General features: G+C 38.5%; 3 protein-coding genes and 1 pseudogene across 5 annotated transcripts; 2 read left to right on the top strand and 2 right to left on the bottom strand.

Moving 5' to 3' along the window:
* Positions 1-4,058: 4,058 nt before the first annotated feature.
* TMEM263 (transmembrane protein 263) lies at positions 4,059-22,473 on the top strand. Its single transcript, XM_006069572.4, has 3 exons — positions 4,059-4,312; positions 16,512-16,581; positions 19,191-22,473. The coding sequence occupies exons 2-3, from the start codon at positions 16,518-16,520 to the stop codon at positions 19,475-19,477; spliced, it is 351 nt and encodes a 116-aa protein (XP_006069634.1). The 5' UTR covers positions 4,059-4,312; positions 16,512-16,517; the 3' UTR covers positions 19,478-22,473.
* A 3,121-nt stretch (positions 22,474-25,594) lies between these two features.
* MTERF2 (mitochondrial transcription termination factor 2) lies at positions 25,595-27,366 on the bottom strand. The gene has a single exon (XM_044941395.2). The coding sequence runs from the start codon at positions 27,364-27,366 to the stop codon at positions 26,209-26,211; it is 1,158 nt and encodes a 385-aa protein (XP_044797330.2). The 3' UTR covers positions 25,595-26,208.
* Positions 27,183-122,764, bottom strand: CRY1 (cryptochrome circadian regulator 1). Of its 3 annotated transcripts, none has more exons than XM_044941394.2 (13): positions 121,940-122,764; positions 61,743-61,851; positions 46,314-46,456; positions 43,823-44,007; positions 43,435-43,523; positions 42,762-42,902; positions 42,358-42,669; positions 41,056-41,207; positions 40,618-40,820; positions 40,419-40,514; positions 35,942-36,013; positions 35,756-35,859; positions 27,183-27,424 (listed from the first exon to the last, which is right to left on the bottom strand). In XM_044941394.2, exons 1-12 carry the CDS (start codon positions 122,095-122,097, stop codon positions 35,756-35,758), a joined length of 1,764 nt encoding a protein of 587 aa, XP_044797329.2. In that variant the 5' UTR covers positions 122,098-122,764; the 3' UTR covers positions 27,183-27,424. The 3 variants fall into 3 exon arrangements, with proteins under 3 accessions (XP_044797329.2, XP_044797328.2, XP_006069628.3); XM_044941393.2 differs by lacking the exon at positions 27,183-27,424 and adding an exon at positions 33,902-34,105; XM_006069566.4 differs by lacking the exon at positions 27,183-27,424 and adding an exon at positions 34,158-34,810.
* LOC123465652 lies at positions 72,603-77,615 on the top strand (annotated as a pseudogene).
* Positions 122,765-144,179: the final 21,415 nt, after the last annotated feature.

Genomic DNA, 144,179 nt, shown 5'->3' with positions numbered 1-144,179 from the left:
ATTATGGAGTAGTCTTATTTTTGTCCTGATCCATCACACTCGTGAAATGGATTTTTCTGATGTTGATGTTCTCTGAAACAGTTTATATACAACAGAATATACCAGAGCCCAGTTGTGCCAGGCCAACTGCTAGCAACTCCAAGACCTAGGTGATAGCATCAGACCAGCTACTTGACATCAGGAACCGTCTTTCTCTTTCATGGTTAAGAACTTAGGTCCTAAAGTCAGAAAAATCATGTTTTATTACAGAGTCTGCCTTTCACTAGCTGTGGGCCCTTGGGTAAATTATCTAAGTTCTTTATGCCTCAATTTCCTAATATGAACATGGGGATAATAATAGTTCTTGCCTCATTGGAATGTTGGGGGTGCATGTCAGAAATTACATTAAATAAGTCTTGAAAGTGAAGTGAAAGTGTTTGTCACTCAGTCATGTCCAACTCTGTGCGACCCCATCCATGGAATTCTTCAGGCAACAATACTAGAGCAGGTTACCATTTCCTCCTCTAGGAGATCTTCCCAACCCAGGGATCAAACCTGGGTCTCCTGCATTGCAGGCAGATTTTCCACTGTCTCAGCCACCAGGGAAGCCTAAAATAAGTCTCAGTTGTCATTATTATATCAGAGAAAAGCTTAAGAAGGAGTGGGGCAGAAAACCAAGAATAGTCCAGGTTACTGTGCCAGGAAAGTCTTCCTGGCATTCACACTGGAAAGGTCACATAATAAGTGGTTTCTGTCATAACAAGAAAACAGAGTTGCTTTGTATCTTGTCACATGATGGGCAAACACAACAATGCATAGATCCTGCTAACCATCAGATCATGTTTTAAAGTGACCAGATTATCTCATTTCTCCTTTAACATCTGGAAAACTAAAATATCTTCATAGTGTCACAACAATGGTCTAACTGGATCTAAGTCACTGCTTTGAAAAAAAATCAATGATTAGGCTGAAACCATAAATTATGTTTGATCCACTATAAGACATGGCTCAAAGGTAGCTTCTTCCAGGATGCTTTCCTATGTTAGCATGTCCTTTTCTGGGCCTTGTCAATAGTTATCATTCAGTCACACCACCCTGATTATTTTGTATTCAAAAAAACATTTTGTGAGGTTATTCAGTTCAGTTTAGTCGCTCAGTCGTGTCCGATTCTTTGCGACCCCATGAACTGCATCATGCCAGGTTGGATTCCCTGTCCATCACCAACTCCCGGAGTCCACCCAACCCATGTCCATTGAGTCGGGGATGCCATCCAACCATCTCATCCTCTGTCGTCCCCTTCTCCTCCTGCCTTCAATCATTCCCAGCATCAGTGTCTTTTCCAATGAGTCAGTTCTTCGAATCAGGTGGCCAAAGTATTGCAGTTTCAGCTTCAACATCAGTCCTTCCAATGAACACCCAAGACTGATCTCCTTTAGGATGGACTGGTTGGATCTCCTTGCAGTCCAAGGGACTCTCAAGAGTCTTCTCCAATACCACAGCTCAAAAGCATCAATTATTCGGCGCTCAGCTTTCTTCACAGTCCAACTCTCACATCCTTATATGACCACTGGAAAAACCATAGCCTTGACTAGACAGACCTTTGTTGGCAAAGTAATGTCTCTGCTTTTTAATATGCTGTCTAGGTTGGTCATAACTTTCCTTCCAAGGAGTAAGCATCTTTTAATTTCATGGCTGCAGTCACCATCTGCAGTGATTTTGGAGCCCAGAACGATAAAGTCAGCGACTGTTTTCACTGTTTCCCCATCTATTTGCCATGAAGTGATACTGGATGCCATGATCTTAGTTTTCTGAATGTTGAGCTTTAAGCCAACTTTTTCACTCTCCTCTTTCACTTTCATCAAGAGGCTCTTTAGTTCTTCACTTTCTGCCATAAAGGTGGTGTCATCTGCATATCTGAGGTTATTGATATTTCTTCCGGCAATCTTGATTCCAACTTGTGCTTCCTCCAGCCCAGCATTTCTCATGATGTATTCTGCATATAAGTTAAATAAGCAGGGTGACAATATACAGCCTTGACGTACTCCTTTTCCTATTTGGAACCAGTGTGTTGTTCCACATCCAGTTCTAACTTTTGCTTCCTGACCTGCATACAGGTTTCTCAAGAGGCAGGTCAGGTGGTCTGGTATTCCTATCTCTTTCAGAATTTTCCAGAGTTTATTGTGATCCACACAGTCAAAGGCTTTGGCATAGTCAATAAAGCAGAAATAGATGTTTTCCTGGAACTCTCTTGCTTTTTCGATGATCCAGTTGATTATTTTGTATTCGAAGAAACATTTTGTGAGGTTATTAGGTATTTCTTAGACACACACTGATGCTTTCAAATTGTGGTGCTGGAGAAGACTCTTCAGAGCTTGGACTGTGAGGAGATTACACTAGTCAATCCTAAAGGAAATCAGCCCTGAATATTCATTGGGAGGGCTGATGCTGAAGCTCCAATACTTTGGCCACCTGATGCAAAGAACTGACTCACTGGAAAAGATCCTGATGCTGGGAATGATTGAAGGCAGGAGGAGAAGGGGACAACAGAGGATGAGATGGTTGGATGGCATCACCCACTCGAAGGACATGAGTTTGAGCAAGCTCCGGGAGTTGGTGATGGACAGGAAAGCCTGGTATGCTGCAGTCCATGGGGTTGCAAAGTGTTGTATGTGACTGAGTGACTGAACTGAACTGAAACACACATTAGTGTATTTTTTTTGTCTTGCTAACCAAACTGAAAAGATTTTGTACCTAGACAGGAATTCAGTTTATAAACCCCTTTCACATCCACCATCTCCTTTCTCTCTCGAAAAACCCCTGATGGACTTACTGTCATCATTTCATAGGTGTGGAAAGAGGAAAGGAAAAATTAAATAGATACCGTTTATCCAATTCGGTACCCTTTCCTCCTGATAACCACCCGTGCGGTGGATGTCACGACCCTCACTGTGCAGCGCAGAGATGCCTCACCTGATCAGCAGCTTAGGTGCAGACTCTGTCCTCTCACTGCTACCCTCAACACCTTCCAGAACAGCGAGCAGGGCCTCAGCCAGAGCCGGGAGATCTCAAGGGGCGCGAAGCTAGGTGTTCTAATTTTCAACTCACTTCCCTGGTGGCTCAGCCGGTAAAGCGCCCGCCTACAATGCGGGAGACCGGGGTGTTCAATCCCTGGGTTGCGAAGATCTCCTGGAGAAGGAAATGGCAACCCATTCCCAGTATTCTTGCCTGGAAAATCCCGCTGGAAAATCCCATGGACGGAGGAGCCTGGTAGACTACACCCCATGGGGTCGCAAAGAGTCGAACACGACTGAGCGACCTCACTTTCACTTTTCTCTCTACATTACTGAACACCCACTCTCTCCTGCCAATTTCCAGCTTCTGGCGAGCCCTCGGCAATGCGGTAGGTGGTGGGTGACCGCGGCGAAGCCGAGTTCTCTCATGATCAATTCTAGGGGCAGAGGAGATTTCAAATAAAAATAACAAAAATAGTGACAATAATAAATGAGCAATGTTTCTCAACAACAAAAAATAATAAATGAGCAGCGTCTCTGTCCCCTGTCACCTGTAGAGTAAATAGAGGCTCACAGGGAGCCCCAAGGTGAACGGCTGAGAGCAGGCCCAGCTCATTCACTCTCCTGAGGGAAAGCAGGGAAGGGGACGTCGAGGCCCCGGGCGAAGGACTGGAGAAACTGGCAACCGTTCCATATTCCCTAGGGCGAAGGTTCGGCATTCACAGCGACCGTTATCCTTGGCGGAACTGAAGTTTCGCAGGGCCGCAGGCGTTGGCAGTAGGGCCGCAGGGCAGCCGACTACACGTTCCTAGCGCTCCGCGCCCCTCGCCCGATCTGATTGGACGGCAGCGGGGAAGGGGGCGGGAGGACCAGGGGGAAGCGCGCGGAGACCAGCCGGGGGTTCTCGCGGTTGCACCCAGCGGGCGAAGGGGCGGGAGTAGGCTTGAAGCGGAGGAGCGGCGCGCGTGCGCACGTCGGGAGGCGACCAGCTGGGGGCTGCTGGGAGGGCTGGGCAGTTCGAGAAACGGGTGGGCGTGTGCCCGGTGGGCGCGGGAGGGGCCCCGGGTGCGCGTGCGCTTTGGAGCGCGAGCCGTAGGAGGAGGCGGGAGCTGAGGAGGCGGTGGAGGGGGCGGGTCGCGTCCGGCGCCACGTCCGCAGCCAGAGGCCGCCGTCGCAAACCGTGTCTTCTGGCTCCACAGCCGGAGGAGGCGTCTGCGGAGCTCGCGACTGCCCGAGGCTGTGCCCGCCGCTCAGGCCGCCTCGCCCTTCCTCGGTGCTGCCCGCTCCTTCGCCCGGCCCCGGCGCCGGCCCCCGACCCAGCGGTAAGTCGGTCAGGGAGGGTAGGGGTCGCCGTTCCGGCTTCCTGCCCTCCTCTCTGTTGCCTTTTTCCGTTAGCTTTTCTGCCCTCACTGCCTCCCTGCCCAGGCTTGGCTGCCCGGAGCCTTTTTGGTGGTGGTGGTGGCGGGGGGTTGCTGAACGGGGAAGGGGGAGGGGCGGGACCGTGTTGCGGGCGGGTGGAGGTTAGCTGGCGGGGTTACCCGCCTCCCCCACCCCCCACCCCTTTACTCGTTTCTGACTCCCCCGCCGTGGTTTGAGATTGGGACCCTCATTGGACGCTTCCTCCTGACTTCTTACCTCCTGGGGTGTCAGGCCGGAAAAAAGGGGGGGGGGCGGTGGGAGGATGTCAGCAGCCTGGGAGAGGAGAGGGATGCGGCAGAGGGGGCTGCGTGCTTCCCCGCCGCGCTCACTCCTAACCTGTTGATAAACTGTTCTCTTGGGTTCAACCACACGAGCCTTGGTCCCTAGTGGACATTCCCAGTGCTCTTCCCAGGTAGCTCTACCCCCACGCCTAACCTGAGCTTGAAAGTGAAGCGATGGACGGAGGTGCTGACGCCCCCGGGGGTGACTGGGGACCGCTGGAGCACCCATGAGGGCCATCAGTGCCTCCTGAGTCTACATAAAAACCGTGCCTGCTATGCACACGCACCTCAAGACTGATCCCCAAGCTCCCACCTATGATCAGTTCCTCTCTCCTAAGCAGATCGCTTCTTGTATGTTAGAAGACAGAAATTCTGGAACTCTGTGGGAGTGGGGTTTGCTGGGTGTACAACGTGGAGCAGAGGGAGGAGGTGCTGAGTTCAGCCTCAGCCAGGGCTCCTTCAGGGTCATTTTCTGCCTCTCCTGCCACGTCACTCCCTCTGCTAAAGAAAAAAAAAAAAAAAAAAAAAAAGGACTTGCTAGTGCCCAAAGGGATGGAAGGGGGAGGGTGGCGGGGCGGGGGAAGGGGCCATTGGGAAAGGTTTAGAAACACCCAGGGAAGGAGGAGAGTTTATTTGATTTATTCTCCCCTTGTGAACACTTCTGCTAATTCCAAATGAAAACACTTTATTTACTATCTGTGATTATTTGCTGTTTGTTGTTAAACCTTTAAAACTGGTGTGGGTGCTCTAAAGAGTTCCCCAGGAGTATTGATACAACATCAACAGGTATATGTCTGAGTGTGTGTACCCATGTCTGTTTTCTTAAAGCAAGAAGGAAGTAACTTTTAATAAACCTGCATGCATCCTGTTTTGATTTTTTTCACTTTCATTTCTTTAGTCTTTGTTATAACGTACACTAGAAAGCAAGTGCAGGAAAAATATGCCATTATGTAGAGAACATTGTTAGATCTTGTGTGTGTGGTTCTTTAACTCCAGGAAAATCTTTACCTTTTTCTTGTTTTAGTCATTGAATTGTTGTTGTTATGCTACTTCCTGAAGGTACCTTGCTGGATTATACATAAACACCCTGAAAGGAGGGGTTTGACATGCTTGTTCAGAATAAACCTTCAGTGTCTAACACAGTGTCTGACACATAGCAGGGACACAGATATCTGTTGAACTAATGAAGTATAATTTAGTGAAAATAACTGGTGTGCTGGTTATTTGGTTTGATAGGTTATTGTAATTCTGGTTAATGTTTCATTTAAGAGCAACACTTAAAAAATGCCATTTCGATACTGTCGGTTGTTACTTGTCACTGGCAAGTTTTACTGGCAGATTTCTTTTTCTTTTCTGACACATTCAGTGCATTTCCTGCAGTTCACTTGCTGTTGATTTAATGGGCAGGGACCATTTTTAAAAGGAGCCTGTTGAGAGCTGGTTAACTAGAGAAGCCTAAAAACAGTAAGCTGGTGTTTTAATATACACTGTTTGTTGGTGTATGTGGGCTAAAGCTCTGTATAAATATATATTTTAAACTCCTTGTAGTTATTTGGCAAAGAAGCTAAAGCATAGGAGTGAGAACGTGGCAAAGTTTCTACATATATTAAAATATGTAGAATAATTTAGCTAATTGATTTATAGTCTTTTTCTTATAGGGAAATTGGCTCTTACTATTTAGTAAGAAATGTTTGAAGTGTCTTTGAAGGTAAACTGTCGTGCACTGTATTTTGTAGTTGTGGTTCATCTACAATGTGTTAGTACTCTTTAACTTCCCTTGGTACACAGGGGTGTTGAGCCTTAGGCACGTTTGAGTACTATTTTCAGATTTTCTTTTCATTATTAACAAGAATTTTATATATATTACAGACATCTGTAAACAACACTGATTTGTTTTCTTTTAAAAAAGGGAGGGGGTTCATAGAGGCATTTGTTTACTTATTTCTATTATTGGAAGAAATTACCCTCTAGAGAATAGTGTTGTTATAAATCCTTGCTCAATGTATTTGCCAGCTGTTATATCTATGATATTGTTGTACTGGACAAGAATTATTTCTCCCGGGCCTAAAATGCTTAAAGGAACTGCTGATGAATTGCAGTCTACAGTAAAGAACTCTTTCACATTTCAGAGTTTCTTAAAAAAACATACTTATGACCAGTTTTAGCTGGTACTATATACTCACATGTCAGGACCACATGGTAAAACTGATATATGTCCTTAGAGGAAGTTAAATTATTTGTCCTGATCTAAAGGCTGTTTTCTGTCTTTATTGCCTTTCTTAGGAAAGTACATTTTTTAAAAAGAAATTTGTGTGCATTATGAGTTCCTATAGAGCAGCCTTTTTTTGGTTTTTGAATGAAACTAAATAAATGATGGTAAAGTATATAACCACTGGATTGTAAACTCTGACTTAGAATAGTCCTTTGTGTGTTTAATCACACTCACACTGAAACCTTGAGTGCCTAGCAGGGTACCTGGCACCTAGCAGGGACCCAAGTATATGTTGAATTTAGGGCTGATGGTTTGCATAGAATTTAATAATGTTGTTTAAGGGTAACATTTTAAAATGGTCTTTTCAATACTTTCATTGTCAGTTATTTGTCTTCATGTGTATACTTTAAAATTTTATTAAGTAGGTTATTTACCTCTTCCAGTTTTAGAATATTAGGGGTGTATTTGTCTTCACAGTTCCATGTTTAAGAGATAAAAGTGTAATGATGATAATGACCAGGATGGTAATATAAAAAGTATTTCTCCTAGTGATGAAGTGATAATATCTGTGAAGAGGTAATACCACCAGAAGTTTGGCACATATATGTGTGTAGAAGTTGGGAATGGTTTATGTGAGTAAAAAGTAAAGATGGTATTACAGATAGTTAAGGATTTTAGCAAAAATACCTTTATAAGGAAAATTGGTGTCTTGGATTCAGAAAAATATATTCCATGTACTTAAATATACTTAAAAAGCTTTTACACAATTTTTACTACCCTAAAGTGTTCTGTAGGAATTTTAATACTACATACTTGCTGTTAATATGAGTGACGTACAAGAAATGTAGACATTAAAATATATATATACACAAAACAAAAATCAATCTTTGTGGCCTCTTAGGGCTGCCGTCTGTGGGGTCGCACAGAGTCGGACGCAATGGAAGTGACTTAGCAGCAGCAGCAGCAGGGCTTTCAAAGTCAAGTTGTTTCAGACTAGATAGTCAGGTTCTGGCCTGCACAACTCTAGACTTTGTATTGTTTATTGATAATCCTGTTTGTAACTATTGATAACACTAGTAAATGTAAGTGTAAATATGATTTAAGAATGGGGTAAACTCAGGGGAGGTGGAGTGCGGTTGGGCAGGGAAAAGAGCTGGTAAATTATACTCTGAAGATCCTGATGCTGGGAAAGATTGAAGGCAAAAGGAGAAGGTGGCAGCAGAGGATGAGTTGGACACGACTTAGTGACTAAACAACAACATACCCTAAAAGAAGCTCCAGGCAAGAATGACATTTATTGAAAGTCTGGTTATCTTAAAAAATTCCCAAGCACTTTTAACTTTTTAGTGTATATTTAAAAATAAAACTATTTTGAATTACTGTGTAGTAGAATTTATGCATTATTATCTCTCCTGTGGTTCTTGAAGCCCCTGGCATACCACTGCCTATTCTTCAAGAGGTACATTTGAAGGGCATGAATCCAGCTGAAAGTTTTTTTTAAAAAAACCAGAAATTTGGATCATGTATTGGTATGCATATTTTCTTATGATGCTTAAAGACAGTGTGGATACAAATTATATTTTTATTCCATTTATTCCACAAATACTGTGTTTTGGCTTACAACCAAAATATGTACTATAAGATAGTAAGAATTATAAATAAGATTTTCAAATTGCAAATCAGGGAAAAGAGCTATAAGAGTGGAGGTCTTGGTGTGCTGTCAGGACTGGGGTGGGGGAAGGGAAGGGAACAAAACCATGAATAAAACTCAATGATGTCATTTTCTTCAAGTCAGCATTTTGTGATTGAGGAACATTGCTTTATAGATGATCAACTTGATTTAAGGATAAAAACCTATTAGTTACAATAACTATATAGATGAACTGTGTCAGCTTTAAAAATATCCTTTGTGAATATCACTGATTTCTAAGACTTAAAAATATAATTTTCTTTAATTACAAAATCAATACATGTTTATGGTAGAAAATTAAAAATATAGATGTTAAGTATATATATTTCTCTCTCTACAGAAATACTATGTGTATCTTCCTCCTCACCATATATATAATTTCTATCCCCTAGTGGCAATCTTTGTTAGCACTTTGGGGCTTCCCAGGTGGTGCTAGTGGTAAAGAACCCACCTGTCAATGCAGGAGATGCAAGAAATGCAGGTTTGATCTCTGGGTCAGGAAGATCCCCTGGAGGAGGACATGACAACCCCATTCTAGTATTCTTGCCTGGAGAATCCCATGGACAGAGGAACCTGGCAGGCTACAGTCCATGGGGTTGCAAAGAGTCGGACACGACTGAAGCAACTTAGTATGTATATTTACCTTTAGTCTTTTATGTGCACTTGAAAAAAATAGTATCATGTGATATATGCCTTTTATATCCTCTAAATAGAACATTAACAGTCCCCCATAGTATTTGATCTTCATAAATGATTTTAATGTCTACATTGTATATGTCTTTAGGAAGCTTATAAATTCATCTCTTGCTATCCATGAGACTCTACTCATTTGACTATCTTTAGGTATATTTTGTTTTTGTTGGCTTCTCTTTTGCTCACTTCTTAAATATGAACAGTCCAATTAAGCTTTATCAATCTACTGTCTTACTGCACTTTTCCTTAATCACACCACTTACCCCATGCAACTTCAGTTGTCACTTCAGACCATTCTTAGGACCTCAGTTCTAACTCAGACTTCATGCTGAGTTTCAGGCCCTTTAAGTCCAATTGACTGCTAAATGTCTCCTGAAGAGACTGCTAAATGTCTCTCATCTGAAGGTAAAATAGCTGTTCAGGAACAGGTCATAGTCAACAGTCAGTGTACACTTAATTAAAGGGGAGATCTCATGGTAAGTGTTCTTATCGCAATAAAATAAACTAAAATAAATAAACTAAAATAAAAAAAAGTCCATCTCTCTCAGCATTCGTTTCCTCTCTCCTGTCCCGTCTTCATCATTTCTATTTTGTTTCTCACACTAGAAATTTTATATCCTATATTCTCCTTCTGTCTTATATTAATACCCAAGTTATGTTCTACTTCACACAAAAAATTCAAGTATTTGAGTGTCCACTTAATCAGGCATTGATTAAGGCTCTGGGAATGAAGCAGTGACAAAACCAAGCTGTGTTACAATAGAGCTTTCAGTCTAATTGGGAGAGACACAGAATAAACATATATATCAAGTGACAGTAAAAGCAATGAAGAAAATAGAGCAGTGTTAGATGGAAATGGTAGGGAAAGGAGTTAGGAGGGTGCTAATCTGTTTTAAGGTAGTCAGGGAAGACCTCTGAGAAGGGGACATTTGCACAGACCTGAAGGAAATAAGGAATCAAGCCATGTACATGTATTGGGGAAGAGCCTTTCAGGAAAAGATGAGCAAAGAAGCCTATGTTGTCAGGCTGGAGTGAGCAAGAAACAGAATGGTAGATGATATCAGGGTATTAGATGTTGACCCTCAAAGGCGAAGGAAAGGACCCTGGATTTTATTCTGAGCAAAATAGGAAGAAGCTGGAGGGTTTTAAGCAGAGTATGACATGGCTAGACTGAAGGAAGAGCAAAGATGGAAGCTTAGAGGCCGGTTAAGAGACTTTTTAATTGTCCAAATAAGAGATTGTGATGGCTTAGTTAAAAGTGGTAGCAGAAGAGGTGATGTGTAGTTGTTGTATCTTGGACTTATTCAGGCAACAGAATTTACCAATGATTTGATGGGAATGTTAAAAAAAAAAGGAAATCAAGGGTGACTCCTAGGGTTTTGGTCTAAACTTTATTTAGACAAGAACAATTGACAAGAGTTCAGACTGCTGTTCCATCTCACTAGACTATAAAGTAGCCACTTGCTGTATTTAATCTCTGTCCTTCTATCTGATCTTGCTTTAGTTAGCTTTTTAAAATACAGATCTGACAGTATTACTTGGCTGATGGCTCCTCATTGCCTGTTGGCAGGAGAGTAAAGTCACTTCATAGTATTTAGATGAATTTGCATACGTCTTATGCTATCATAAGACGTATGCTATCTGATCTTTTAAAATGATGGTCTTTTTCTTTTTTAAACTACCAGGTAGATAAATGTGAAGAAGTTACATTTTGTTTGTTTTTTAAAAGGGATTCTGTATTAAGAGGAAAAGGCAAGACTTTGGGTAGGAATTTGTGGGATATATACAGAAAAGCAGAAATGTATGTAGTTACTAGCATGTCTGTTTTATAACTCCAGCTAAAATATGAAAGGTGTATGTGTATATAATATCCCTGTATTTCTGTACAGGATATTCTGACATCTATTAATTACTTGATCATCCAAATGATCTCCTGGTATACAGATACTGGGTTTAGTGCTGAGTAAGGCAGACAAAGTGTCTCTCCTTTTGGAATTAACAGTTCAGTGGGGAAGAAAGTGGGAATCCCAAGTAGCTCAGTGGTAAAGAATCCACCTGCAATGCAGGAGATATGGGTTCAAGTCCAAGATCCACTGGAGAAGGAAATGGCAACCCACTCCAGTATTCTTGCCTGGGAAATCCCATGGACAGAGGAGAGCCTGGCGGTCCATGGACAGAGGAGAGCCCCAACAGTCCACGGGGTCACAAAGAGTCGGACAGGACTGAAGCGACTACAACAATGGGGAAGAAAGTGGCTCCAAAACAGTTATTTTTCAAGAAGGGGCACACACACTCCTGGCCATTCTGTCAGAGGAGTTTCTGCATATTGTTGTTTTCAATTGTTAAATAGTATTCTCAGAGTGAGGGTTAGAATATCTTTAATTTCTGTTTCCTGAACAGCAAGGATCTGGTGAAGTTATTTGTCCTCAGCCATATAGTTTATATAGTCAAGTTGGGATTCAAATGCAGGTTCTCTGATCCCAAAACTTTAAACACTGTGGTGTATAATTCTCATGATCTTAACATGACAATAAAGAAATATAAAAATGAGAATGAAAATAAATTTAACTTTCTGACTTAAGAGAGTTTCAAAATGAAAGCAAATCAGTCAGGAACTCCTCCTAGTAATGCATCAGCTGATACTCTTTCAGATATTTAATTGTTGTCAGAGATTACATATCTTTAGTGTTACTTTTAAAATCTTAAGTGTGTATGAAATACATTAAGTTGACAACGAGACTAGCATAAGATGAGGTGCGCTTGATCTGTGGTCTGAGTCAGACTTTTCATTAGAGCAACTAAAAATTACTTATTTAAGCACAGGATGTATGCTGCTGAATGCTGAGGGTGCAGTTACACACCCTTTAGGTTTTAAAGACAGTTCAAGTTGAATTAATGAAGTTAAATTACCTTTGAAAAGGCTCACTTCTCAGACTACTACCTCTAGCACCCTCATTTGCCATCAGTGTGTTTTGCCTGGCTTATTGACATGTAGAAGGAAATATGAATGACTTTTTATTTGATCATCTGGTACTTAAAAGCAATAGGAGTCATAAAGGAAAAGGGAACTTCCCTGACCCTTCTTTGATCACTTAACATTAATCCTGATAAACACTGCAGTACGTGCAAACCCTGAAAACCCTAGGTTGAGACTAATAGGTCTTTCTGTGCTCGTTTCTGATTGCTTGTTCTCCCCACACAGCCAGAATGGTCTTTAAAAAGGGTAACTCAGAACACATGACCTCTCTGGTCAGCTCCTTTCACTGGCTCCCCATCTCAGAGTTACGAGATAATTGCTTCTCTGGCCTGTAAGGGACTGTGTCACCCACGCCTCGTTCTTTGACCTCCTTTCCTACTGCCCTTTGCTGCAGCCCCCGCCACATTTTTCTGGCTGTTCCTTCCTGTTTGTGGTAAGCTCCTACTTCAGGACCTTTGCTTTTATTGTTTTTTTCTGCCTTGGGGGCACTTGACTGAAGTACCTTGTGTCCTTAGCTCCTTTGGGATGTCACCACAATGAGGCCTTCAAATATTACATCCTCTTCCCTTCATCTTTTTTTTCCACAGCAGGTAACATTATCTAATACACAGTATGAAACTGAAGGTTGCTCAGTCGTGTCTGACTCTTTACCATCCCATGGACTGTAGCTCTCCAGGCTCCTCTGTCTATGGAATTCTCCAAGCGAGAATACTGGAGTGGGTAGCCACTCCCTTCTCCAGGGGATCTTCCTAATCCAGGGATTCAGCCTGGTTCTCCTGCGTTGCAGGCAGATTCTTCACTGTTTGAGCCACCAGTGAAGCCCCAATATACAGTATATTCTTTGCATATTTATTGTCTTTCCCACTAGACAATACGGGATGTTCATGATGGTGGAGTTTTGGTCTGTATTGATCACAGCTATATCCCAGGCATAAAACATGATGCATAGTAGGTACTCAGTCTGTCAATTAATCAGCATATTAAAGTATACTGTTTTCACAATATTCTTTTTTCCTAGCTTTCTTGAGATATAATTGACATACAGCATTGTGTAAGTCTAGGTGTATGTGATGGTTTGATACACATATATTACAAAATGTTTATCAGATTAAGGTTAGTTAACACATCCTTAACTCATATAATTACCTTTGTTGTTATTATGGTGAGAACTTGTAAAAATCTGTTAGCAACTTTCAAGCATACAATACAGTATTTTTAACTGTAGTCATCATGCTATACATTAGATCCTCAGAACTTATTCCTATTATAATGGAAAGTTTGTACCCTTTGACCAACATGTTATTTCCCCAACTCTACACCCCCAGCCCCATGTAACCACCTTATCTTTAAGTTTGGCTTTTTTAGATTTCATATATAATTGAGATTATATACTGTTTGTCTTTCTCTGACTTATTTCACTTAAAATATCATCCTCAAGGTTCATGCATGTTGTTTTGCAGATGGCAGGATTTTATAATATTCTTTAAAATCTCTATTGTATATTTACAGATTTAATAATTTAGGCTCTGTGGTTTTATGATTAGTAAATACTTATTTGACTACTGAGGTCACAACCCTAGTTTTCTGGCCAAGCAAGAAAGCTTTTAGACTAGTCTTGACTTTTTAAAATCTTTACTTAATCAAGTGAATAGTAAAGCAAATATTTTAAGATAGTAAAGAAAATTGGGCAAAGAAAGTTTATGTTTTTCATCCCAACATAGCTTATTTTATTTCTTAGTTTCCCTTATTACTTGTATTTAGACATAATCATAGTATAATGTATTTTTTAATTGTAGATTTTTAATTAGTTTGCTAGTGAACACTTCTGTTTATAAGAGCTCTGATAACAATACAAAGTAATCAAAATCCTCCTCTTAAGTGATTCAGATTGGTGCTGTCATCTCTATAGAAGAATGTCATGTTTTTATGAAAATTTTCAGATAGAATTTTTTTTTTTTTAGTTCATAGTATGGTTTTTCTTTAAGTCTCTTGTGAAATAAATGATAGTTAACCAGTATTCTATACAGAATACCAGATGTACTTCCAGAAATACAAGCTGGATTTAGAAAAGGCAGAGGAACCAAAGATCAAATTGCCAACATGTGTTGGATCATAGAGCAAAGGAATGCCAGAAAAACGTCTACTTCTGCTTCATTGACTACTTTAAACCTTTGACTGTGTGGATCACTACAAACTGGAAAATTCTTAAAGAGATGGGAATACCAGACCACCTTACCAGTCTCCTGAGAAAACTCTATGTAGGTCAAGAAGCAACAGTTAAAAACTCACATGGAACAAAAGACTGGTACAAAGTTGGGAAAGGAGTCAAGGCTGTATATTGTCACCCTGCTTATTTAACTTATATGCAGAGTACATCATGTGAAATGCCAGGCTGGATGAGTCACAGGCTGGAATCAAGAGTTCTGGGAGAAATATAAATAACCTCAGATATGCAGAAGTGAAGAGGAACTAAAGAGCCTCTTGATGAGGGTGAATGAGGAGAGTGAAAAAGCTGGCTTAAAACTCAACATTCAAAAAACTAAGATCATGTCATCCGGTCCCATCACTTCATGGCAAACAGATGGGGAAACAATGGAAACAGATGGGGAAACAATGGAAACAGTGACAGACTTATTTTCTTGGACTCCAAAATCACTGTGGACATTGACCGCAGCCATGAAATTAAAAGACACTTGCTACTTGAAAAAAAAGCTATGACAAACCTAGACAGCATATTAAAAAGCAGGGACATCACTTTGTTGACAAATGTTTGCTAGTTAAGGCTATAGTTTTTCCACTAGTCATGTATGGATATGAGAATTGAACCATAAAGCAGGCTGAGAGCTGAAGGATGATGGATGCTTTTGAACTGTGGTGTTGGAGGAGACTCTTGAGAGTCCTTTGGACATCAAAGAAACCAAACCAGTCAATCCTAAAAGAAATCAACCCTGAATATTCATTGGAAGGGCTGATGCTGAAGCTGAAGCTCCAGTACTTTGGCCACCTGATGGGAAGATCTGACTCACTGGAAAAGACTTTGATACTGGGAAAGATTGAGGGCAGGAGGAGAAGGGGGTACTAGAGAATGAGATGATTAGATGGCATCATCAATTCAATGGACATGAGTTTGAGCAAACTCTGGGAGATACTGAGGGACTGGGAAGCCTGGCATGTGGCAGTCTGAGGTTGCAGAGTCAGACACGACTTGGCAACTAAACATAGATTTTTCTTTAGGTCTGTTGTGAAGTAAAATATTCTTTTTTTTTTCTTAGTATGTATTGTGTAAGATTTATTATTAAGATTTATTGTTTACATAAGTAATAAAAACATCATCTCAAAAAATTAACAGTAACGTGATGAAATTATCTAGCATCCAGTCCATATTAAACTTTCCCTAGTTTTTCCAAGAATGTCTTTTATGGCTAATATTTGTCCCTCACCTTGAACAAATATCCAGTTGAAGTTTATGTATTACGATGAAAAGTGTTCAATTTTCCTAGTGTCTTTCTGTGCAAGAAGTAATCATTATCCTATTTACCTGTCAGGTCTGTACTTTTATATTTATGCTGTATATGTTATATATGTAAAATAATATATAATATTGTTTTTTAAAATTTTATTTACGTGGTATTATAATGTGTGTATTATTAAACGGTTTTCTACTTTATTATTTTTTTGGGGGTGGGAGGGGGGTTCAAGATGGGGAACACATGTACACCTGTGGCGGATTCATGTTAATGTATGGCAAAACCAATACAATATTGTAATTAGCCTCCAATTAAAATAAATAAATTTATTTTTTTTTAATGAAATATTCTGTAGGAGGAAGCACTTAACATTTTTGTCTGCTGACTTCCACCTTTCAACTTTATTTCAATTAGTAATTTTCAATTTAAGTTGAAGCTGTAGTACAACATAGAGCCTGTATTGTGCCTGCCAATCTTTGCTTGATTTAAAATTTGTGTTTTCAACTAGTAATTTTAAGTATTTCTCAACATCACAAAGTAGAAGACAAGGTGAAGTAGTCTTGTTATGGGTGTTTTAAAATGTTGTTTATCAGGAGTTCCCTGGTTGGTGGTTAGGATTCTGTGCTTTTGTTGTCGTGGTCTCGGTTAATGCCTGGCCACATAGCTTGGCCAAATAATAATAAGTAAAATGTTGTTTATCAACTTAATAAAGTTGATTAAGTGTTAATAAGCATATGATGAGTAGTTTCAGAGGTTGAAATGGAAATGTGTGTGTTTTTTAGGTGATCATGAATCAGACAGATAAAAATCAACAAGAAATCCCATCATACCTTAGCGATGAGCCACCAGAAGGTAAGTACGCATCTATAACACTAAGAATGAAAAAACATCCTAGTGAATTAAAGTTCAGATTGTCTTTATTGAATTTAAAGTAACAACCTATTCTGTCAGCAAATGTGTTCCAAAAATACTTGAACACTTTAGCTTTTAATAAGAAAGCATAGATATTATGAATAGGGACACTATGTAACTGTTTTATTGTTTAAGATCTATTTTTCTGCTACTCTTTTATTCTTCTAAGACCATTTCACAAGTAGAGTATCCTTTCATTTGTAAAGAATTGGGTGGGGTGCAGAGGAAGGATGGACTGGGTTTAGTTTTGATGTCATGAATACAAAAACTCAATTCAGGAGGCACTTGAGATTTGTTAAACTCCTGTTATTCACTATATTACAATAGGTAACTTCCTTTTTTAATACATGGTCTTGGGGTTTGCTTATTTTTTAGTTTGAAAATCGTGACATCAGGAATCATTTTATCTTTACTTCAAAAATCTCTGGAAACTAGTAATGCACACCTGAATGTCCCGACTATACACAGAAACAACTAGCTGTTTTGTTTGCTTTATTTTTTAGAGACTAGAACTCTGGAGTATTGAAGAGAAAAGTTAGGGCTCAATGAGAAAGTAAATAAGGACTTGTGAGACGATATCAGGAAAGAGATAAAGGCTATCCAGGAGCATGACTGTTAAGGAAGAGAACAGCCTCAGCAGTGTCTTTATATTGGCAACCTCTTAAACAAAAGTAGTCTGCGAAGTGAATAATTTATATGGTGGTAATTAAGAGCACAGTGATAACAGTATTAAAATTTGTCTGATTTGACAGAGAAAAATTTTCTTCATTAAATGCATGTACACCAAATTTAGCATAGAAGGATAATACTAATGAGGTATTCAGCATGAGGTTTTTATGTTTTATCCTCAAGTCAAGATTCCTGCCCCCCCCTTTCCTAGTGTTACTAACCTTGATTACAAAGGAATTACCACTTATGTAATTCTTTCCATCATAATTTTATAATATATTCAAATGCTTATCTGTGTCTTAAGTCTCTTATTTAGCTATTTTAAAATTTATATTAACTATGCTTATTACTCAGTTTCAATTAAAAAATTGGTTTTATAAATTTAACTATTGCTGTATCTTTATAAGTGAGCTATTTTGACTAAGCACTGAGGCTTTCTTCCTTGTGAAATGATGTAAACTCTCCAAACAATAAGAAGAAAATGTTACTCAAGGTAAATTTGTGCCTTGCGTATTTAAGGAAACTCTATTTTCAGAATTGTTTCTCTTTTAAATATTGTTGGTTTCCCAGAGTTATCTAACCACGATTTAGTAGCTTTGGTGGTCTTAGTTGAACCTATTTATCCATGAATTTACCTTTCTTGTGTGAGATTATACCTTTTTAGTGGTTATAGCCTGACTTATATAGTTACCAAGTATTTTTTCATGAAGTTAAAAAAAAATAAAAACAACATTGCTCATGTGTTGTTGCTGCCTGAGTCACTAGATTATGAAGGAGCAAAGATCTCTGTGCGTTTGAGGGTGCCAGAAGCGAATTTTTATGAAGTCTTCCTGCTAGTCATTTTATGCTGGAGTTTGGGTTACATGCCAGTTTGAGTGCCTTTATTAAACAAACAGAAAAAACTCATGACAGTAAATCTGAATTTCTCATATTGATGTTCCTTTTCTGGGAGTATATGAAGAGTATGTTGAAGTATTTTACTATGAAGAGAATTCAGCAGGCCCATGTAACACATTTTTTGAAAAATATATAACTATTTTCCAAAAAAAGAAAAATAACATTGTGAGCAGAATGACAGTTTGTTTGTGGCAGTGCCATGGCTCACAGGATTTTAGTTCCCCAACGAGGGAATGAACCCAGGCCTTTGGCATTGAAAGGGTGCGATCCTAACCACTGAACCACCAGGGAATTCCTGATATTGTTTTAATATTTTTGCAAATCTCTTTAATATTTGGATTAATAGAAGAGAGCTAGATTCTCATAGTTGCTTCTGTGTTTAGTCTGTTGTGTTACTGCACATCATTTAGTTTCTGGAAAATCCTGTTGTAGACTGGTGACAGAATGAAAGTGAAAAGATATGTTAATATTGATGTTTTAGTATTACCATGAAAGCAGTTTGTAACCCCTTAAATAGTCCTGGGGATACTCAGGGGTTCCAGACCACACCTTGAGAACCAATGCTTTAAATGAGGAAGCTTTTTTTCAATAATGACTGAATTCTATCAAGGAAATAAAGGCTAAATATATATTTTTCCATGCTCCTTTTAGGATATAAAACAAAGCTTTTTTTAAAATTAACAGCAACAAAACTGTAAATCCAGGAAATACTTAAAATAGTTTTCTATTTTATGAAAGGTGTCAAGTCTTTAAAGTATTTCTTCTCATAGATACTAAGACTTAGCATTGGACCAAGATGTTTTAAAAACATGTACAATTATACCCTTGAGGGAATAGCTCTTCATATCTTGATCAGATTTGTGTTTATTTGGTTGACCTTATCAATACAATCTCCTGATTGTTAGGAAGTCTTAGGCTACTCAGTGATTTGTACTGTTTTTATAAAGACTTATATTTGACTGTCTTATATTTTCTCTCACTAGGTTCAATGAAAGATCACCCACAACAGCAACCAGGCATGCTGTCCCGTGTGACTGGGGGTATCTTCAGTGTTACAAAGGGAGCTGTTGGTGCCACCATTGGTGGCGTGGCTTGGATTGGTGGAAAGAGTCTGGAGGTGACCAAAACAGCTGTTACAACTGTGCCTTCCATGGGAATAGGGCTGGTGAAAGGGGGCGTGTCTGCTGTGGCTGGAGGTGTTACAGCTGTCGGGTCTGCTGTTGTAAACAAAGTGCCCTTAACAGGAAAGAAAAAAGACAAATCTGACTAAAATATGGAGAACACTTGTTCTCCACAGCATTATGATGCCAGTGGCATTGAATTGCTAAATTATGGACTACAACCAAGTCACCGGTTTTGGACGTTTATCTTCTAACTGCTGTGTTGAAAGTATTGATGACTGACTGACTGGCTTTTGTCTAAAAAGAAGAGACCAATACTAGCACAGTGTATGAAGGTTTCTCATACTTAAATTCCAGCTTTTTATCTGGTAAAATGTTACACTTATTCAGTTGTAACTGAAGATACGGTGTATTTGAATATTTACTATATAAGTCTTTCAGTTTAACTAAAAATGTGAAAGTTGAATTTAGTGGATGATCTTTACAGTTCCATATGTATAATGTGCCAGGTAACTCATTTGCCCCTTAAGAAGGGAACCTTGAACTACATAAACTGTACCTTTGATGTGCCTAATAGTTTCAGATGTTTTAGTTTTTTTTTAATAACCATAGTTGATTAGACCAAGAGGCATTCTTTTATTATTTAAGATGGTAAAAGTAGCAGGAACTAGAGAAGGTTAAAAGATTCATGGTTTTGTGAGTATTAACCATCTTGTATTAGACATGCATTATATTAATTTAATCATTGATGCCTTACAAAAGAAAACATCTTTTCTGATACCCTGAATATGTGCAGTTCTTAGGATTATTATTATATATGGATTCTTTCAAAAGTTGTTTGTGAAATTAGTTTTCCCTCAAGAATCTCAGGATTAGTGGGGTAAAGGCATTTCTTGCTCTCAGCAGATAAGATAGTGCTTGTTAACTGTCAGCAGTTACACCAAATTGTACACTTCAACCTGGGTTCATGCTCCATCATTAATAAACCTTACAGTGCCTAAGGAACATTTCTTTGCTGGTCAGAAGCTATGTTAATAGAGTTTCATATTAAGGAGGAACACATAAATCATTTTAAGTTCTTAAGAATTATCTGAAGCATCCAAGATACAAAAAGAATTCTTCACACCTATTTTGTCCCATGTGCTTACATACTCAGTTGTGCCCAACTCGTTGTGACTCCATGGACTGTAACCCATCAAGTTCCTTTGTCCATGGAATTTTTCAGGCAAGAATACTGGAGTGGGTTGTGATTTCCTACTCCAGGGGATCTTCCCAATGCGGGGATCAAACCCGTGTCTCCTGCTTGGCAGATGGATTCTTAACCACTTGTGCCACTGGGGAAGCCCCATTTTGTGTCAAGGATGGCTTAAATTATTAGCAGTACCCCTTTTAAAAAACACAGTAAAAGCAACTATGGATATGTGACTTGAATGGAATGGGCTCCATAGATTAGTTCTGAAGATTAAGGATATTGATAAGTGCTATCGATGTTTGACAGGCTTTTAAAATGTTATCTTACAGTCCTTTAAAGCAGCAGTAGACTTTGTATCATTTTCCAAGTCAACTTCAGGCAGGGAATTGAATTTTTTGGTTACGGATGATAAGCGTGTCATATCTTAATAATGTCTCGTCAGGTTTCGTTCATTCTAAAAGAATATGACTTAGCTAGAATTCATCTTTGTTTCATGTTCAATTTCATAAAAATTTTAAAGTGGAATATATATTTGGCATATCTCTTAACTAAGGGTTTAATCCAAGTTTGAAAAATCTTAATTTTCTTTAACTTAAGTTTGGAAATTTGCTACCATTCTGCACTTTTTTTTTTTTTAAATGAGCGAGGGGAAGAAAGGAGATGATACTCTTAAGTCAGTAAGTCAAAATAGCACTCCTGAGAACTTAAATCACTCCAACACCCAAAGCTTAAGTGTTTGTTTGCAAACCCCTAAGAGTTTTACATTAATAATGTGGATCAACAAAAGGATAAGAACAAAACTTTTAAAAGCTTTTATAAATACCAACAGGGATTTATGCAAATCCAGTTTCCTGAACCTTTCTACGATATACAAATCTGGCAAGTCATTAAGGAGTTAATGAGAAATTAAATTGGCATTTATTTCATCCAGTATGATTTATCTGTTGGTATAAAGAAAGAAAATGAAGTCGCTCAGTGGTGTCTGACTCTTTGCGACCCCATGGACTGTAGCCTACCAGGCTCCTCTGTCGATGGGATTTTCCAGGCAAGAATACTGGGAGTGGGTTGCCATTTCCTTCTCCAGGAGATCTTCCTGACCCAGGGATTGATCCCAGGTCTCCCGCATTGAAGGCAGACGCTTTACCGTCTGAGCCACCAGGGAAGTATCTGTTGGTATACTGTGATCAAATATAATTAGAAACAGGATTAAAAAAAAAAACTCTGAAATTAATAAACACTAAATGATCTAAATAATGGTATTGGAGAACTTTTTCCTGTTATTTGAAAGAAATTATTGCTTTGTTGCTAGTTTATATTTCTAAATTATCTTTATAAGCTCTGCTGTGCTTTGTACCTGAATTTCTACATATAGACTTTAGTTTACCGTATGCTTGAATATTTATTTTCAACTTCGCTTGTCTTTAAAATTGCTTGAGAAAAAATGGTTGTAATTAATTTCTGCTACAGAAAAGCCACCTGGTACATTTTATCTCATCAAGCTTGTTTTAAATTTTAAACTTATAACTTTGTTCAGGAGAGGCTTTGCAATGATAGCAGAGAACTTGTACAAATGAACAGTTAGTTGTAGAGGTCTTGTTGAAATGAACTTGCCATTTGATATGTAAAGCTGTACACTTGAGTCTTTTTCAGTTTATTTTTGTAGACTAGCAGTTTGACCTGTTGAACAGTACTGGCTAACTTCAAGAAACTGAGGTTGTTGTATACACCTGGAGGCATCTGTTATTCAGCTTATCTTTTGAGTGGGTATTTGGCACAATGAGGATAAACTTGTGTGACCCACCAGAATGACTGATCTAATAATGTTGACATCATGAATCCTGTACTTAGTGAAATGTCAGATGAAAATTATTGATGATTGAGTAAATTTTTTGTGTTAAAGAAATGGGAAAAGAATACATGAATCTGTTTAATAAAGCACTATGATCTGCAAAAGATGAACTGTTTCATAAAGATCTAAGGAAATAAAGGGAATTTTAAAACAGGGTATTCTTAAAAGTTTAGTTACATAGCAAATCAGAAAGTACTGTAGCCAGTTTTTAAATTTTTTGATACTAATGCACAAACATGACAGAACATCTCCAAATATGAATTCTGATGCAAATAATCAAATCCATATATATTTTAAACAACTCTAATAAATATTAAAAATGCAGATTTCTAGGTTTAACAGCAACTTGCTGAATCTTTGCAGGGTGGAATTCAAGACTGCAGTTTAACAACCTCTGCAGGTGGTTCTTGTGCACTCTAAACTTCGGGAATTGATGCAGGAATTATTAAATAGGGAGGACACTTCTATGTCCTAAGCAGATGTGGAACCAACTTAAGACTGCTTACTGACCAGAAATGACTCAAAGGGAAGGAAACCAACTGGAAGAAGGAAGAAAACTGATACTTACTGGGCACCTACTTACCTATCAGGCATGGTCCATAAATTCTCTTATTTAATCAGTATGAGGCCCTTAGGAGGAAAGTATCTGTATTCCATTTGTACAAATATGGAACAAGCTAACCTCCAATGTTAGCTGAGTTTCCCATAACGCTTGAATTAGTGTCAGTCACAACGTCTCCAGCATATGTCCAGAAACAGAGGGGACTACTCAATAACTGGTCCTTCATTCTGCTGCTGTAGTGCTGCCTGTATGCTTGGTTTACCAAGCTGTGTGATTTGAGCTCACTTCAAATCTTCTGGGTGATCATTATTTATTTGGCAGCTAATTGCATTCTACCACAGAAATGAATTTATACATAAATTGTTTAAAGGGAATAATGTAATTTGTTGTTAGAGCCTTTTTTTCCACAGAGGAAATGAAATTTTGACTCGAGTGTTTTATGTAAGGGTATCTCCCCCTGCTACGTTGTTGATTTTGAGTATCTAAAATTTTACTTGTAGGAAGATCTGGGTTAAGAATGCAAGAATGGAAAAAAGCAGAGGTTCACGGGCTAAAAAGTAATGGACTAGGATTTGGTCTAAAGGAAGATAAAGCTGGTATACTGCATGTTTGACCATGAATGTGGATTTTTTTTAGTTTAAACTTTTCTAGTTAGACTAAGCTACAAATGTATTTCTATAACCACAACTGCCTCTGGTTTGCTAGTGTACTGACAAAAGTTTTTATTTATTTAATTGAAGGATAACTGTTTTATAATATTGCATTGCTTTTTATACAAAGCTTTTTACATTAATGGCCACAAAGCACACAAGGCTACTCAACTCTGCTAAACTTTCTTATATACTTTGTTTGTTCACTTCCCTACTCCTCAAAATGACTTTCATTCCCCTGCTTCCTACCCCTCCTGCTGTACTCCCTTTCTCCCATTCTAAATCTCTCTGTAAAAAGAGGCAACCAGACAGCAACTCGTCTGCCTCTCAAAATGCACACTCCTCCAACCTGCCTGCATGTGTTCCCATGCTCTGTGGGCCAGGCATGGGCCAGAACGAATGTCTCTGCTCTTATCCAAAGTAAAGCCCACTTTCACTTCCTCAAGGACTTTAATCCTTAGTATTAATTCATTTTCCACCTATCATCCATCTCTTTCTCCTTGGGTCATACCCACTGACATATAAACATATTCCAGTATTTCCTTTCTTTAAAGAAATATTACGCAATCTCATTACCTCCATTTTCTGCTTCCATTTACAGCAAAATTTCTTGAAAAATGATAGTCCCTGACTCTTTCTCATCTCCTATTCTCTCAACCCACTCCAGTTGCCTTCTTACCTGTCTTATTCCACCAGAATCACTCTTGACAGGGCCAACCAATGATTTCCAGATCCACTGGTCATTTCTTATCTTAGCTGACCTCCCCATGGCATTCGATATTATTGAAAATGTCCTTTTCTCTTGGCAGACTTACTCTGGTCAACCCATTCCAGACCTGGTCTGCCACTACTACAAATTTATCCTCTTTCTGGGCAGTCTCACCTAGAGCTGTAGCAGATAAGCAGATGATCTCCAGGTATCTATCTCCAGTCCTGATTTCTCACAACTCCAGACTTCACTATTTTTCTGTTTGAAAACTCTGCTCAAGTTGGGCATCTCAAGATTGACATCAATAATTACCAAGGTGACCATATAATGAATAATGCATTTCAAACTGAGACACTTTTGACAGTGAAAGAGAACACTGCTGATAATTCTGTCAGGGCAGCAAGCATAAACAAAAATCTGCCAAAGGATTTCCCATCACATTTAGAATGAGATCCTGTTCCTTAGACCTGTGCTGTTCATCTTGTGTCACTCTGACCATCACTTAACTCTGCCCTGACTGTACTGGCTGCCATGCTCCCCTTGAACAAACATTTCTGTATGACTTTGAATGAGTGACTTAGCCTCTCTGTGCCTAAGTGTCCTCATCTGCTAGAACAATAAACAATGGTACTCTCAGCTCTTTAGAGTTGTAAAGCACAACATGCCTAGCACTTAGTAGATGCTGCAAAGAGATACCTTTCAGTCTCCTAACTAAGGAACTGAACAGATTTGGACAGTAAGGGTTACTTGCATTTGCTGAATGAAGAAATAAAGTGAAGATGTGGTCTACATTTTTCATAATTTTTCATTACTTAAGGGCCTTGCACACACGGTGTACATATGTTTGAGTGTCAACAGTCAATTGTGTATTTGTTACATAGTTCAAACTCCACTGCTGAAAGTGAGCCAATCTATGTGGGTAATACTTATCTTGAAACAAAACTTAGAAACTTAAAACCTAACTAAAATCAGTACCAACCATCACACAGTTAACCTTTCATATATTACAGTCAGACCTGGATTCTAAGTTTCCTTAAAAGCTGTACTTGAATATGAATTAGATCATTTTAAATTTAAGGAATTTTACAAAGACGATTTCATAAAAACTCCTGAATTTGTAGTTGGTACTCACTCTTGTAGCATGTCAGGTAGGGGTAACTTTTTCTTATGCCAACTCATAAGCAATCCTTTTTCTGTTCACAAGGTTTGAACAGAAGAGAGATCTCAGTAAATCTGGGCTCTGGCACTTGGCAGCTGGATGGTTCTCTAAGCTTGATTCCTCATCTGTAAAAAGGGGAGAGTAATACATGCACACAGAAGTGTTTAATGAAATAAAACCATCAATTTTAAGCAAACTGACCATATAAATAAGTTCTAACTATTCCTTATGATGGGTAATACTTGGTTCTCAAAGATACCTATTCCAACCTGGAGTTAAAATCAACCTTCTCCACCAAAACGTTTTAGAAATTTGGTAATGTTTCACCAAACACTAACTACAGGATTCAGACCATAGTGGAGTGATGTTTCAGAGCTGGTGGTGAGAAGACTGGGTCTGCATCCCAGATGAAATGTGCTATATCAATAAAAATGTATCCATAATTTGAATGAAGGGAGTGCACTTTTCAGTTTCTAAAACTATTCACTTACAAAATATCACACTTGTGCCATTTAATAGTAGTTTTTGTTTTAAATAGCTCAAGGAAAAATTACAAACTTTATTAAAATAAATGCAATTTATATTTTCAAGTATAGCAGCTGAGTCAGAGATCATGTACTTAAGAGGTAATTTAAACACAACTCAGAAGCTACATAGATTCTTAAAATTACTGGTACCCACAATATTCCTGAATCACTTAAGTTTTTGCTACTTGGTTTCACTCGGCACTGGTAAAAAGAAGCAACATCAGTAAGCAAGTTACTCTTCAACATTTAATGGTGCCACAGGGTTAAATAATGGCCTTCTTTTTTTGGCCTGAATTTTACCAAAGTTAGCCTCAAATTCTTTTTTTGTTCCATTTATATTTGCTAGATGTCCATCCTTTATTCCATAGCCTAAGGAATTCAGTTTCCTTATCCTGTATTGTACTATTTGTGGTGTTAATTCAAGAACCATTGGTGTCTCTCTTATCTGAGCTATGGAAACTCCTTCTTTCAATAATCCCTGAATTCTCTCCTCCAAAACTGGAACAGAGTAATACAAAAGGGCAGGACATTTCAAAACCAATTGCTTCAGGTCATGATCAGTACATTTAAAAGCATTTTTAGAGAAAGACATACTGGTCTGTATACTTCTTGGGCAAAGCTGAAAAAGAAATCCTTTGAGTTTGGAGAGAAGCTGGAGAATTTCAAAGTTTGTGAAACCCTGCTTCTGGAAAAATTCTAGTGTTTCCTTTATAGCTGCAGAAGAATTTAACAAAATAAATGGGTTTTGGCTTAACAATTTTAGAAGCCAAACTTTCATGTTGGCCTCGGACCCACCTAAATTTAGATAACTCTCCTGGAGAATCTTTATCATTTGCTTATTCTTCTCAATAGGATTATGAAAAATATTAGATGCAGTAGTCAAAAATCTGCTAATGACCACATTTTTGAGTCCCAACTCTTGAAAGAACTGAATATTCAGCTTCCGGTTTTCCTGGTCTTTAACAGTAAAGAAAGATTCTGGAAACTGTTCTATTAACTTGACTAACTCTTCCTCGTTTTTACAGACCAATTGCCAAAGTTCTCTTTGGGTGTTGACAGCAGTTGGACTGCAGATAATTGCTTCTGGGCAGCGTTCCAAGATACTGGCTACAGCAGTCTCACTGGCACCCAGCTGTTGTAAAATATTTGCAATTTCTTCAACATAGGTTTCATCCTCCAGAAGTACCCAGCCTTTTAATCTTTGAATTTTCCTGATGTCAACTGACAATTTAAAGAGCTTTTCTACTGTCTTTTTATTTTCTTTCGTTGACTGACTATCAGTTGTACAGGTGAAGGATGCTAGAAAAGGTCTGTATTTTGGAGCTGATAGCATTTCTCGGAAAGAACAGAGTCTGCAGGGCTGGGATCTCATCAGCAACTTCCACAACATGGCTGCAATCCACTGGCTAATTCCCACCGTCCTGAGACTCCAAATGTACAAATCATACCTGTAAGAAAGAAAATACAGGTTCTCTTAGAATACAAACACAAACCTGAGCTGCAAATATTAAGCATGGAAATAAAATGGACAAATCATACAGGTAAACTACTCATGTGGAGTATTAAATAGAGCTGTTTAAATAACTGATGAAGTAACTGTCATATACTGCTTCCCATCTTAAACTTAATACCTCTTTGAGCTTTGCAACAACTTGTGAAGTAGTTATTTCCATTTAACAGATCAGTAGCAAAACCACAGGGAGTTCAAAGATTCACAAACCTCAAATGTTATTTTGACAAAAATTTCGTTTCTTACAACTCTGTTTCTGTCTAGGGCATATACATTTATACACACACTCATTTTTTTTTTTTTTTTAATGTTTTTTATATTTTAAAGTTGATGGCTAGGTAAAGCAAATACTTTTTGAGGGGGAGAGTCAATTTTAATTTTATATTGTATTTTTTGCTGAATAGCTATTATCCAAAATAAGCCACTGAATTTGTTTTGTTTAAAAATGAGTTAATAAATATAATACTATTTTATGAGAATTTGTGACAATCTTTTTTTATAAATCCAGAATTAAGTCTCAGCCAGGTAAAACAAGGAATACCATGTGACTGTCCGGTGGAGTCATGGGAAATCATGTTAGCTGTGGAATGTCATGGTGACCATGGCTTATTTCACTTAGCATAGTATAGCATGTGTTAGGACAAATCAGTTAATTTTAATTGGTCATAGTATAGCATGTGTTAGGACAAATCAGTTAATTTTAATTGGTTAAAGAGTCAGGGAAGTATCCCTTTCCTTCAGGATTCCTACTGCTTTTATGCATCAGATGAGAAGATAAAAATTCATCCCTATTTCCTTCTATATTACTGTTTGAATCTTAAAAGCTAGCTCCTTTAATTCATTTGAAATTTCTGGTTGTGAGCTGAGAATGTAAATAGACTTTATCAATAGTTTAGCTATATCTAAGCACCATTTTTGAACAATCCTTTCCTTCCCCATGATTTGTGATGTTTCCTTTGTTATGTCGTATTAAACGTAGCTTCTGTTTCTAGCTAGCCTTCATCCTTGTGCGTGTGTGCTCAGTTACTTCAGTTGTGTTGACTCTTTGTGACCCTATGGACTGTAGCCCGCCAGGCTCCTCTGTCCATGGGATTCTCCAGGCAAGAATACTGGAGTGGGTTGCCATGCCCTCCTCCAGGGGATCTTCCCCACTGAAGAGATTGAACCCGTGTCTCTTACATCTCCTGCACTGGCAGGTGAGTTCATCACTAGTGCCACCTGGCAAAAATTGTAGGGGAATCCTCACTCCCCTACCATTTTTGCAATTCCCCAAAGGAGCCAAGTGGCTAATTTCCGGCCTTTGCTTCATACTTGGCTCCCTCTGCTAGACCATCCTAAAACAATCTCTGGTCAGCTCATTCTTTCACACCCCTCACAAGGATGTCAAATCTCAGCGCAGACCTCAGCTTCCCCAGACACCCATTCTCTCATTCACTCTCAACCCAATACCCTTGCGTCTAACTAGTACAAAAAAAGGAGTGCAGTTCACCACACCAAACATAAACCTTCTGCTGTTTCCCATTCCCTAGAGTCACACCTTTCATCTTCCAGATAATTCCTGGTCTTGTGCTCATCCCAGCCTCTCTAGCCTGAGATCTCTAGAGCCCTTCTTTCTCATGTATTTACTCTTCAGTTGAATCCTCCTCTCTCAGGTTCCCATCCTTCACCTCAATGGCTCCTTCTCTCACTGCCCCTCCAGCTAAAATTATTTTTCTCTTCCCCTCAGTTAATTCTTGCACAGCCTTTCTCTTCATTTCCTCTCTTCCCATTTACATAACTTCCAATAAAGACAACTTTCATGTGATAAAGCCAATGAGTAGTTTTAGTTCCTCTTTTGGCATCTGCAGCTTTCAGCACAGGTGACCACTTTCTTTGGGAAATAACTCATACCTGACTTTCAAGACTTCCCACTCCCCTGGTCCTCCTTCCTTCCTCTGTTTCTGACCACCCTTTATCTGTCTCCTCTCCAGGCTCATCTTCAAGGCTTGGTTCTAGGCGCTCCTCTTCTTACCTTAGAGTTTCTCCTCAGAGATCCTGTCCTTATCCAGGGCTTGTTAATCCACGGAAACTTCATTCCAGCTTCTCAAAATGTAATCTTGTCACTTCCCTGCAATAAACTTCTCAATCGCACTTTAGGATAGAGACATAAAGTAAATGTCTACTTTACCGTGGCCTTTAAGGCCTCTTTGTCTTAGGCTCTGTCATCACCCAAATCTCCTGTCCCCCACTGCCTACACTTAACTGTACCAACCCCCTTTCAGCCCTTGGCGCTCTACCTGTTCCCATCACAGGGTCTCTAAAGACTGAGAGCTGTTCCCCATGCCCACAATCCTCCTGTCTAAGTGTCACTTTCTCAGGGAAGGTTTCCTGCCCTTTGTGAATAGATGAGGCTTCTTGTCCTCCAGATAGGCTGTCTTGGCACCGTGGACTGTTCCTCTGTGTGCTTAGTTGCTCAGTTGTGTCCAACTCTTTGCAACCCCATGGACTGTAGCCTGCCAGGCTCCTCTGTCCATGGGGATTCTCTAGGCAAGAATACTGGAGTGAGTTGCCATGCCCTCCTCCAGGGGATCTTCCCAACCCAGGGACTGAATCCAGGTCTCTGCACTGCAGGCGGATTCTTTACCATCTGAGCCACCAGGGAATGCCACTTGTCATAGCTGCAGCTGTTCATGTGTGATTTCTGTCTCACTCTCCATGAGGACAGGGATGGTTTACTGCCCTGTTCTATGATAAAATGCTTCTCTACCTTTCGCCTGACTGGCACTGCTGACTCTAGGAGGCATGCCTGGGCAGATGACTTTCGTGTGTGCTCTTCCCCAACACGCTGCTCTTGACCCTACTGTGGCACTTATACTCCTGTAAGTTCTTCATTCTTTCAACCAGTTTTTTGGGGTTTGTTTGTTTAGCTCATTCTCTGTGACAGACATTACACTAGGCACTAGCTCTTCTGCTAAAACATTCTTCATACCTTCGGATCACAGACCCATCAGAGAATATGGTGTGAGTCAGAGGCTCTCTTTCCAAAAAAAAAGGAGCTGTACTCACAACATTTTGCAAACAACTTTAGCAGGATTTGTGAGCACCCTGCAGTCTAACTATGAATAACCTGCACCCGATTACAAGCATCTGGAAGACAGGGTCTGAGTGCAGTTCTACTTTATCCCCTGTACCCAGCAAAGAACTTGGTCCACAGAGAAACAAAGTAAGTATCTGTCAATGGAAAAGCAGTGACAAACCAAATGCACTACAACTTAAAGTAGTGGGTAAAGCTGTGGGCTGCCTCGGCCTAGTTCTGGATCATTAGTTGTGTTATGACTTGGGGAAGTCACTTTTCTGTGCCTCAGTTTGAGCATCAGGAAAGTGGCAACATTCCGTGTTTGTCAAGGTTACAAACTGGGTGATTGTGAAGATTAACACCATGAATCAGAGTATTCAGAAACTCATTAAGTCATCACAACAACCTATATTAAAGATGAGTTAACAGGTGAAAGTAAAGTACCCCAAGGTCGCTCAGCTAAAAAAAGACCAGATCCCGCATTCAAACCCAAAAGCTTAGCTCGAGCCTGCTCCTGGCCCCGTGCTCTGCCCATAGTAATAAATAATCCAGGTAAATATTGGTTAAATCACAACGTGGTCTATTTTTCTGATGCTTCATTTTTCTTAAGCATTTTGGGGGGCGTGAAACCCACTTCTGTAATATGCACAATTTTCATAATAACGGCCCACTCCACGAACACTAGTAATTCAATTAAGGTCGACTGTGACAACACATATGATCTGCTGTTTGAAATTAACTCCAGTTTGTAAAACAGAAAAAACGAGGGCCCAACGAAGACGGTGTTGGGGAGAGACCGAAAACCACACATCCGTCATGTCGGGCATGAGCTAAGAGAAACTTCCGGCCGGCGGCGCCCCGGCGTCCACCAGCACCCTGGCCAGCCAGGCGGAGCTGAGGCAGCTGACGAGGAGTCTGTCTTCATGGTGGGCAGCTCCCAACTCCAGACTGCAGCGGCGAGCACCCACAGGTGCGCAGGACCGGGACGACTCACCTGTCAAGTGTCCGCTCTGTACACGGCACGAGTTCCGGGTCTCCAGCCGCCGGCCAATTCCCCTCAGCAGCGCTGACCCGGCCACCTGTGAACCCGCAGACACGCCCAGAGCCCCCAACGCAGCCAATCAGGACGCGAGGCAGAGGCTACGTGACCCCTCTGACGCAGCGCGGAGGGGCGGGGCGGCGGAGTTCAACCCGACCGGCTTTTCAGCTTTGGCCAGCAAATACTGTCGCTGGCATTCTCATGCCTTTGCCCTCTGTGTAGTTTAGAGAACTTGGAGTTTGTTTGTCCCTTGGGGAATGTCACAGCCCGTGAGAAGAAAAAAAGGTAGAAATAACTCAGAAACCGCTATATGTTTAAGCTGTAGCCATTCAGAATTCCCAAAATAAGCCTACAGATAAAGAACTAATTTACAAAAGAAATTTAGTTTAAAAAAATCCCGAAACTTCTTTGGAACCTATCTAGCCTTCCTGTCCCCCGTCCCCTGCCAACCCAGCAGTCAGCTACAGTGCCTGATTCTTCTTTAAAGAAGAATTAAAGAACTTTAAAGAATTAAACTGCCTCCTGACACTTTAACCCAAATACTAGCCTTTTCAGATAAACTGCTAGGTGGTTTATATTCTGATTATTACCGGTGATTCCAGTCTCATAAACAAATCTCTCCCTAAAGCCAGGCTCAACGTCTGTCCCATTTACTCTCAGATTTATCCATACACATATTTATGGCATGCCTATTAAGTGTCAAGCATTTGCAGCAGCAATGACAACACAGAAGTGCACCAGACAAGGGGGAATATGGAGTTCACATTCTGGTGGAGGACAAAGATATTAACAACCACTGACACTATTAACTGCAACTATAATAGAGTTAAATGTAAAGGACAAGGTGCCAAAACTGGGCTAGCTGTCCTATGCTGGGTGTAGAGTTAGGATCAGGAAAGCTGTGCTTTACCCAGGCGCTAGGCCCCTCCCTTTGTATTTCATAGTATACTGTGCATACTTCTAAAAACAGCCTTAACACAAAGGACTGTAATTCTTCTAGATTGCCCTGTCTCCTTGTGGAGTGAATTCATTGTGGATACTGATGAATTAATTTTCCTATCAACAATGCTTGGCACATGACAGGGACTTGGGAAATGCTAACCAAATCTTTGAGTCTAGCCTTATTACCTAGTTTGTGCTCAATAGCCTTTGTTGAGAGGGTGACAAGTTGTACTTTAATTCCACAGAGTAGCAGCAAGAATCCTGACTCCTTGTCTCTAGATCAACTTTGATCTCCAGGATATTCTAGAATTAACTGAATGGCTAACCATATATGAGGTAGGGGAGTGTTTGTCCAGTAACTCTTCTCCCTCTGAGTTACCCCCACACAAAACCCCCATTATTTGTGGCTTTATTGCACTCTTTCCTGAAATACTAGGATTTGGGGTCCAGACTAACTGAAGTGTGTCACCTATATCTGGGTCTGATACCTAGGTCAGGAAGATCCCCTGGAGGAGGAAATGGCAACCCACTCCAGTATTCTTGCCTGGGAAATCCCATGGACAAAGGAGCCTGGCAGGTTACAGTCCATGGGGTTGCAAGAGTCAGACACAACTTATCAACTAAACTACCACCACAGAAAAGAGAAGGAAGTTACAGAATGTGAAGCTGGGCCTTAGAACTGCATGCCACAGTCACTGGTCAGGAGGGAGGGAGCAGGAATGTGCATTAAGGAGCTGGCAGCTAGTACCGGGGCTCCACAAAATTGTATGAGGAATGACAACACAACCCTGCACACTGTAATCAACACTTGAAACTGACCAATTTAGCTATGCCAGTTGTCTTAAATAAATGCCACCCAAGGTTTTTTCTACCCTAAGTATTTAAAGAATTCAATTCTAGGACCATACAATCAAACACCTGAATAGCAAAATGGAATTACCAGATTAATAATAGTTATGATAACAATAATTGGCAGCTAACCAGAGTTGTAACATGCAGTTATGCAGACTATGTGCTGCACAATTCAGGGGGCTACACAGCATTACCACCCTATAGCTAACATTTATTGACCATCTTTACCACATGCCAGGCACTAGAGTTGGTCATGGACAGGGAAGCATGGCATGTTGCAATCCATGGGGTCGCAAAGAGTCGGACACAACTGAGCGACTGAATTCAATGAACTGATGAAGCAGATACTATTCTCATCTTCATTTTATAGATGAGAAAAAAGAAGGCACAAAAGGTTAATAATTGTCCAAGATCTCACAGCCGATAAATGGCAGAACCAGGCATTCGATTCCAGAGCCTACACTCTTAACTATTACACCATACTGACTAATTCACAGTTGTAAGCCCAATTACTTGAAAAAAACCTCTTTGGTTTTAAATCTTTCTTATAGATATGTTTATTTTTAAAAGTACCAAGTATTTAGAAGATAGTACTCTTACTTAGAATAATTGTGAAAAGTATTTTACTAAATTATAGTAGCTGTTTCTTCTTTCAGAATGGTGACATGTAGTTTACAGACTCTGTTTCTAGTCTGTGATCACATCTCACATACCAAAGCTCTCCTCCTTACCTAAAACAAGCAAAAAAATTTTTAAAAAGAAAAAAAAATCAAGTACACAAGATTCCATATATGCATATACTTTAATAACATAGTCACTTTAGCTGTAATTGAACAAAGAAAGGGAGAACAAAAAGAACTTAACATATGATACTTCCACAACTTTGGGTCAAATCAGGCATACATGAAGCTTTAAAACATATATTGTCTACGTTAACAGAGGCTATAACTGCTAATTTTGATTATGCACATTTTTTAAAACATTATTATCAAAGAGTGTAAAGTTAGACCAAACAATGATGTCAAGAAAAATTCTGTCTTAAAATTTTAACAAAGTCTTTTAAGAAAGTCTAAAAACCTATTTTCCCACACTAACTCTCAAAACTTTGATTTTTTGTATCAGAATATCAGTTAACCACTTTAATTTTTACCATACATGAAAAATTATCAAAAATATATTGATGGGTCTATACTAATTGTGACTATTTATATTTACATTAAGCAAATTCTTCTACCAAGTTCTTTATATACAAATTACCATTTGTCCTTTGTCAAATTCATTTAAAAAGTTAAAAACCACAGAAATGTTATTAGAAATAATGCATTTCAATATGTAACTGCTTTCCATCAATGAGGAATATTTTAAAATAATTTAACTGAAAAAGTATTGAACTCCCCACCAATTTCAGCTGCAACAGTATTCCTTCTGAATGTTTTCTGTGATGTAAGGAAAAAAAAAAAACTGCGTAAAGCTTGATTGCAAGGAATGATAAAAATCTGATGAGTGTTTACTAATCGTCAAGAAATTTACAGACTAATTAGGTTCACATTAAAAAACCAGCAATGATTTAAAAAATGTGAACAGTTCAAGATAACTGAAGAAACAAAAGTCTTAACTGGCAAATGCACTGTATGAAATCTTTTCATATAAATTTAAATCATAAAACAGTATTCCAAAACCAACTGAATTGAATACAGGCATGGCTTTTTGACATTTTCAAAAAGGACCAACATTAAAAAAAAAAAAAAAGCTACTTATCAGACTGGAAATAATGTAGATTTCAGATCTATCACAATAGATAAATTTATAAACACTTAAGATATGACGAAAAGTTCACAAAGAGATATTATTAATATCACTAGAAGTTAAGTCACTTTAATTGTTTTAGACTCATGGTCACATAGGAAGGAAATGAAAAGGTTGGCTTTTTCTGAGAAAAAATCTGAGCAGAACACCATAAGCTTTTCAGATCTGAAGATCATCAGTTCAGAGGACATAAAACAGTATAGCACTGTGCCCAGTACAGGTGCACTTCTCTTGTCCCAGAATTGATTTTGTAACAATCACTGAAAAATTTATGCCTGGGACTTCCCTCGTGGACCAGTGGTTAAGACTCCGCACTCCCAATGCAGGAAGCCTAGGTTTGACCCTTGGCCAGGGATCTAAATCCCACAGCCACAGCAAAGAGTTAGCATGCCACAACTCAAGATCCCGCATGCTACAACTAAGACCCAGAGCAGTCAAATAAATATTTTTTTAAAACTGTATGCCCCAGATTCTCTGGTTTGAAAATAGAGATAAGCTCCATTTCGGAAATTATCTTAATTTATGTTGATTACATACTCTGGCTTAAGCAAGAAATAAAGCTCTAAAATATTTACCTAATTAGTGCTTTGTCGCTGGACTTTAGGACCAATACTCTGCGTGTCCTCTTCCTGATTAGGACGTTTCCCACTGCCAAGACCAGCGCCTGTGGAGCTTCTTCCTAGACATTTAAAAAAAAAAAAAAAGTACATTTAAGATAGGAAAGGTGAAAAGAACAATATGATTGAATGCTTCATTCTTACCTTGCTTTAATAGATGAGTTTGCTGAATGTCTCCATGAGCATAATGTAAAATACCACTCCCTTGAGTACAACCTGTTAGTATTTAAAAGACAGTTTTAAAAGACAGTAAAATCACTTAAGTAAATTCCAAGTTGTATGTATTAAGATTACAAATCTAATTTTTAGTATTTATATTATGTTTTTTTAGAATTAATCCACAATGCTTCATAAGAACCAAAAATCATATGCCCAAATCAGGAAAACTTAACTTGTCCTTAAATTTAGGGACACAGAAATGTTAACTATTCAAAGGAAAAATCACTGATAGTCATTTTGTAAAAAACATTTCTTTACTGGATGACAATGATTAGACACTTGATCATGAAAGCAAAACATAGGGCATCAGTAAGATATACATGCTTTCTTCATCTCCTCCTTTCTCAGCACCAATCTAAAACATACGTCCTTGGAGATAAGAGAATAAACATCTGTCAGATGACAGCTAAACAGCTCACACAAGGAGGAGACAAGACGAAGGTGCTACCCACCCCACCATCTTCCAAGTGAAATGTCCTAGTTCCTTTAGCTCTTGATGTTCTTCTCCCTTTTTCCTATTGCATGGGGAGGCAGGATCTTAACAATTTATCACTTACTTCATTTACTTTTTTCTCTTTCCACACCCCCATTTAGACTCCAAGCTCAATGTGGATTTTATGTCTTCTGTTTTTTGAAAGCCTCACAGTACCTAGCTACAAAGTGTGTTATAGGCAAATATTTACATAATTAGACTACTTTCAAATTTATTAATCCTACCATAAAACATCATGTGTATAAATTTGTGAAGCTAAATCATTCCAATTTAACTTGCTAACATGATTAGTTTTGCAGATAACTTCAAATAATGAATACATATTTGAACTAAGAAAGAGTATGTGCCATCATCCCCCATTAGCTAGGTAACTGCAGTGTGTTGCTTTCTACCCCTCTGCTGCCTGCCTGTTATCTCAGTGTTTCACAGAACTTCTGTCCCTAAAACTCAAGTGTGGAGAAAAAAGGCAGGCTGTGAACTGCGTAAGAAATGTGACAGAACTGTTGAAATGATTCCTTGTTAAAGTTTATTTTAAATCATAGGAGACTTTGAGAAAGAACATTTCTGAAGTACACTACCATCAACAGCAATAATTTGAATGTAGGCCAAACACATAATAAAATCTTTTGTTTTATAAACACTACACATGGCATTACATTTACAGGGGAGGCCCAGTGATACAGGGAAGACTATGAACTTTAGGACAAGTTAGACTTGGATCTGAGTCTTAGCTCAGCTACTTACTAACTGTGGGATCTCGGTTAAGTTACTTAACTCTTCTAGGCTTATTTCTCCAATCATAGAATGAGAATCACACCACCACTTCTCCAGGATATTGTGAGCATGTGGCAAAAATCTCCTCATACACAAAAGTAGGCAGTAAGAGATGAGTGCTTTCATTCCTGTTACCCTAAGCTAACTGTTGATGCTCTCAAAAGTATGCAAAATATTTCTGAACTCAGAAGAGTTCAATTTGTTAAAAGATTTTATTCTTAATATCAAATTTTGAGTATCTGACATTAAAAAAAAAAAAAAGACCGGGAGCTGACTGTGACTCAGATCATGAACTCCTATTGCCAAATTCAGATTGAAATTGAAGAAATTTCTAATTTCTAGGGGAAACCACTAGACCATTCTGGTATGACCTAAATCAAATCCCTTATGATTAAACAGTGGAAGTGACAAATAGATTCAAGGGATTAGATCTGATAGACAGAGTGCCTGAAGAACTATGGACGGAGGTTCGTGACATTGTACGGGAGGCAGGGATCAAGACCATCCCCAAGAAAAAGATGCAAAAAGGCAAAATGGTTGTCTGAGGAGGCCTTACAAATAGCTGAGAAAAGAAGAGAAGAAAAAGGCAAAGGAGAAAAGGAAAAATATACTCATCTGATTGCAGAGTTCCAAAGAATAGCAAGAAGAGATAAGAAAGGCTTCCTCAGTGATCAATGCAAAGAAATAGAGGGAAACAACAGAATGGTAAAGACTAGAGATCTCTTCAAGAAAATTAGAGATACCAAGGGAACATTTCATGCAAAGATGGGCACAATAAAGGACAGAAATGGTATGGACCTAACAGAAGCAGAAGATAATAGGAAGAGGTGGCAGGAATACACAGAACTCTACAAAAAAGATCTTCATGACCCAGATAACCACCATGATGTGCTCACTTACCTAGAGTCAGACATCCTGCAATGTGAAGTCAAGTGGGCCTTAGGAAGCAACACTATGAACAAAGCTAGTGGAGGTGATGGAATTCCAGTTAAGCTATTTCAAATCCTAAAAGATGTTGCTGTTATAACGTGGTGCATTCAATAGGCCAGCAAATCTGGAAAACTCAGCAGTGGCTACAGGACTGGAAAAGGTCTGTTTTAATTCCAATCCCAAAGAAAGGCAATGCCAAAGAATGCTCAAACTACTGCACAATTGAACTCATCTCACACACTAGCAAAGTAATGCTCAAAATTCTCCAAGCCAGGCTTCAACAGTATGTGAACTGTGAACTTCCAGATGTTCAAGCTGGTTTTATAAAAGGCAGAGGAACCAGAGATCAAATTGCCAACATCCATTGAATCACAGAAAAAGCAAGAGAATTCCAGACAAACATCTTACTTCTGCTTTACTGACTACGCCAAAGCCTTTGACTGTGTGGATCACAACAAACTGTGGAAAACTCTGAAAGAGATGGGAATACCAGACCACCTGACCTGCCTCCTGAGAAATCTGTATGCAGGTTAAAACTGGACATGGAACAACAGACTGGTTCCAAATCAGGAAAGGAGTACATCAAGGCTGTATATTGTCACCTGCTTATTTAACTTATGTACTCTGCATATCATGAGAAATGCTAGACTGAATGAAGCCCAAGCTAGAATCAAGTTGCTGGGAGAAATATCAATAACCTCAGATATGCAATGATACCACCCTTTATGGCAAAAAGAGAAGAAGAAATAAAGAGCCTCTTGATGAAAGTGAAAGAGGAGAGTGAAAAAGTTGGCTTAAAACTCAACATTCAGAAAACTAAGATCATGGCATCTGGTCCCATCACTTCATGGCAAATAGATGGGGAAACAATGGAAAGTGAGAGACTTTATTTTTGGGGGGCTCCAAAATCACTGCAGATGGTGACTGCAGCCATGAAATTAAAAGATGCTTGCTCTTTGGAAGAAAAGCTATGATGAACCTAGACAGCATATTAAAAAGCAGAAACATTACTTTGCAACAACGATCCATCTAGTCAAAACTACTGTTTTTCCAGTAGTCATGGATGGATGTGCGAGTTGGACTAAAAAGAAAGCTGAACGCTGAAGAATTGATGCTTTTGAACTGTGATGTTGGGGAAGACTCTTGAGAGTCCCTTGGACTGCAAGGAGATCCAACCAGTCCATCCTGAAGGAAATCAGCCCTGAATATTCACTGGAAGGACTGATGCTGAAGCTGAAACTCCAATACTCTGGCCACTTGATATGAAGAATGGACTAATTTGAAGAGACCCTGATGCTGGGAATGATTGAAAGCAGGAGGAGAAGGGGACAACAAAGAATGAGACGGTTGGATGGCATCACCGACTCAATGGACATGAGTTTGAGTAAGCTCCGGGAGTTGGTGATAGACAGGGAAGCCTGCCATGCTGCAGTCCATGGGGTTGCAAAGAGTTGGACACGACTGAGTGACTGAACTGATTTTTGGTTAGAACATTTGAAAATTGAGATGATTCAAATGTCCAATACATTCTGACTTCTTCACATGTATTAAGAATATATGTGTGGCAAATAACTATACATATATATCACAAAGAATACCATTACAGACCAGGCTTTGTGAGGAAAAACTCATGTGCAAAAAGACTAGTGTCGCTATGCATGTATATGATAAATCTTTGGCCACATTCACAGGGCCTCTGATCTTCTTAATTAATTATCTTATAGTTAATATATACTTAAAGAGAATAAAAAATGGGCATTCTGAAAATATAACATCTGAGTTTCATTTTCCTTAATATTGCTATCCTCATTCAGTTTGCAAGATCTTTGACCCAAATTCCACTATATGTAAAAATATTTTCCCAAATTCCACTATATGTAACAATATTTTCCATCTCCATTGTTTTTCAGTCGCTAAGTCATGTCTGACCCTTTTGCAACCCCATGGACTATAGCCCCCTAGGCTCCTCTGTCCATGTGATTTCAAGGCAAGAACACTGGAGTGAGTTGCCATTTCCAGCTCTAAAATGTCACTAATGGAGTAAGGGGGTGTGTATGTGTGTACATGTATGCATATATACAAGGAACCTATTACACAAATTTTAGATAGAATTTTAAAAGCATATTATAGTGAGGTACAATAAACAATATATTTTATTATTCATCTCTTCATGTTACTAAGTACAGAAATTTCCTTTTTACTTACTTGCATTGCTGCTACAACCTGGGATATTTTCTCCCGGAGAATATCCCATGAGGCCTCCATTCCCATTAGGATTAGATGGCACTGAAGCAAGAAGACCTAAAGGGAAAAAACTTCCTATTAAGTTATGATCAAGATGAAATTCAAGGACGGGGACATAAACAGCTGCCAAAGAAACAAATCAAAGGCATTTAAGACATACCGAGTCCTCTGTATCGTGAAAGCTGCTGATAGATCTGTTTCATCCTCTCAATATTCAAACGGCTTGCCTCAGCATGGTTCACCATTGGTTTAGGATAATTAACTCCTATCAAACATTTGGCTACCTTTTGAATACCTTCTGGTGCATTCCAGGGATCATAGATATATTTTGCAGGGAAGCCTCTTAGGACAGGCAAATAACGCCTTTTAGGAAAAGGAAGAAAAATTATTAATAAAATGAACTGTAAGCAAATTATAACACACTATTTATTAGCTATGAATGACCCAAATCAAATCAATACCATTTAAATGATTTATTACCCTTTTTCTTATCTCTGCTGCCCATCAGGAGTGGGGAATACCTTAAGCGTTGTTTAAGCATGACAAGCTCTTCCTGGATTAGCTATTCCAAACTGAATAATAATCATCCTTGATTTACCTGATATAGTCTCCATTGGGATCTGTTCTCCTACCAAATCCAACAGGGCAATAGCAGTGAAAAAACTGCTGGAAAAAGGAACTACAAGACAGCCACATCCAACTTCCAGCATTTATGCTCCAATCTGCATCAAGCAGTAATTCTTCAAATACCTTCAGAAGTAACGGTAATCAATTAGTTTGCACACAGATATTTCTCAAAGCAAGCATTTTCCAGGTCTCTGTAGATCAAAAGTCAAGGTAAAGAAAACCTAGCACTGAACTATAAAACTAAACATTCCAAAGTTAGTTTCCTTATCTATGTTCTATCCTATAATGAGTAATTTCAGGGAAAGAAACATATTAGTACTATACAAATTTCTGAATAGAATTTACCATTGTAAGCTTGGCAGTGTTACTGGAAAGGGGAGGGTAAAAGTTATTCAAGTCATTGATTTAAAAGGGTAAGTTAGGATATTGGAAGATTTTTTTTTAAAAAAGAAAAAAAAAGTAGTAAACACTTTCAAGAAAGCAAAATACTGCCAAATAAACCACCAAAAAAAAACTTGGAAGCTTGGTACATTGGTCTACATAATGGGAACAATCAAATACAAATGACCTTTAAAATTTAATTAGAATTATGGAATTTAAATTTGGGATTCCTTGATCCAAAAGGGAAACAGAATTAAATTATTTTTAAAAATTCATTAAGTGTGTGCTATGCATCTACCTCATGTACGACTTGGTGCTAGGAAATAGAGATGTAAAAAAACATGGGATCAGAAATGGTCTTTGGAAAGGGGAAATTTATGATATAGATAGGAAGGTAAAACATATTTAAGTCCTCTTATATATACCCATAAGATGATGTCACAAAATGTAGTATGCATCACATTACATAATAAGACTAAAAAGCTATGGTGTTGAAGTGAGGCAAAATGATTTATATTTTTAAATTTATAAAATAAAGACTGCTATTTCTAAGACTCTTTGGTGAATCTTTTATGTGACAGAAATGATCACCTATAAATATACATCAATCTGCTAAGTCCAGAGTATTAAATTTTAGAGTTCCCTTGATGGGTAGGCTGATTTAGCCACTGAAATGACTTCAGGTTAACTGACTTCAGGTTAATCCAATCTGATTATGCCCAAAAGTTGCCTCTATAGTTAAGAAATAAATGCTTTTCTATTGAAAAACAGAAATAAGACTATAAACGAATCTATATAATAGACAACTTTTAGGATATATATATATATATATATAAAAGGTATAGAGTTCTTCAAAATAAAGCCATGCTACATTAGTTGGAAGAACACTTACTTTCATTCCTTCTTCCCAACTAATCCACAGGTCACCTCGTGTCAGGAAACAAGCAACTGCATGTCTGGCTAAATGATGAATCCAGCCCTCCTGACGAAGCTGTGTCATGATGGCATCAATCCATGGAAAGCCCGTCCGTCCTTCTGCCCATTTTGCTAAAGCCTCAGGATTCTTATCCCATGGAATCTGAACACAAATGGGATTTCCTTCCATTTTGTCAAAGCGTGGATTATTTGTTGCTGCTGTATAGAAAAATTCACGCCATAATAGTTGCCCATAAAGGGAAAGGGGAGGGGAACTGTTCTTCTTCACCTAAGATTAAAAAAGCAAAGAAGTATTATCAGAGATTTTTTTTTTTTTGTAAAAAGTATTTTTTAAAAATAAGCTCCAGTTCTAGATAATACCTTTTTGTAGAGATCTGTCAGTTTGAAATAAAAGAGTCGACATGACAAACAACCAAATCGGAGATAAGGACTGAGTCCAGTAGGGCTAGCGAGCAGGGAATTTGCATTCATTCGAGGTCTTTCAAAGTTTGCCACCCAAGCCTGAAAAAAACACAGAGAAAATTATGCTAACTGCCTTTCCAATTTTAAAAGACTGTTTGAAATTGAGCTTTTCAAGAACGTTACATAGTCCTTGGGGAATAAAATCTCATTTTTTCAGCCACAAATGGCAGATTTTAATAAAAAACAAGATAAAAGTGAGCATTCTTTTGTTTTAGTCATCCTCATGTGGCAAATTCCTAACACAAGGTTGAAAGCACCTTCAACCTGTCTTTCTGACACTGAGATAATGTGAAACAGAAGAACTCTATCCTAGCTTTAAAGTCATCAGATACCAGCTTACACAGAAAGCACAGAGGGCTAGTACTGATAGTAGCTAAAGAGTAAATAATTGGAAGAGGAGGAAGAAGGGTATTTAAATGAAGACAGTTATTAATCTTTAATTACATTTGTGCTATTTTAATTATTTCTCTTAATTCTCCTTTTTCAACAGCCTATTTTATTGTTTTTAAAAAAGTGAAATTATTTTTAAAATGACAGTTTGACAATATAAACATCATCTGTATTATCATACTTTTCTTTCCAAATGCCTTTCCAAACGTGTAAGTGCTTCAGTTTCTCCACCTGGCCACACTGCAGAGGGTAAGCCATCTGTATCAAAACCTAAAAAAAAAAAGGAAATGGAAAAAAATCTGACAGCATAAAAATGAAATGACGCCCTGGATAGGTCCTCACAGATAGATGATATATAACATGGTCACTGTCCTTTGAGACATTTATCTTAAGGTGATAACAGATAGACCATTAATTAATAGCATACATAAATAATACACAGATTAATCACTTTTTTGTTTAAGACTTTCTTTTTCTTTTAGTGCAAAATACATGTCAAATTAGAAGTGGGATTTTTCTGAATGGTTTATTAACTCTTAAGCTCCACATGTATTATTGCTTACACCTACCTAGTTCTTCCAGGGACGGGACTCCGTATTTCTCATCATGGTCATCAGACAGAGGAGTTGTGCACTTTTCTATCACTTCTGAAGTAATTGTCTCTACTGGTATTTCTAGTGGTTCCATTTTGCTGATGAGAGTTTGGAATCTTTTATAGGTAAGAGGTGGCTGACCACCATTTAGTTCTATGATCCTATTACAAAAGTTAGTAAAATGCTATTAGTATTTTTAAAAGGACAATATAACTTGATAAACTTTTAAAAGTCTTAAAATAAGAAAATTAAATGAAGATAGTAAAAATGAAAAATCACTTCTATTTTCTATTGTACATGTTTTTATTAAATGTCAATATATGTATCTTACGTATATCTTTTATATTTAATTCTGATCACTAATTTCTCAATTAAGTAATACTATAAGGAAAGAACCTTGCCAATGGTAATCTGAATTAGATACAATTTGGGAATAACCCATTATTCTTTCTCACCATAGCCATTTGCACGTAAGACTTCAAGGAGAATCAGCTTCTTATAGGACCAAGAAACTTGTTAAAACAATTAACAAATCTAAAAATCATTCTCTTCATTTTATAAACATCTGCTAGATGTCAAAATATACAGCATGCAAATATCAAAACTTTTATGACAAAGAAAATTAAGCATCTATAAGTGGAAAAAACAAGTGGCTAATAAGCCTAAAGGCAAAAACAAAAAAATAATATATATGGAAATGTAAAAATATTTTGCAACACAGCTCAGAGAACTTTGTAATCATCAATAAAAACTAAATAAGGCCAATAATATCAAGGAGTAATCAGCAAGTTTTATTAATTAGGATTCTATATTACTATAGTGATAATTACTTGGTATTTTCTATTGTGCATGTTTTTGTTAAATGTTAACATATGTATCTTATGTATATATTTTATATTTAATTCTGATCACTAATTCCTCAGTTAAGTAATACCAAAAACAAAGAGCCTTGCCAATGGTATTTATTGCCAAATTAGATACAATTTGGGAATAAACAATTATTCTTTTTCATTATAGCCATTTGCATTCTAGCATTTAGGCTTCATAAAAAATTATTGGTAAAATTATACTCTATCATTTTATGGATCAGAAACTGAAGCCTCAAGAGAATTTAATAAACTAGTCAAGGTCACATAACTAATAAGTAGCAAATCGAGATTTTCTTAATCCAAATAGAATAAAGTTTTCTCTATACCACATATAATGGTGAATCAATTATATGTATGGAAAGTAACCACCAATAAAAACTATGCTCTGCTTTTAGAAATTTTGCTTTGAGGTAATTCTTTGAGTTTATACCTAGGATCATAATGAAATCTGTCCGCTATAATGATCTACAATGATACTACTGAGGACACTGCTAATTATATAACAGAAGCAAAATAAAAATCTTAGAAAAGATATGCTACATTTTTATATGATGGATTTATATAGTAAATATTCACATTCAGTCTAACAAACAATCCAATTTTATACATAATTGTATACTGAGCTTCTCACTTTAAGCAACTGCCCTTATCTTGTTTTGCCTCCTTGCTATCAGCTCTCTAAGGTTAAGAAATATGGTAAACGAGCAGGCAAGTTTATTATCAAAGGATATATGACTTCTGGCTTAATAGGAAGTTAAGACTCTTGCCTGAATCAAACCACAATTTTTTGTACAACTGGAAAAGTGGAATAAAATAGTCTGTCATATTACAGAATCAGCTTTATTATTTTGATAAAATGTGAAAACAACTTAAAAAAGTAAAATAAAGGGTACATAAATTATGAGATTTTAGCACTTGTAAGGGTGACAGTATGCCAAAGGTTAATGTTAAAAAATCTTATGAATCCTCAAATCTTACAGCACGTATTAATAAAACTTCCTAAATTTAACCTTGACCACAGAATCTCTGTTGGACAAAGCATCACAAAAGACTGATATTTCATGAAATATACTTTGAGAAATAAGATATCATACCATTGTTCAGAGGACTACATAATATTAATACAATTTTCATATGAACTCAAAATTCAGACAGACTAGATATACACACATAAAATAATTTATGACAAGCATGTAAAATATACCAAGGCACTTGATGGCTATGTATCATATAAACTATAAAATTAATATTGCTGAGAGCCCAGAATGGCAAGTTAGTAGGCTGAGCTAGAATAGTCAAAGATAATTTTGTGATTCTTTTAATAGTTTTGGAACTGAAATTCTGAGTATTTTTATCTTATGCACTTAGGTCTGTAATTTTGGCGTCTGTCTTTGGGTAAACAAAAATTACAGAAGTTAAATAAAATGCTACAGGTTTGAGTTAATTTAATTCTCCACAATTCTATTATGCATGTTTTTATTTTCACTTTTAAACTTAAGTCCCATAATACATTGTCTTTGTACTCAATACCACTTAAATGTACACTTCAAAATGGTTAAAATGACAAATATTATGTTATGTGTATTAAAAAATCTTACTTGTCTAGATCATATAATGTGTGTGAAATTCGTACAATTACTTCTACTCCAGCTTCAGTAGCCAGTTTCTTAATAGCTGCATCTCGTTCCTTTCCAAAGGGCTCAGAATCATATTCAATTGAAAGTTTAGTAATGTTCCATTCCTAAAGTAAGAGAAAGGAGCAAAAACATACATAAATTTTAATGATTATTTTTTCTACTATAACAACACAGGCTGGAAAAAAGTGAAAAGCTCCAACTCTACATATACTACTTTGAATATACAGAAAGAAAATGCACAATTTATAAATTCAAAATTATGTAAATCAGAAATGCATACTCACTAGATTTCAGGCATTATGCTAAGGCATTATACAATCTAGCAATATGCTTAATCTAAGCTTCCTACATTAAATGTGTTTGTATAGCACTTCACGTGTTCAAATAATTTACACTTACATTATCTCATTTGTTACTCAAAATAGTCCTCAGAGTTTGGCATTTTGGTTGTTAACTCCATTCTGCAGATAAGATTATTTTGAAAATTCAAGAATTTGTCCAAGTTCAGAGAAGCCTTAATACCTGATTTTATGTCTATTGATTCTAAGACTTGGTTTTTTTTTTTTAATTGGAGTATAATTGCTTTATAGTGTTGTGTTATTTTCTGCGGTACAACCACATGAATCAGCTATACCCTCTCCTTCTTGTGTCTCCGTTCCACCCACTCCCTTATCCTACCAGTCTAGGTCATCACCGAGTACTGAGCTGAGCTCCCTGTATAAAGCAGCTTCCCATTAGCTACTGGTTTTACACATGGTGGTGTGTACATCTCAATGCTACTCTCTCAATTCATTCCACTCCCTCCTTCCCACCTTCTGTCCATAAGTCCATTCTCCATGTCTGTGTCTCTATTCCTGCCCCGCAAATAGGTTCCTCAGTAACATTTTTCCAGATTAATGCATATATGCATTAATATACGATATTTGGCTTACTCTTTCTGACTTCACTCCATGACATTCTAGGTTCATCCCCATCACCACATATGACCCAATTTTGTTCCTTTTTAAGGCTTAGCAATATTCCATTGTATATATGTAACACATTTTCTTTATCCATTTATCTGTTGATGGACATTTAGGTTACTTCCATGTCCTAACTACTATTAATATAAACCTTTGACAGTTAATGTGGTACAAGCTACTCTGCTGAGGTATTGTTTTACAGTGTTTTACTTCTGATTATCACAAAATGTTAAATGTTGAAAATATAACACACTTATAACAAGAGCAGATATTGAGTGCCAGGTGCTATATTAATAAGTCCTGTAAACCTTCTTATAATCACTTTCAGTGAAGAGACTGTGACTTAAGGGAATTAAGTGATTTCCCAGGGAGGGGGGTAGTAAAGTTTTACTGTTTTTTTAATTCTAAAATCTATTCCGATATACCTTACAAATAAAAAAACTTCACCTGTCATTCTACCATTATTTAACTGATTATATAGTTACAAGTTGTACTTCTCCAAACCTGTATAGATTCAGTTCAGTTCAGTCGCTCAGTCGTGTTCGACTCTTTGCGACCCCATGAATCGCAGCACACCAGGCCTCCCTGTCCATCACCAACTCCCAGAGTTTACCCAAACTCATGTCCATTGAGTCGGTGATGCCATCCAGCCATCTCATACTCTGTCGTCCCCTTCTCCTCCTGCCCCCAATCCCTCCCACCATCAGGGTCTTTTCCAATGAGTCAAGTCTTCACATGAGGTGGCCAAAGTACTGGAGTTTCAGCCTTAGCATCAGTCCTTCCAACGAACACCCAGGACTGATCTCCTTTAGGATGGACTTGCTGGATCTCCTTGCAGTCCAAGGCACTCTCAAGAGTCTTCTCCAATACCACAGCTCAAAAGCATCAATTCTTCGGTGCTCAGCTTTCTTCACAGTCCAACTCTCACATCCATACATGACCACAGGAAAAACCATAGCCTCAACTAGACGGACCTCTGTTGGCAAAGTAATGTCTCTGCTTTTGAATACGCTATCTAGGTTGGTCAAAACTTTCCTTCCAAGGAGTAAGCGTCTTTTAATTTCATGGCTGCAATCACCATCTGCAGTGATTTTGGAGCCCCAAAAAATAAAGTCTGACACTGTTTCCACTGTTTCCCCATCTATTTCCCATGAAGTGATGGGACCAGATGCCATGATCTTCATTTTCTGAATGTTGAGCTTTAAGCCAACTTTTTCACTCTCTTTCACTTTCATCAAGAGGCTTTTTAGTTCCTCTTCACTTTCTGCTATAAGGGTGGTGTCATCTGCATATCTGAGGTTATTGATATTTCTCCCGGCAATCTTGATTCCAGCTTGTGCTTCTTCCAGCCCAGTGTTTCTCATGATGTACTCTGCATATAAGTTAAATAAACAGGGTGACAATATACAGCCTTGACATACTCCTTTTCCTATTTGGAACCAGTCTGTTGTTCCATGTCCAGTTCTAACTGTTGCTTCCTGACTTGCATATAGGTTTCTCAACAAGGGCTATTTCCAATAGTGAGTTTTTAAAAAAATTGCTATTATAAACCTTTCAGTATACATCTTTATACATAAATCTTAAACATTTTGGGACGTTTGTCTCATTTTTCTAGAAGTAATGTTTTGAAACACAATTAATGGATACAATAAATTATATTTAAAATTTTGATAGATATTGCCAAATTTTCCACCAGATATCCTGCACCAATTTACACTCTCAATAGTAGTACACCAGTATTTTAAAAACCACTAATATAAACACAGCATACACAGGAAAATAGTATTTAAAATTTTTTCATTTCTTGCAAGTCTTGGAGAATGCATACAAAGTTGTCAATAGCTGTTATCTTTGCAGGGTAGAATTTAGGAATATAAATAATTATTTTTTATTTTATACAATGTTGTACTGTTCATATTTGTTAAGTAAAATCATGTACTGTTTTTGAAATTTAAAAATGAAATTAAAATGAGAATAGGAAAGAAAGCATTGTATTTCTTTGTTTTATAGCGAGAGGCGGTATAGAGTGGTAGTTAAAAAACAAAGGATCTAAAGTCAGACTTCTCAAGTTCGAAGACTGGTTCAACTATCTGTGCAAATTTCTAAACCTTCCATGCCTGTTGTTTCCTTATCTTAAAATGGGTAGCATGTAAGTAGAGTACTTAGAGAGTACCTAGTATATAACAAACACTATGTTTTTATTAGAGTAAAATGAAAAAAATAACATTTTGTTGTTGTTGTTGTTGTGAAAAGATTAAATAAGACAATGTATGTAAATTATTTGGAAGAGAAAAGATGGTGATGCTGGGAAAGATTGAGGGCAGAAGAGGGCGACAAAGGATGAGATGGTTGGATGGCACCACCAACTCAGTGGACATGAGTTTGAGCAAGCTCCAGGAGACAGTGAAAGACGGGGAAGCCTGGCATGCTGCAGTTCATTGGGTTATAGAGTTGGACACGACTTAGCAACTGAGCAAAAACAATGTAAATTGTTGAGTACATAGAACATAATTAAGTCCTCAATGAATGACAGCTGTTATTACTGTTGTTACTAGCTATTTGTATATTTTTTTCTTTATGAATTGCAGCTTATGTTTGCTTAGGTTTCTACTGCAATTAATTCTCTTATGGATTTGTACACTCCTTATTTTTAATGACAAACTTTGTCACATATGTCACTTCCTGAATAGTCTGTAATTTAATTCTATGATTTTTCTTGACAATTTTTTAGTTTTTGGTTAGTAAATGTTGGAGCTTAAAACAAGACAGTAACAGTCCCTCCCCTTTTCCCTTTTTGAAGAGGAAGGGAAATATAAGTCAGAAAACTAAACGTAAAAATATAACCCACACAGTCTTCCCAGGCAATTGAAATAAAAACAAAAGTAAACAAATGGGACCTAATCAAACTTACAACCTTTTGCACAGCAAAGGAAACCATAAACAAAATGAAAAAACAACCTACAGAGTGGGAGAAAATTTTGCAAATTATACATTCGACAAGGGCTTAATTTCCAAAATATACTAACAGCTCATATAACTCAATATAAGAAAAAAACAAACAACGCAATTAAAAAATTGGCAGAAGACTTACACAGACATTTCTCCAAAGAAGTAATATAAATGGCCAATAGGTACATGAAAAGATGCTCAACATTGTTACTAGAGAAATACGAATCTAAATCTAAACTACAATGAGGTACCACCTCACAGTGATTTTGCTGGTTAAAATGGCCATCATTAAATGTCTACAAATAAATACTGGAAAGGATATGGTTTTTCCAGTAGTCATGTATGGATGTGAGAGTTGGACTATAAAGACAGCAGAGTACCGAAGAATTGATGCTCTTGAACTATGGTGTTGGAGAAGACTCTTGAGAGTCCCTTGGACTGCAAGGAGATCCAGCCAGTCCATCCTGAAGGAAATCAGTCCTGAATGTTCATTGGAAGGACTGATGCTGAGGCTGAAACTCCAATACTTTGACCACCTGATGAGAAGAACTGTGGATAGCCTTTACCAAGTTGATAGTCAGCAATTTTCTATTGCTAGTTCGCATAAAGGTTTCTAAAACATTACAAATGGGTATTGACTACTGTCAAATGCTTTTCTTTATCACTGAAATAATAATACCTTTTCCTTTACTAATAGGATATATTAATTTATTATTTCATAATGTTGAACCAACTTTGTATTCCTGAAATAAACTCTATTGATCATGATGAAGTACTATTTTAAAATATTGTTAAATTCTCTTTGTTAATATATTAAGGATATCTCAGTTTGTGTTTATGCGGGACACTTGGCTATACTTTTTTTCTTTCTTGAAAGTTCTTCATCAGATTTTGGTATCAGAGTTATGCTGCCCTCATAAACAAGTTCAGAGTTCCCAATATTATCCTGTTTCCTGGAAGAGTATTATAAGACTGGCATTATTTCTTTCTTAAATAGGTGATGGAATAAGTAAAGCCATCTGGTGGGACCTGGAGTTTTATTTATTGGAAGGTTTTTGATTATAAATTCAGTTTTGTAAAGAGAGGGCTATTCAATTTTTCTTTTTTTTCTGCTGAAATTTTAAGAAGTTGCACTTGTCAAGAATATTTTTCATTTCATCTTAGTTGTATAATATATTGACATTCAGTTCACTTCAGTCGCTCAGTCATGTCTGACTCTTTGAGACCCCATGGACCACAGCACACCAGGCTTCCCTGTCCATCACCAACTCCCAGAGCTTACTCAGAGTCAGGTCCATAGCTTCAACTAGACAGACCTTTGTTGGCATAGTAATGTCTCTGCTTTTTAATATGCTGTCTAGGTTGGTCATAGCTTTTCTTTCAAGGAGCAAGCGTCTTTTAATTTCATGGCTGCAGTCACTATCTGCAGTAATTTTGGAGTCCAAAAAAACAAAGTCTGTCACTGTGTCCTTTGTTTCCCCATCTATTTGCCATGAAGTGATAGGACTGGATGTCATGATCTTAGTTTTCTAAATGTTTAGTTTTAAGCCAACTTTTTCACTCTCCTCTTTCACTTCCATCAAGAGGCTCTTTAGTTCTTTCGTTCATATTGACGTTATGTTCTCTAGTTTATATTGACATTATGACATTTATAATATCCTTTATGTTTTTAAAGTTTAGAGACAATTTAGTGATGTCCCCTTTTTTATTCTTGATAAAGGTAATTTGTGTTTTCTCCCTTTTGGGCCCTGATCAGTACTGATAAGAGTTTATCAATTTTATTAATCTTTTCAAAAGAAAACTGAACTCTGACTCAGAGTTTAATCAGGTGACAGAAACCACATTAGTAATTTGAACAGGGAAAATTTAATCTGAAGAACTGTCAGCAAGTAAAACGTGGTCAACAATGGTAAGGAGTAGAAGAAGAGTTAAGGCTATACTGTCCAATACAGTAGATAACCACTAGCCACAGCAGCAGCTTCTGAGCACTTGAAATGTGGCTAGTTGGAATAGAGACATCCTAGGTGGCCCTGTGCCCTCTGTCAGCCTGGCCTGCCTGTGGTTGCCATGGTTCAGGGCTTCAGCTGTGGTGGCTGTGCAGTTTCTTGAACTGACTTCACTGATGTGTGTAAGGACAACAGCTTGGAAGGCATGCACAGACTGGACAGTCTTTGTTCCAAGTTGGACATAAATCCATGCCCTTACAGAGCTTGGATCTGGCTACTTTTGGAACCCAGCCAATCCATGGCAACCCATTCCAGTACTCTTGCCTGGCAAATCCCATGGACAGAGGAGCCTGGTAGGCTGCAGTCCATGGGGTCGCTAGGAGTCAGACATGACTGAGCGACTTCACTTTCACTTTTCACTTTCATGCATTGGAGAAGGAAATGGCAACCCACTCCAGTGTTCTTGCCTGGAGGATCCCAGGGATGGGGGAGCCTGGTGGGCTGCCGTCTATGGGGTCGCACAGAGTCGGACACGACTGAAGCGACTTAGCAAATAAGCATAAAATATACTCTGGATTTCAAAGACTTCATATTGATATAAAAAAGGTTAAAACAGTATAGTGGTTTTATAATGATTTTATATTGAAAATATAGTATTTTAGATATACTATGTTAAATAAAATATATCTTAAAAATTAACTTCACATTTTTCTTACTTTTTAAAATATACATGTTAGAAAATTTTAAATTACACATGTCTGTTGGATAGTACTGTTCTAAGCAGCTACCACCTCTAAATGAAGGGAAAATAATTAAGCAATGAATTAAGAAAGTTTTCTTTCTTCCCCTGCTGAGATTCACACCTCATTGTGAATGAGGTGTGCTGCCTCAGAAACAACCATCCCTATAGGGAAAAAGCCTGCCAAAGGGCTAAGACCACCAGGGAAGTCTCTGATAAACTGTCTTTACATGAAGAGTTTAATATAGACTATTTACATTTAATATAACTATTGATATAGCTGTGCTTAATTTTACCATGTTGGTAAGCTTTCCTTTTGTTCATCTTTTCATTTACTCCTCTGTGCTCCCTTGTGCTCAGTTGCCCAGTCATGTCAGATTCTGTAGCCCTGTGGATTGTAGTCCTCCAGGTTCCTCGGTCCATGGGGTTTTCCAGCAAGAATACTGGATTGGGGTATCATTTCCTACTCATGAGGATTTTCCAAACTCAGGGACTGAACCCATGTCTCCTGAGTCTCCTGCATTGGCAGGTGGATTCTTTACCACTAGCACTACCTGGAAAGCCCTCTGTGCCCCCTATCTGCCTTTATTTGAATGAGAGATACTTTTAGAATTCCATTTAAAATTCCTCTATTAACTTTTTAGAAATAGCTTTTTGTGCTACTTAGATCACAGTATACTGTTATTATAGTCTACCTTCAAATGATATATTACAATTGAATGCTCTTAAAAATTTACATGTACTTTCATTTACCTTTTTCCTACCTTATGTGATCCTGCAATAGATTTTATTTAACATGCGTGTCAAGTCCCAAGATACTGGTATTATTCCCTACAATTTATCAGTATTAGTTGGTTTAATCTATCAATGGTCTTCCAAAAATAGGACATATGAATGTACATAACTAAAAATAATGAAAAAAGAGGTCTTTTATATTTACCCATGTATTTAGTGCTTTTTTTTTCCTTTCCTGAAGATCCTGTCTTTAGCCTAGAATTATTTTCTTTCACCTAGCAGAATTTCCTTTAATATTAGTATTTTTTATAGTATAGATATGATGGAAAAAACTATTTCTGCTTTTTTGTGTCTAAAAATGCCTTCATTGTGCCTTCTCTTTTTAAAAAAAATGAATGTTTTTGCTAAGTAAACAGGGCTATTTCTAGTTTTTTAAAGCTGCCATTCCATTCTGTAAGAAAATATTGAACACTATTATCATGGTTCCCTGAACATATCTTTTATCCTCTGGCTGCTTATAAAATTTTCCATCTTTGGTTTTCAGTTAATCGAGTATATGACATGACAAGATGTGATTTCCTTTATATTTATGTTGTTTGGAGTCTGTTGAGCTTCTTGGCACTATAGGTTGATACCTTCCATCAATTTTGGAAACTCAATTATCTCTTCAAATTTTTTTTCTGTCCCAATATCTCTTTCCCTCTTTTCTCTAGGTCTGTAAGTACAGATCTGTTAGGCCATTTACTATTGTTCCAGAGACCTCAAACACCCTATTCCCCTTTTTAAAAAATCTTCCTTTTCTTTGTGCTTTAGCTGGGATACTGACTGTCTTCAAGTTTACTCATCTTTTTGTCTGCTCTGTTCAATCCAGATACCCAATTAATGAATCCAATTAATGAATTTTTCATTTTGATAGTATGTTTCAGTTCTAAGATTTTGTTTGGTACTTTTTAATATTTTCCATTTCTGTATTAAATTACCACCTCTTCACATCATTTTTCACCTCTTGACTAGATTCTCTACTACTATCCTTGTTGTTGTTTAGTAGCTCAGACATGTCTAATTCTTTGTGATCCGTGAACTGCAGCACACCATCTCCCTGTCCTTCACCATGTCCCGGAGTTTGCTCAAACTCATGTCCATTGAGTCAGTGATGCCATCCAAGCAGCTCATCTATCATCCCCTGCTCCTCCTGCCTTCAATCTTTCCTAGCACCAGAGTCTTTTCTAATGAGTCGGTTCTCCGTATCAGGTATTGGAACGTCAGCATCAGTCCTTCTAATGAATACTCAGAGTTGATTTCCTTTAGGATTGACTGGTTTGATCTCCTTGCAGTCCAAGGGACTCTCAAAAATCTTCTCCAACAACACAGTTCAAAAGCATCAATTCTTTGGCGCTCAGCCTTCTTTATGGTCCAACTTTCACACCTGTTCACAACTACTGGAAAAACCATAGCTTTGACTACATAGACCTTTGTCAGACCCCCACTATCTACAGAATAGCAATTGTAAAGTCCTTTTTAATCCTAATTCCAAGATCCACATCAACTGTGGGACTGTTTCTGTTTTTCTTTACTTGATTGCAAGTTAACATATACTTGCTTCTTCATGTGTCTCATAATTTGTGATCATATAACAGACAATGGTATAAAAGATTAGAGACAGAATAAACAATATTTATCTCTAGAAAAGTACATAGTCTTTGCTCTGACTGATAGAAGTCGAATTGATGGGAGTCTGTAATTGAGCTGGGTCTGGGCTTTGTTGCTGCTTTCCTTAAATTTCATTCACCACTGGCTTCAAATATTTTGAAGGCAGGATTCAGATTTTTCTTCAACAGGGCTTAAGATCTGAGTAGTAACAAGACTCCAGCTGTCTCTCTCTGCTTTATAGTTTGAGCACTAGCTTTACAAACTATATGACATTTCTCTTTGCTTTGCTGTCTACCCAGCAGCTTTGCTTGCTGAGGACTTCTCTTTGTTTTCCAACCCTGTCCCCTAATATTCTGCACCTTTGGAGGCATCTTTCTACACTGATGTCCTGTTGCCAGCTTCAGGGAACAGCTCCTTTGCACTAAGTGAATTCCTACTGCACTTAAGAGGGATCCCTCTCAACCCTTCTGCTTCACTCCAGCCTTTGGCATGCTGCCACTCTTGGGCTCATTTCTGCAATACATGCATACAGTACCTCTAAACAAAAACAGTAAAAATAAAAACAATACAATAAAAAGAATTATTAACTTCCTCTATGGTTCTGACATATTAAATAAATCTGAAAGTTTTCATAAAATATATTTTATATGGACTATATCAGAATCAAATAATAAGCACTCTAGGTACAGTAATATATATTCATGTATCTATATTTTATGGCCTTTGTAGAAACCACTGCCTCGCTGTCAAAGTAATAAGACAGGAAGCACAGCATCTAAATTCAGAAGATACTCTGATCCAATAATATGCTATTTCAGGCAGAAGAAAGCTCAAAATAAAGAGCACAAAAGACTTGCTTACTTAAACCATTTTTGTCAAAGCATGTAAATAAATGTTTTGTTATTTTAAAGGTACTTAAAAATACTCGATTCAATTTACTTATAATACATGGATTTATATAAAGTTGAAGCAGATATTCACATATACTTTATACATATGAGTTGCTGATCAACTATTACCATTGTTCCTGATATACTTTCTTCTCAGAGCTCTTGCTTGTAACTAGGTTAAATTCTGACTCTAAGAAGCTACAGTGGGAGAAGGCAATGGCACCCCACTCCAGTACTCTTGCCTGGAAAATCCCATGGATGGAGGAGCCTGGTGGGCTGCAGTCAATGGGGTTGAGAAGAGTTGGATATGACTGAGCGACTTCACTTTCACTTTTCACTTTCATGCGTTGGAGAAGGAAATGGCAACCCACTCCAGTGTTCTTGCCTGGAGAATCCCAGGGACAGGGGAGCGCGGTGGGCTGCCGTCTATGGCGTCACACAGAGGCGGACATGACTGAAGTGACTTAGCAACAAGAAGCTATAGTAGTAAGAAAACTTCAGTGAAATAAATTTTCACTAGCCACAACTGTTGCATTAGTCATATCCTAAACGTTAAAAATTTCTTTCATGCTGATGAAAAAAGGCAAGGTAGTGTTAATTGAGTTCCCAGAATTAGGGATATTTTCACTCAGGAAAAGGAACTATTCTTTTCTACATTCGAAAGAGAAACAATGCTATTATAAAAATTTGATGAATCAAACTGTTGTAAGAAAAAAAACAGATATACATTAGGAATTCTAACTGCAGTAAATAGGAAGGGATGAACTAAGCCAGGAAACTCAGCCTGAGCACTTCCATGAGCTACTTTTATGACCTTGGTCACCTCATTTAATCTCTTTAGGACTAAATTTTTCATGTGGACAAAAGGGGGGGAAATAAGATTAGGAGATCTTTAAGATTCTACCAAGTTAAAAAAAATTACAGTTTTCTAGCATGTCAATTGTACAGTCCTTTGACTCAGAAAGCCTTACAAGAGTTATCCCACAAATGTACTAGCAAATGTGAGTAAAGACATGTATATTTGAACAAGGACATTCACTGACAGCATAACTTGAATTAGCAAAAGGCCTGTGGAAAAACAACTAAATGTTCACTAGAAAGCTAGTGAAAGAAATGATACCCTCAAAAAATAAAAAATAGAACACAGATCATATGATCCAGCAACTCCACTCCCAGTATTTATCTGAAGGAAACAAAAACACTAATTCAAAAAGATATATGTCCCTCAAACCAGCATTATTTACAATAGCCAATATATGGAAGCAACCTAAGTGCCTGCCAACAGCTGAATAATGATTTACACACACAGACACACACACACACACACACACACACACACACACACAGAAATATTCAGATCAGATCAGTCGCTCAGTCGAGTCCGACTCTGTGACCCCATGAATTGCAGCACGCCAGGCCTCCCTGTCCACCACCAACTCCTGGAGTTCACTCAGACTCATGTCCATCGAGTCAGTGATGCCATCCAGCCATCTCATCCTCTGCCGTCCCCTTCTCCTCCTGCCCCCAGTCCCTCCCAGCATCAGAGTCTTTTCCAATGAGTCAACTCTTCGCATGAGGTGGCCAAAGGACTGGAGTTTCAGCTTTAGCATCATTCCTTCCAAAGAAATCCCAGGGCTGATCTCCTTCAGAATGGACTGGTTGGATCTCCTGGCAGTCCAAGTCACTCTCAAGAGTCTTCTCCAACACCACAGTTCAAAAGCATCAATTCTCTGGTGCTCAGCCTTCTTCACAGTCCAACTCTCACATCCATACATGACCACAGGAAAAACCGTAGCCTTGACTAGACGAACCTTTGTTGGCAAAGTAACGTCTTTGCTTTTGAATATGCTATCTAGGTTGGTCATAATTTTCCTTCCAAGGAGTAAGCGTCTTTTAATTTCATGGCTGCAGTCACCATCTGTAGTGATTTTGGAGCCCAGAAAAATAAAGTCTGAGACTGTTTCCACTGGTTCCCCAACTATTTCCCATGAAGTGGTGGGACCAGATGCCATGATCTTCGTTTTCTGAATGTTGAGCTTTAAACCAACTTTTTCACTCTCCACTTTCACTTTCATCAAGAGGTTTTTCAGTTCCTCTTTACTTTCTGCCATTAGGGTGGTGTCATCTGCATGTCTGAGGTTATTGATATTTCTCCCAGCAATCTTGATTCCAGGTTGTTTCTTCCAGTCCAGCATTTCTCATGATGTACTCTGCATATAAGTTAAATAAACAGGGTGACAATATACAGCCTTGACGTACTCCTTTTCCTATTTGGAACCAGTCTGTTGTTCCATGTCCAGTTCTAACTGTTGCTTCCTGACCTGCATACAAATTTCTCAAGAAGCAGGTCAGGTGGTCTGGTATTCCCATCTCTTTCAGAATTTTCCACAGTTTATTGGGATCCACACAGTCAAAGGCTTTGGCATAGTCAATAAAGTTTTTCTGGAACTCTCTTGCTTTTTCTATGATCCAGCAGATGTTGGCAATTTGATCTCTTTGTTTTTCTGGAACTCTCTTGCTTTCTCTATGATCCAGCAAATGTTGGCAATTTGATCTCTGGTTCCTCTGCCTTTTATAAAACCAGGTTGAACATCAGGAAGTTCACGGTTCACATATTGCTGAAGCCTGGCTTGGAGAATTTTGAGCATTACTTTACTAGCATGTGAGATGAGTGCAATTGTGCGGTAGTTTGAGCATTCTTTGGCATTGCCTTTCTTTGGGATTGGAATGAAAACGGACCTTTTCCAGTCCTGTGGCCACTGCTGAGTTTTCCAAATTTGCTGGCATACTGAGTGCAGCACTTTCACAGCATCATCTTTCAGAATTTGGAATAGCTCAACTGGAATTCCATCACCTCCACTACCTTTGTTCGTAGTGATGCTTTCTAAGGCCCACTTGACTTCACATTCCAGGATGTCTGGCTCTAGGTCAGTGATCACACCATCGGGATTATCTGGGTCGTGAAGATCTTTTTTGTACAGTTCTTCTGTGTATTCTTGCCATCTCTTCTTAATATCTTCTGCTTCTGTTAGGTCCATACCATTTCTGTCCTTTATCGAGCTCATCTTTTACATGAATGTTCCTTTGGTATCTCTGATTTTCTTGAAGAGATCCCCAGTCTTTCCCATTCTGTTGTTTTCCTCTATTTCTTTGCATTGATCGCTGAAGAAGGCTTTCTTATCTCTTCTTGCTATTCTTTGGAACTCTGCATTCAGACGTTTATCTTTCCTTTTCTCCTTTGCTTTTCGCTTCTCTTCTTTTCACAGCTATTTGTAAGGCCTCCTCAGACAGCCATTTTGCTTTTTTGCATTTCTTTTCTATGGGAATGGTCTTGATCCCTGTCTCCTGTACAATGTCACGAACCTCATGCCATAGTTCATCAGGCATTCTATCTATCAGATCTAGGCCCTTAAATCTATTTCTCACTTCCACTGTATAATCATAAGGGATTTGATTTAAGTCATGCCTGAATGGTCTAGTGGTTTTCCCTACGCTCTTCAATTTAAGTCTGAATTTGGCAATAAGGAGTTCATGGTCTGAGCCACAGTCAGCTCCTGGTCTTATTTTTGCTGACTGTATAGAGCTTCTCCATCTTTGGCTGCAAAGAATATAATCAATCTGATTTCGGTGTTGACCATCTGGTGACGTCCATGTATACAGTCTTCTCTTGTGTTGTTGGAAGAGGGTGTTTGTTATGACCAGTGCATTTTCTTGGCAAAACTCTATTAGTCTTTGCCCTGCTTCATTCCGTATTCCAAGGCCAAATTTGCCTGTTACTCCAGGTGTTTCTTGACTTCCTACTTTTGCATTCCAGTCCCCTATCATGAAAAGGACATCTTTTTTGGGTGTTAGTTCTAGAAGGTCTTGTAGGTCTTCATAGAACCGTTCAACTTCAGCTTTTTTAGTGTTACTGGATGGGGCATAGACTTGGATTACTGTGATATTGAATGGTTGGCCTTGGAAACGAACAGAGATCATTCTGTCGTTTCTGAGACTGCATCCAAGTACTGCATTTCGGACTCTTTTGTTGACCATGATGGCCACTCCATTTCTTCTGAGGGATTCCTGCCCGCAGTAGTAGATATAATGATCATCTGAGTTAACTTCACCCATTCCAGTCCATTTCAGTTTGCTGATTCCTAGAATGTCGACATTCACTCTTGCCATCTCTTGTTTGACCACTTCCAATTTGCCTTGATTCATGGACCTGACATTCCAGGTTCCTATGCAATATTGCTCTTTACAGCATCGGACCTTGCTTCTATCACCAGTCACATCCACAGCTGGTATTCTTTTTGCTTTGGCTCCATCCCTTCATTCTTTCTGGAGTTATTTCTCCACTGATCTCCAGTAGCATATTGGGCACCTACTGACCTGGGGAGTTTCTCTTTCAGTATCATATCATTTTGCCTTTTCATACTGTTCATGGGGTTCTCAAGGCAAGAATACTGAACTGGTTTGCCATTCCCTTCTCCAATGGACCACAGTCTGTCAGATCTCTCCACCATGACCCGCCCGTCTTGGGTTGCCCCACGGGCATGGCTTAGTTTCATTGAGTTAGACAAGGCTGTGGTCCTAGTGTGATTAGATTAGTCTGACTAGTTTTCTGTGAGTATGGTTTCAGTGTGTTTGCCCTCTGATGCCCTCTTGCAACACCTACCGTCTTACTTGGGTTTCTCTTACCTTGGACGTGGGGTATCTCTTCATGGCTGCTCCAGCAAGTGCAGCCATTGCTCCTTACCTTGGATGAGGGGTATCTCCTCACCGCTGCCCTTCCTGACCTTCAATGTGGGATAGCTCCTCTAGGCCCTCCTGTGCCCGTGCAATATTACTCAGCCATAAAAAGAAAGAATGAAATCTTGCTATTTGCAACTGGCAAGACCTTGAGGACATTATGCTAAGTGGTAATAACTTTGCATGGTATGTAATCAATAACAATATTGAACCACTACATTGTATACCTGAAATATAAATTATAAGTCAATAGTAATTTTTTTAAAAAGAAACTATAGCATATCTACACAATGGAATACTATGAAGCCATTTAAAAGACTGAGAAAGTAACATGGAACAATATCCAAAATACAGGATTATTTGAATAAAGCACATCATAAAATGGTATAACATAGCATGCTCTCATCTTGGTTTTAAAAACAGAGGATAGTAACATACACATAAACCACACAAATATATGCATATAAATACACATACATATATGCATTCTTATTTATGCAAGGACTATTTCTAACGCATACAAAAGAAAGTGGTAGTAGCTGTTGCTTCTGAGAGCGGAACCAGCAGTTTAAAGTAGAAGAAAGATTTAACTTTTCAATGTTAATCATTTTTTTCACAGTCTGATTTCACACTGTCTGTGTAACATTTTCATTAAGAAAAAATCCATATATATTTTATTTAAAATTTTACATTTCCCATACTAAAATTTAAAATACACCCCCTCCCCCAAAATGTGTCTTATCTGACAAGAGATTTTTCTTTTATGCAAAGATTTTTTCAATTACCTTGAAAAGCCGGGGAAACACATCTGCTGGTTGTCCACGAATCACAAACAGACGAGAGTTTAATTTTCGCAGATTGGCATCAAGGTCTTCAAGACATTGAAGCAAAAATCTAGAGACAGGAAAATATTATTTAAATTCTTCAAAATATATATTTAGAAGATTTAAAGTAATAAAAAGTCATGCTATTCTAAAATTTGAAATGCCATCTCATCATCTTTTTTACCTCTTTATCATCTTCTAATTTCTAGATGATGTATAAATTACTGCTTCCAGAAACCATTCTTATAAGTTTTAAAAATTATGGCACGTTTCTCAGTATTTTTAAATGAAGTTCCTAAATTAAATCACTGTCATTAAATAACAGTGACTGTTAGTAAAGTTTAATTTGTAAACATAAAAATCATATAAAGAAATAAAATAATTAAATGAATTGATCTCATTGTTTAAACTTGGTGAAATAAATCCAAGTTAGTATAGAAAAGCCACCTTGAAAAACCTAGGACAGCTTTGACTTGGAAAAAAAGAACACTTTTAACATCCTATTTAATCACTCTGAACAAGTGAATAAGAATTTGAGCCCTTTATTAGGGGATATTGTAATCATCTAAGAGAGAGAAGGAGTAAAGTCCATTTTCAAATTTCTAATATAAAGAATCTGATAATAAACAGATGTTAAATTATGTGCCATTAACTCTCCGAGTGTAGAGAATACCAAATTAATTTTTTCATAAAAGGTTTCTGAGGAAGGTGGAGCTGTACATTTTTTTTCAATGAAATTAGCATCAATAAGTCCTATGCATAATAGATATCTGGGGAAATTCTGGGGTGGAGGCAGAAGACTGCTTATTTTGCATCTTCCATTGTAAAGAAATGGTGCAGTCCACAAGAGCAAATCCAAAATAGATGTCACCCCTGGAAGGTTCAACCTCATTGTTTGCCTCATGTTAATTTCTCTAAGATTTCATGTAGATTCTGTTCCTCTCTCTGTTCTGTTCCTCTCTCAACTCTGCTTCTTTTATGTTTTTCATTTTAAATATCTATCCATCTTTTCCACAGGCCTTATGATCCTCCAGAATAATGACTGTGCCCTACTTATGAGGAGGAGTGGTTAAAATGAATAGAAAGGCATATTTCAGAACCGCATTGTTCAACATGGTAGCCACTTAAATTAGGCATGTGTAGCCATTTAAATTAGTTAAAATTAAAATTTCAGTTCCTCAGTCACACATGCCATATATCAAGCCCCCTCAATAGCCACATGTGTGGCTAGTAGTGACCATATTGGACAGTACAAGTGAAGAATGCTTCCATCATTGCAGAAATTTCTATTTGACAGCACTGTTCTAGAAGATTATTCAGAATAGATCATTTTGTTTTCTTTGCCCATTCCAATCCCCATTCCTCTTTGCCCATTCCAATTTCATTTCACCAAGAAAGTCTTGTTAATTTTCTACAGATGTAGTTATTAAGTGACATCAGTCAGTTAAGTCACTCAGTTGTGTCTGACTCTGCGACCCCATGAATTGCAGCACGCCAGGCCTCCCTGTCCATCATCAACTCCCGGAGTTCACCCAAACTCACGTCCATTGAGTCAGTGATGCCATCCAGCCATCTCATCCTCTGTCATCCCCTTCTCCTCCTGCCCCCGATCCCTCCCAGCATCAGAGTCTTTTCCAATGAGTCAACTCTTCGCATGAGATGGCCAAAGTACTGGAGTTTCAGCTTTAGCATCATTCCTTCCAATGAACACCCAGGACTGATCTCCTTTAGGATGGACTAGTTGGATCTCCTTGCAGTCCAAGGGACTCTCAAGTGACATCAGTATAACTAGTCAAATCTGATATTCCTTCCCCTTAGGAGTTATCTCTATGGGCAGAGGGAGTCAGAGTGCTATATTCACAAGGCTGTTAAAGACATCCCATCATTTCACCTTAGGAAGTCTAACAGTTGTCCTTCAAGAAATAGGAAATAAACCTTTATATACTCACATTTATATTACACAAAATCTTTTTGTCTTTGTTTACAGTCACCTCCCTAACACACCATCCTTAATGCTCAAACTACTGCACAACTGCACTCATCTCACATGCTAGCCAAGTAAGGCTCAAAATTCTCCAAGCCAGGCTTCAACAGTATGTGAACCATGAACTTCCAGATGTTCAAGGTGGATTTAGAAAAGGCAGAGGAACCGGGGATCAAATTGCCAACATCTACTGGATCATCAAAAAAGTGAGACAGTTCGAGACAAACATCTACTTCTGCTTTATTGACTACACCAAAGCCTTTGACTGTGTGGATCACAATAAACTGTGGAAAATTCTGAAAGAGATGGTAATACCAGACCACCTGACCTGCCTCCTGAGAAATCTGTATGCAGGTCAAGAAGCAATAGTTAGAGCTGGACATGGAACAACAGACTGGTTCCAAATTGGGAAAGGACTATGTCAGGCTATATATTGTGACCCTGTTTATTTAACTTATATGCAGAGTACATCATGAGAAACACTGGGCTGGATGAAGCACACGCTGGAATCAAGATTGCCGGGAGAAATATCAATAGCCTCAGATATGCAGATGACACCACCCTTATGGCAGAAAGCGAAGAAGAACTAAAGAGCCTCTTGATGAAAGTGAAAGAGGAGAGTGAAAAAGTTGTCTTAAAGCTCAACATTCAGATAACTAAGATCATGGCATCTGGTCCCATCACTTCGTGGCAAATAGATGGGGAAACAGTGGAAACAGTGTCAGACTTTATTTTTCTGGGCTCCAAAATCACTGCAGATGGTGATTTCAGCCATGAAATTAAAAGACGCTTACTCCTTGGAAGGAAAGTTATGACCAACCTAGACAGCATATTAAAAAGCAGAGATATTACTTTGCCAACAAAAGTCTGTCTAGTTGAAGCTATGGTTTTTCTAGTAGTCATAGATGGATTTGAGAGTTGGACTATAAAGAAAACTGAGTGCCGAAGAATTGATGCTTTTGAGCTGTGGTGTTGGAGAAGACTCTTTAGAGTCCCTTGGACAGCAAGGAGATCCAACCAGTCCATCCTGAAGGAAATCAGTCCTGAATATTCATTGGAAGGACTGATGCTGAAACTCTAATACTCTGGCCACCTGATGTAAAGAGCTGACTCACTGGAAAAGACCCTGACACTGGGAAAGATTGAAGGCGGGAGGAGAAGGGGATGAGAGAGGATGAGATGGTTGGATGGTATCACCGACTCAATGGACATGAGTTTGAGTAAGCTCCCAGAGTTGGTGATGGACAGGGAGGCCTGGCGTGCTGCAGTTCATGGGGTCACAAAGAGTCATCCACGACTGAGCAACTGAACTGAACTGATCCCAACCCACCACTACCAATGTGTAAATCTTTTGGGGAGAATATTGTTGCTGACTATTGTTGTTAAAGCAATATAAAAGCATCTAAGTTTTATAAAATTATCCGTAACTATGAATAACATCATTTTTGGTGATAAATGTTTACTGGGAAGCAGATAGTTTTCTATATTTGCTTGGCAAAATAATTTTTAGACCCTGAGGTACTCAGATCAAAAATTAACAAATTGAATGAACTAGCTATTTTAAAGTTTTCTTAAATTCAAACAGTACAAAACTAAAATGTCCTGGAAAGATAATCCATGGAAGAGATAATCCTCAAATCTCCTTTGTAGTGTGAGTTTCAGTATCTTCTCTACCAGACCAGACAGGAAGTAGCAGAGTTCTCCACATTCTACGTTTTGGGTAGAAAAGTTTTCATGTAGTACAAATAGGTCAATGACAGATAATAAGATGGGAAAAGGAAAAAAAAAAAAGGACCTGATTAATTTATAAAATGAAGTAGTAAGCCTTGACTAGTTAATAATTAGCCAGTCCCTTATTTTTCCCTTTCTTGTTCACAGTTGAATAAGCATTCTTAACGCTTTTCAATAAACACTCTATGAACCAAACAAACATTGTACAGGATGATGTGGACTAAAGCAATGGAAAAAGTTTTGCAACCAAAATTAACTTTGTTTTGGCATTCCATAAAACAAAGGAATAGAAATTCTATTCCAGTATAGTGTTTTTCTCCAATAGATGTTATTGATGGCTTTTTTCTTCCATAGTATGTTTTCCTTCCATGGCTATTATTGTTTATATCACTGTAACTTAACATAAAAATTGAAGAGATACAGTAGATTCAAATATGTATTTCAGAAAATAACTGTGAAGGAAAGAAAAGAGCAGCATGGAGAACACATGGTGTTGCTTTTCTCTGTTATAAGCCTTTCTATGCTATGACTTTTAAAACTACTTCATATATTATTTTGATAAAATAAAATTTACTTTGCATATATCTACTTGTTACATGTGTATAAGAAAATAACTGCAAGGATACTCATCAACCTGTTAATAATAGCTACCCTGAGCACCAAAGAATTCATGTTTTCAAACTGTGGTGTTGGAGAAGACTCTTCAGAGTCCCTTGGACTGAAGGAGATCAAACCAGTCAATCCTAAAGGAAATCAACCCTGAATACTCATTGGAAGGACTTAGGCTGAAGCTAAAGCTCCAATATTTTGGCCACCTGATGCCAAGAGCCTACTCATTAGAAAAGATCCTGATGCTGGGAAAAAGTGAAGGCAGGAGAAGGGCATGACAGAGGATGAGATGGTTGGATGCATCACTGACTCAATGGACGTAAATTTGAGGAAACTCTGGGAGATGGTGAAGGACAGGGAAGCCTCAAATGTTGCATCCATGGGGTCGCAAAGAGTCAGACACAACTGAGCAACTGAACAACTACTGGGGAGAGGAAGTTTGGGGTGGGGGTAAAGAAGAGAGAAACATACTTTTTTAAACTTCATAAAAGGTATAAAATTGATAATTAGCATATATTCCTTCAAAGTAGAACAAAATTGAAAAATATTATATATGATGGAAACCTGTTTTAACACATAATGAACATCTTTCAAAGCACTTCTATGGCATCAATTTTCACAGTTTATGGTATCTCATTGCATAGATGTCCCATAATTTAATAATTAATAGCAACAAATTACTATCCCTCAACCAATCCTGGAAAGTTCTAATTTCCTCATGTGTTAAACTGGGATAGTAATAGGGCCCATATCATAGCACTGTTGTGAGAATTAAATAAGTTAATGTATGTGAAGCTCTTAAAACAGTGCTTGACCCACAGTAAGCATGATTATATGTCTCATCATTCCTACAATAATTTTAGTCCCCTCTTTACTACAATAATTCTACTTCTTGTTATCTCATGTTAGTATTATTTGCTCAATGCCTTAAAATAGTTCTGTCTACCAATACCAAATTTTCCTGAGGCACACTTTCCTGTAAAACGGTCTTCAAAGGTTCATTCACCTATAGAATAAAGAACAAATTATTTTGACTAACTTAGGGTTCCAGGTTCATTTTTCTGCCACTCCTCTTTCCCTTCTGCCAAATTAAACTACTTTCCCCCACACACATTTAATCTCCTGGAATTTGCTCCATGCTCTTCCCTTGGCCCGGAGCACCTTCCTAATTCCCATCTCTATTTTCTGCTAATTTTCAGTCTTCCATATGAAAGTAATTTCTCCATCCCATATACTCTCAAGGGACAATGTATCTCATCATAGAGAAACTTTCAGATTGTATGTTACATGATAGCTATCATATAAATCACCTTCTCCTCCTGAAGGATTTCAAATTAAGTATCTGTGTCTCATGCCTAACTACACAGTTAACTTTATGTGTTTTGGTTTCTGTATTTGGCAAACAAATTTCAATATGTGCCTTACACAGTTTGCTGAAAAGATCAGAAATAGGAGAAAATGACCTATAGAAATGTCTGTAATATCTGTTGAAAGGATTTGTTGTTGTTCAGTTGCTAAGTCACATCCAACTCTGTGATCCCATGGACAGTAGCATGCAAGGCTCTTCTGTCCACTATACCCTGGAGTTTGATCAAATTCATGAAAGGATTAGAAAAAGTATAAAATCACTAGTACTTGGCAGATATTCATTAAACAGAAGTTACAATTATTCTCCCTTGGGAAAAACTTATAGTTTTGAAAAAATAACATGTATTTTTATATATAAATAACTGGGCATGACAAAAGACGACAATGAATTAGTTGGATGCCTACAACTATATACACAATCGTCTCAACTCTTAACCTTCCCTGAATGTGACTTTGAACAAAGGTTTGATGAAAATCTTTTCCACAAGGCAAAGCAAATGTGAATATGAATATACATACATACAGATACGGTGCAATTAAGACCCTGAATCAACTAATATCTAAGCATATAATTCTTCCTTGATAACACTGTAAAATCTCCAATACACTAAGTTAAAAGTATCAACTCATTGACAGGTAAGATTTCTTTTTAGTACTGAAGGAATAATGTTACTTCAAAGAGTACTATATAAAGTCTAATCTTTCATCCTTGACCCTCATCAGGGAAGAGAGTGGTTTCTGCCAGAGTTCAGATTCAATGTGTTCCAGATCATAGGAATCCAGTGTTGAATGGACTGATTTAATACAATGAAATTATACACAGCTTGTAGGATCTCAGATCCTGGGTCAGGGACTGAACTTGGGCCATGATAGTGAAAGCCTGGACTCCTAACCACCAGGCCAACAGGGAACTCCTTATAAGGTACAGTTTAAATAGGAACATATTTTCAGACCTTATTCAGTTTGGCGTGTTTACTGTTTTCTTGAAACCATATCCATTTGAAGGCTCAGTTAATAATGCGATTAACTACTGATACATGCACTGGGTTGATTTTTAAACAGGACAAATGTTAGTAAAACTCACTACACCCCTTTGCATAATTGTACTGCCTACACAGAAGAATAGTTCTGCTGATATTTAATTATTGAATACAGTATGAATTGCAGCACTTCACAATAAATTGAAGAGATGTTAGGTTAAGAAAATATATTTCTTCACTTTAAATATTTTAAGGATTTTTTTTAAAACCTCCAGTGATCACTACCTTATTGCTATTAGAAAAAATTACATGTGGTGAGTTTCCTTATACCAGTTCCAAAAGATGATTTCAACATGAATCAACAGAAATAGTTTCTTAAAGTAGGTCATTGCTATAGCAACCAGTGGGCAGTTTGGTATACTCCCCATAACAATGACCTACTTTCCAGCCTGTGCTAGAACAGCTTTATATAACTTGAATTTCTAGTTCTGTCTATAAAATAGTCTAAAAAAGGCAATAGTAAGATACAACATAATCCCATTTCTGCTAAAAAACAAGGCATTATGAATTAACATGTATCATACCAAAATAAAGCCATCTGGTTCTGCACTTTAGTTTATAAAATATATCTTATCACATGCTCAACGATGAAAACTACACTTCAAATATCTCAACCAAAACAATTCACTGCTGACCCTAGAGAACTGACTTACAGAATATAAATTAAGATCATTAAAACCACATGCAAAATATCTTCTCTTTCTACTCTTCCTCCTCATGAAACAATGGTTAGATTTTTAAAAATAAAAGGTCTGGATATATTAACTATAATAAAAGAAAAAATGGAGAGTCTCAGTCATTAAGCGGTCTATGGTGTTTCATTAGAAATTCAAAAATTATCAATATAAATAGTAAATTGTCTCTCCATAAATTGACTAAAGTTTACATATGCTTTTTTTCTGGTTTGTGACAAAATTTTGGTGTTCTTATCTAACTTTACTCAAATTATCAGAATATTTGTGATATATACGTTCCCTGAAGAAAACAGTTTAATATTGAAAGAGGATTAAACATACACTTTAAAAGCAAATTTCTGATTTTGCCAGGCTCTAATGGTTCATAAATCTGTGGTCTAATACCATGACACAATGTCACTTTTTATAACAAATATTTTTCACTGCCTTTTATAAATTCTGAAATTCATAGATAATATAACATCCTTATATACAATTTAAAAGCATTAATATAATGCTCCAATGTAACACATGAAAGAACTTTGAGGAAAGTAATTTATATTTTAAACAGAAATAACATTTACTTCCCATAAGTAAATATCTGGGGATGAAACAAAAAAACAGTGAATTAACTGGATGCCTACACCTACATAATCATTTAAAATTCAACAGCTTCAAAAACAGAATGACACAGCTGTATTATCAGTGACTAAAATACCATGAACAGTACTGCCTTTGGTAAGAGGCTTTTCTGTAATGTTAAGCAAGACTTAGAAAAGTTCTTGACAAAGTTCAGTCTTCCCTGATTTACATGGGTGATAAACATATTTTAGGAGCACTCGATGCATATTAAAATTGTGTAAAAAATAACTAATGTTTACACGTAAAAATGAATTTAGGCTCTAGATTCCAAAGATCATGAATAAGTTTTTCACTCATATGAAATATCTAGTAGACTATTTCAAAGTTATGTGGGACTCAGGACAACTATTTATTTTGAGAGATTGTCCTGAGCATTGCAAAAAGTTTTCCATTCTTGGCCTCTCCTCACTAATTCTACTAGGAACTTTCAAACACTGTAACCCCCCAAAATGCCCCAATAAACTCCTAAAATATCTTCTAAGCAGTGACATTATTCATTATTCACATAATTTTATTGATTTGAGGAACACATGATAAATGATAGGAAATGCCAACATTTATGGAGCTTAAAATCTAGAAAAGAAACCTGAAAATGTACACGATATGAATATAACAGAACCTGTTACGGCAGAATGAAATATATAAGAGACACTTACGAATATCATTAATTTGCTTTGAAAAATCAGGAGGGAGAAATCTTCTGGATTTTTTTTTTGAGATGGGGAGAAACTGAGGCAAAAAATTCCAAGGTGATGGTAGAAAGAAGCCTTGAAGCATTAATTTGATTGTAATAGATGAAGACAGGAAGGAAGAATATTGGCCACAGAATTGTAAGCTTCTTAAAGACCAGGACTAGGCCTTTCTCACCAGTTTTAATTGGTCAGAGAAGGTCCCAAGGCCAAGCCAAACTTCAAGAAGGTAGAAGCATAAATTTTCTGTAAGTGAACAATAATATCTATCACAATATTCAAACCAACACTGATATATATGTATTCATATTTTTTAATGAAGGGTATATTACAGCAGCACAGAAGAAATCAAACTGTGTATGGGGGCAGAGGAAAGGAGATACGAGGCATGAGCAAGAAAACATTTGAGCAGAGTTTGGAATCAACAGGTGTTGATCATGAGGATCAAGTAGCAAAGAGCATTCAAAGCAGGCAAAACAGTATCCTTAGTCAAGAAATTCAAAAGGGGACTTACCTGGTAGTCCAGTGGCTAAGACTCTACATTCCCAATGCAAGGAACCTGGGTTCCATCTCCGGTTGGGGAACTATATCCCACATGTTGCAACTAAGACCCAGCACAGCCAAATAAATAAATAAATATTAAAAAAAAAGAAATTCAAAAGAACTGTGTGTGTTTGGGTGAGGGATGGATGGGTAGTGAGCAACTGGGAGAATGTATCATACTTCCTAACACTAAATTACTTCCCCTCAACACAAGTGTTAACATTTCAATAAATATTCAAAATCAGTGTCAAAAGAAACCTACAAACTTCTGTCGCTGACAGGACATTGGACTAAGATACTCTAACGGAAATAACTAACAAGTTAACAAAAATAAATAAATAAATAAAACTTTTAAACGTAATTCACTGGAGTGCTCCAAAAGTAAGGAGTCATAAATAGGTTAAGCAGCGTGCTAAGGACAGCTTTAGCCTTGAGGATTTCTACAGATACCTGGAAACCTTGAACATAAACCAGGTTGAGGGGACAGGAGATAAAGTCCAGGCCCATTCAGCTGAAAAAACTAATAAAAGACCCTCAATATTATGCCTGAGCTTTAAAGAGCTCCATGCACAGCTCAACTGTACAGTAGACATAAACCTTAATAGGGCAGACTAGGACAGGAAGGAAACTTGCCTGTCTCTACTTGGTTAGAGTTGAAAGAAAATAAAATCTCCCATTCCTGAATGGAAAGGTTAAACACAGTGATTTTACAGTGAAGAAAACTGGCAAACACTACCTTAACCACATGATCAGAGCAAACATCACCAGTGATAAAATCAGTTGGGTATCAGGTACATCTTAATACAATACGATGAGATATTTTTTTGTGATATTTTCCACAAAGCAATAATCCCACTCTAAAGATGAGAAAAACATCAGACAAAACTAAACTGAGGCTGGCTATTCTATAAGACAGATGACTAAATCAAAAAGGTCATAAAAAACAAGGGACGCCTGAGGAACTGGCACAGAACAGAGGAGCCTAAGTGCAATGTGGTATTTTGCATGGAATCCTGGAACAGAAAAAGAACATTAGAGGAAATCTGAATATAGTCCAGAATTTAGTTAGTGCTATGATTTCTTAGTATTGACAAAAATATGGTGTTAATGTTAAGATGTTAATATTGGGGAAAACTGGGTATAGAGTAATCAGGAACTCTCTGCATTGTATTTCCACATTTTCTACAAACCTAAAATTATTTATTTTATTTAAAAATTCTAGCGCATCCCCCTCAAAGCATAATCTCAATGCAAATTCATGGAATTTAAATGGTACCAAACACCTCAAGCATATCATTGCCTTTAATGTGGTCCCAGGTTGGTTATGATCTGAGATAATTGCTAAAAGAAAGTATAAATACTCTCTGGATTCTCAACTTCAACCAACACTTCATTTTCTACAGAAAAAGTTCTACCAAAAGTCAATCAACCAACTAACCAATAAATCAATCATAAAATACATAAGGAAACAATAATTTATTCCACAAGTTGCAGAATGAGAGGCCTAAATTTTACTGAGAATTTTCCAGAACCACCGAAAGATGGCAATTCAAGAAGTTCATGAATCTCACGCCTCTCTCTTCTCATGTAAGAAAAGAGGGATGTGGAGCTGGAGATGGGAGGTTAGATGGAGAGAAGGGAAAATAAAAATAGAAAAAAGAACAGATAAAAATGAGCAGAGATACACAGATGGGGAGATGAGACAGTCAGAGAAAGATCCACATCTAGCTATATCATACTGAAACTACGCAAAACAAAAGAAAAGGACATAAGACAGTCAGAAAACACTATACCCAGTAAACAGAGAACATTTATTCAAGTATAAATGGAATACTCATGAAAATTGACCTGTACTAGGTCATAACACTATCAACAAATTTAAAGGAACTGGTATCTGGCATACATTCTGAAATTAAAAAACACTTCTTCAAACAATTTATAGGACAAAGAACATCGCAATGGATTTCAGGAAAAACCTAGAACTGATTGATAATGAGGAAAATATATCTAAAATGTACAGAATACAAAACAACAAAAAAATGGTATCAGTTCAAGTGCAGTCACTCAGTCATGTCCGACTCTTTGCGACCCCATGAATCGCAGCACACCAGGCCTCCCTGTCCATCACCAACTCCCGGAGTTCACTCAGACTCACGTCCATTGAGTCAGTGATGCCATCCAGCCATCTCATCCTCTGTCGTTCCCTTCTCCTCCTGTCCCCAAGCCCTCCCAGCATCAGAGTCTTTTCCAATGAGTCAACTCTTCGCATGAGGTGGCCAAAGGACTGGAGTTTCAGCTTTAGCATCATTCCTTCCAAAGAAATCCCAGGGCTGATCTCCTTCAGAATGGACTGGTTGGATCTCCTTGCAGTCCAAGGGACTCTCAAGTGTCTTCTCCAACACCACAGTTCAAAAGCATCAATTCTTCGGTGCTCAGCTTTCTTCACAGTCCAACTCTCACATCCATACATGACCACTGGAAAAACCATAGCCTTGACTAGATGGACCTTTGTTGGCAAAGTAATGTCTCTACTTTTCAATATGCTATTTAGGTTGGTCATAACTCTTCTTCCAAGGAGTAAGCGTCTTTTAATTTCATGGCTGTAGTCACCATCTGCAGTGATTTTGGAGCCCAAAAAATAAAGTCTGACACTGTTTCCACTGTTTCCCCATCTATTTCCCATGAAGTGATGGAACCAGATGCCATGATCTTCGTTTTCTGAATGCTGAGTTTTAAGCCAACTTTTTCACTCTCCTCTTTCACCTTCATCAAGAGGCTTTTTAGTTCCTCTTCACTTTCTGCCATAAGGGTGGTGTCATCTGCATATCTGAGGTTATTGATATATAAATAAATGGTGTATAAAGGCTTAAATGCTTACATTAGAAAAAAAGACTTGAAATTGAGTTAGGAAAACAGCAGAATAAATAAGGTCCTAAAAAATATTAACACAAAGAAGGAAACGATCTCTTTCCAGCCAGCACTGAGCAACAGGTATTTTTCTGGACAACTGGCACAAGTGCCACAAGACCAGGAGCAAGAAAGCCCTACCACAGGAAGCAGAAGTATGAGCTGAGAATCCCTGCTGCCAACACTAAGATTGATGCTGGCCTCATACACACAGTCCATGTGCAGGGAGGCAACAAGAAATACTGTATCTTGAGGCTGGACATGGACATGGGGAAATTTTACTGAGGCTTGGAGTGTTGTATGTGCAAAGTGAGGATTAAACATGTTGTTCACAGTGCATCCAATGATGAGCTGGTCAGTACCAAGACCCTAGTGAAGAACTGCATCTTGCTCACTGACAGCACACTATTCTGAGAGAAGTAGGGGTCCCACTATGCACTGCCTCTGGGCTGCTAGAATGGAGCCAAGCTGACTCTCAAGGAAGAAGGGATTTTAAACAACAACAATAAAAAATGATCTAAGAAAATTCAGAAGAAATATGATGAAAAGGAGAATGCTTAAATCAGCAGTTTTCTGAAGGAGCAGTTCCAGGAGGGAAAGCTTCTTGCATGCAGTTTCAAGACCAGGCCAGTGTGGCCAAAGCAGATGACTATGTGCTAGACTGCAAGGAGCTGAACTTCCATCTGAAGAAAATCAAGGCCTGGAAAGGCAAACAAATCTTCCTCCCTCATACCTTAGCTCAAGTAATAAAGGTGTTTATTGTTCTAAAAAAGAAGAAAAAGGAAAGAAGGAAATGATCAAAGAAAAATGAAAAGCAGGAATTAGTGAAAAGAGAACACATATATAATAGAAACAAGCCAAAATTTATTGCTTGAAGAAACAATATTATAAATACCTGACAAGGTAAATTAAGGGGAAAAATGAGAGAAGGTGAAATAAACAATATTAAGAATAAAAAAGAGGGACTTACCTGGTAACCCAGTGGTTAAGACTCTGCACCCCCAATTCAGGGAGCACAGGTTAAAAAAAAAGTTAAAATGAGGATATAATCTCAGATACTGTAGGGATTAAGTGGAAAATAAGACAGTATGAACAATTTTAAGGAAATAAATCTGAAAACTTTGATAAGGTGGATGAATTCCTTATCAAAAGTTACTCAGGAAGAAATTTAAAACTCACCAGAACTGACTCAAGAGCAAAAAAAGAACATGAAATGATCTCACAGATTGAATTCGTGGTTAAAAATCTTACATGAAAATCATAAGAGTGAGTCAGTTATACAGATGAATTGTAACAAACATTCATAAAATAGACAGTTTTAGTTTTTAGAAGGTTCTAACCTCATACTGAGTATGGAGAAAAAGGAACACTCCTCAACTGACTTTATGAGATGAGATTTGCCTGGATGCCAAAATCAGAACAGATACAGGAAGAGTAACTATTAAAATTCAATTTCCATTTTGCCTCAACAAACCAGGACTAGAAGATAACCTCCTTAATGGTGAAAGGGCATTTACAAAAAGTACAGAAAACATTCTATTTAATGGAAAAATGTTTTAAGTATTTCTTTCAGGACTAGGAAGAAGACAAGGATGCCTGCCACTGTTTCTATTCAACTTGGTACTAGCAGGACTAACAAATATAATAATAAGATCAAGAGATAAAAGGAAATGAAGAAATAAAAGCACAGCTATTTACAGATGGCATGAGAGTTGACACTATCAATATACAGAAAAAGAATACACAGAAAATTATTAAAATTAATAATTAGAGTTTAAAAGGGTCAGGATCACTCAATCTCTGAAATCAAATTATACTAATACAACCTATGTAACTTAAGCCTCCCTGATCTCAAAAATCACACAAAGCTATTTATAATCTAGAACTCGTACTCCTTGTCTATTTTTAGAAACCACAGCATTATGACTCTACCAGGTTAGGCCAAAATCAAGTATAAGATGTACTTCTAGGCTTTAAAGGATTTACATACAAATAAATAAAATCTAACATGTGTTCAAAAGCATGCTTTTCCAGATTAATGTGTAATGCGTCTCAGTAGTCTGTCTTATTTGAAATTTCTCTCTCTCAGAAAAAGACTAGTTACATGTAAATTATATATCAATAAAGCTGGGGAAAAAAGATTTATATTTTAAAATATAAAAATATTTTTATTTTCATCTGTGGAAAATAAGGTTCGTGGTTATCAGAGAGGATAGAAGCACAAAAAAGGCAAAGGGGGTCAACTGTATGGTGACTGTTTTTGTGATAAGCATGCTACAGTATACACATATATTGAATCATAACATACAAATGAAACTTCTGTGTTATAAACCAATTTACCTCAATAATAATTTTAAAAGATAGGAATCCTTTAAAAGGTTTTGTGCAAACACTGGGACATGATATGATAACTTTTAGAATAATCTCTTGGACTGATGGGGGAAATGAGTATCAGCAAAGGGTAGAAATAGGATAACTACTATACTACTATAGTATGAAGAGACTACTATACTACTCTAGAGAAGAGATGATGGTGCCATGAATAGGAGTGGAAATAGTGAAAATGATAAGAGCAGTTGGTATCTGGGTAGATATTCAAGAAGTAATACAGCAAAGGAAGTGGGATTGTTAAATCTGGAGTCTAAGACAGAAGTGTGATTGCAAGATGTAAAACTGGAATTCATCAGCACATATATGGCAGTCATAAGGAGAAAGGAAAAGAACTGATGGAAGAAAAGGACCTTCACTTTGAATGGACAGAAGGACTGACAGGACAGAAAGAAGGTTGGAGAGACAGAAGAAAAAGAAGAGAAAGGATGGAATGAGGTCTGGATATACAGAAGCAGAGGATAAATATGTGTATTCCTAGAAGGAAATATGGGAAGAATTACTGATGGAAGAAAAGGTCAGAGAGAGGACAGATAAATGGGATAAAGATGTAATAACACATGAGAGAAGTAAGGACACATGACAGAAAGAAGCAAGAGTATATGGGACAGAGAAGACTGATGGGATAAAGAAGAAAGAATGAACAAAGGATAGAGAAGAGGGTGAGATGGTGAAAGGGTCAAAAAAAAAAAAAGGGAGAAAAGATAACATGGAAATCAAACTGAAATTTGAGAATCTAAGTCTGATGCAATTCTCAGGAACAAAAGGGGTTAATTTTATGTAATTACTTAATAAGTGAGTTATGAACCAGTCACAGACCTCAAACGCATCCCATTAATTTCATGGTTAAAAATAAGAAACGTCTCATCTTTATAGATGTTATATAACTACTTACAGAAGTTGTTCTATGCTTAGAGAGAGAACTATAAGTGAAACTAAATGAACCCAAAGTATTATAAAAGGAACGCAATTATGCTGAGGAATATCTCTACAACTTTACAAAGATATAACTGATCCGGATCTACAGTATCTATCACAGCACTCTGTGACAACAGTTTACCTCAGTCTTTCTTGAAATATATTTTAACTTCTGAGGTTAATTTAAACTAGTATGGTTATGTAATATGTCTCCCTAATCCCCAAATCACAAAGGTACTTGAAATCTAAGACTTTTACTATTCCATGTGTATTTTTAGAAACCAGAACATTCTAACCCTATGACGATAGGCAAAAAAATCATATTGAAAATCTACTTCTAGGCTTTAGAGGATTAAAACAGAACTAAATAAAATTTGTGTAACACATGTACAAAAGCAAATGACAGCATTACATGTATTGGTTTTCTGATATTCCTACCAGAAAATTCTCTTCTAATAATGCTAGTTTCCTCTAGACATTAAGTCAAGATTTTTAGAGGTTTTCATGCTGGTAGTACTATGAAAAAGAAAAGGGAAAAAAGTGCCAGAGAAGGGAAAAAACGCTATAAAAGATGAAACAAGTACCCAAATGTTGCTTTCCAAATATCCTTCTCTAATAAGAACAAGGATTCCACAGAGTGGTGGCTGATTTCAGAGCAGAGCAAAAAATTATATAAGATGAGCTGGAGCATTTCATGGTGCCAGAAAGTAAGGAACTGCTAAAGAAAAATAAGATGAGTGCATGTCTAAAAATAAGATGGCTATCAAAGGTGGACCAATTTAAACAAAACAAACAGCAATGGTAATAGATTATAACCCAAAGAATAAAACAAACATAAATCCACAAATGTATAAATTATTGAATAATGAAATATGTGGAAGGAGAAGGAATAATTCTTCAATTACAGAAGAAATCCAACTAATAAATATGGAAGAGATGAAAAAAATCATGATTGGAATAGCACTTAATAACTGCTTCAATCAAGCAAGAGCCACCGATGAATATAAAAATTAGTATCTGAAATTATAAGAAGAAAAAGAATACTAATACAACCTCTGGTGGCTCAGATGATAAAGAAATCTGCCTGTAACGCAGGAGATCTGGGTTTGATCCTGGGTCAGAAGATCTTCTGGAGAAGGGAATAGTACCCACTCCAGTATTCTTACCTGGAGAATTTCATGGACAGAGGAGCCTTGCAGGCTACAGTCCACGGGGTCACATAGAGTTGGACACGACTGAGCAACTAACACTTTGACTTTTCATATAACCTCAAAATATCTCTCCCAAAATATTTATTAATTACAAAGGAAAAAAATAGTAATCTTACAATGGAGAAACCCAGCAGACACTCTCGTAGCCAATGATCAATATCACCAATAATAATACACATTGATACCATGTCTCCCGTCATATGAGAAAGCCACATCACTTGTGGTATTTTTCAAAAATGCAAAGCCTCAAGCACGAGAAAATATCATAAGTCCAAATTGAGGGACATCCTACAAAATGCCTAATTAGTACTTTTAAAATTCTTAAGGTCTTGAAAGACAAGGAAAGACCAAGATATTTTTACCAGCCAGAAGAAAATAAGGAGACATGCAATGGCGAATTCTAGACTGGATACTGAAACAGAAAAAGATGTTAGTGGAAAAATTGTGAAATTCATATAAAGTCTGTAGTTTCATTAACAGCACCATATAAATGCTAATTTCTTACTTCTGATAACTATACTATGACTATATAAGATATTAACATTAAGAGATGCTGGGTGAAGAGTATACAGTAACTATTATTTTTGCAATTCTTCCATAAGCCTAAAATTATTTCAAAATAAAAAAAAGCAGATGATTGAGAGCACTGCATCCTGAAATAAACAGGTTTGGAAAGTTCCTTCCTACATAAATATTACTTTCACATCTCTACCAGTGGTGGTTGGATAGCATCACCAACTGAATGGGCGTAAGTCTGAGTAAACTCCAGGAGACAGTGAAGGATAGGGAAGCCTGGCATGCTGCAGTCTATGGGGTCACAAAGAGTTGGACAAGACTTAGCAACTGAACAACAACAGGTAGTAACCACTTACAGTAGGGAATGCCAAGTATGGGGGAAAGGATTGCTGTTTGGGCTAATTGATAAGATTTCATTAATAAGGTGATACTCAGCAAAGTTCTGAAATGAGGCTACACTAAAGCCTTTGACTATGTAGATTACAACAAACTGGAAAATTCAAAGAGATAGGAATACCAGAACACCTTACCTGACTCTGAGAAATGTGTATGCAGGTCAAAAACCAACAGTTAGAACCGGACATGGAACAATGGACTGGTTCAAAATTGGGAAAGGAGTACGTCAAGGCTGTATGTTGTCACCCTGCTTATTTAACTTCTATGCAGAGTACATCACGGGAGATGTCAGGCTGGATGAAGCACAAACTGGAATCAAGACTGCCAGGAGAAGTATCAATAACCTCAGATATGCAGATGACACCACCCTTATGGCAGAAAGCAAAAAGAAACCAAAGAGCCTCTTGATGAAGCTGGAAGAGGAGAGTGAAAAAGCTGGCTTAACTCAATATTCAAAAAACAAAGATCATGGCATCTGGTCCCATCACTTCACGGCAAATAGATGGGGAAAACAATGGAAACACTGAGAGACTATTATCTTGGGCTCCAAAATCACCGCAGACGGTGACTGCAGCCATGAAATTAAAAGATGCTTGCTCCTTGGAAGAAAAGATATGACCAACCTAGACAGCATATTAAAAAGTAGACCTTTGCCAACAAAGGTCCTTCTAGTCAAAGCAATGGTTTTTCCAGTAGTCATGTATGGCTGTGATAGCTGGACCATAAAGAAGGCTGAATGCTGAAGAATTGATACTTTTGAGCTGTGGTGTTGGAGAAGATGCTTGAGAGTCCCTTGGACTGCAAAGAGATCAAACCAGTTAATCTTAAAGGAAATCAACCCTGAATATTCATTGGAAGGACTGATGCTGAAGCTGAAGCTCCAATACTTCAGCCACCTGATGCAAAGAGCCAACTCATTAGAAAAGATCCTGATGCTGAGAGATTGAAGGAAGGGATGAGATGGTTGGATGGCATCACTGACTCAATGAATATGAGTTTGAGCAAACTCCAGGAGATGGTGAACGACAGGGAAGCCTGGCCTGCTGCAGTCCACGGGGTTGCAAAGAGTTGGACATGAGTGAACAACAGCAGCAAAGCCAAGAGGGTATTGGGGAAGAGCAACAGCCTAGAGATTCAATAGCATGTTTGAGGAATAGCAAGATGGTCAATATGGTTGCTGCTCAGGGAAGAAAAGGAAGAAGGCAAAGAATAGATGAGGTGAGCAAATTATTTAAGGCCTCGTTGATGCTTTTGAACTGTGGTGTTGGAGAAGATTCTTGAGAGTCCCTTGGACTGCAAGGAGATCCAACAAGTCTATCCTAAAGATCAGTCCTGGGTGTTCATTGGAAGGACTGATGTTGAAGCTGAAACTCCAATACTTTGGCCACCTGATGCGAAGAGCTGACTCACTGGAAAAGACCCTGATGCTGGGAAAGATTGAGGGCAGGAGGAGAAGGGGACGACAGAGGATGAGATGGTTGGATGGCATCACCAACTCGATGGACATGGATTTGGGTGGACTCCGGGAGTTGGTGATGGACAGGGAGGCCTGGCATGCTGCAGTTCATGGGGTCACAAAGAGTCGGACATGACTGAGCGACTAAAATGAACTGAACTGGCCATTATAAGAGTTTTCTTTGCCTTTTGGAAATGGACTGGAAAGTTAAGAGAACAGTAGCAACACAAAGGTTTTACAGGGTAATTCTGACTATCAGATGAAGAACTGGGCTAAGAGATCAATTAAGAAATTAAAGCAGTTATCCAGGTAAGAGATAATGATGGCTGAGCTCAAGCTGTAATAATGACGGGAATGAGAAATGACTAGATTCTGGATATATTTTTAAGGTATAACTTATAGGATCATATGAAAAATGTGAGATATGAGACAGATAGCAAAGTTGATTTCCAATTCAGGGCACATGACAGGATAAAATTTCTATTTATTAAGTTGGGAAAATACAGGACAAAGTGCTTTGGGGATTTTGTTTTATTCTGTTTGTTTTAAAAGTTGGAAATAAACTTTCCAGTTTTAATTTGTGTTCATATTCATTATTTTCTTCATCTTCTTGTAGTTTATTTTTTCTGATTTTTTTTTCAACTTCTTGGAAAGGAATACTTCTGTCTCAGATTTTTAAGTCTTTCCTCTTTTCAACCTTATGCTTTTGGGGCCATAAATGTCTTTAGCTGTATTTCACAAATTTTGATATGTCATTGTCATTTAGTTCAAAATACTTTAAAATTTCTACTGTAATTTCTATTTTATTATTTGTAAGAATATTGCTTAACTATTGGTATTTGGGGATTTTTTTGTTAGTAATTCTGAACTTATCTCATTGTGATTCAAGAACATACCCTCTGTTATTTCAATGTTGTGAAATACTAGACTTGCTTTATGACCCAGGACACAATTGATTTTGTTAATCTTTCAATGTACTCTTGAAAAGAATATGTATACTGTACGTGTTGGATAAAATGCTCTACTTATGTGAATTAAGTCAAAGTTGTTAATCATATTGTTCCAATCCTTTAAACTACTGATTTCTGGTCTGCCTATTGCACTAGTTATTGAAAGAAGTATGTATTTCTCTCTTATTTCTCTCTTTGACTCTAAATTTTTCTATTTCTCCTTTTAGTTCTATCAATATTGGCTTTCTGTATTTTGAAACTATATTTTACAAATACAAATTTAGAATTGCTATGTCTTTCTGAAGGACTATCCATTTTAAAGACCTGGATACTTCCTTCATCTTTAATAATGCTTCTTGCTTTAAACTCCATCTGATATTACTAAAGTGATACTAGCTTTCTATTAGCATTTGCATGGTATATCTTTTCCCATGGTTTTACTTCAGCTCATCTTTCAGTTCAGTTCACTCGCTCAGTCGAGTCCAATTTTGTGTGATAGCACAGACTGCAGCATGCCAGGCCTCCCTGTCCATCATCAACTCCTGGAGTTTACTCAAACTCAAGTCCATTGAGTCGGTGATGCCATCCAACCATCTCATCCTCTGTCGTCCCCTTCTCCTCCGGCCCTCAATCTTTCTCAGCATTAGTGTCTTTTCAAATGAGTCAACTCTTCGCATGAGGTGGCCAAAGTATTGCAGTTTCAGCTTCAACATCAGTCCTTCCAATGAACACCCAAGACTGATCTCCTTTAGGATAGACTGGTTGGATCTCCTTGGAGTCCAAGGGACTCTCACGAGTCTTCTCCAACACCAGAGCTCAAAAGCATCAATTCTTCAACACTCAGCTTTCTTTATAGTCCAACTCTCACATCCATATGTGACTACTGGAAAAACGATAGCCTTGACTAGACAGACCTTTGTTGGCAAAGTAATGTCTCTGCTTTTTAATATGCTATCTAGGTTGGTCATAACTTTTCTTCCAAGGAGTAAGCGTCTTTTAATTTCATGGCTGTAATCACCATCTGCAGTGACTCTGGAGCCCAGAAAAATAAAGTCTGACACTGTTTCCACTGCTTCTCCATCTATTTGCCATGAAGTGATGGGACCAGATGCCATGAACTTTGTTTTTTGAATGTTGAGCTTTAATTAAGCCAACTTTTTCACTCTCCTCTTTTACTTTCATCAAGAGGCTCTTTAGTTCTTCACTTTCTGCCATAAGGGTGGTGTCATCTGCATATCTGAGTTATTGATATTTCTCCCAGCTATCTTGTTTCCAGCTTGCCTCCTCCAGCCCAGCGTTTCTCATGATGTACTCTGCATAGAAGTTAAATAAGCAGGATGACAATATACAGCCTTGACATACTCCTTTTCCGATTTGGAACCAGTCTGCTGTTCCATGTCCAGTTCTAACTGTTGCTTCCTGACCTGCATACAAATTTCTCAAGAGGCAGGTCAGGTGGTCTGGTATTCCCATCTCTTTCAGAATTTTCCACAGTTTATTGGGATCCACACAGTCAAAGGCTTTGGCATAGTCAATAAAGCAGAAATAGATGTTTTTCTGGAACTCTCTTGCTTTTTCGATGATCCAGTGGATACTGGCAATTTGATCTCTGGTTCCTCTGCCTTTTCTCAAACCAGCTTGAACATCTGGAAGTTCACGGTTCACGTACTGTTGAAGCCTGGCTTGGAGAATTTTGAGCGTTACTTTGCTAGTGTGTGAGGTGAGTGCAATTGTACGGTAGTTTGAGCACTCTTTGGCATTCCCTTTCTTAGGGACTGGAATGAAAACGGACCTTTTCCAGTCCTGTAGCCACTGCTGAGTTTTTCAAATTTGTTGGCGTATTGAGTGCAGCACTTCCACAGCCTCATCTTTTAGGATTTGAAATAGCTCCACTGGAAGCTATTTCTAAATCTTAATCAGCTCATCTTAATCTTGTTTTAAAAATTTATTTTATGAAATTTATAGATTTTTAATATTTTATTTATATTTTGTTTAAATAAATATATAAAATAAATATATTTTGTGTTATTTTATATATAACATATAATATTATATATTAATCTACTATGTGTTAATTATAGATTAACACAATGGAAAAATGGACAAGAGACCTGAACAAGCACTTTCCCAAAGAAAGTATCCAATGGCTACTAACAACATGAAAAAACAGTCAACTTCTTTGGTAATCACAAAGTGAAAATTAAAGCTATAATGAAATAACACTTCACATCCATCAGAATGATTGAAAAGAAAAAGACTAACAATAACAAGTGTTGATAAGAGGATAGGTCATCTCAAGACTCCCACGACCTGCTGGCAGGAATGTGAATGGCATAAACACTTTGGAAAACTGGCACTGTCTACTAACAGTGAAGAAATGCCTACCCTATGACTCAGCAGTGCCACTCTTATGCATATATCCTCCCAGAATGTGTAAACATATTTACTGGGAGATGTACAAAAATGTTCTCTGTAGCTTTGTTCATAATGGTTCATCTAGAGAAAAATGGATGAGTTATGATGTTCATAAAAGGAGCTTGATGGAATTCAACAACTAATCTATGGGGAAAAAAGTTGGATCCTTCATACTTACTTTCCATTATCATATTTTTTAATGGCTAGGAAGCTCTTATTGAAAGTTTAGGGTAGTGGTAGGAAATGACACTACAAGACAGGTAACAAGTTGAACGTAATAAGTCCCCTACATACCAAACAACTTCCATTCTGAGAACATGTTCATAAGTACAAGTTGTTCATCCAATCTGTTCCAATCTGTTCATAAGTTCCACAAAATTAGTCTAGGTACCCAACTAATGGGGCTTCCCAGGTGGCACTAATGGTAAAGAACCTGCCTGCCTTTGCAGGAGATGCAAGAGATGTGGGTTTGACCCCTGGGTTGGGGAAAATCCACTGGAGGAGGACATGATAACCCACTCCAGTTTTCTTGACTGGAGAATCCCATGGCCAGAGGAGCCTCGCAGGCTACAGTCACTAGGAATGCAAAGAGTTGGACATGCTTGAAGCAACTGAGCATGCATGCACCCAACTAATATAATCAGCTATATAGTACTGTAATACTTATAATACTTTTTACATTAATAATGCACTAAAACAAATATAAAAAATAAAATGTTTTTAATCTTACAATACAGTATCTTGAAAAGTACAATAGAACCAGCTACATCACTGCTGCTTTTATGCTTGCTTCCAGACATCCTGGGCTTGAAATAATTATACTGTACCACTGCACTCTGCTGCTGCTGCTAAGTTGCTTCAGTTGTGTCCGACTCTGTGCGACCCCATAGATGGTAGCCCACCAGGCTCCCCCGTCCCTGGGATTCTCCAGGCAAGAACACTGGAGTGGGTTGCCATTTCCTCCTCCAAGGCATGAAAGTGAAAAGTGAAAGCGAAGTCGCTCAGTTGTGTCCAACTCTTAGCGACCTCATGGACTGCAGCCTATTAGGCTCCTCCATCCATGGGATTTTCCAGGCAAGAGCACTGGAGTAGGGTGCCATTGCCTTCTCCACCATTGCACTCTAAACAATACTATAAAGTACACAGAAGCACAACCATTTGTAGAGGATGCATGCACATGATAATGGGCATCAGACACGTGGACCAACTTACATAACTGGGCACACACACACACATTCTCATCTGTGCAAGTTTGCAACTTGAAGGTTTGTATACAGGGGACTTACTATATTAGACAACTTTACCCTGTATGTCTTCTTTGGAAAACTTTCTATTCAGGTGTTTTACCCACTTTTTGACTGTATTGTTTACTTCTTCAATATTGAGTTGTACAATGTGTTTTTATATTTTAGATGTTAACGACTCATCAGTCACATCATTTGACATATTTTCTCCATCTATAATCTATATTCTCATTTTGTCAATGGTTTCCTTTGCTGTGTAAAAGCTTTTAAGTTTGGTTAAGCCTCATTTGTTTATTTTTGCTTTAGTTCTTTTAGCTTGGGAGACTGATTTTTAAAATATTTTTATGATTTAGGTCAGAGAATGTTTCCCCTATATTCTCTTCTAGGAGTTTCATGGTGTCATATCTTATATTTAGGTCTTTAAACCATTTTGACTTTTTGTATATGGTATGAGGGAATGTTCTAATTTCATTGATTTACATGCAGTTGTCCAGCTTTCCCAACACCATTTACTGAAGAGACTGTCTTTTCTCCATTGAATATCTTACCTCCTTTGTCATAGATTAATTGACTGTAGGTGTGTGGGTTTATTTCTGAGCTCTCTATTCTAGCCTGTTGAACCATATATCTATTTTTGTACCAATATCATACTGCTTTGATTGCTGCTGTTTTGTAGTATAGTCAGAACTCTGGGAGGGTTATGTCGCCAACTTTGTTCTTTTTCCTCAGGACTGCTTTGACAATTTTAGGTCATTTAGGTTCCATTTAGGTCATATAAATTTTAGGATCATTTGTTTTAGTTGTGTAAAATGTCATGGGTATTTTGATAGACCTTGCATTAAATCTGTAGATTGCTTTGGGTAGTATGACCATTTTAACAATACTAATTCTTTCAAGAGGATGGGATATCTTTCCATTTCTTTGAATCATTTTCAATTTCCTTTATCAATGTTTTACAGTTTTCAGTGTATAGATCTTTCACCTCCTTGGTCAAATTTATTCCTAAGTATTTTAAATTTTTGATGTGATTTTAAATCTTTTACACTCTTTTTTTGATATTTCATTGCCAGTGTAAAAAGAAATAAAATGGATTTCTGTATATTAATATTATATATTGCTATCTTGGTGAATTCATTTGTTAGTTCTAATAGATTTTGTGTGGAGACTTTATGGCTTTCCATATTATGTACCATGTCATCCACAAATGCTGACAGTTTTACCTCTTCCCTTCCAATCTTCAGTATCTTTTATATCTTTTTCTTATTTAATTGTGGCTAGGATTTCCAATATTATGTGGAATAAAAGTGGTGAGGGTGGGCATCCTCATCTTATTCCTAAAGTTGTTAGGAAGTCTTTCAGTTTTTCACCATTGAGAATTATGTTCAGTTCAGTCACTCAGCCATGTCTGACTCTGCGACCCCATGAACTGCAGTACGCCAGGCTTCCCTGTCCATCACCAGCTCCCAGAGCTTACTCAAACTTATGTCCATTGAGTCGGGGATGCCATCCAACTATCTCAATCTCAGTCATCCCCTTCTCCTCCTGCCTTCAATCTTTCCAGCATCAGGGTCTTTTCCAATGAGTCAGTCCTTTGCATCAGATGGCCAAAGTATTGGAGTTTCAGCTTCAGCATCAGTCCTTCCAATAAATATTCAGGACTGATTTCCTTTACAATTGACTAGTTGGATCTCCTTGCAGTCCAAGAGACTCTCAAGAGTCTTTTCCAACACCACAGTTCAAAAGCATCAATTCTTTGGCACTCAGCTTTCTTTATAGTCCAACTCTCACATCCATACATGACTAATGTAATTATGAATTATGAATTGAGAATTATGTTAACAATGGATTTGTCATGAATGGTTTTATTATGTTGAGATAAGTTCCCTCTAGAACCACTCTGGTGACAATTTTTATAAGTGGACACTGAACCTGGTCAAATGCTTTTTCTGCACCTATTAAGATGATCATGTGGTTTTTTATCTTTTCTTTTGTTAACGTAGTATATCACATTGATTGATGTGGATATACAGAACTATTCTTGTGCAAATGGAATAAATCCAACTTGATCATGTATTTACTATTGGACTCAGTTTGCAAATATTTTGTTGAGTTTTCTCATCTATGTTTATCAAAGACATTGATCTGTAATTTTCTCTTTTTTTAAATAATTTTATTTATTTATTTTTGAGTGTGCTGTGTCTTCATTGCTGCATGGGATTTACCTAGTTGCAGTGAGTGGAGGCTACCCTCTAGTTACGATGGGTGGGCTTCTCATTGCAGTGGCTTTTCTTATTGCAGAGCACAGGCTCTAGGGCCACAGGCTTCAGTAGTTGTGGCACATGAGGTCAATAGTTGTGGCTCCCAAGGTCTAAGGCACAGGCTCACTAGTCGTGGCTCACAGGTGTAGCTGCTCCATGGCATATGGAATTGTCTTGGAACAGGGATTGAAACCATGTCTCCTGCATTGGTAGGAGGATTCTTTACCACTGAGCCACCAAGGAAGCCCCTATAATTTTCTCTCTTTTTTTGTAGTGCTTTGTCTTGTTTTGGTATCAGGCTCCTGGTGGCTTCATAGGATGAATTCGGGAGCATTCCCTCCTCCTCAATTTTCTGTAATAATTTGAGCAGGATAGGTATAAGTTCCCCTTTGTCTGATAAGAGTTCTCCAGTGAAGCTGTCTGGATCTGGACTTTTATTTGGAAGGACTTTTAAAAATTATAGATTCTATTTCACTTCTAATGATTGTCTGTTCAACTCATCTGTCTCTTGTTGAATCAATTTTGGCAGGCTATATGCTTCTAGAAACGTCTCCATTTCATCTCAGTTGTCCAATTTGTTTGCATGTATCTTTTCAAAGTACTCTCCTATGATTTTTTTTCTATTTCTGTGGTATCTGTTATTGTTTCCTTCTTTCATTTCTTATTTTACTTGGGTCTCTCTTCTTCTTGGTGCACATACCTAGAGGTTTGACAATTTTGTTATCTTTCCAAAAAGAGAGCTCTTGATTTTACTGCTATTTTCTACTTTTTAGGTCTATTTTGTTTGTTTCTTTTCTGATTCTTCTCTCATCTTTATTATTTCTTTCTTTCTGCTGACTTTGGGTTTTGTCTGTTCATTTACTTTAGGTGGTAGGTTAGGTTGTTTATTTGAGAATTTCTTGATTCCTGAAGAAGGCCTGTACTGCTATGAACTTCCCTCTTAAAACAGCTTTTGCTGTATCCCATAGGTTTTTTTTTAAGATTGTATTTTCATTTTCACTTGTCTTAATGTATTTTCTGATTTCTTCTTTGATGACATCATTGACCCATTGGTTTTTTAGTAGCATGTTGTTTAGTCTCCATGTGTTCATTCTTTTCCTGTTTTTCTTTCTGTGGTTGCTTTCAAGTTTCATAAAATTGTAGTCAGAAAAGATTCTTGAAATAATTTCTATCCTCTTAAATTTACTGAGGCTTGTTTTGTGACTTAGTATGCTGTCTATACCAGAGAACATTCCATGAGTGCTGGAAAAGAATATGTATTCTGGGGTTTTTTTTGGATGAAGTGTCCTGTAGATATCAATTAAGTCCAACTGATCTATTATCTCATGCAGTTTCCAAAGACAGAGGAAGACAGAAACATTTCTTAAATTCCAAACAAGAGGGCCTGGACCTGTCATGGACCACAAACAAATTCTAATTGCATCTGCTTGCACATGTGAAAAAAAAAATGTTCCCTGACTGTCAGATGTTACATAATTATATGACAAAACATAATCTAATTTAGAGAAAAAAGCAACAACAGAAGTGTACTTAATGAACTAACTGTGTGAACTACATTATCCTACTTAGGTTAAAAAGTCATATTTAGGCCTGTATTAACTTTTACTATCTTTAGAGTCCACTAGTGGAATGGTCCACACCATTTTTATATATATATTTTAATATTAATAACCAGTGACACAATGTAGAAAAGTATATCTGAAGCATTTTCATTCATTCATTCTTTAGATAAACATTTTGGCATTTTCTTGAGATACAAAAACAAATATAGAACTCCCATCTGTCAGGCCTCCCTAGTTTAATGAACATAAGCTATAAAAAACTATTACATTTGTTAGTAAATGGTATTATTGAAGTTTATGGTACTAAGAAAATGCAGAGGAATTAACTCTGTCAAGGGAGGATCATAAAGTTTCACAAAGATGATGTTTGATATGAGTCTTTAACTATCATAGCATTTCATTTTATGACAATAGTGGAAGATGATCTTTAATACAAGTATCATATATCTTTTGGAACTGAATTACACTAGTACAACTATATGTAACTTATGCTGTCCTCATTTCAAAAATCACTTTGAAATACTTATAATCTAGGCCTCCTACTAATCTTTGTCTATTTTTAGAGAGCATTGCATTGTAACCTCTGAAGGATAGGCAAAATCAGGTAGAAGATCTATTTTGGGGCTCTAGAGGACTTACATGGAATTAAATAAAATCTGTTAAACATTTGTAAAAAGCAAACTGTCTTAGAGAACTATAAATAATGGGTTTTGTTGTCAAACAGCCTAAAAGAAATTTCTGAAAATTCTATTCAAAAATGCTGAAAGTTATACTGATTTTGCTTATCCATGACCTAAATTAAACACAAGCAATTCAAGTTTTCCAGAAGCTTTCTCCAATAGTAACTAAATAAGTACACCAAAAGTAACAATACTAATAAAAGAAGAAATCTAGAAGTTCACAGAAGGTGAACCGCAGTATTCTAATGTAATATGATTTGTGACTTTCCCAAAATGTCAGTACTGTCAGTGACAGTACTACTCACCATACTGACAATGCCTTGAACAATCCTATGTAACCATTTATTTATTCAATAAGTACTGAGAACCTATTAGGAACTGGGGACTATACTAGATATTAGGGACACAACTGTGACATTTTTTAAAAAAGACATTCTTACTATTATATAGCTATAGCTTACCTTCTAGTAGGGGATGAATGGTGACAGAATAATAAAAAAGAAATCAGTCAAATGGTAATAAGTGAAGAATAAAAGGTTAAAGGGGGAATAAAAGAATGGAGATTGCTATTTTATATAAGACTGTCAGGAAAATCCTCAGTGATAATGGAATATTCATGCAGAGATCTGAAGGGAACTGAGAGAACAAGTCACACTGATAGAAAAACTTTCTCCACAGAGGGAACAGCAAACGTACAGTCCAGATTGGGAATATGTATAACACTGTAAAAACAACACTCAAAAGGCCACAATAGCTGTAGCACAGAGAGTGAAAGACAGAGTGGTTAGAAACCAGGTTAGAAAGCTATCAAATTCCCATTCACACAGTATCTTATAAACTATTTTAAGGATTATGCCTTTTACTCTTGAGATATAAGTCATTAGAAGATTGATCTTATGCTTACAAAGAATTGTTAATAGGTTGAATTGGAGGAAAGGCAGAGCCAGGGAATTCTAAAAGGGAACTACTGCAATATTCTATGTAGTGGCTTGGGCCAAGGTAGTTAATATGGGGGTATGAGACATGGTCTGAGTTTGGATACTTCTTGAAAGCAGATCCAATACAATTTAATTATGTTTAAGTAAAAAGGTATAAGTAAAAGCAGGCAAACAAGCAAAAAACAAAACAAAAAGTTTTAAGAAGTACGAAATGGCACATTTGAAAAGGGACCAAAGAAAACTTCTACTTAAAAATAATTGAAATGAAACATAATGATGAAGTTTAAAAGAGAACTCATGAAATGGAAAGCTGACATAAATTTTACAAAACAAAATAATGAGAGACAAAGAGATGGAAAATAAGGAGAAGACGTTAACAACGCAGTGAAAACATCTAACATGTACAAATAGAGTTCCGAAAGGAGGATGAGGTGAGGGCAATATCTGAAAAGGAAATAGCTGAAAAATTTTCAGAACTCATGAAAGATACCGACTCTCAGATTCAAGGACCCTTACAAATCTAAGAGGAATAAATGTAAAGAAACTTACACAACACTCATCACTGAAAAGCTGAAGAATATGTAAGAGAAAGAGAAGATATAAAATTAGACAAAAAGGAACAACATGTTACCCTCAAAAAAGTAATAGTGGGAACGGTAGCTGACTGTAACTATTATCTCCAGAATGCTGGGAGAAATACTGTCAATCTAGAATTCTGTACCCAGTGTAAGGACAGAAACACAATATTCAGACAAACAAAACTTGCGAGTCTCCCACTAGCACTATAGACAATGTGATTCCAAGTGGAATATTTGAGATTTTAGGAAGAAAAAAGAATACAGAAGGTAATATATATGTATATAAAGAAACACTGGATTTATAAAACAATAAAAATAATGCATTTTGGCTTTTTATAAAGCAAATAAACACAAAAAAAACAGACAGACAGAATTCGAATTTACAGGTCAGGAGGAGACTAACTGGAGTTTAAAAGTTTAAGTGTTTTAAGGTATGATCCAATATACAAAGTCACTGATTAACTGATCAGTATGGCTGCAGTAATTTCTAGGGTAAACACTGGAAGAATAGTTAAAATAATGTATAATTACAAGTTTGTACAAAGAAACGAACAAAATGTAAAATAATTAAGTTTAGAAGAGGACGATAAAGAAATAAAACAAGCAGAACAAAAAGTAAACACAAAATAAGATGGCATACATAAATCCAACACAAAGGCAATTATAATAAATGTAAATAGGCTTCAATTAAAAACTACAAACTGTCAGACCAATTAATCAAAATGCCAAAGATATGCTACTTATAAGAGATATCTAAAACAAAGTTTCCAGAAAGAATGAAACCAAAGGATACCAAAAGTTCACCATAAAAATATCAAAGAAAGCTGCTGTAGCCATATCAGTTACAAACTAATTAACTAAGAAAAAATACTTAGCAAACTTCATGACAAACACTTCAATTCACCAGAAAAATAAATAAATTTAAATATAACACATACATCCATCACACTTCATAATGATATAAAACCTAGAATAATCCATTAATCAGGAGGACATATATTATAATAATCTTATAATGTAGAAAGTAAAAAGTGACAGAACTTCAAAGAGAAAACTCATGACTAAATTGGGGGAGATTTTAACACTCTTCTGATAATAACTGAGATATACAAGCAGACCAAAAATAATCATAGAAAATTTGGAAAACACATTAACAACTTTGACCTGATGAGTGAAAAAAAAAAAAATACTCCACACAGTCACAGTAGTAGACTACTGCTGGAACAATAGTATTAACATGGAACTTAGGAAAAAAAAGAAAATTGACTAGGACATTAAAAAAGTCTAAACAAATTTCATGGAATTCAATACTGCAGAGCATATTCTTTGACCTTTATGTATTTAAGCTAAAAATTAATACCCAAAAGATAATTAGAAAAACTTCATGTTTGAAATATAATAAATATTATAAATAAATACTATAGTAATACTAAAGTATATTTAACATCTAAATGTCTATATTAGGGAAAAAAAGGCTAAATATTATCAGCCTAAACATGCATCTCAAGAAGTTAGAGTAAGAAAAAGATATCAGAAGGAAGAAATAAAAGTAACAGGAGCTATCAATGAAATTGAAAACAAATCTACAATAGAGAAAGATGATCAGTAAGGACAAAAGTTGGTTCTCTGAAGATAATTAATCAACATCTAATTCATCACAACAAAAAGAGAGGACAGAAATAAGCAATATCTAAGACTGAAAGGGAAAATAATGCTACTTACATTTGGATCATACACAAAAGTAAGAGGGTTTCAATTTCAAGTAATGGCCTAATTATTTAGATCAATATTCCCACTAAAAACAAATAAAAAATATTTTTAACATATAAAAATACACCTTATTAAAGTAGCTAAGATCTGACAAGACAATAAGGAATTAATAAACTAAAAGCTAAGTAGAACACATAATCAGCTTTTGCCCCAAGAGCATTTGCTAACCCTAAAGCATCTGAAGAGTGGTTTTAATCATCTCATGACACAAGGGAAATAGAAGACAAAGCCTAGCTAGGATCTGTTCAAGATAGAAGGTTTAAAAGAAGATACCCCAAAACAGTGGCCAGGGTGCCAAAACACTACACAAACCCTCAGGAAATTAGTAAATATATAAAGTCCTCCTTCATACCACACACTGGTGAGGTTGCCTATGGCATTCAGCAGGAAAAAAGGGAAGAAAATCAACAAAAAGAAATGAACCTCTTAAGCACTGACCAGCCCTGGGGCAGAGATGAAGCCCAAATTCAAATCATCAGGATAGTACAAGAAACTTCAAACCAAAACATTAAAGTGTTCCTCAAGTTGCAGTGATGGATGACACTAAGAAATAAGTTCAAATTCTCTCTGAACAAAGGAACCGGCAGGAATTCCCCACCAATAATTTTCAAAGGTGATGAGAAAAGTCCTCAAAGCAGCGAGAGCATAGGGATAGATGACAGATTACCTTTAAGGGAGCAACAGTTCTCAATACCAACGGTGTAAACCAGAAAGCAGGAGTATATTTTCAATAAGCTGGAAAAACAAAAACAACCCAAAACACAGCAGTCTAAAATTCTATATGCATGAAAATATTTTTAAAGAATTGAGATGAACATATCAGTTCAGTTCAGTAACTCAGTCATGTCCGACACCTTGCGACCCCATGAATCGAAGCACGCCAGGCCTCCCCGTCCATCACCAACTCCCGGAGTTCACTCAGACTAACATCCATCAAGTCAGTGATGCCATCCAGCCATCTCATCCTCTGTCATCCCCTTCTCCTCCTGCCCCCAATCCCTATCAGCATCACAGTCTTTTCCAATGAGTCAACTCGTCGCATGAGGTGGCCAAAGTACTGGAGTTTCAGCTTTAGCATCATTCCTTCCAAAGAAATCCAAGGGCTGATCTCCTCCAGAAAGGACTGGTTGGATCTCCTTGCAGTCCAAGGGACTCTCAAGAGTCTTCTCCAACACCACAGTTCAAAAGCATTAATTCTTCAGGGCTCAGCCTTCTTCACAGTCCAAATCTCACATCCATACACAACCACAGGAAAAACCATAGCCTTGACTAGACGGACCTTTGTTGGCAAAGTAATGTCTCTGCTTTTCAATATGCTATCTAGGTTGGTCATAAATTTCCTTCCAAGGAGTAAGCGTCTTTTAATTTCATGGCTGTAGTCACCATCTGCAGTGATTTTGGAGCCCAAAAGAATAAAGTCTGACACTGTTTCCACTGTTTCCCCATCTACTTCTCATGAAGTGATGAGACGGGAGGGCATGATCTTCATTTTCTGAATGTTGAGCTTTAAGCCAACTTTTTCACTCTCCTCTTTCACTTTCATCAAGAGGCTTTTTAGTTCCTCTTCACTTTCTGCCATAAGGGAGATATCATCTGCATATCTGTGGTTACTGATATTTCTCCCGGCAATCTTGATTACAGCTTGCGCTTCTTCCAACCCAGCGTTTCTGCATATAATTTAAATAAGCAGGGTGACAATATACAGCCTTGACATACTCCTTTTCCTATTTGGAACCAGTCTGTTGTTCCATGTCCAGTTCTAACTGTTGCTTCCTGACATGCATACAGATTTCTCAAGAGGCAGGTCAGGTGGTCTGGTATTCCCATCTCTTTCAGAATTTTCCACAGTTTATTGTGATCCACACAGTCAAAGGCTTTGGCATAGTCAATAAAGCAGAAATAGATGTTTTTCTGGAACTCTCTTGCTTTTTCCATGATCCAACAGATGCTGGCAATTTGATCTCTGATTCCTCTGCCTTTTATAAAACCAGGTTGAACATCAGGAAGTTCACGGTTCACGTATTGCTGAAGCCTGGCTTGGAGGATTTTGAGCATTACTTTACTAGCGTGTGAGATGAGTGCAATTGTGTGGTAGTTTGAGCATTCTTTGGCATTGCCTTTCCTTGGGATTGGAATGAAAGCTGACCTTTTCCAGTCCTGTGGCCACTGCTGAGTTTTCCAAATTTGCTGGCATACTGAGTGTAGCACTTTCACAGCATCATCTTTCAGAATTTGGAATAGCTCAACTGGAATTCCATTACCTCCACTAGCTTTGTTCATAGTGATGCTTTCTAAGGCCCACTTGACTTCACATTCCAGGATGTCTGGCTCTAGGTCAGTGACCACATCATCGTGATTATCTGGGTCGTGAAGATCTTTTTTGTACAGTTCTTCTGTGTATTCTTGCCACCTCTTCTTAGTATCTTTTGCTTCTGTTAGGTCCATACCATTTCTGTCCTTTATTGAGCCCATCTTTGCATGAAATGTTCCCTTGGTATCTCTAATTTTCTTGAAGAGATCTCTAGTCTTTCCCATTCTGTTGTTTTCCTCTATTTCTTTGCATTGATCACTGAAGAACGCTTTCTTATCTCTTCTTGCTATTCTTCGGAACTCTGCATTCAGATACTTATATCTTTCCTTTTCTCCTTTGCTTTTTGCTTCTCTTCTTTTCACAGCTATTTGTAAGGCCTCCCCAGACAGCCATTTTGCTTTTTTGCATTTCTTTTCCACGGGGATGGTCTTGATCCCTGTCTCCTGTACAATGTCACGAACCTTGTTCCATAGCTCATCAGGCACTCTATCTATCAGATCTAGGCCCTTAAATCTATTTCTCACTTCCACTGTATAATCATAAGGGATTTGATTTAGGTCATACCTGAATGGTCTAGTGGTTTTCTCTATGCTCTTCAATTTAAGTCTGAATTTGGCAATAAGGAGTTCATGATCTGAGCCACAGTCAGCTCCTGGTCTTGTTTTTGATGACTGTATAAAGCTTCTCCATCTTTGGCTGCAAAGAATATAATCAATCTGATTTTGGTGTTGACCATCTGGTGATGTCCAATATAGAGTCTTCTCTTGTGTTGTTGGAAGAGGGTGTTTGCTATGACCAGTGCATTTTCTTGGCAAAACTCTATTAGTCTTTGCCCTGCTTCATTCCGTATTCCAAGGCCAAATTTGCCTGTTACTCCAGGTGTTTCTTGACTTCCTACTTTTGCATTCCAGTCCCCTATCATGAAAAGGACATCTTTTTTGGGTGTTAGTTCTAGAAGGTCTTGTAGGTCTTCATAGAACCGTTCAACTTCAGCTTTTTTAGTGTTACTGGATGGGGCATAGACTTGGATTACTGTGATATTGAATGGTTTGCCTTGGAAACGAACAGACATCATTCTGTCGTGTTTGAGATTGCATCCAAGTACTGCATTTCGGACGCTTTTGTTGACCATGATGGCTACTCCATTTCATCTGAGGGATTCCTGTCCACAGTAGTAGATATAATGGTCATCTGAGTTAAATTCACCCATTCCAGTCCATTTCAGTTCGCTGATTCCTAGAATGTCTACGTTCACTCTTGCCACCTCTTGTTTGACCACTTCCAGTTTGTCTTGATTCATGGACCTGACATTCCAGCTTCCTATGCAATATGGCTCTTTACAGCATAGGATCTTGCTTCTATCACCAGTCACATCTGGGTGTTGTTTTTGCTTTGGCTCTATCCCTTCATTCTTTCTGGAGTTATTTCTCCACTGATCTCCAGTAGCATATTGGGCACCTACTGACCTGGGGAGTTTCTCTTTCAGTATCCTATCATTTTGCCTTTTCATACTGTTCATGGGGTTCTCAAGGCAAGAATACTGAACTGGTTTGCCATTCCCTTCTCCAGTGGACCACAGTTTGTCCGATCTCTCCACCATGACCCGCCCGTCTTGGGTTGCCTCACGGGCATGGCTTAGTTTCATTGAGTCAGACAAGGTTGTGGTCCTAGTGTGATTAGATTGACTAGTTTTCTGTGAGTATGGTTTCAGTGTGTTTGCCCTCTGATGCCCTCTTGCAACACCTACCATCTTATTTGGGTTTCTCTTACCTTGTGTGTGGGGTATCTCTTCACGGCTGCTCCAGCAAACTGCAGCCATTGGTCCTTACCTTGGACGAGGGGTATCTCCTCACCGCCACCCTTCCTGACCTTCATTGTGGAGAAATAACTCCAGATGAACATATCAACATACCATAATAAAAGATGAAAAGATATGTCTTTAAAAGATCTCAGTAAAGGAAACTCTAAATATGTTTCAGACAGAAGTAAATTGATTTCAGATGAATGCCTAGTATGTAAGAAAAACTAGAAAGTAGTAAATATATGTGTAAATCTAAATGAACTCTGACTTTACAAAATAATTATGTAATAATGCCTAATGGAATTTTAAAAAAAGGACAGAATTAAAACACAGAGCAAATGTTAACATGTGGGATGGGGTAAATGAGATTTCAGACTCCCTGTACTATGCAGAAGGAAGTCAAAAGTTCTATGTTCAGTTCAGTTCACTCATTCAGTAGGGTTTGCAACCCCATGAACCGCAGCACACCATGCCTCCCTGTCCATCACCAACTGCCGGAGTCTACCCAAACCCATGTCCATTGAGTCGGTGATGCCATCCTCTGTCGTCCCCTTCTCCTCCTGCCCTCAATCTTTCCCAGCATTAGGGTCTTTTCCAATGAGTCAGCTCTTCACATCAGGTGGTCAAAGTATTGGAGTTTTAGCTTCAACATCAGTCCTTCCAAAGAAGACCCAGGACTGATCTCCTCTAGAATGGACTGGTTGGATCTCCTTGCAGTCCAAGGGACTCTCAAGAGTCTTCTCCAACACCACAGTTCAAAAGCATCAATTCTTCAGCACTCAGCTTTCTTTATAGTCCAAATCTCACATCCATCCATGAGTACTGGAAAAACCATAGCCTTGACTACACAGACCTTTGTTGGCAAAGTAATGTCTCTGCTTTTTAATATGCTGTCTAGGTTGGTCATAACTTTTCTTCCAAGGAGTAAATGTCTTTTAATTTCATGGCTGCAATCACCATCTGCAGTGATTTTGGAACCCAGAAAAATAAAGTTTGTCACTTTTCCCACTGTTTCTCCATCTATTTGCCATAAGTGATAGGCCTGGATGCCATGAACTTTGTTTTGTGAATGCTGAGCTTTAATCCAGGTTTTCACTCTCCTCTTTCACCTTCATCAAGGGGTTCTTTAGTTCTTCTTCACTTTCTGCCATAAAGGTGGTGTCATCTGCCTATCTGAGGTTATTGATATTTCTCCCGGCAATCTTGATTCCAGCTTGTGCTTCTTCCAGCCCAGCATTTCTCATGATGTATTCTGCATAGAAGTTAAATAAGCAGGGTGACAATATAGAGCCCTGACATACTCCTTTTCCTATTTGGAACCAGTCTGTTGTTCCATGTCCAGTTCTAACTGTTGCTTCCTGACCTGCATACAGGTTTCTCAAGAGGCAGGTCAGGTGGTATTCCCATCTCTTGAAGAATTTTCTACAGTTTTCTTGAAGAGATGTCTAGTTTTTCCTATTCTATTGTTTTCTTCTATTTCTTTGCATTGACCACTGTGGAAGGCTTTCTTATCTCTCCTTGCTATTCTTTGGAACTTTGCATTCAAATGGGTATATCTTTCCTCTTCTCCTTTGCTTTTCGCTTCTCTTCTTTTCATGGCTATTTGTAAGGCCTCCCCAGACAGCCATTTTGCTTTTTTGCATTTCTTTTTCTTGGGGATGGTCTTGATTGCTGTCTCCTGTACAATGTCAGGAACCTCTGTCCATAGTTCATCTGGCATTCTATCAGATCTAGTTCCTTCAATCTATTTCTCAGTTCCACTGTATAGTCATAAGGGATTTGATTTAGGTCATACCTGAATGGTCTAGTGGTTTTCCCTACGCTCTTCAATTTAAGTCTGAATTTGGCAATAAGGAGTTCATGGTCTGAGCCACAGTCAGCTCCTGCTCTTGTTTTTGATGACTGTATAGAGCTTCTCCATCTTTGGCTGCAAAGAATATAATCAATCTGATTTCAGTGTTAACCATCTGGTGATGTCCATGTGTAGAATCTTCTCTTGTGTTATTGGAAGAAGGTGTTTGTTATAACCAGTGCATTCTCTTGGCAGAACTCTACTGGCCTTTGCCCTGCTTCATTCCATATTCCAAGGCCAAATTTGCCTGTTACTCCAGGTGTTTCTTGACTTCCTACTTTTGCATTCCAGTCCCCTATAATGAAAAGGACATCTTTTTTGGGTGTTTTAAAAGGTCTTATAGATTTTCATAGAACCGTTCAACTTCAGCTTCTTCAGCATTACTGGTCAGGGCATACACCTGGATTACTGTGATTTTGAATGATTTGCCTTGGAAACAAACGGATATCATTCTGTCATTTTTCAGATTGCAGCCAAGTACTGCATTTCAAACTCTTTTTTTGGCTATGATGGCTACTCCATTTCTTCTAAGGGATTCCTGCCCACAGTAGTAGATATAATGGTCATTTGAGCTAAGATTCACCCATTCCAGTCCATCTTAGTTTGCTGATTCCTAGAATGTCCATGTTCACTCTTGCCATCTCCTGTTTGACCACTTTAATTTGCCTTGATTCACTGACCTAACATTCCAGGTTCCTATGCAATACTGCTCTTTACAGCATCGGACCTTGCTTCTCTCACCAGTTCCATCCACAACTGGGTGTTGTTTTTGCTTTGGCTCCATCCTTTCATTCTTTCTGGAGTTATTAGGCGCTGAGAGAGGGCATCAGAGGGCAGACAGACTGAAACCACAATCACAGACAAGTAGCCAATCTGATCACACGGATCACAGCCTTGTCTAACTCAATGAAACTAAGCCATGCCATGTGGGGCCATCCAAGATGGATGGGTCATGGTGGAGAGGTCTGACAGAATGTAGTCCACTGGAGAAGGGAATGGCAAACCACTTCAGTATTCTTGCCTTGAGAACCCCATGAACAGTATGAAAAGGCAAAAAGATAGGACATTGAAAGATGAACTCCCCAGTTCCGTAGGTGCCCAATAGGCTACTGGAGATCAGTGGAGAAATAACTCCAGAAAGTTCTACTTTAGGCTTTGAAAAATTAAGTATATTATATTTTATCCTTTTCAAAATAAAATCTAAAAGTCATAGAATATATTTGTGGTATTTGATTAAATTTAATCACCTATATGAACATATTCTTAGAAACTTAGAAATAATTTTTCTTAACTGGTTTATTCTGATAAAAAGCTACTGATGAAAAATGTAAGCAAAAAGCAAACTCAATGGAGAAATATTAAAAGATTCCCTTTAAAAAGTGGGCTAAGACAAGAAAAGCTACTACTCTCCGGCCACTTCTATACTTCTTAGAGATCCTAGTTAGTGCAGTCAGACAAACAAACACCAATCAGCTAAACAAATAAATACCAAATAAACAGAACATAGTTAGATGGAATGTAAGGGAAGAAACAAAATACCATTATTCTGATGATATGATGTATACTTAGAAAATTTGACACTCTCTAGGTAAATAAGAAGTAAACATTAATGTATATAAATCACCTCTATATTCTCCTAACAAATAAATCATTTTATTTTTTAAAGTAATAAAGTTTGGATTAAATTAAAGTTGGATACTATATCCAACAGCATTAGAAAACATGAAGATTCTAGGAATAAATGTAACAAAAGTACAGAAGATTTTAATGGAGAAAAATGTCTTTCAATAAAATTTTAGCTATAAACAAAGTAAATGAAGAAATATACTATAGAATGAAGTGAAAGATACAATGGGGCAAGACATCAATTCCTCCTAATTCATATATAGATTTAATACACTACAATTCAAATAAAAATTCCAACAGGTGTTTGTGGGAGTTGAGAAGAGGATGACTGGAGAAGGGTCAACAATGAGTATGTTCTGCTTTTTTCTAAAGAGCCTTAGCATTTTCTGACAGTTCAAACTGTAAGAATATTTAACTTTGAGAAAGATAAACATAGCAAGGAAAAAATATGAATGAAAATGTGCCAAAATGTAAGCAACTGTTGATTTTGGATGAAGGAATTCAGAGGGTCTCACCTTGACTCTTAAAAAAATTAATTTTCCATTCTTTCCTATCTTTCTTCAATGAATTCCACTCTTTATTGCCGTCAAACTGCTTCTTTTTGCCTGGGGAGAAACAAATGGCCCTGGGCAAAGAGGTAAGTAACTTTGTTTAAAGAATCAAACAACCATGGCAGACTTCAAATGTTGAAAACAGTTCGAGGGCCCCAAATTGAGGAAGATTCACAATTCAAAACCTGACAATATGCCTCCATAAGAAAAGGTATTTCCTAATCTAGATAGAAAAGACCCCAGTATAGAATTTTAACACCAGTTAACACACAGTAGAACTCAGTTCTAGAGCAAAAGGTTTAGTCTAATGGAGCTGTCCTTTAAGCAAAACCTACACATACACACACACACACACACACACACACACACACACACACACCAATGCCACCAAGTAAAGAGAAGTAGATTAAATGCAATGTTTCAGCTCCAAGTATAGTTTCCAGGGAAACAATAAATAGTTTCAAATAAATAGGGAAGGAGTTAGAACACATGCGTACTTTAACAAAACAGAAGACAGTTCCCAGAGTCTACATGCTGAAACTATAAGACACATGGAAAAAAAAAGACCTAAATAGATGGAGAGATATACTATGTTTATAGACTGAAAGACTCAATATTGTTAAGATGTCAATTCTTTCCAAATTGAGCTATAGACTCAGTGCACTTTCAATCAATCAGCAGGATTTTTTTTGTAAATACTGACCAATTAATTGTAAAATTTATAAAACAAAGGAAAAAGAATAGACAAAAATTTTTTTTGAAAAAGAACAAATTTGGAGAAATCACAGTATGTGATTTCAAGATAGTATGGTTTTCAATGAAAGGACAGATATATACATCAATGGAACAGAAGACAGAGACCAAAAATAAATTCATTTATATATGAATACACATACACTCACTGATTTTTGACAAAGGTGTAAAAACAATTCAATGGAGAAAGGACAGTCTTATCAAAAAATGGTATTGGAACCAATTGAGATCCATATGCAACAAATAAACTTTGATATACACCACCACCTTATACAAAAATTAACTAAACACAAATCAAAGACCTAAATATAAAATGTAAAACTATGAAAGTTTTAAAAGAAAACACAGGAGAAATCCTTGCACCTTTGGATTAGGCAAAGACAATACATATGGCATGGCATTAAAACCATAACCCATAAAAGAAAAAATTAACAAACAGAATTTTACTTAAAAATTTTAAACTGTTCTTTGAAAGGCACTGTTAAAAGAATGAAAAGATAATCTACTCATGGGAAGAAATATTTGCAAATCATTTATCATACATCTGACAACTTGGATCCAAAATATGTAAAGAATATCTTTAAACTCAACAATAAAAAACAACCCAATTAAAAAAAAAAACAAAAGATTAGAACATACAGTTCACTAAATATTATACGGATATGAGAAATAAGTACATAAAAATGCAAACTGAAACCACAATGAGATGCCATTACATCTTATCAGAATGGGAGGGGGGGAGCCTGATAATACCAAATGGTGACAAGGATAAGGAGCAACTTGAATGCTCATGCATAGCTAGTGGAAATGCAAAATGGTACAATTTGCATTTGCAAATGGTATAAAAACAATTTGGCAGTTTTTAATAAAGGTAAAATAAACCCTTACCATAAGACCCAGCAATCTCACCCCTAGATATGTGCTCAAGCAAAATGAAAACCATGTTTACACAAAAAAGCCTGTATGTGAATGTTTATAGTGGTTATGCTGGAGGTCCCCAAGACAATGCCCAGATTCAGTGATTCACTTGAAGAACTCACAGGACTCAGCATATAATTAGTTATACTTAGGATTAGGATTGCCTGGAGAAGGACATGGCAACCCACTCCAGTGTTCTTGCCTGGAGAATCCCAGGGACAGGGGAGCCTGGTGGGCTGCCGTCTATGGGGTCGCACAGAGTCGGACGCGACTGAAGTGACTTAGCAGCAGCAGCAGCAGCAGCAGCAGGATTAAGATTTAATGCAGAGAAAGGAAACAAAGCAAAACCAGCAAAGGAAAAAGGCACATGGGGTAAAATTGGAAACCTGATGAAAACTTCCAGGAGTCCTCTCCCAGCAGGATGCATGCACTTAATCCTTCCATCAATGAATTTATGACAGTGTATGTGAAGTCCTATCTACCAGTGAAACTTCCCTGACACAGGAGTACAAGGTTTTATTGGGGGCTGGTCATAGTCACAGTAGCTTATACCATGTACCAAAATTCCATACTTTTTTAAGGAAAGAAGGTGTTTAGCATAGAGTTTAGGCACATAAATCACCCTCATCAGTTAGAGAATGGTGGGAACACTCTCAAAATCCAAGTTCCAGACAATAGCCAAGAGCCAATCTTGCAAACAGGCTTCCTAGCAACAGCAATCTTAGGCCTGTTATGTTAACTCTTTGCTACACAGTAGCTTTATTTGTAACTGCCAAAGTTGGAAACAATCCAAATAGTCAATTACCTGGGGAATGGATAAACTGTAGTACATTTATACAATGGAATATTACTCAGCAATGAAAAGAAATGAACTAATGCTACCTACAACAACATGGATGAATATCAAATTCATGTTTGATATTAAGTAAAAGAAGCCAAGGGGTTTCCCAGGTGGCTGAGTAGTAAAGAATCCACCTGCCAATGCAAGAGATGCAGGAGACATGGGTTCAATCCCTGGGTGGGGATGACACCCTAGAGGAGGAAATGGCAATCCACTCCAGTTATTCTTGCCTGGAAAATTCCATGGACAGAGGAGCCTGGTGGGTTATGGTCTATGGGATTGCAGAGAGTTGGACATGACTGACTGAGCACATACACACACATAAAAGAAGTCAAATTCAAAAGGCAACATGCTATGGCATTCTGGAAAACACAAAATAGATCAGTGGTTGCTAAAGGGCTAAGACGGGGTAGGGGGGGAGTTTTAATACAAAGGGATAGCATGAATTTTTCAGGAATGATGGAACCATTCTGGATCTTGATTTTGGTGATGGTTGTAATGTTCTGTGCATTAAAACTCAAGAGATGTATAAAAGTGATTTTACCAACTTTTTTGGGTAAAAGTGATTTTTACTACATTTTAAATGTTTATAAAAGTAAAATATAGTTCCCCACATTAAACATAAATAAAATCAAAAGAAGAAACATGACAATGTTAATGTAAATAACACAAAAATAATTCCAGAGCAGGCAAAAAACTACAAAACCCAGCATATTAATATAAAAACAGAACACAAGCAACAAGAAGAAAAATCTGCCAAAAAGATCTGCATCTTCAGATGAACTTAAAAAGAATATCAAATTAATTTATCAAATGCTGCTGCTAAGTTGCTTCAGTCGTGTCCGACTCTGTGCGACCCCATAGACGGCAGCCCACCAGGCTCATGAACCGCAGCCTACCAGGCTCCTCCGTCCATAGGATTTTCCAGGCAAGAGTACTGGAGTGGGGTGCCATTGCCTTCTCCAAATTTATCAAATGCTTGGAGACAAAATGATAGAACAGAAGAATGAGATAAAAAGACTGAAGAGCTATGCAAGAAAAATAAAAGCTAAGATCTAATCAACAATCTCTTTGTATCTGAATTCAAGTTATCACTGGGTATTGTTCATCTCTCTTTGTTGCTCTTAAAAATAGGATTAAAAAAAAAAATAGGATTTTTCTTACTATGATACTTTCTACCTGGCTCTGTATATGTAGCAGAGGCTCAGCAAAGTAAGGCCATGGGTCAATCCAGCTGCCTGCTTTGTAAATAAAGTTTTTTTGGAACACAGACATGTTCATTTCATTTACATATTTTCTATGGCAGCTTTCATGCTACAGGAGGAAATTTGGGTAGCTATAACAGAAGTTGTAAGATCTAAAATATTTATCATCTGGCCCTTATACAAAAAGTTAGCCAATCTCTAATATGTAAGAAAGCTATTTGTAATTTTGTGAGGTAAAATACATATCACATAATTTTACTCATTTTAAAGTGTACAATTTAGTGGCATTTAGTTCAATTCATAATGTTGCATAATCATTATCTTTCTTCTAGTTTCAAAGCGTTTTCGTCACCCCAAAAGGAACATTGTACCCATTAAGCAATCACTCTCCATTTCTCCCTTCCCTAATCCCTGGCTACCACTCATTTGCTTTCTGTTTCTATGGATTTATCTATTTTGAATATTGCATATGAATGAAATCATTTAATGTATGATCTTCTGTGTCTGACTTCTTTCATTTAGCATAATGTTTTAGACATTCATCCAAGACGTAGTTCCTTTTTATCCACTAAATAACATTCAATTGTATGGATATACTACATTTTGTTTACCCATCATCAGTTGATAGACATTCTGGTGATTGTGCACTGAGCTTCTATGGACATTCACAAAAAATTTTTTGTTTCAATACCTGCTTTCAATTCTCCTGGTAGTCTAAGAGTGAAACTGCTTGGTTACATGGTATGAGTCATAACACAGCCATGAGAAATTCTGTTTACAACTTTCTGTGCAACTACCAAACAATTTTTACAGTGGCCATATCATTTTACACTTCCAACCAACAATGTATGAGGGTTCAGATTTCTTCACATCCTCACCCATACTTATTTTCCTTTAAAAGAAGTTTTACAATAACTATCCTAGTGGGTGTAAAGTAAATTCACACTGTGGCTCTGCTTTGCATTCCCTAATGACTAACAGTGTTATTCACTCAGTCGTGTCTTTGCGACTCCAAGGACTGTAGCCTGCCAGGCTCCCCTGACCATTGAATTCTCCAGGCAAGAATACTGGAGTGAGTTGCCTTTCCCTTCACCAAGGGATCTTCCTGACCCAGGGATCAAACCCAGGTTTCCTTCATTGCACATAGATTCTTTGCTGTCTGAGCCACCAGAGAGCAAACTGCCAACATCCGTTGGATCATAAAAAAGGCAAGAGAATTCCAGAAAAACATCTACTTCTGCTTCACTGACTACGCTAAGGCCTTGACTGTGTGGATCACAACAAATTGTGGAAAATTCTTAAAGAAATGGGAATACCAGACCACCTTACCTGACTCCTGAGAAACCTGTATGCAGGTCAAGAAGCAATAGTTAGAACTGGAAATGGAACAGTGGACTGGTTCCAAATTGGGAAAGGAGTACATCAAGGCTGTATATTGTCACTCTGCTTATTAAATTCCTATGCAGAGTACATCATGCGAAATGCTGGGCTGGATGAATCACAAACTGGAATCAAGACTGCCAGGAGAAATATCAATAACCTCCGAAATGCAGATGATACTGCCCTTATGGCAGAAAGCAAAGAGGAACTAAAGAGCCTCTTGATGAAGGTGAAAGAGAGTGAAAAAGCTGGCTTAAACTATTTACAATAGCTAGGACTAGGAAGCAACCTAGATGTCCATTGGCAGATGAATGAATAGGCAAGTTGTGGTGTATATACACAATGGAGTATTTACTCAGTTATAAAAAAGAATGCATTTGAGTCAGTTCTAATGAGATGGATAAAACTGGAGCCTATTATATACAGTGAAGTAAGTCAGAAAAAGAAACACCAATACAGTATATTAACACATATATATCCCTGGTAGCTCAGACGGTGAAGTGTCTGCCTACAATGTGGGAGACCTGGGTTCAATCCCTGGGTAGGGAAGATTCCCTGGAGAAGAAAATGGCAACCCACTACAGTATTCTTGCCTGGAAAATCCCATGGGCTGAGGAGTCTGGTAGGCTACAGTCCATGGGGTTGCAAAGAGTTGGACATATCTGAGTGACTTCATTTTCACAGGATTTAGGAAGATGATAATGACGACCCTATATGCAAGACAGCAAAAGAGACAGAGATGTAAAGAACAGACTTTTGGACTATGTGGGAGAAGGAGAGGGTGGGACAATATGAAAGAACAGCAGTGAAACACGTATATTACCATAAGTAAAATAGATGACCAGTGCAAATTCGATACATGAAGCAGGGCACGCAAAGCTGGTGCTCTGGGACAACCCAGAGGGATGGGGTGGGGAGGGAGGTGGGAGGGGGATTCAGAATGTTTCATATACACACATGGCTGATTCACATCAATGTGTGGCAAAAACCACCACAATATTGTAAAGTAATTTGCCTCCAATTAAAATAAATAAATCAATTTTTAAAAAACTGGCTTAAAACTCAACATTCAAAAAACTAAGATCATGGCATCCAGTCCCATCACTGCTTGGCAAACAGATGGGGAAACTCTGGGAGATAGTGAAGGACAGGGAAGCCTGGCAGACACGACTTAGTGACTGAAAGACAGAGAAGCAAAACTGTTAATACCCTGGAAGTCAACTGGAGGCTTTAGAGCATAGGAATGACCTAATCTGATTAAGGTTTTTTAAAACTACTACTCTGGCTTCCACTCAGAACAGACTGAGAAAGAAGGTATAAAGATGGAAGTAGAGAAGTTAGGAGGTTACTGCAGTAATCCTGCAAGAAATATTGGTGACCTGGAAAGTATGATGGCAGTGGAAGTGTGAAATTTGAATGAATATGGGATTTTGAAGGAAAAGCCATAATAATTTCAGAAAGACTAGAGACAGGGTTGTGAGTGGGAAAAAACTAATGAAGGTAAGATGGTTCCTAGGTTTTTGCAGAGCAATGAGGTGGATGTTGCCATATGTGACACAGAGAAACCATGGAAGGTGGTAGAGAGGGAGGCAAAATTAAGTTTAAGATGCTTATTTGAAATCTGAGTAAAACAACTGGATACCTAGGTCTGTAATTCAAGATAGAGGTCAGGGTAGGACATGCACGAAGTATTCAAGCATGTGACTAGGTTAAATCACCTAAGGAGCAAATGAAGATAAAGAAGAGAGAGAATTGAGACCTAGAATTTCACTCCACATCAAAAGCTGTCAAAATAATGTATATTTATGCTATTTTTTTATACTTGTCTTTTTCAAAGACAATGATAACAGATAAGAAGGCTTTTATTTTTTAGTACCTCCCTCTTCATATTAGGATAATCTTAGCACAGAAGAGAGACAACCCTGGTAGAGGGGAGGAGGGATTAGGATAGAGGTGGTGAAGGGGAATATATGGGAGGGAGGAGGAAGGGAAATACTGGTTTGAGAGAGGAGGAGTTCCAGATATTTCAGAATATTTCTACAGAAGTCCTATTTAACATCCTATATTCTAATTATTTGTCCTTGAGTGGTATGAAAGTTTCTTTATGGGAAAAAATTATGACCTTCATCTTTGTGCCCTGCCAGTTCAGTTAAGTTCAGTCGCTGAGAGTCAGAGTCGTGTCTGACTCTTTGCGACCCCATGAATCGCAGCACGCCAGGCCTCCCTGACCAACTCCCGGAGTCACTCAAACTCATGTCCATCGAGTCGGTGATGCCATCCAGCCATCTCATCCTCTGTCGTCCCCTTTTCCTCCTGCCCTCAATCCTCTCCCCCAGCATCAGAGTCTTTTCTAATGAGTCAACTCTTCGCATGAGGTGGCCAAAGTACTGGAGTTTCAGCTTTAGCATCATTCCTTCCAAAAAATACCCAGGGCTTCAGCTTGTCTTACTTCTCCCATAAAAACTCTCTCCACCAGTCCCTCAAATATCACCATCCTCCCATACACCAGCCAGACACACACATACACACTTTCTGTAACATCCTACACAGTCTGATATCTGTCCTTACAACTACACTAAAGCTGCTTTCTCCAAGTCTACCAAAGGCCTTTGTAACAGTTAAAATATAATTTGCAAAATGGTCAAATCATGACTCTCATTATTCAGTCACTCAGTTGTGTCCGACTCTTTGCAACCCCATGGACTGTAGCACGCCAGGCTTCCCTCTCCTTCACCATCTCCTGGAGCTTGCTCAAACTCATGACCCTCCCTTGAGTCAGTGATGCCATCCAACCATCGCATCCTCACTGTCCCCTTCTCCTCCTGCCCTCAATCTTTCCCTGCACCAGGGTCTTTTCCAATCAATCAGTTCTTTGCATCAGGTGGCCAAAGTACTGGAGCTTCAGCTTCAGCATCACATCTTCCAATAAATATCCAGGATTGATTTCCATTAGGATTGACTGGTTTAATCTCCTTGCAGTAGACTCTCATACAGACATGAAATGAATATGAGAAAGGTTTTATTTAACTCATTAATAAATGAAGCAACCACTAAGATATTAAATCTGGTTCAAATGAGAATCTGACTCTCAGAGGTTTATATTGTCCAGTCTATGAAATTCATTTGCATGGCATGAACAGAAATAACTGCACTGGTACGGGTAGGAAACGTTTGTTCCATTATTGGTTTTCTACAACTTAACTTTTGCCCCTTTTTGCAGAGTTGTAAAACAGTCTAGTCAACCAAGGACAAAAATACATATCTCTAAATCAAAGTAATATAATTCTTAGAGGGCCCTCTAGGTCCTAGAGAGTCCAATGCCCATTCAGATACACAGTCATCTAGGGCATTCAGATACACAGTAATTTCTTCTGCCCATTTTCAAGTCTTTGACAAATTTTTCTTGCGTAACTGTCAAAACTCATTCTAACCTGCCTTCTTTAGCACAATGAAGGAAAATTCTTACCACCTTTGGTTTCCATGATACATCATTCTCCTGACTTCTCTGATTTTCTTCAGTCTCACCAGTTCCTATTCATCTTAAATACAGCATTCTTCAAGGTACTGATGGGTCTGATTCCATCCAGTATCATCAGTTATGCTTAACCTGTTAATTGTATAGGAATTATTCCCATGACCACAGCTCTAACGTCTGTGATCCCCAAAGTTGAACTTCTATTTTCTCCATTTCCCATGCTGGTACCTTAGCAGCACATCAAATTCATCATGAGCTTAGGTGATACATATTTAGATAGATCATCTAAATATGATATATGCCTGTGTTCTCTAACTTAATTAATGTCTAATTGTCAAAGAGGCATATAACATGAGAATCTTATATTCTACTCTCTGCCTCACACTCCACTATGAAAACTGCCTTTTACAGACAGTCACCTAAACTGTCTATTGCAACTCTACAGTTATTCTCTTTCAACCTTCCCCTTGCTTACAGCCCTTTCCCTAATTCAAGTCTGTATTATCTTTCAACTGAACTGCTGATAAAGTTTCCACACTGTTTTTGGGTCTCTTTCCTCCATCCTTCACTCAGATGCCAAAGTTATATTTCCCTAAACGGAGTCAAAGTTTTTCTGACTTGGTCCTACTTTCTGATCTGAGTTTTCATATAATAGACCTCTGTTGTTTTAGGGCATCCACCTACTTCCTACTTATTCTACTTCAGCTCAGTCAAGCTGAGGCATACAACTTCAGCTCAGATATCAGGTTCACAATGATTGATTCAGAACTGGCCCAAACAGAGCCACTGAAGTGCCACAGACTTTTGCTGCCACTTTGGGGGCAGATGCAAATGCTTTTTTACTCTATATCTGCTATTGTTATTGCTATATTTTACCACCAGAGGACAGATTGCCTGAAAAGCCAATGTAGAATAAGTAAAATTTGGAGATGCTGAGACTTCAGCCCTTCTGAGCCCTAGCATCAAGCCATGTATGAAGCCAATTTCCCTTGGATCATTCAATTACACTTGGCAATAAACCCTCTTTCTGCTTAAGCCCATTTGAGTAAGGCAACCATCTAAAGCATTGAACCAAAAGAATACTAAATAACACCTATCTTTTTATGCACCCATATGATTCAGTTACATCAACCTTCTCACCAGTATCAAAATATAGAACCTTCCCTTATGTTATTTCCTCAGTCTGGAGTTCCCGTCCCTCTTTCCTCTGTTTAATAAAATCCATCTCCTACTTCAAGGCTTCAAATGCCTCAGTGAAGCAATCCCTAGAGGCTGGGAAATGAAGCAGAAGACCAGATTACACAGAGATTTTAAACCATGCTATGGCTTTTTCAACCTTTGTGTGTGCTTAGTCACTTAGTCGTGTCTGACTCTTTGCGACCCCATGGACTGTTGCCCACCAGGTTCCTCCGTTCTTGAGATTTTTCCAGGAAAGAATAGTGGAGTGAGTTGCCATGTCCTCCTCCAGGTGATCTTCCTGAAAGGTTGTTGTTGAATCACGCGAATACACCGTGATTCTTGGCCCCTGGAGGAGAAGAATTCAATCCGGGGCCAGGGACGAGGCTTGATCGCTCAGAGCTTTCGTGTAATAAAGTTTTATTAAAGTATAAAGGAGATAGAGAAAGCTTCTGACATAGGCATCAGAAGGGGGCAGAAAGAGTACCCCCCTGCTAGTCTTCAGCTGGATGTTATATAGTCACTAGCAGTCTGTTAATGAAAGAAAGGAATGTCTTAAAATTCAGAATAGCACCAGGCCCCTCACCCATAAGATGCATTTTGGGATAATCTTGGCACCAAATGGTTTATTTGGGGCCATAAAATGATTAACTTGAATCTTAAAGAAGGGCAAACCACCATACAAATAGTTTCATTTACATAGATTAGGGGAACAGTATCTGAGTATAACATACTGGTTTGTCAAGTAGGTTCTGGGCCAAGAGGCGGAACCAACTTGGAGACAGAGTTTGGGGTAAAGGCATAGTACATTAGCATAGCTTAAGACAAGCATTTCCATAAGAAAAAGGCATTGGTTATCTCTAGGCTCAAGAATAGCTAACTTCAGGCGAAACCAGGTGTCATTATGGCAACACAGTATTTTAAGAGAAACCTCCCTTTAAATTTGTATAGAGAAGGAAAAAAATATTGTTAGTTTGTTTCCTCCTGCCGCTTAAGAGAGATAAAAATGTCTGACACTTGCAGGCTATTTCCTCCATTTGGAGACCCCTCTCCCCTTGGGGACCCCTAGATTTCCTACCAACCTGCCTAGGAAATGACTCTCTCATTCCCCCCTTTTCTTTTAGGAGAATTACGTTGCCTAGGGAAAAGGGGCGTCGTTCTCATTCTATAAATGAGAGAGTCATTTCCTAGGCAGGATGATAAGGAGTCTAGGGGTTCCCAAGGAGAGAGGGGTCTGGAATTCTCAAGGAGGAAGAAAGGACAAACTTTTTTTTCCTTCTCTACATTCCTTAGGATTATATAACAATAATGTATCCTGCCTGAGGACAGTCTTTGGATTAAACCTTCTGTTATCTTAAAATGTTAATTATGGGAGTAGACCTGGTCTTTACAAGGATGTATCTTGCCTGAGGACAGTGTTATCTTAAAATGTAAATTATGGGAGAAGGTCTGATGAGGTCTTTACAACCTCCAGATATTCTTTGGATTATATAACTTTATTGTTAACACTAGCAAGCGGGTACTCTTTTTGCCCCCTTCTGATGCCTATGTCAGAAGCTTTCTCTATCTCCTTTATACTTTAATAAAACTTTATTACACAAAAGCTCTGAGTGATCAAGCCTCGTCTCTGGCCCCGGATTGAATTCTTCTCCTCCAGGGGCCAAGAATCCTGGTGTATTCGCGTGATTCAACAACAACCTTTCATTCCCAACCCAGGGATCAAACCCAGGTCTCCCGCACTGTAGGCAGATTCTTTATCAGCTGAGCTACTAGGGAAGCCCCATTTGAACCTTTATGTAAAGGTAAATAAATGTCATCGAAGGTTTAAAATTAGTAAAGGACATGATCATATTGGCAATTTTAAGTTTACTCTGGTTGTTGTGTAAAGGAGGAATCAGAGAAGAGCAAACAATAATTTATAAACTATGAAAAATCTATGCAAAAAGATAGTAGTATAGACTAAAGTGGCAATGGAGACAGAAAAATGTATTTCTGTGATTATTTCTGAATATATCCCTCCTACGTTGTAAACACCCTGAAGACAGAGAATTTATCTGTTGACTACCATTTTATCCAGATAAATTAGCAAAGTGATTGGCATATAGTGAAAGTGAAAGTCACTCAGTGTGTCTGACTCTTTGCAACCCCATGGACTATACAGTCCATAGAATTCTCCAGGCCAGAATACTGGAGTGGGTAGCCATTCCCTTCTCCAGGGGATCTTCCCAATACAGGGACTGAACCCAGGTCTCCTGCATTGCAGGCAGATTCTTTACCAGCTGAGCCAGAGAAGCGCAAGAATACTGGAGTGGGTAGCCTATCCCTTCTCTAGCAGATGTTCCCAACCTAGGAATCGAACCGGGGCCTTCTGCATTGCAGGCAGGTTCCTTACCAACTGAGCTACCAGGGAAGCCTGGCACACAGTAGGAACACACATTTATTTGTTGAATAAATTAATACACAATTCAGTTCAGTTCAGTTACTCAGTCGTGTTTGACTCTTTGCAACCCCATGAATTGCAGCATGCCAGGCCTCCCTGTCCATCACCAACTCCTGGAGTTCACTCAGACTCACATCCATCGAGTCAGTGATGCCATCCAGCCATCTCATCCTCCGTCGTCCCCTTCTCCTCCTGCCCCCAATCCCTACCAGCATCAGAGTCTTTTCCAATGAGTCAACTCTTCGCATGAGGTGGTCAAAGTACTGGAGTTTCAGCTTTAGCATCATTCCTTCCAAAGAAATCCCAGGGCTGATCTCCTTCAGAATGGACTGGTTGGATCTCCTTGCAGTCCAAGGGACTCTCAAGAGTCTTCTCCAACACCACAGTTCAAAAGCATCAATTCTTCGGTGCTCAGCCTTCTTCACAGTCCAACTCTCACATCCATACATGACCACTGGAAAAACCATAGCCTTGACTAGACGGACCTTTGTTGGCAAAGTAATGTCTCTGCTTTTGAATATGCTATCTATATTGGTCATAACTTTGCTTCCAAGGAGTAAGTGTCTTTTAATTTCATGGCTGAAATCACCATCTGCAGTGATTTTGGAGCCCCCAAAAATAAAGTCTGACACTGTTTCCACATCTATTTCCCATGAAGTGATGGGATCAGATGCCATGATCTTCGTTTTCTGAATGTTGAGCTTTAAGCCAACTTTTTCACTCTCCACTTTCATCAAGAGGCTTTTTAGTTTCTCTTCACTTTCTTCCATAAGGGTGGTGTCATCTGCATATCTGAGGTTACTGATATTTCTTCTGGCAATGTAAACTGTATGAGCAACTAGGCAAATGGCAATGTTATTTATGAAGATAGGAAACACAAGAAAAGTCAGTTTGGGATTTTTGTTTTTGAGAAAGAGGTAAGGGAAAAGATGAACTTGGTTTTCAGCAAATTGAGTTTAGGGTAATAAACCCTCCATAAGATTCAAATATGGAGGAAATATTATATTGGATACATATCTGGGGATCAGGTGAGAGATCTGGGCTGAGGATACTAATTTGTGAATTCTGAGCATATAGATGGTAACCGACTTTATGAAGAGAGAAGATTACCTCAAAATGATGAAAAGAGGGTAGAGACTACAGATTTAAGGAGCACTTAAGGGTTGAAAAGAGAGAAACGGAAGTAAAGGAAGGTTGCTAACAACTCTGGCAGAAAAATAAACACAGGAGAGTCCTCTAACCAAAGCAGAAGGAAGAACAGGGTGGTATGGTCAAATGTGTCAAAAATTAAAAAGTCCAGGAATGAAGTTTTAAAGTATCCTTTGAATGAAAACAGTTTTGGTGAAGGTGGGAGTGAAACCAAGTTTAGAGTGGGTTCAAGGTTGAACAGGAGATAAAGATATGGAGTCAGCCATTATTAGACTGGCTTGTGTTAGACATTCTTGTTCAGGAAGTGTGGCTATAAAGGAATTGAGAAATAAAGCTTCAGGAGAGGAATGTCAAGGGTAGGTTTTGTTCCTGTTTGTTTTTTTGTTGTTATTTCTTTATCTTTTTGTAGAATTTGGTTTTAAGCGTGTTTAAATGTTGTTTGGAAGCAACTTAAAAAGAGGACAGGGTTAAATACAAGGTGAAACAGAATAATCAAAAATGAGCTTCATGATGTATACATATATCAAAATATCATATTGTATATCTTAAATATATACAGTTTCAAATTTGTCAATTATACTGAGTTGGCCAAAGTTCATTTGGGTTCTTCTGCATGACAATAATATGGCTAAAAAAATAAGAGCGAAGTTTATAAAATAGAGTACAGATAAAGAAATTGGGATTTTTAAGGCATTTACTTTATTTTATACAATTTTTAAAGGTTACACTCCATTTACAATCATTACAAAATACTATTTTCTCCATGTTGTACAATACATCCTCGCAGTGTACCTTACACTCAATAGTTGTTACCTCCTCCTCTCCCTTCCTACTAGTAAACACTATTTTGTTATCTATATCTGTGATTCTGTTTATTTTTTGTTATATTCACTACTCTGTTGTATTTTTTAGATTCCATATATAACTGATATCATATAGCATTTCTTTCTGTCTGACATTTCATTTAATGTAATACCCTCCAAGTCTGTCTATGTTATTGCAAACACCAAATTTTCTGAATTTTTAATGGCTGAATAGTATTCAATTTTGTGTGTGTATATACACACCATGTACCACATCTTCTTTATCCATTTTTATCTATTCAGCTGCTGATGAACACTTAGGTTGCTTCCATATTTTGGCAACTGTAAACAGTGTTGCTATGAGCACTAGATTCATGTAACTTTTCAAATTAGAAGATCCTAAAGACACTACCAGAAAACTGCTAGAGCTGATCAATGAATAGGATAAAAGTTGCAGGATATAAAATTCATGCATAGAAATCTATTGCATTTTCATATACTAACAACAAAAGAGCAGAAAGAGAAATTAAGAAAGCAATCAAATTTACTATTGCATCAAAAATAATAAAATACCCAGGAATAAACTGACTTAAGGGGGCAAAAGACATGTACTCCAAAAACTATAAGATGCTGATGAAAGAAATCAAAGATGACACCAACAGATGGAAAGATTTACTGTATCCTTGGGTTGAAAGAATCAACACTGTCAAAACAAGTATATTGCCCAAGGCACTCTACAGATTCAGTGCAATCCCTATCAAATTACTAATAGCATTTATCACAGAACTAGAATAAAAATTTTTACATTTGTATGGAAACAAAAAGACCATTAAGTACATCTGTTTGTGTCATCAAAACTATGTTGAATAAGGGTGGTGAGAGTGGACATACTTGTTTTGTTCCTAGTCTTAGAGGAAAAGCAGCTTTTTACCACTGAGTATGCTAGAAGGACAGGGAGGCCTGACGTGCTGCAGTCCATGGGGTTGCAAAGAATCAGACACGACTGGGCAACTGAACAACAACAACATGCTATCTGTGAGTCTGTTATATACGGCCTTTAGTATGTTGAGGTATTTTCCTTCTATGCCCACTTTCTGGGGGATTTTATTATAAATGGATGGTGAATTTTATCAAAAGCTTTTTCTACATCTTCTGAGATGATCATATGGTTTTTATTCTTCAATTTGTTGATGTGGTGTATCAAACTGATTGATTTGTGGATATTGAAAAATCTATTCATTCCTGGATAAACTCCACTTGATCATGGTGTATGATCCTTTTAATGTTTTGTTGGATTCAGCTTAATAGTCTTTTGTTGATGATTTTTCCATCCATGTTCATCAGTGATACTGGCCTATAATTTTCTTTTTTTGGGGGTGGTGCCTTTTTCTGATTGATATTAGGGTGATGGTGGCTTCACAGAATGAGTTTGGATGAGTTTCTTCTAGATTTTTGGATTTGTTTCAGAAAGATAAGTGTTAACTCTTCTCTGAATGTTGGGTAGAATTTGCCTGTGAAGCCATCTGGTCCTTGACTTTTATTTATTGGGAGTTATTTAATCAATGACTGAATTTCAGTACTTATAACTTGTTCTGCTGTACTTTCTATTTCTTCCTGGTTCAGTCTTGGGAGATTCGCACCTTACTAAGAATTTGCTCATTTCTTCTAGGCTGTTCATTTTATTGGCACACAGTTGCTTGTAGTAATCTCTTACAGTCTTTTGTACTTTTGTGGTGTAATGTCTTCTTTTTCATTTCTAACTTTACTGATTTGCACCCGCTCCCTTTTTTTCTTGATGAGTCTGGTTTGTTGTTGCTGTTTAGTCGTTCAGTCGTGTCCGGCTCTTTGCAACCCATGGACTGCAACACACCAGGCTTGCTCAAACTCATGTCCATTGAGTTGGTGATACCACCCAACCATCTCATCCTCTGTCACTCCCTTCTCCTCCAGCCCCCAATCTTTCCCAGCATCAGGGTCAGCTCTTCACGTCATATAGCTAAAGTATTGGAGCTTCAGCTTCAGCATCAGTCCTTCTAATGAATAGTCAGGGTTGATTTCCTTTAGGATTGACTGCTTGATCTCCTTGCAGTCCAAGGGATTCTGAAGAGTCTTCTCCAGCACCACAATTTGAAAGCATCAATTCTTCAGCACTCAGCCTTCTTTATGGTCCAAATCTCACACCTGTACATGCCTACTGAAAGACCCATAGCTTTGACTATACGGACCTCTGTCAGCAGAGTGATGTCTCTGCTTTTTAATATACTGTGAGTCTGGCTAAATGTTTGTTAATTTTGTTTATCTTTTCAACATACTACCTTTTAGTTTCATTGATCTTTTCTATTGTTTTCTTGGTCTCTATTTCATTTATTTCTGATCTTTATGATTTTATTACTTCTGCTAACTTTGGGTTTTACTTGTCCTTTCTCTAGTTGCTTTAGAAAGTACCTTTTTTAAATGAAATTACAGCAACATCAAAAGATAATTTTGTTAATTTTCTTATATGCAAAATAGATTTTTAAAATCTGTTTTTCTGTTAAATCCAAAAATCTAGGAAATTTTGTTACTTAAAGGAAATGATACAAAGGAAAGAAGACCAAAACCCACAAGATAGCCTGAATGCCAAGTTAAGGAGTTTGCACCTTATTCTATGGTCAATAAGTAAGGTAGCAAAGTTGTTTAAACATAAAACTATTGACTCCAGGATGTCATTTCATTAACAAACAGTAACTGAGTTACCACTATATGAAAGCAATGAATCTGATGCTGAGAGAAAAGTCTAAAATTCTGTCCCTCCTTTTTATATAGTCATCAGTGGAAGAAAGTCTGTCTCTATTCATTATTTACATCTTTACCTATCTATTACTCATCAAGGGCAATATTTAGTAGTGAAAAAAAATCCTTTTTAAAAAGGAAAATATGGGATTCCTCTCAGTTCAGTTCAATCGCTCAGTCGTGTCTGACTCTTTGCAACCCCATCGACTGCAGCATGCCAGGCCTCCCTGTCCATCACCAACTCCCAAAGTTTACCCAAACTCGTGTCCATTGAGTCGGTGATGCCATCCAACCATCTCATCCTCTGTCATCCCCTTCCCTTCAAGCCTTCAATCTTTCCCAGCATCAGGGTCTTTTTCAATGAGTCAGTTCTTCACATCAGGTGGCCAAAGTATTTGGAGTTTCAGCTTCAGCATCAGTCCTTCCAATGAATATTCAGGACTGATTTCCTTTAGGATGGACTGGTTGGATCTCCTTGCTATCCAAGGGATTCCTATACTTATCAGTTTTATTTCACTCACTAGTTAGCAATATGAGTTGTTGGGTGTACAAAGTTAAGTAATACACAACCCCTAATTTACAGGACTCAATAGACTAGTTGTCATAAACTTATGAAGTACTCTAGAAGAAACTGACTGTAGGCATTTAAGTAGATACTATTTACCTAAGACTTTCAATTTAAGAGTAAACAGCAAATAAGCACTTCCTAGTACCACTCACATTTTAAGCATTTTACATCTTTTAACTAATTTAATTCTCCTAACAATTTTATGAAGAGAGACTTATTACTATATTATTGTTAAGATATGAATAGATTAGAATATATAACAGTATTATCTTTTTCCAGAATCAATGATGACACCAATTCTGCTAATGAAAATGTTTTATATACAGTTGCTGTTTTATTTCCATGAGAACACAAATATCCTGTAATTTCTCTCATCTTAAAAAAAAAAATCTTCTCTTGAGTTCACCTTCTTCTACACCATTTCTCTGATCCCCCTTCAATGGAAAACTTAAAAGAGCTATCTATGTGAGTTATCCCCACCTTCTCTCCTCTCCGCCTCTCTCAAGCCAGTCCAAAAAGGCTTTTGAGCCTGACACTACTGAAACCACTTTAGTCAAGATTATGATCTCAAAATGCTAAATATGATTTTTAATTTTCAGTCCTCATCTCACATGACGAGCAACTTGACAAAGGTCAAACATTTTCTTTGAGCCGCTCTCCTTCTTTACTTGGCTTCTATGACACCATTATCTTCAGGTTTTCTTATCTTACCAGATGTTTTTTCTCAAACTCCTATGCTACTTCTTCCACAGGTTCACAATTTAAACACATTCAAGTACCCAGGGCTCAGTTCTTTTCTACCTACACAAATTTACATAATGTTTTCATATAGTCTCATGGCTCTATTAGAATGTAGCTTCAACACAGCACAGATTTTTTAGCTATTCTGTTTAAATGCCCTGCACCTAAAAGTGTCTAGCACGTAGTAGATGCATACCATGTATTTGGTCAATGAATGAATGGATTAATAGTTTTAAATGTTACCTATAAAGTGATGAATCTCTAATTTATGCCTCCTGCCATGATCTCTAACCTTAACTCTAGACCTATCTATCTGCTTTCTCCACTTGGATGCATAATAAATATCTCATACTAACCAAGTTCAAAAGAAAACTCAAATCACCTTCTCAATGGCTTCTTCAACTGACCACTTAGCAAAGATCAGTTTCACCCTTCTAGTTTCTCAAATTTTGAAATTATTCCTAATTCCTTCTCTTTCTCTCACACCAGATCTGTCAATAAATACTGTGAATTCTGCCTTCAAAATATACTCAGCACTTGACTTCTTCTGCCTATGTCCACCACAATCACTATGGTCCAAGTCATTATCATATCTCACCTGGATGAATGCAATTGACTCCTAACCTGTCTTATTGCTTCCTGTCCACCTCCACCCCACAATTTTGGTCTGTTCTCAGAACCACAGCCAGAGAAGTTTAAAAAAAAAAAAAAACCTTCAGTCAAATCACATGACTTTTCTGCTCATAATCTTAAAATTATTCCCATTTTCGTCTGAGTAAAGGCCCAAATCTTGACAACTGCCTATAAAGCTCTACTCAGTCTGGCCCTGTTACATCTCTGACCTCATACACTACTATTCTTCTCACTCTGTTCCAGTCACATTGGTTTCTTCTGCTGCTCCTTCCAAAGGTTAAGCATATTCCACCTCAGGCCCTTTTTCTTACAGTTCCTTCTCCCTGGAATGCTTTTCCCTAGATATTTGTAATCTACTTCTTTCATCATCTTGCTCAACTGTCCCTTTCTCTGAGTTTTTCCCGCTTCCCTGGTGGCTCAGAGGTTAACGCGTCTGCCTCCAATGTGGGAGACCGGGGTTTGATCCCTGGGTTGGTAAGATCCCCTGGGGAAGGAAATGGTAACCCACTCCAGTATTCTTGCCTGGAGAAGCCCATGGACAGAGGAGCCTGGTAGGCTACAGTCCACGGGGTCGCAAAGAGTCAGACACGACTAAGTGACTTCACTTCACTTCACTTCACTTCATATTTTAAACTCCCGATTCCAATCCCACTCCCTCGTACACATAAAAGCTATATTTCCGCACATCATTTATCATCACTACATTACTATTCTGGGACATGTGCTAGAAAAGTACAAGAATTTCTATTTGTTTCATTCATTACTGTATCCCTGGTGTTTAAAGCTGTAGCTGTGAGTGATAGTGAGTGAAATCGCTCAGTCGTGTCAGGCTCTTTGCGACCCCAAAAACTATACAGTCCATGGATTTCTCCAGGCCATTATACTGGAGTGGGTAGCCTTTCCCCTTGCCAGGGTATCTTCTCAACCCAGGGATAGAACCCAGGTCTCCCGCTTTGCAGGGGGATTTTGTACCAGATGAGCCACAAGGGAAGCCCTGCTATACAGTAGGTGATCAATACTCTGTTGAAAGAATGCTTTCATGTCCACCACGGGGCCTAATAATCCTCTGGCCTGGCATTTCAGGAAAAGATCATAAAGCTTCTCTAAGATTTCTTCCTGCGTTCTAAATCCTGGAAGGATTATACTTTGCCTAGAAAGAAAAACTGTGCTTTGTCTAGCCAACCACAAGGAGGAGTTGAGAGGAAGAGCTGAGCAAAGAAATGTTTCCCTTGCTTTTCCTCTGGCAACCTCAAGGTGGAAGAAAACTAGATTTGGAGGGGACTCTACTGAATGAATGATTTTCTCCATACTATGAGTTAACTAACACACAAACGTAAACACTAAAGACCGCAATCCCAAATGCCACAGAGGCCAAGGAAATCAACACAAGGGCCACTGAGAACTGGAAGGGTGTTTCTTTAACTCCACCACTAAGAATTCTCCATAAATCCAGGGAAAGAATTCCTACGAGCGCAGAGACACGTAACTCACACCTGAAGGCCAAGGTGTTTCTGGCTGCCGGAACTCTCTCGCCTCAGTATTAAGTCCGTTCTATTTAATACTTAAAGCACCTGCAATAATTAAAACAGTATGGGCAAGGCGGTGCAAGAGTTCAATTCTCAGGTCTGGCTGATGGCATGTAAAGTCTTGATTCATTAAAACAGCGAAATCAATTTCCCACAGGATTTTGACTCACCGCCACCTGTTGATCCCCACGTTGGAGGAGCCGGCGAACCAGGGGTCGAGGATGTAGACGCAGCGGATGGTGTCGGCGCCCTGGATGCACTCCTTCAGGGCGGGGTTGTCGTGAAGCCTGAGCCCCTTTCGGAACCAGTGCACGGCGTTCACCCCCATCCCGGGGGCGAGGGAGGGGAGCGCGGTGCTCCTCCGCCGAGAAATTCACGGTAGGAGGGTCCAGCTCATAACCGACACCTCCGAACGCAGGAGAATCGCCGCACCCAAGGAGTGAGGAAAGCAGAGGAGGGGAAGGAAAAGATGAGTCCGAGGAGGGGACTGGAGAGGGAGAGGGCGCTGGAGGCGCAGCTGGAAGATGAATGGAGGTTGCCCAGTCAGCGGAGTCCCAGTGTGACGCCCTTTAGGAGCCGGCACCCGCCGCCACCGACTGGAAAAGACGCATAACTTCGAGGTCCCCGGACCTCCGGAGGCTGACCGAGTTCCACAAGCCCGAGATTCCACCACGGCCCGCGCGGGCGCGGGCAGCCCCAGGAGGTTCTCTGCACGGAAACCTCGCCCACCGAGGCGGCCCCTGAGGAGCAGACGGCCCCGCCTGAGGCGAGCCACCGACAAGGATGAGAGAATTCAGTCACTGTCGGCCACGCTGCCTCTCGGCCCGGGTAAGAGAAGTGAGGACAGAGCACGCAAGGCGGTGGTCGAGGCCGCTGGACCGCTGCCGGCCGGTGACCCGTCCCGAGGCTGCCCGGGTGACTCCGCCGCCACCGCCGCGTCAGCGGCTTCAGCCCCGCCTTCGGCTCCTCATTGGAGGGCGCACTCCCCACGTGACCACCGGCACCTCACGTTTCTGAAGTGTGTTTACTACAGCCGCTCCGACTGGGGAATCAGCTTGCACTTCAGTCGCTTCTAGGAGGCGGCAGCTGCTCCATGTCAAATCCATCGGTCCTCTCCCAGATGCTGGACACTTTGCTTCTGTCCCTTTTCATGGCCAACAAATCGCGGTTGCCTGAAAGCGCCCAGAGTGAGCCGAGGCCCCATGTGAGGGAAGGCTTAGCCCCGCCCTCGGGGGCTGTGAACGTCCACCATTGGCTGAGACTCGCTGAGACCCGGATGAGCACGGGGATGCGGGGAGCTCGCGAGGGCGCTCTGCCTCGTGAGGGCGCGCGTGCGCTCTTGCTGCGTTTCGGAGTCAAGGAGGGCGGGGCCGGCGAACCGGAGCGCACTCGGGGATTCCTCCCGCGGGGTTAGCGGAAGGCGTGGAGACATCACGGTGTCTTGCAGGAGTCAGAGGGGGAATCCGGCGCGGAATGAGTGAGGGCAGGATGGAGTGGAAAGAGCAGAGTAGGAGGCTCCACATCGACTTAGAGCCCAAAACATGTGTTTCCATCCAGCTTTAGCTGGAGAACCCAACCCTACTTAGGAGTGTATAGAGCTGGCTCCCTTCTCATTCTTGTGGCCCTAGCGGTACTGGATCCTTGTATGAGCTCTGGAGAAGAGGATTAATTCGGAGGGTGGTGCCAGGCATCCCTGGAATTCCTTAATACTATCTGTTGTCAACATGTCAGCCTTCCTTTCTTACACCTAGTGCGGTTTACAGGGCTTTTTGCGATGGGGACTTTGCCTACCCCTCTAAGGACAGTGAACTTCAGGCCTTGCTGTTCTTGGTTTAGTCACTAAGTCGTGTCCGACTCTTGCGACCCCATGGACTGTAGCCTGCCAGGCTCCTCTGTTCATGGGATTCTCCAGGCAAGGAGTGGGTTACCGTTTCCTTCTCCGGGGGATCTTTCCCACTCAGGAATCGAACCTGGGTCTCCTGCATTGCAGGCAGATTCTTTAGGGACTGAACTACAAGGGAATCGCTGTTCCTTAGTCTTGCAATAACTTTACGTTCATTCAACAATCACTTATTGAATGAAACTGGCACTATTCAAAGTACTGGAGGTACACAGAGAGAAGAAGAGAAAAGCCCTCTTCAAGTTCACGATGTGTCTCCTAACCTTTGTACGTACAATTTTTCGCTCTGTAAATGCTGTTTAGAATCTGCAGCTCACTACAACACCTTTGAGCTGCTGCTGCTGCTGCTAAGTATCTTCAGTCGTGTCCGACTCTGTGCGACCCCATAGACGGCAGCCCACCAGGCTCCCCTGTCCCTGGGATTCTCCAGGCAAGAACACTGGAGTGGGTTGCCATTGCCTTCTCCAATGCATGAAAGTGAAGAGTGAAAGTGAAGTCGCTCAGTTGTGTCCGACTCTCAGCGACCCCATGGACTGCAGCCCACCAGGCTCGTCCATCCATGGGATTTTCCAGGCAAGAGTACTGGAGTGGGGTGCCATTGCCTTCTCCGACTTTTGAGCTAGGGACTATATTCCTACACAGTCAAATGTTTATTGAATGAATGAGTGAGTGAATGAATGAATGAATGTTGTTTGTCACCAGTGTGTTTGATAAGGCTAAAAGGAGGAAAGATATGGCAATTGTTACAAATCGAGTTGTGTACCTCTAAAAGTCATGTAACCCCTAGTACCTGTGAATTTGACCTTATTTGGAAATAAGATCTTTGCAGATGATGAAATTAAGATGAGGTCATTCAGGGACCAAATCCAATGACTAGTGTCCTTATAAAAGGGGAAATTTGGATGCAGACAGCAGACTCATACTCGGGAGAGGCCTTATGAAGATTGGACTTCAGTTCAGTCAGTTCAGTCACTCAGTCGTGTCTGACTCTCTGCGACCCCATGAATCGCAGCACGCCAGGCCTCCCTGTCCATCACCAACTCCCGGAGTTCACTCAAACTCATGTCTATCGAGTCAGTGATGCCATCCAGCCATCTCATCCTCTGTCGTCCCTTTCTCCTCCTGCCCCCAATCCCTCCCAGTATCAGGGTCTTTTCCAAAGAGTCAACTCTTCGCATGAGGTGGCCAAAGTATTGGAATTTCAGCTTTAGTATCAGTCCTTCCAATGAACACCCAGGACTGATCTCCTTTAGAATGGACTGGTTGGATCTCCTTGCAGTCCAAGGGACTCTCAAGAGTCTTCTCCAACACCACAGCTCAAAAGCATCAATTCTTCGGCGCTCAGCCTTCTTCACAGTCCAACTTTCACATCCATACATGACCACTGGAAAAACCATAGCCTTGACTAGACGGACTTTTGTTGGCAAAGTAATGTCTCTGCTTTTGAATATGCTATCTATGTTGGTCATAACTTTGCTTCCAAGGAGTAAGCGTCTTTTAATTTCATGGCTGCAGTCACCATCTGCAGTAATTTTGGAGCCCAAAAAATAAAGTCTGACACTGTTTCCACTGTTTCCCCCTCTATTTCCCATGAAGTAATGGGACCAGATGCCATGATCTTAGTTTGGCTGCCATAAACTAAGGGCTACTCGAAACTAGGAGAGTAGCCTGGAACAGATCCTTCCCTAGTATCTTCAGAGGGAGAATGGCCTTGCCAACGTTTTGATTTCAGACTTCTAGCCTCCAGAACTGTGCGACAATAAATTCCTGCTGTTTTAACCCACTCATTTTGTGGTACATTGCCACAGCAGCTCTAGCAAACTAATTCAGCAGCAAAATAAATTTCATCATCTAGTGAGCCAGTATGTCTGGATGTCTTTCCTAACCCTGCTTTTGTTGCCATAGGAAGGACATAGCATCCTCTCTTCAGTTTGCTAAGAACATTTAAAATTATATAGTATGTGAAAGCCTGTTGTTCACTATGAAGCATTAAACAGTTATTTTTATCAATGAGGGTGAGCCTTGATTAATTACCACTCCAAGGGGCCGATCACTTTTGTAGAGGATGTGGCAGACAGAGCTATGCCTTCACTTGGATTGTCTCATACTCCAGGGCCTAACATACTTTTAAAAATACAATGTTTCATGTTTCATTTTAGGCAGTTTGAAAATAAACAGAATATGTCTAAAGACATAAGAATTATTTTCAAGCAGTCAAATGAAACAGTGAAAGATAGAATATTGATTCGGTGGAGTTGGTTTATGTTTGCCGATTGTCCATTCAAAAAAGATGGATTTTTCAAACAGACAACTATATATGGGTATGTGTGTAACTTTCATTTTCACAGGAAAGTACTAAATTATGAAAATGTCAGTACTGTCAACCATGCATTCTGCAACGAGTGAGGGGTTTATATAGCATGGCATCTGGTCCCTTCTATTGTCATGGCAAATAGAAGAGGAAAAACTGGAAGCAGTGACATTTTATTTTCTTGGGCTCCAAAATCACTGCGGATGGTGACAGCAACCATGAAATTAAAAGACGCTTGCTCCTTGGAAGAAAAGCTATGATAAACGTAGACAATATATTAAAAAGCAGAGACATCAGTTTGCTGACAAAAAACCGTATAGTCTAAGCTATGGTTTTTCCAGCAGTCATGTACAAATGTGAGAGTTAGACCACAAAGAAGGCTGAGCACCAAAGAATTGATGTTTTTGAATTGTGGTGCTAGAGAAGACCCTCAAGACGCCCTTGGACTACAAGGAGCTCAGTCAATCCTAAAGGACATCAACCCTGAATATTCATTGGAAGGACTGATGCTGAAGCTGAAACTCCAGTACTTTGGCCACCTGATGTGAAGAGCTGACTCATTGGAAAAGACTCTGATGCTGGGAGGGATTGGGGGCAGGAGGAGAGGGGGGCTGCAGAGGATGAGATGGTTAAATAGTATCACCAGTTCAATGGACATGAGTTTGAGCAAACTTTGGGAGATAGTGAAGGACAGGGAAGCCTGGCATGCTGCAGTCCAGGAGATTACAAAGAATTGGACATGACTTAGCAACTGAACAACAAGATTATTATTTTAATATATTTTGGCAACAACTTAATAAAAGCCGTGATTTTGAGGTGGAGAGTTGTGGGTGGGAGTGGGGTTCAAGAGGGAGGGATTATATATATATACAGCTGACTCACTTTGTTGTACTTCAGAAACTAACACATTGTAAAGCAATTATACTTCAATAAAATAAAGCTGTGACTTATTGAGCATCTACTACTCCAGGTACTTTATACAGGTTATTATTAATCCAGTAAGGCCACTTATTATTATTTAATAATAGTTTATGCTCACTGTGCAGATGAAGATGCTAAAGCTCAAATACAAATAAGTAGTAAAACCAGATGAAAAACCATGACTATATCTGAACCCAAAGCTCTTTCCTTATCACGTACTATCCCTCACTGATACCACCTCTCCCTTTCTTTTTCAGAGTGAGTGTTTATGTGTGAAGAAAAGAAGGTATGGGTAACATTTCAGGAATCTCTTGTGAAGGTCTGGTTGGCTCCAACTTCCTGGTGGTTGAACAAGTATGGGACTAAGAAGGAAAATGCTGGGTTATATCTCAGCTTGCAGTTAATTGGTTGTTGATCTTGAACAAATCATTAGGGCTTTCCTGACCAGCTTAATTCATATGTAAGATGGGGGATTGAACTAGATGATTTCTAAATTTTCTATACTGTTTTAAAATTCTAAGATTCTATAAGCACAACCCTATCTTGGGCTCAGAAATACCTATAAAGAGTCCTATTAAATGTTCTTTTAACTTCCAACAGTGTTAGAAAAATCAGTATCTCTTTGACTTCATGAGCACTCTTGATAAAACTGCAAACTGCATCAGCCTCTAAACTAAAAGCCTGTGTTCTTCTTTGACCCCATCTTGTAGATGTGATTCTGGGCATGTGTTATCAACACACAAATAATGAAGTAGTGGAGAGTGTGATCAGATCATTCAGTCTTGATGTGTTGTGAATATTAGGCTGGTGGCCCCGGGCTGAGTGAACCCCAGCACTAGACTCTTTGAATTTAAATGTATTAAAGGATCTTTTCTTAAAAACTGAAGTATCATTGTTTTATAACATGATATAAGTGTCAGGTGTACAATGTTATATTTTGACTTCTTTATGCATTATAGCATGCTTACCACTTAGTTTCCATTCATCATCATACAATTGACCCCCTTTACTCACTTTGCCTTCCCCCCAAAATTGTTATTTTTTAAAGGTAAATTATGACTCTCATATGAATGTAAAATTAATACATGTTGAAGATTTCACTTGTTAATTAATGAGAGAACCAGTAAGATGTTACAATGGAATAAAAAAGATTCCAAAGAGCAGTTACATATATAGGCCATCAGAAATGCTAAAAGTAAATTTGCTTAATATATGCAAAACACTGTTACAGAGGCAGGGTTGGAGGGAAATCAATTTCACTTTCACAGAACAAAATCCTATGAAATTCACTTGCATATTTATAGTGAACATTCATTTGTGTTGCATTGATTATCTACAATTTACAGAGTTGTTAAATAGTTTTAAAGATATTATTTAGTAGATAATAACAGGCAGAGAATAACTTGAAGGGTGCTCCAGACAAGAGACCTTTGCCTATTTTAAAAATTATTCATAATTGTTGTCACCTCCTCAAAGAGGTCTTCCCTGTCAGCCCATTCTAAAAAGGACCCCTTCTTAGTTTCTATTATAGCCCTCTGTTTACTTTCATCATAGAACCAATTGTTATCTGTATTTTTTGATTATTTACTTATTTAACTTTAGGCAATCTCTGTCTGTCTCCATCCCGTATGCAAGCTTCAGGAGGACAGATGTTTTGGTCTGTCATGTTCCTCATTATACATTAGCACATGCCACAGTGCCCAGTACCCAACAGACTCTCAATCACTGCTCTTCTACAGACCACTGTAAACACCCAATTGATCACATGAGTGCGGTACCTCACTCACATGTTAGTTATCAACATACTGCCTCTCAACTCCAAATTCACCTTTCATGCCTCCTAGGTGTTGGTGGAACTATATACTCTTTAAGGATTACTCCTTCACCACTGGCGCCATGTAAAACATTGTCAGTAGAGGGCGCTGGAGGGAAACTAAAGGAGGAAGGGTCTTCTCTTCCTGTTTTGGTATATTGGTTTCTTCTGTTGTTCATGCCGTAGTTCTTCCATTGATACCACAGGTGCTTGGGGGAGGAACATACATTAGGCTCTCTGGATCCATGGGTTCCACATCCACAGATTCAACCAACTGCAGATCAAAAATATTAAAAAATCAAAAAGATTCCAAGAAGCTAAACTTGAATTTACAGTACACAGGCAACTATTTACGTATCATTTACATTGTATTTACTTCTATTTGCACAGCATTTACATTGAATTGTAAGTAATCTATAGATGGTTTAAAGTATACAGGAGGATGTGTGGACATTATATGCAGATACTGTGCCATTTTATACAAGGGACTTGAGTATCTCCAAATTTTGGTATCTTGCCAGGGAGAGGTGAGCAGAGGGGTCCCAGGAGCAATCCTCCAGGATACTAAGGGATGATTATACTGTGGAGTTCACTTCTATCAAGTTTTGGTAGCATCCACGCAGATAGATTCCCAGTTAGTCTTGCAGGCATCTCAGGCAGCAGCTACCCTGCCTCAGCCCCTGCACTCTGGCCATGTGTTTCCTGTGGGCACTCCCAAATGTTACCCAGTCCAAGCTCACTCTGCTCACCACACAACAGACCAATGAATATGAGAGATGAGGTTCTGAGGCCGGGAATATGACTTTATTTGGAAAGCCAGAAGACCAAGAAGATCACAGACTAATGTCTCAAAATAACCATCTTATCGGGGTCTGGATGCCAGGTCCTTTTATAGAACAGAGATGGGGAGAAGTGAAGAAACAAAGTTAAAAAAACCATCAGTCTTCCAAATATCTCCTAGAATGGCAAGCCTGGGGCAGGAGATGTATTGATTTATTCTTTTCTGCCACCCACTGGTGGAGAGGGTCCTGAACATAAGCACTTTAACAGTCAGGCAGAGGAGCAGGATCCTCTGAGGCAGACCACTCTGTATGATTATAATAACAAAAGCAACGAAAAGCAAGTCAATGAGGTCTGAATCTCACCTTTGAAAGTAGCTCCTGGCACTTTCCCTTCCAAGTTTCCTTCCTTGGTTACCCTCCCTAAGTCCTGGGGTTTTCCTGCTAGTTCCTTTTCTCCCTTTATTGTTAACCACCTGTAATCGTTGGTGCTAGTGGTAAAGAACCCACCTGTCAATGCAGAAGAATTAAGAGACATGGGTTCAGTACTTGAGTCCAGAAGATCTCCTGGGGGAGGGCATGACAACCCACTCCAGTATTCTTGCCTAGAGAGTCCCATGGACTGAAAAGCCTAGTGGGCTACAGACGATAGGGTCTCAGAGAGTCAGACATGACTGAAGCAACTTAGCATGCATTCATGTAATAGTTAATAATTCTTTTTATGAAACATTCCCTGTTGGGCTTACTGTGTGGTTTCTGTCTCCTCATCAGATGCTAACTGATATAGTCCATTAACTGATGGAATCCACAGAGACGTACTTGTAAAGTTTTCTTGCTTGTGCTCCTTTTTCTTGATCAAGTGCATTTAGAAAGTCAGTAGTTACAAATGTGGTAATATAAATTGTGACGTATTAGTTTTCCCCTCACAGTTTTTTTCTTTTTGTCCTATGACCATCCCTATCCAGGTCTTTGGGTGTAAGTCCTCTGTTGCCTCAGAATGGCACAATTAGAGGACCAAGGTGGCCCAATGTTTTTGTTCTAAGTACAAGAGCCTTGATCCACATGTAAATTGGGAAAGATCTGCTGTTCCCCAGCCCTTCCCTCATCACTCTCTAACAGTTCTTTCGGCTGGGTTGGGATATGAGTGCTATTTGAGGGAAATGAGATAGATAAGTATCAATCTTTTTCTAAAATAAGAAGATAGTGTCACATCTACACTTTTTGGATTAACCCCAAATTTCTAGATAAGTTTAGGGTGATCTGAGAGTAGAAGAGATCTTGTGCTAACTTTCCATCTGAAATTTGGAGGCTGACCCCTCATGAAAGTTCCATTACCACTTTACTGTGACTTAGCACAAAAACTTCAGAGGGATGCCATTGGACAGAGGAGGGCAGGGGAGGCCTACCATGCATCTTGCCATCTAAGAGAAGAGCTGGATTTCTTTCCTTAGAGGGCTGTCAAAGCTAGCTGAAAGAGAAAACCAGTTAGCCAGGGAGTTTTGCCAAAGGGTACCACGTGGGCAAAATGTCACAAGAGATTGTGAGCAAGGACTAGATGGGGATGTGATCATCTCAACAGATGCCATCCAGAGAGATGACAACCTCTGAGAACCAGACAGGATCAGACGTTCTGCTGATGTCAGTGCTGGCAATTGAGGAATGACAAGTTAGATCAGCACCCCTCCTTCCCCAAGAGGCGCTGTCTTTTAAATATCTGGAAATTTAAATGATTAAATGCTACTCTAGAGAGAAGCAGAAAAAGGAGTTTTGTTTTGTGTGTGTGTGTGTGTTTTAAGAATTGATTGATTTTAAACTTGGGATGACAGGAAAATCCAGAAATGATCAAGTAGACCTGAAACCGATTGGACCAGTTTTTAACCAGTGAGCATCAAACTGAGATAAAGTTTGATAAGACAGAAAAATAAAGACTTTTGGACTAAAAATAGTTACTTTTGAATTATGTTTTGCAGACTACAAAAAATTACACTTGCCACAAAATCCAGCCAATTATTGTAGAAACTCCAGAGACCTTTCCCAAGCTCTCTGGCCCTGAGATCTGCTCTGCATTCCTACAAGTCTCACTGCTTCTTACTCTCTCCTTGCTGTTCCTCAAGCAGCCCAGGAATTCATCAAGGACTTTGCACTTGCTGTGTTCCCTGCTTGAAACATTCTGTCCCAAGATATTCTCGCAGCTCCTTCCTCATTTCCTTAAGTGGTCTGCCTCAGTGTCGCCTCCTTAGGTGGCCTTAGGGTGGCCTTTCCTGTCCACTGAATCTATACTTATTCTAAAATCCACTCGCCCAGCTGTGTTTTCCTTCTGGGACTCACCTGTACCTGAACTATATATCTTTTTGGTTACATGTGCATATTAGTTGGCACTAGTGGTAAAGAACCCACCTGCCAATGCAGGTTAGATGTAGGAGATGTGGGTTCGATCCCTGGGTCAGAAAGATCCCCTGGAGGAGGGCATGGCAACCCACTCCAGTATTCTTGCCTAGAGAATCCCATGGACAGTGGAGCCTGGCAGGCTGCAGTCCTTAGAGTCACAGAGAGTTGGACATGACTGAAGCCATGTAACATGCAAGCATGCACATATATTAGTCATCTTGGGCTGCTACAACAAAATATTATATATTGGTGGCTTAAACAGTGTATTTTCTCACAATTATAGAGCCTGGAAGTCCAAGCTCAGTCTAAGTCCAGTGCTAGTATGGTCGGGTTTTGGTGTGAATGCTACTCCTGGCTTATAGACTACCTTCTTATGTCCTCACATGGCAGAGAGAGATAGAGGTAGGGAGAGAGAACTACTTGGTGTCTCTTATAAGGATACTAATCCTATTGGTTCAGGGTCCCATACTTATGACCACATATAACCTTAATTACTTCCAGCAAGGCCCTACCCCTATCTCCAAATGCAGACACATTGGAGTTTAGAGCTTCAACCTATGAATTTTGGGGGGATACAATTCAGTCCATAGCAATATGCCTCTCCCTACTCTGGTGAGTAGGGAGTACTCACTTAGTAAAGAATCTGCCTGCAATGCAAGAGACTGTCTGCAGGAGACCTGAGTTTGATCCTGAGTTTCAATCCCTGGGAAGATCCCCTGGAGAAGGAAATGGCAACCCACTCCAGTAATCTTGCTTTGGAAACCCCATGGACAAAGGAGCCTGGCAGGCTAACAGTCCATGGTGTCACAAGAGTCAGATATGACTTAGTGACTAAACTACCATCACTGCTCTATAGAGTAAGCCTCATGCTATGGAACATTTGTGCACCCTTCCCCCCTCCCTTAAATTCATGTGTTGAAATCCTAACCTTCTTCATGAATGGGATTGGTGACTTATAAAGGAGGCTCCAAGGAGCTCCTAACCCCTTCTATCATGTGAGGACACAGTAGGAGGTCAGCAGTCTGCTACTGGGAAGAGGGTCATTCCCAGAGCCCAGGTGCTGGCACCCTGACCTAGGTGAGGTTTGAGAGACTTCCAGCCTCTAGAACTGTAAGGGATAAGTTTTTGATGTTTTTAACCTATTTAGTCCATGGCTTTATGTTATAGTAACCCCCCAAAATTAAGACACTCCACAGTATTTTTTAAGTAAATGAATAAATATCCTAAATACTATTAATAATATCCAAGATCAATTCAAGTCCTTAATATGTGCCAGACACTGAACCTCTATAGTAGGTAAGTACTGTGCTAAGAACCTTAGATACACAATTTAATTTTTACAATGCCATATGAGATAGGTATCACTATTCCTGTTTAACAGATGAGACAACTGGTGCCCAGAGTAGTTAAGGCTTCATATTGTTGCTGTTCAGTTGCTAAGTTATGTCCTCATGTCTGACTCTTTTGTGACCCCATAAACTGTGGCCCACCAGGCTCCTCTGTCCTTGGGATTTCCCTGGCAAGATTACCGGAGAGGATTGCCATGCCCTTCCCTAAGGGATCTTCCCAACCCAGGGATCAAACCTGTATCTCCTGCCTTGGCAAGTGGATTCTTTACCTCTGAGCCACCAGGTAAGCATAAGGCTTCATAACTTGCCCTCAAAAGTGGAAAAAACAGGAAGCAAACCCAAGTTCTCCCACATGCAGAGGCTGTGGGTTGCCCAGGATACACTTCTGCCCTGGCAATAGATGCTTTTATATAGATGTAGGACAAGGTCTTTCAGACTGTGGGGAGAAGGCTGAGTAATTCTGGTTAACATGAATCTGGGTAGGCTTTTTGTAGAAAGTAGTACTTGAACTGGGGGAAAAAATAAATGAAGAAAGGATTCCAAAGAAGTAGATGATAATGCAATATAAGGCAATATACTTATTTAAAATATTCATGTGGTACAGGAAGTATGTAAAGGAAAAACAGTTATCAAGTATAAACTGAAAACCCAGTGAACAGTAGCAGAAACCTGGAGGATATTTGCTATAACTGCAGCATCAGTATCAACAGGAAGGAGGATGGAGGTGGAAAGAAACGGCCGAAAGATGGCACTGAACTATGCTGCATATTGCTCAGAGCTATTGATGTGCTTTTAAAGGGCTCATCTCCACATTTCTTGAGCGTTTGATGAGGATTGCTAAGTCATTTCAGTCGTGTCCGACTCTGTGCGACCCCAGAGACGGCAGGCCACCAGGCTCCCCCGTCCCTGGGATTCTCCAGGCAAGAACACTGGAGTGGGTTGCCATTTCCTTCTCCAATGCATAAAAGTGAAAAGTGAAAGGGAAGTTGCTCAGTCGTGTCCGACCCTCAGCAACCCCATGGACTGCAGCCTTCCAGGCTCCTCCATCCATGGGATTTTCCAGGCAAGAGTGCTGGAGTGGGGTGCCATTGCCTTCTCCATGATGAGGATTAAACCAGCCTGGATTGACATGATAGCACTTCAAGAACGGTCAGGATAGAAAAGTGGATTTAGGAGTTGGTTCATAAGTTAATCAAGGCCAAAAAGATCGGCCAGGAACTCTATAAAGAAAATACTCAAAAAATGACAAGTATTATGAACTCAAAGCACAAGAGTGAAGAGCAATTCTTCCGTCCTTAACGTTAGATTTTTTAAGTAAGAGTAGTTAGCAGGCTGGAGAAGGCAATGGCACCCCACTCCAGTATTCTTGCCTGGAGGTCCCATGGACAGAGAAGCCTGGTAGGCTGCAGTCCATGGGGTCGCGAAGAGTCGGACACGACTGAGCAACTTCACTTTCACGCATTGGAGAAGGAAATGGGAACCCACTCCAGTGTTCTTGCCTGGAGAATCCCAGGGATTGGGGAACCTGGCGGACTGCCGTCTATGGGGTCGCACAGAGTCGGACACGACTGAAGCGACTTAGCAGCAGCAGCAGCAGCAGCAGTTAGCAGGCAAAACTCTGACAAGTTGGAAGAGGCAAGGTGTGGAAACAGGCACACCTGCTACTTTCCTGACCTTAAACTCTCAGAATTCCTGGAAAGCAAAGTTGCCTGGGGCAACCACCTAGTGATGCCACCTGGTGGCTAATGCAAGAACACTACAAGCAGCTCCACAAGAATCCGTAAACATATTCAGAAAAGACTCCATTCTGCAAAAAACCACAGTTAAAACAAGTCTTAGAGAAAATAGTTGGTTGGGACAGACCACTTAAAATGTATGCAACTTAATAACCACAGCACTAACAACAACAAACCTGATTCTAATAAAAATACAATTAAAAGACAAGTTTAACCCCTATTATGAAAGTCGCTCAGTCGTGGCCAACTCTTTATGACCCCTTGGACTACACAGTCCATGGAATCCTCTAGGCCAGGCTACTGGAGTGGATAGCCTTTCCCTTCTCCACAGTATCTTCCCAACCCAGAGACTGGAGAGACTGAACCCAGGTCTCCTGCATTGCAGGCAGATTCTTTACCAGTTGAGCCACAAGCGAAGCCCAAGAATACTGGAGTGGGTAGCCCATCCCTTCTCCAGAGATCTTCCTGACCCAGGAATTGAACTGGGGTCTCCTGCATTGCAGGCGGATTCTTTACCAACTGAGCTATGAGGGAAGCCCCAACCAGTGTTATAAGAAATTATATATTGGGTTTTACTTTAAAAAAGTGAAGCTAGCTTGATGTAAAGAGTATAAGAACAGGTTGAATATACACACTGCTGTATATAAAATAGATAACTAATAAGGACCTACTGTACTGTACTGTCTGTAATGATCTATATGGGAAAAGAATCTTAAAAAAGAGTTGATTTATGTATATGTATAACTGATTCACTTGGCTGTACACCTGAAACTAACACAACATTGTCAATCAGCTATACTCCAATTAAAAAAAACAACAAGTTGCAGCTGCTGATTTATGGAGACAAGAATTCAATAAACAAATATCAGGGAGAATTCCATCTCTTAGACTGAGGACATGGCTAAATCAAGGCAAGAGAAAAACATGGGCTGAATCATGTCTATTCTATACAGTACTGTATTCTTCTGTGGCTTGCTATATTTAGCTGTGTGCATCTTCGTTGCCGTTGTCTATTGTTACCTAGTGGAACAAAGTGGAATAAATTTTGTGGAGTAAAACATTAAACTATTGGGTAAAATTTCATGAGTCAAAATACCTTTTGTCTTTTACTTTTATCATTTCTGTATTAGGCAATCACATATAGACTAATTTGCATATTCAGAAACACTTGTAGTTTTCTGTAATGGAGAAAGGTTGTAGTGGAAGAGCTTGTAAGCTACTTTCCCTTCCCCAACCCTCAAGGGGAGCTTCACCTACTAAGCATTCTGCATCAGATCCCTACCAATCAATCTCCCACATTCTGCTCACATTCCGTCCAGTATTCAAAACTTAAGTCCAACTCAGGCAAGCTCTTTATCACTCTTGTTTAGTTGATAGGAATCCCAGTCCACAAAGCCAGGTGTACTGAAAATTATTTTCTACATATCAACTTGATTTTTCTTGTCATGCTCCTACTCTGCCAGGTTGGCAGGAAATTGATCGTGGTCATTCTTGGAGCTTTCCTTTCCCTTCCTGGGAGTCAAGCCAAAGTTATGTGGCCTCATGCAGGACCCACATTTTGGAAGCCCTCAGTCAACTGTCCACACTGGCCTCTGTGGAGATGGCTATTGTCTCTCCCTCTAGTCCATTCAGATCAGGATGCTGTCTACTGATTTTTGTGCCTCACTTACAGAATGATAGTTTGGCTTTTGCTGCTGGAATCTCCCCCAGCCTCAGCCAGGCAGCCACTTCCCTTGGTCCCCACTCCATCCCTCTGAGGCCTTTCCATCTCCTCAGAGCACTGCCACCAAAAGGCATGTGGGATCCATCCCTGCTTCTCCTCCATCACTAGGGACATCTCTTCCTAGTCCCTGGTCATCTGAGTCCCTCTTCTTTCTTCTCAGGGATGCTTTATTCTCTCTTTACACCCTGATCTCTCTCTTATCTGTTAAGAATCTTATAGTTGTAAGCAACAGAAAATATAGTTCCAACTGGCTTAAAAGCAAATATATTGGCTCAGGTGACTCAAAATCCAAATGCAGGCCTAGTTTCAGCTTGGGATTGATCCAGCCAGCCAAAAAAAAAAAGGATTGAAATAGATTCCTAGTTCCAGGTACAGTTAGAACTAATGATATAGGGATGAGTATGTGTTTTTCTTTGCCCCTAGTCAAAAGCCACATGGAACACATACAGCTGTCCCTTCAGGCCCTTCTCAAATTGTGTACTTGTTAGCAAATTAATGAGTATTGCAGTTTTAAGCCACTAAGTTTTGGAGTAGTGAAGTGACATCAGGTTTTTTCCTAATCAAATTTGAGTAAATGTGGAAGCCACTGTTAGGGGACACAGGAGGGTCCTCTGAGGTGCTGGGAAGGTTCTGTTTGATCTGGAACTGGTTACATGAACACTCATCAAGCTGTACACTGACTTGGGCATTTTTCTGTATGTTAATTTCAGTATAACGTTTCTCTCTATATATGTCAAATATGAAACCATCAGAAATCTTTTTCTTATGATTCCATTTTTCCTTTATTATTTTTATATTTGATACACTAACTACAACATATTTAATACATATAGAGTTCTGTAATAAATATTAGGTATAAAGCATAATGGTCTTCCCTGGTGGCTCAGTGGTGAAGAATCTGCCTGCAATGCTGGAGATGCAGAAGTAGGTTCGATCCCTGAGTTGGGAAGATCCCCCAGAGGAGGGCAGGGTAACCCACTCCAGTATTCTTGCCTGGAGAACCCCATGGACAGAGGAGCCTGGAGGGCTATGGTCCATAGGATTGCAAAGAGTCGGACCTGACTGAAGTGACTTAGTGTGCACGCGTAAAGCATAATATAATAATCAATCATAAACATCACTAATAACCTGCATCTACCTATGTGTCCCTCCACTATCCACTCCCTCTGTGAAATCCGCAGAAATCTCTAACTCCTTGTTAAACCTGTTTCTCTCAAATGCTAAATTTCAAGATACAGTATTTCTTCTTTCTTAGAAATTAGAGTTTAAATTCAAATCTACATTATAAATAGTTTTGTGGAACAATTAGTTGTATGCCAGACACTGAGAATAAAAACTAAGAACAAACACAGCCCTTGCCCTAGTGGAGCCCTGTGGTGCAGACCACCCTGAAAAGGTGTCACAACCCAGATAGGGTCTTTCCCAATAGGACTTCATTAGAATGTGTGAGCTCATAAAGAAAGAAGTTAATGCAAGTGAAATTAAAACCAAGACCTGAAGATTAAAGGTGAGGGGAGGGAGAGGGAGCTGGGCAGAAAGAATGCCAGGGTAAAGGTCCTGCATGGAGACAAGCAGAAGTGAAAGTCCGCTGAGAAGTGGAGAGAGCAAGGTAGGGAATGATAGGAAAGGAGGTTAGGGGCATAAAGAGATAAAAGCCAGTCAACAAAAGCCACAGTTCAATAAAGAATTTTCTGAGGACTTCACTGGTAGTCCAGTGGCTAATACACCACAGTCCCAGTGCAGGGGGGCCTGGGTTTGCTCCCTGGTTAGGGAATTAGATCCCACGTGGCGCAACTGAAAACACAACTAAGATCTGGTGCAAATGAATTTAAACAAATTTTAATACATTCTTAAAAAAAAAAAAAAGAATGAATTTTCTGGGGGAAAAAGTTCATCAATGGTTATCAGTAGCTCCCAGACCTGCTTGCAAAGAAGTACTTGGGAACAAAATCTATATTCAGATGTTTCCCTTGGGACATCAGGATGTCAGAAATAATCTCCATAGAGCAGTGAGATGTGCATGTGCTGCATGCTAAGTCGCTTCAGTTGTGTCTGACTCTTTGCAACCCCATGGACTGCAACCCCACTCCTCTGTCCATGGGATTTCCCCAGGCAAGAATACTGGAGTGGGTTGCCACACCCTCCTTCCTCCAGGGGATCTTCCCAACCCAGAGATGAACAAACAGCAAAGGGGCAAAAGAGTTGATAAGACTTAGAGATTGGACAGATAATAGACAAAGACAAAAATTTGAAAATAATGCTTGCTTCAGTCAAGTAGTAGAAAGACTAGTAGAATCCATGTAAAGAGGTGAAGCAGCTTAAGGGATGAAGTGGGTTGCAAATTCAAAGAATTAGATAATGATGTAATTAACACAGAGAAGATGGGTTCAGCAAAACTATTTCCCTTGGAAAGATTTGGATTATTGTCCCCAGTTGGAATAAGTGACTAACTTAAAAAAGGCTAGTGCATTTATTTTTAGTGCTAGAAAAATAACCCTGGAATTCATATCCTGCCCTGAGCCAAAAAATCTCTGGCAAGAAATCAATGCAACTTGCTTGGGATGGGAGCATCAACTCATTTTGAGATGCTGTAACTGTTCCCTTAGTTGTAGTGTGTTCATGTATTTTAGCCTTGGGAAGACTTAGAATTAAATATAGAAAAGCAAGAGACCAAATCCCCAGTATTAACACTTTTGTATTAAATTTAGGAACAACAATCTGTGTATATTTGGTATTCACAGTATATATATAGTGTTCAAAATAATTGGGTGTAGGAGAATGGCTGAGAGATTAGCCTTCCGATTCCAACTTGAAATGTGTAATGGGGTAATTGACTTTAGATTTGTAATTTATTGCTGAAAGGTGTAAGAGGATTTTATGGTTTGCAAGCAATACAGTATTGGAATGTTTAAGAGATTTGTTATATTTATAAATCTAATTTAGTCTGTAAGTACTGAGAATGTTTTGCTTGTCAGGAAAGGTGATAAATGTACTTAAAAAAGAAAATTGGATATGTTGAATTTATTAATGCAGTTTAAAACATTTAGGGAAAATTTAATTAAACTAAGCTTGTAAACATAACAGGTTGGAAGTAGTTTAGCTTGTTCAACTTGAGAATATTAATCAAAGCCCTCTTATTAAAATGTACTAGATTTATTAATAGAATAATGAGATTTGTATGTTGAATTTAAAAGCTTGAGGAAAATGGCTTTAAATTTTATCATTAAAAAGTTTGAGTATGTTTAAAAGTCATATTTTCTGCACATGTCGCCAACCTTCCACCAACCATCCAATGGAGGTCTCCTCCATTGACCTCAAGTTAAAAGAGCAGTTTTTTCATTTCTTTCCCTAAGAGTTCTTACTATTTGAAAGATTGATGAAAGGAGACGATAGAGGGCTGTGATGAACTCCCAAGAGTTCAGAAGAAGAAAACTGGGAGAGCGGAGAGGGAAGGACAGCTTATGAGACCATGAAGCCAATTAAACTGTATCAGCTTTTACTGCCAGGCTATTTATGCATAAACAACCACACATGTGTTGTATCTTTCTATACTCAGAGTTCTTTAAATAATGTAACAGTATTATTTTCTGTAATTTTTAGTTCAAATGTAATTGATTTCTGCTACAAGATGAATGAAATAGGCTTAGGGAATTAGTCTGAAAACTGAACTAATTGACAAAATTGTTTTGATTGGAATGGAATTCCAGAACATTTTAGAACTTTTAAAATGTGAAACATTTATAAGTTTGAAGTCAAATGTTGACTCACAAATGGGAGAAAAATGTGAGAATATCTAGGCAGAATATTGTGAATTAGCTACATGACTTTTCCTGAAAACTAATGATGCATCCTTTTGTAAATGGCCCACTTTAGAGCCTATGAGAGTGAGTGTATGTTACTGTTCCTGCTCTCACTAAAGCTTTTAAAGGACTATAACTAAAGACTAATAAAGGATGATAACTTTATTAATGAGTATGGCAAGGTGATATTGTAAAGTATTTAATAAAGTGTTCTCTCTCCTCAACCCCTACAAAAAAAGTTCAATCCTGGATTAGACTCTAGAACAATAAAGGAACATTAGGTAAAAATAAAGGAAATCTGAATAAACTTTGTACTTAGTTGATAATAATTTATCAATATTGATTCATTAACTGTATATACCAGTTAATGAAAGATGCTAATAATAGGGAAAACTGGGTATGTCTGTGGAGGCACAAGGAAACTCTCAGTACCATCTGCTCATTTTTTCTGTAAGTCTACAACTGTTTTAAAAATAATGTCTATAAATTTTAAAAAGTCAGGAAATTGATAGTGCATGGAAGGCAGGATTGGGCTGAAATTGGGCCAAGACACATCAAGAGACTTCTGAAGTAGCCTGAAAAGTTCTATTTCTTAACTTGGTTAGTTGTGACAGAGATGTTGTTGCTGTTCAGTTGCTCAGTCTTGTCCAAGTCTTTTCGACCCCATGGACTGCAGCATGCCAGGCTTCCCTGTCCATCACCAACTCTTGGAGCTCACTCAAACTCATGTCCATTGTGTCAGTGATCCCATCCAACCATCTCATCATCTGTTGTCTCCTTCTCCTGCCCTCAATCTTTCCCAGCATCAGGGTCTTTTCCAATGAGTTGGCTCTTCACATCAGGTGGCCAAAGTATTGGAGCTTCAGCTTTATTTATTTAATTTTTTATTTTATTTTATTTTAAACTTTACATAATTGTATTAGTTTTGCCAAATATCAAAATGAATCCACCACAGGTATACATGTGTTCCCCATCCTGAACCCTCCTCCCTCCTCCCTCCCCATTCCATCCCTCTGGGTCGTCCCAGTGCACCAGCCCCAAGCATCCAGTATTGTGCATCGAACCTGGACTGGCAACTCGTTTCATACATGATATTTTACATGTTTCAATGCCATTCTCCCCAAATCTTCCCACCCTCTCCCTCTCTCACAGAGTCCATAAGACTGTTCTATACATCTGTGTCTCTTTTGCTGTCTCGTACACAGGGTTATTGTTACCATCTTTCTAAATTCCATATATATGCGTTAGTCTACTGTATTGGTGTTTTTCTTTCTGGCTTACTTCACTCTGTATAATAGGCTCCAGTTTCATCCACCTCATTAGAACTGATTCAAATGTATTCTTTTTAATGGCTGAGTAATACTCCATTGTGTATATGTACCACAGCTTTCTTATCCATTCATCTGCTGATGGACATCTAGGTTGCTTCCATGTCCTGGCTATTATAAACAATGCTGCGATGAACATTGGGGTACACGTGTCTCTTTCCCTTCTGGTTTCCTCAGTGTGTATGCCCAGCAGTGGGATTGCTGGATCATAAGGCAGTTCTAGTTCCAGTTTTTTAAGGAATCTCCACACTGTTCTCCATAGTGGCTGTACTAGTTTGCATTCCCACCAACAGTGTAAGAGGGTTCCCTTTTCTCCACACCCTCTCCAGCATTTATTACTTGTAGACTTTTGGATCGCAGCCATTCTGACTGGTGTGAAATGGTACCTCATAGTGGTTTTGATTTGCATTTCTCTGATAATGAGTGATGTTGAGCATCTTTTCATGTGTTTGTTAGCCATCTGTATGTCTTCTTTGGAGAAATGTCTATTTAGTTCTTTGGCCCATTTTTTGATTGGGTCATTTATTTTTCTGGAGTTGAGCTGTAGGAGTTGCTTGTATATTTTTGAGATTAGTTGTTTGTCAGTTGCTTCATTTGCTATTAACTTCTCCCATTCTGACGGCTGTCTTTTCACTTTGCTAATAGTTTCCTTTGATGTGCAGAAGCTTTTAAGGTTAATTAGGTCCCATTTGTTTATTTTTGCTTTTATTTCCAATATTCTGGGAGGTGGGTCATAGAGGATCCTGCTGTGATGTATATCAGAGAGTGTTTTGCCTATGTTCTCCTCTAGGAGTTTTATAGTTTCTGGTCTTACGTTTAGATCTTTAATCCATTTTGAGTTTATTTTTGTGTATGGTGTTAGAAAGTGTTCTAGTTTCATTCTTCTACAAGTGGTTGACCAGATTTCCCAGCACCACTTGTTAAAGAGATTGTCTTTAATCCATTGTATATTCTTGCCTCCTTTGTCAAAGATAAGGTGTCCATATGTGCGTGGATTTATCTCTGGGCTTTTTATTTTGTTCCATTGATCTATATTTCTGTCTTTGTGCCAGTACCATACTGTCTTGATAACTGGCTTTGTAGTAGAGCCTGAAGTCAGGTAGGTTGATTCCTCCAGTTCCATTCTTCTTTCTCAAGATCGCTTTGGCTATTCGAGGTTTTTTGTATTTCCATACAAATTGTGAAATTATTTGTTCTAGCTCTGTGAAGAATGCTGTTGGTAGCTTGATGGGGATTGCATTGAATCTATAGATTGCTTTGGGTAGTATACTCATTTTCACTATATTGATTCTTCCAATCCATGAACATGGTATATTTCTCCATCTGTTAGTGTCCTCTTTGATTTCTTTCACCAGTGTTTTATAGTTTTCTATATATAGGTTTTTAGTTTCTTTAGGTAGATATATTCCTAAGTATTTTATTCTTTCTGTTGCAATGGTGAATGGAATTGTTTCCTTAATTTCTCTTTCTGTTTTCTCATTATTAGTGTATAGGAATGCAAGGGATTTCTGTGTGTTGGTTTTATATCCTGCAACTTTACTATAGTCATTGATTAGTTCTAGTAATTTTCTGGTGGAGTCTTTAGGGTTTTCTATGTAGAGGATCATGTCATCTGCAAACAGTGAGAGCTTTACTTCTTATTTTCCAATTTGGATTCCTTTTATTTCTTTTTCTGCTCTGATTGCTGTGGCCAAAACTTCTAAAACTATGTTGAATAGTAATGGTGAAAGTGGGCACCCTTGTCTTGTTCCTGACTTTAGAGGAAATGCTTTCAATTTTTCACCATTGAGGATAATGTTTGCTGTGGGTTTGTCATATATAGCTTTTATTATGTTGAGGTATGTTCCTTCTATTCCTGCTTTCTGGAGAGTTTTGATCATAAATGGATGTTGAATTTTGTCAAAGGCTTTCTCTGCATCTATTGAGATAATCATATGGTTTTTATTTTCAATTTGTTAATGTGGTGTATTACATTGATTGATTTGCGGATATTGAAGAATCCTTGCATCCCTGGGATAAAGCCCACTTGGTCATGGTGTATGATCTTTTTAATGTGTTGTTGGATTCTGATTGCTAGAATTTTGTTAAGGATTTTTGCATCTATGTTCATCAGTGATATTGGCCTGTAGTTTTCTTTTTTTGTGGGATCTTTGTCAGGTTTTGGTATTAGGGTGATGGTGGCCTCATAGAATGAGTTTGGAAGTTTACCATCCTCTGCAATTTTCTGGAAGAGCTTGAGCAGGATAGGTGTTAGCTCTTCTCTAAATTTTTGGTAGAATTCAGCTGTGAAACCGTCTGGACCTGGGCTTTTGTTTGCTGGAAGATTTTGATTACAGTTTCAATTTCCATGCTTGTGATGGGT

Source organism: Bubalus bubalis, chromosome 4, assembly GCF_019923935.1.
Source record: "Bubalus bubalis isolate 160015118507 breed Murrah chromosome 4, NDDB_SH_1, whole genome shotgun sequence".
NCBI lineage: Eukaryota > Metazoa > Chordata > Mammalia > Artiodactyla > Bovidae > Bubalus > Bubalus bubalis.
Note: the sequence above shows the minus strand (reverse complement) of the source record. Positions and strands in the feature narration are given on the sequence as shown.

What these genes read in the sequence shown, in the direction of transcription:
- TMEM263 (XM_006069572.4), top strand. Translation starts at nt 16,518, where the DNA reads ATGAATCAGACAGATAAAAATCAACAAGAAATCCCATCATACCTTAGC. An exon ending in TAGCGATGAGCCACCAGAAG is followed by an intron (nt 16,582 to 19,190) that starts GTAAGTACGCAT and finishes TTCTCTCACTAG; the next exon opens with GTTCAATGAAAGATCACCCA.
- MTERF2 (XM_044941395.2), bottom strand. Translation starts at nt 27,366, where the DNA reads ATGTTGTGGAAGTTGCTGATGAGATCCCAGCCCTGCAGACTCTGTTCT.
- CRY1 (XM_044941394.2), bottom strand. Translation starts at nt 122,097, where the DNA reads ATGGGGGTGAACGCCGTGCACTGGTTCCGAAAGGGGCTCAGGCTTCAC. An exon ending in ACATTATATGATCTAGACAA is followed by an intron (nt 44,008 to 46,313) that starts GTAAGATTTTTT and finishes CTTTTGTAATAG; the next exon opens with GATCATAGAACTAAATGGTG. An exon ending in GTTGGGAAGAAGGAATGAAA is followed by an intron (nt 41,208 to 42,357) that starts GTAAGTGTTCTT and finishes TTACTTCTGAAG; the next exon opens with GTATTTGAAGAATTACTGCT.